At 43.4% G+C, this 144179-nt stretch overlaps 3 protein-coding genes and 1 long non-coding RNA gene across 8 annotated transcripts in view; all 4 read right to left on the bottom strand.

Moving 5' to 3' along the window:
* Window positions 1-30319: 30319 nt before the first annotated feature.
* auh (AU RNA binding protein/enoyl-CoA hydratase) lies at window positions 30320-83949 on the bottom strand. The gene is made up of 10 exons (XM_029710451.1): window positions 83676-83949; window positions 80290-80357; window positions 80123-80210; window positions 79642-79728; window positions 77565-77657; window positions 74986-75042; window positions 38190-38377; window positions 34464-34514; window positions 31599-31646; window positions 30320-31171 (listed from the first exon to the last, which is right to left on the bottom strand). Exons 1-10 carry the CDS (start codon window positions 83896-83898, stop codon window positions 31094-31096), a joined length of 981 nt encoding a protein of 326 aa, XP_029566311.1. The 5' UTR covers window positions 83899-83949; the 3' UTR covers window positions 30320-31093.
* Window positions 42629-44832, bottom strand: LOC115160116 (uncharacterized). 2 transcript variants are annotated; one of them, XR_003869002.1, is made up of 2 exons: window positions 43001-44832; window positions 42629-42836 (listed from the first exon to the last, which is right to left on the bottom strand). It is a non-coding gene; the product is annotated as an uncharacterized LOC115160116 (long non-coding RNA). The 2 variants fall into 2 exon arrangements; XR_003869001.1 differs by having other exon boundaries at window positions 42976-44832.
* A 2656-nt stretch (window positions 83950-86605) lies between the features above and the next one.
* On the bottom strand, window positions 86606-92449 carry nfil3 (nuclear factor, interleukin 3 regulated). Of its 2 annotated transcripts, none has more exons than XM_029710453.1 (2): window positions 92270-92449; window positions 86606-88413 (listed from the first exon to the last, which is right to left on the bottom strand). In XM_029710453.1, the coding sequence occupies exon 2, from the start codon at window positions 88256-88258 to the stop codon at window positions 86873-86875; it is 1386 nt and encodes a 461-aa protein (XP_029566313.1). In that variant the 5' UTR covers window positions 88259-88413; window positions 92270-92449; the 3' UTR covers window positions 86606-86872. The 2 variants fall into 2 exon arrangements, with proteins under 2 accessions (XP_029566313.1, XP_029566314.1); XM_029710454.1 differs by lacking the exon at window positions 92270-92449 and adding an exon at window positions 91822-92239.
* Window positions 92450-102538: 10089 nt separating this feature from the next.
* The window catches only part of ror2 (receptor tyrosine kinase-like orphan receptor 2), a 134338-nt gene continuing 92697 nt past the window's right edge, over window positions 102539-144179 (bottom strand). For 2 of the 3 annotated variants that reach the window (XM_029710456.1, XM_029710455.1), the window contains exons 3-9: window positions 139681-139968; window positions 138077-138107; window positions 119637-119758; window positions 116780-117094; window positions 115936-116193; window positions 114935-115140; window positions 102539-105335 (exon numbers count right to left, since the gene is read on the bottom strand). In XM_029710456.1, the coding sequence (XP_029566316.1) occupies window positions 103866-105335; window positions 114935-115140; window positions 115936-116193; window positions 116780-117094; window positions 119637-119758; window positions 138077-138107; window positions 139681-139968 (2690 nt within the window). In that variant the 3' untranslated portion in view covers window positions 102539-103865. The remainder of the gene's footprint in view (window positions 105336-114934; window positions 115141-115935; window positions 116194-116779; window positions 117095-119636; window positions 119759-138076; window positions 138108-139680; window positions 139969-144179) is intronic. The other variant, XM_029710457.1, reaches the window with a different exon arrangement.

Here is a 144179-nt window from a genome sequence, read left to right on the forward strand (position 1 = left end):
GGAAGGGGGGCAATGCTGGAAGGGGGGCAATGCTGGAAGGGGGGCAATGCTGGAAGGGGGGCAATGCTGGAAGGGGAGCAATGCTGGAAGGGGGGCAATGCTGAAAGGGGGGCAATGCTGGAAGGGGAGCAATGCTGGAAGGGGAGCAATGCTGGAAGGGGGGCATTGCTGGAAGGGGGGCAATGCTGGAAGGGGAGCAATGCTGGAAGGGGAGCAATGCTGGAAGGGGGGCAATGCTGGAAGGGGGGCAATGCTGGAAGGGGAGCAATGCTGGAAGGGGAGCAATGCTGGAAGGGGAGCAATGCTGGAAGGGGGGCAATGTTGGAAGAGGGGCATTGCTGGAAGGGGAGCAATGCTGGAAGGGAAGCAATACTGGAAGGGGGGCAATGCTGGAAGGGGAGCAATGCTGAAAGGGGAGCAATGCTGAAAGGGGGACAATGCTGGAAGGGGGCAATGCTGGAAGGGGGGCAATGCTGGAAGGGGAGCAATGCTGAAAGGGGAGCAATGCTGAAAGGGGGGCAATGCTGAAAGGGGGGCAATGCTGAAAGGGGGGCAATGCTGGAAGGGGGGCAATGCTGGAAGGGGGGCAATGCTGGAAGGGGAGCAATGCTGGAAGGGGGCAATGGTGGAAGGGGGGCAACTCTGGAAGGGGGGCAACTCTGGAAGGGGGGCAACTCTGGAAGGGGGGCAACGCTGGAAGAGGGGCATTGCTGGAAGGGGAGCAATGCTGGAAGGGGAGCAATGCTGGAAGGGGAGCAATGCTGGAAGGGGGGCAATGCTGGAAGAGCGACATTGCTGGAAGGGGAGCAATGTTGGAAGGGGAGCAATGCTGGAAGGGGAGCAATGCTGGAAGGGGGGCAATGCTGGAAGAGCGACATTGCTGGAAGGGGAGCAATGCTGGAAGGGGAGCAATGCTGGAAGGGGAGCAATGCTGGAAGAGCGACATTGCTGGAAGGGGAGCAATGCTGGAAGGGGAGCAATGCTGGAAGGGGAGCAATGCTGGAAGAGCGACATTGCTGGAAGGGGAGCAATGCTGGAAGAGGGGCAATGCTGGAAGAGCGACATTGCTGGAAGGGGAGCAATGCTGGAAGGGGAGCAATGCTGGAAGGGGGGCAATGCTGGAAGAGCGACATTGCTGGAAGGGGAGCAATGCTGGAAGGGGAGCAATGCTGGAAGGGGAGCAATGCTGGAAGGGGAGCAATGCTGGAAGGGGAGCAATGCTGGAAGGGGAGCAATGCTGGAAGAGCGACATTGCTGGAAGGGGAGCAATGCTGGAAGGGGAGCAATGCTGGAAGGGGGGCAATGTTGGAAGGGGGGCAATGCTGGAAGGGGAGCAATGCTGGAAGAGCGACATTGCTGGAAGGGGAGCAATGCTGGAAGGGGAGCAATGTTGGAAGGGGGGCAATGCTGGAAGGGGAGCAATGCTGGAAGGGGAGCAATGCTGGAAGAGCGACATTGCTGGAAGGGGAGCAATGCTGGAAGGGGAGCAATGCTGGAAGGGGGGCAATGCTGGAAGAGCGACATTGCTGGAAGGGGAGCAATGGTGGAAGGGGGCAATGCTGGAAGAGGGGCATTGTTGGAAGGGGAGCAATGTTGGAAGGGGAGCAATGCTGGAAGGGGAGCAATGCTGGAAGGGGGGCAATGCTGGAAGGGGGGCAATGCTGGAAGGGGAGCAATGCTGGAAGGGGGCAATGGTGGAAGGGGGCAATGCTGGAAGAGGGGCATTGCTGGAAGGGGAGCAATGCTGGAAGGGGAGCAATGCTGGAAGGGGGGCAATGTTGGAAGGGGGGCAATGTTGGAAGAGGGGCATTGCTGGAAGGGGAGCAATGCTGGAAGGGGAGTAATGCTGGAAGGGGAGCAATGCTGAAAGGGGAGCAATGCTGGAAGGGGGGCAATGCTGGAAGGGGGGCAATGCTGGAAGGGGGGCAATGCTGGAAGGGGGGCCCCGACTGAAAATGTTTGGGAACCCCTGAATTAGTCGACCAGTTGAATATCATCATCATCGTTCAGCTGCAGAACAGTCGACTAGTCGACAAGTTGAATAGACACTACATAAAACATGAGAAAGGGATGTTAAAAATGGATTTGGAGTACAGTGAGAGCTAGCGTACCAAGTGAGTCACTGAAAACATGCTTAGTCCCTTTATCAACCACTAGAGGGGGCCCGTGCACAGAGGAAGACTGACTGTCTCAGGGCAGTGTCTTACCACCGTCTCAGGGCCGTGTCTTACCACTGTCACAAGCGGTCCCACCCAACAACTGCTTCTCTATTGCATCCTCTACAGCAGGGATCATCAACTATTCAACAGTGGGACGATTCTTTCTTGAGCAGTTGGTCAGGGGTGCGGAATACTTTGGAACAGATTTCCATAATAATAAAAAAAATCACTTGGAGCTGATTTGCTGGTGTTGTTGCAGTCTTTTACGTCCAAAAATAATAAGACTTTTTTAAAACCTGGGGGGTGTTAAAATCACCCGCGGGGTGCCAGTAGGAGAACCCTGCTCTATTCTTTGTACATTGTCATTGGGAGATCCACTGAATAGCTATAACAACCTCTGCATGTTATATCATCATGTACACATGTTTCACACATGTTGTGCCAAAGACCTCATACCTTCATCCACAGGAAGTGGATGTTGACATAGTCCAACCCACGCTGGTGATTCAGGACTATGACATGCAGACGCAATAGGGCTATTCACGGCTTGGCCTGACTTAAGAAAAATATTTGTGGGCTTATGTAAATTTAACTTCCTTTATTGTGACTTAAGAGTGCCTCATTTGGAAGTTAAGGTGTTTGGTACAGGATAAAACTTGAAGTTGATCATATTTGCTCACTGTACCTTGGTGATCAGGTTTGGTGCCTAACCTTAACCTTAACCCGTACCATTAACCATTTTACTTTTCAACTTCAATGGGGTAGGGACGTCACAAGGATCCCGGATAGCAAGGACCTTAAACAAATACAGTGGACTACCTCTTGGCTTCTGTTTCTACTGGCTGGTGGTGACATCAGGTTTTGGTAGAGCCACACCCAGTTGAAAATGCCCCACGGTCAGGCATGCTAGGCATGCAGTTGGGATCCACTGACATAGTGGACAGACTGACTCAATGGAAATAAGTCTCAGTCACAAACTCATGGCGATATACCTTTACCATTTACTCAACTTACGGACATTTGGTAACACTACTTACAGCCAACAGTTATAATGCATTATGATGTGGTTGTAACGCATTGTAACATCAGCATGTATGACCTCCTTATAATGTCTTATATGTTAGTCATTTTAAATCAGTTGAACATTTGCTAGATGGATAGACATAATACATTATAAGCCTTGTAATAAGACATTGTAAATGCTCATACATGTTTCTGACGGGTAAATCATGTGTTACAAGACATTTCGACAGAGGCATCAACTACTTCCTGCTTGAGAGCTAGAAATAACAGCGCTGATGAAGTGTTCAGTCTAGTATGAGATAAAACCAGCATCAAGGTAATTTATCACAGCCTCCTAAGTGAGACCAACTCTATATGTGTAGAGAAGAAACAAGTCTAAACAAATAATCAACAAGGTCTGGAAATCCAAAGAAATGATTGTTTTTGGTCCACATTCACAATCTTGCAAAAGCAGCCTCCCTAATGCTCTACAGCAGCCTCTAAGCAGACTCCCTAGCACTCTACAGTAGAGTACTTCACAGGAAGTAAAGTGCCTGTTTTGCCTGATTTGTATTTGTGCCTGTCTCTCAAACATTCCACAGTAATCAAGGTCCTGTTGCATAATGCCATGAATGGGCATGTTCCCTCTGGGTGCCTTAACCACACCACAAGCAGGTGTAGAGGTGTGTTCATAAGAACTAAACATTGTTATTGTGTTTTTCTTTACAGATCAGTTTTTTTCATGTAGAGTACTTTATCTACAGTAGAGAACTTTATCTGCAGTAGAGTACTTTATCTACAGTAGAGGAATTTATCTACAGGAGAGTACTTTATCTACAGCAGAGAATTATATCTACAGTAGAGTACTTTATCTACAATAGAGTGCTTATATTTACAGTAAAGTATTTTATCTACAGTAGAGTACTTTATCTACAGTAGAGTGCTTTATCTACAGTAAAGGATTTTATCTGCAGTAGAGTACTTTATCTACAGCAGAGAATTTTATCTGCAGTAGAGTACTTTATCTACAGTAGAGTAATTAATCTACAGTAAAGTATTTTATCTACAGTAGAGTACTTTATCTACAGTAGAGCACTTTTATCTACAGTAGGGGGCTTTGATCTACAGTAGAATACTTTATCTACAGTAGGGCCCTTTATCTACAGTAAAGTATTTTACCTACAGGATAGTACTATATCTACAGTAGAGTACTTTATCGACAGAGTGCTTTTATCTACAGTAGAGTGCTTTTATCTACAGTAGAGTACTTTGTCTACAGTAGAGTACTACATGTACAGTAGAGTATTTTATCTACGTTAGAGTACTTTATCTACAGTAGAGTACTTTATCTACAGTATAGTGCTTTTATCTACAATAGTGTTCTTTATCTACAGTAGAGTACTTTATCTACAGTAAAGTATTTTACCTACAGGATAGTACTTTATCTACAGTAGAGTACTTTATCGACAAAGAGTGCTTTTTTTCTACAGTATAGTACTTTATCTACTGTAGAGTGCTTTTTATCTACAGTAGAGTGCTTTTATCTACAGTAGAGTGCTTTATCTACAGTAAAGTATTGTATCTACAGTAGAGTACTTTATTTACAGTAGAGTGCTTTATCTACAGTAAAGTATTGTATCTACAGTAGAGCAATTTATCTACAGTAGAGTGTTTTTATCTACAATGGTGTTCTTTATCTTCAGTATACTACTTTATCTACAGTAGAGTACTTTATTTACAGTATACAGTATAGTATATACAGTATAGTACTTTATCTACTGTAGAGTGCTTTTTATCTACAGTAGAGTGCTTTTATCTACAGTAGAGTGCTTTATCTACAGTAAAGTATTTCATCTACAGTAGAGCACTTCATCTACAGTAGAGTACTTTATGTACAGTAGAGTATTTTATCTACACTAGAGTACTTTATCTACAGTAGAGTATTTTATCTACAGTAGAGTACTTTATCTACAGTAAAGACTTGTATCTACAGTAAAGACTTGTATCTACAGTAGAGTACCTTATCTACAGTAGAGTACTTTATCTACAGTAGAGTATTTCATCTACAGTAGAGTATTTTATCTACGGTAAAGTATTTTATCTACAGAAGAGTGATTTTTAACTACATTAGAGTACCTTTTTTTTTTTTTACAGCAGAGTAATTTATCTACAGTAGATTACAAAACCATCACAGTAACTGTAGATAGAATTTTTCTAGAATTACATCTTCATTTGGGTCATTTCCAGTTGACTGTTATATTTGTCATTATGCAGTGTTTCTATTTACAGTTCTAGCATTGATATACATTTGGTTGAGTTGTCAACTACCGTGAATTCAGTCTGAAATGAACAAAACATTTCACCATGTCATTGGATTTAGGTTAAAATTTGGGTGAAAACAAGCTGAAATTCTCCTTACTTTGATTACTTTCTTCAAATCTAATCAGTTTTCCACATTGATTCAAAGTCATCACATTTCTCTTTTTTGGTTGAAATGATGTGGAAACAATGTTGATTCAACCAGCTTTTGCCCAGTGGGTGGTGCCTTAGTCAAGGCCAAATTTGAACAGTCCAACCATCTATAGAGAGGGTGCTTAGATTTCTAAAGGAGCTGATGGTTACATTTAATATAGCCTATTTCTAGACATTGTAATACAAAACCAACTATTTTCGTCTACATTCAGGATGAAAACAAAGGGATAGGTCCACTCAGTTTGAATAGATGCAGTGGCCTCAGAAAGTATTCACACCACCTGACTTTTTCCCCATTTCGTTGTGTTACAAAGCGGGATTAAAATGGATTTGTCATTTTTTTGTCAGCGATCTACACAAAGCACTTTATAATGTCAAAGTGGAAGAGAAATAAATATGATAACAATAATATTAATGAATTGTACAATATTTGCCCATTATTCTTAAAACAATTCTTCAAGCTCTGTCAAATTGGTTGTTGATCATTGCTAGACAGCCATTTTTAAGTCTTGCCATAGATTTTCAATCTGATTTAAGTCAAAACTGTAACTAGACCACTCAGGAACATTCAATGTCGTCTTGGTAAGTAACTCCAGCGTATATTTGGCCTTGCATTTTAGGTTATTGTACTGCTGAAAGGTAAATTTGTCTGTCGGGAAAGCACACTGGACCAGGTTTTCCTCTAGAACTTTGCCTGTGCTTAGCTCTATTCCTTTTCTTTTTATCCTAAAAAACTCCCCAGTCCTTGCCGATGACAAGCATACCCATAACATGATGCAGCCACCACCATGCTTGAAAATAATGAAGCATGGTACTCAGTTGTGTTGAATTTGCCGGAAAAATAACACTTGTATTTAGGAGAAAAAGTTCATTTCTTTGACACATTTTTTGCAGTATTACTTTAGTGCCTTATTGCAAACAGGATGCATGTTTTGGAACATTTTTATTTTGTACAGGCTTCCGTCTTTTCACTCTGTCATTTAGGTTAGTATTGTAGAGTAACTACAATGTTGTTGATCCATTCTCAGTTTTCTCCTATCACAGCCATTAAACTCTGTAACTGTTTTAAAGTCACCATTGGCCTCATGGTGAAATTCCATTAGCGGTTTCCTTCCTCTCCATCAACTGAGTTAGGAAGGACGCCTGTATCTTTGTAGTGACTAGGTGTATTGATACACCATCCAAAGTGTAATTAATAACTTCACCATGCTCAAAGGGATATTCAATGTCTACTTTTTTACCCATCTACAAATAGGTGCCCTTTGCAAGGCACTGGAAAACCTCCATGGTCTTTGTGGTTGAATCTGTGCTTGAAATTCACTGCTCGGCTGAGGGACATTACAGATAATTGTATGTGTGGGGTACAGAGATGAGGTAGTCATTCAAAAACACTATTATTTAACACAAAGTGAGTCCATGCAACTTATTATCTGACTTTTAAAGTACATTTTTACTCCTGAAGTTATTTAGGCTTTGTCACGTCCTGACCAGTGAAAGAGGTAATTTGCCATAGTAGTATGGTCAGGGCGTGGCAGGGGGGTTTGTTTTGTATGTATTTTGGGTTTTCTGTTTCTATGTGGGTTTGTTCTAGTTGTCTATTTCTATGTGTTGGTATTTCATATTCGGGTATGGTTTCCAATCAGAGGCAAGTGTCTTTCGTTGTCTCTGATTGGAAGCCATACTTAGGCAGCCTGTTTTTCCTTTGGGGTTGTGGGTAGTTGTTTTCCGTTCTAGTCTAAGTGTACCTGACGGGACTGTGTTGGTCGTTTTGTTATTTTGTCTTCATTAAAAGTATTGAAAATGAGCACTATCCACGCTGCGTCTTGGTCTCCATTCCACGACCCCTGCGACAGGCTTGGCATCACAAAGGGGTTGAAAACAATAAAACTTTATTGACTCAAGACATTTCAAGCTGTTCGTGTTTTATTAATTTATAAACATTTTTAAAAACATAATTCCACTTTGACATTATGGGGTATCATGTGTAGATCAGTGGCACAAAATCAAAAACGACAAATCCATTTTAAAATCCCACTTTGTAACGCAACAAAATGTGGAAATAGTCAAGGGGTGTGAATACTTTCTGAAGGCACTGTATATCTGAAACTTTGGTTAGGCCGGTAACCGAAAGGTCACAGGTTCAAATCCCTGAGCCGACTACGTGAACAATATGTCGATGTGCCCTTGAGAAACACTTATCCCCCTCACTAGCTTTAAGCACCAGCTGTCAGAGCAGCTCACAGATCACTGCACCTGTACATAGCCCATCTATAATTTATCCCAAACAACTACCTCTTCCCCTACTGTATTTATTTATTTATTTATTTATTTATTTATTTTGCTCCTTTGCACCCCATTATTTCTACTTTGCACTTTCTTCCACTGCAAATCTACCATTCCAGTGTTTTACTTGCTATATTGTATTTACTTCACCACCATGGCCTTTTTATGCCTTTACCTCCCTTATCTCACCTCATTTGCTCACTTTGTATATAGACTTATTTTTCTACTATATTATTGACTGTATGTTTGTTTTACTCCATGTGTAACTCTGTGTTGTTGTATGTGTCGAACTGCTTTGCTTTATCTTAGCCAGGTCGCAATTGTAAATGAGAACTTGTTCTCAACTAGCCTACCTGGTTAAATAAAGGTGAAATAACAAAAAAATTACAAATAAATAAAGGCACTCAACCCTAACTGCTCTGCATAAGAACGTCTGCTAAACGACTAAAATGTAAAATGGTTAGAATATACAGCACATCTCACCTCTAGCTGAACCAATATACTCAACTGTTTAATAGAGGGGTCACCCCAGCCAGCAGAAAGTATGTACGGCAGTGGGGCTGTTTGCGGGACTACAGACCACGTGAAAAGGCCACTCGTCTTACTTGGTTCTATACTTAATCAAAGCCGCTATTATAGCTACATTCAGCACTATGACATCATCACACTCAAATGGGGTGACTTCCTGCAGCTTGGAAACACACACAACACATAGAAACACACATTCACATAGAAATGCAGACACACACACACACACACACACAAACAGAAACAAACCCCTCCCCCCCACCCTTATTCATAGTACACCACGGCCGAACTTGTTGACCCCCAGGAGGCAAACATGCCTGTCCGACTGGGCCACGTGAGGGGGACGATACACAAGCGCTGGCTAGCTAGCATTTGGCTTCTGGAATGAGTGCAGTGGGCATGGCTCACCGGTCAACATTCCAGCTGCATTCAGCATATTGATCTAGTTAATAATCGTGGACCAACCTTATATCAGAATTGCGGCATACATAGTATAGTCACTGATAAGCAGCTAAAATTGGGTCAGCTGTTGGCCTACAAAAGCAGCTGTGCCGGGGCTAAAACAAACTGGACTTTGGACTTCAAAGCATGTTTGGCTTGTGTCTTCGGTAACTGTGTATTTGTAACTCTCTATTGCAAGCGCAGGCCTATATAGGCCTACTAAATTTAGATACATCTCGTATGCTACACTTAGACCAAGAGACAATACTGTTCAACAGTAGTCTAGAAGAAAGTCAAAAGAGATATAAAATTAAATAGAAATGAACTAAAAGGGATGGGCTCTTCAGCTGTGGCTACAGCAGCTGCTGTAAATCTATATTGTTTGAGGCTGGTTGGTAATGAATCAGAGATAAGGCTGTTTCAGGCCGGTTGGTAATGAAGCAGAGATAAGGCTGTTTCAGGCCGGTTGGTAATGAAGCAGAGATAAGGCTGTTTGAGGCTGGTTGGTAATGAATCAGAGATAAGGTTGTTTCAGGCCGGTTGGTAATGAAGCAGAGATAAGGCTGTTTGAGCCTGGTTGGTAATGAATCAGAGATAAGGTTGTTTGAGGCCGGTTGGTAATGAAGCAGAGATAAGGCTGTTTGAGGCCGGTTGGTAATGAAGCAGAGATAAGGCTGTTTGTGGTCGGTTGGTAATGAAGCAGAGATAAGGTTGTTTGAGGCCGGTTGGTAATGAAGCAGAGATAAGGCTGTTTCAGGCCGGTTGGTAATGAAGCAGAGATAAGGCTGTTTGAGGCCGGTTGGTAATGAAGCAGTAATAAGGTTGTTTGAAGCCGGTTGGTAATGAAGCAGAGATAAGGCTGTTTCAGGCCGGTTGGTAATGAAGCAGAGATAAGGTTGTTTGAGGCCGGTTGGTAATGAAGCAGAGATAAGGCTGTTTCAGGCCGGTTGGTAATGAGTACTAGTGAACTGATTACTTTGTTTATAACTGACATCATTTACTGACAGACGGGACATAACCCTAGACAGAGGGGACATAGCCTTAGGCAGAAATGACATAGCCTTTGGCAGAGGAGACATAGCTCTAGGCAGAGGGGACATAGCTCTTGACAGAGGAGACATAGCACTAGTCAGAGGGGACATAGCCCTAGGCAGAGGGGATATAGCTTTAGGCAGAGGAGACATAGCCTTTGGCAGAGGAGACATAGCTCTAGGCAGAGGGGACATAGCTTTAGGAAGAGGAGACATAGCCCTAGGCAGCGGGGACATAGCCTTAGACAGAAGGGACATAGCCTTAGGCAGAGGGGACATAGCCTTAGACAGACGGGACATAGCCTTAGACAGAGGGGACATAGCTTTAGACAGTAGGGACATAGCCTTAGACAGAAGGGACATAGCCTTAGACAGAGGGGACATAGCTTTAGGCAGAGGGGACATAGCCTTAGACAGAAGGGACATAGCTTTAGACAGAGGGGACATAGCTCTAGGCAGAGGGGGCATAGCTCTATGCAGAGGGGGCATAGCCCTGGGCAGAAGGGACATAGCCTTAGACTGAGGGGACATAGCCTTAGAGAGAAGGGACATAGCTTTAGACAGAAGGGACATAGCCCTAGGCAGAGGGGACATAGCTTTAGGAAGAGGAGACATAGCCTTAGACAGAAGGGACATAGCCTTAGGCAGAGGGGACATAGCCTTAGACACTTGGGACATAGCCTTAGACAGAGGGGACATAGCCTTAGGCAGAAGGGACATAGCTTTAGGCAGCAGGGACATAGCCTTAGACAGAAGGGACATAGCTTTAGACAGAGGGGACATGGCTCTAGGCAGAGGGGGCATAGCCCTAGGCAGAAGGGACATAGCTTTAGACAGAGGGGACATAGCTTTAGACAGAGGGGACATAGCTTTAGACAAAGAGATATTTATTAAAACTATCTGTTGGTATTTTGTCATTAGCCCACTGATGTTTTGCATGTCAGCAGTCAGGTGTTTAAGTTATTGGACTTTCAAGATGCAAAGTGTCACCATGATGATGATGTGGGTCAAATTACACTTTGCTTTTCTGGTCAAAGTAGTGCACCATGTAGGGAGACATACTGTGTTTGTGAGTCCAGACAGTGGTCAGACGGGTTACATAACCTTATGGACGAGAGGCCAGTTGTGTGTCCAATGTGTGTCCAGTGTGGTGTCCAGCGTGGTGTCCAGCATGGTGTCCAATGTGTGTCCAGTGTGGTGTCCAGCGTGGTGTCCAATGTGGTGTCCAGTGTGATGTCCATGTTGGTTTCCAGTGTGGTGTCCAGCGTGGTGTCCAGCATGGTGTCCAATGTGTGTCCAGTGTGGTGTCCAGCATGGTGTCCAATGTGGTGTCCAGTGTGATGTCCATGTTGGTTTCCAGTGTGGTGTCCAATGTATGTCCAGTTTGTGTCCAGTTTGTGTCCAGTGTGGTGTCCAGTTTGTGTCCAGTGTGGTTTCCAGTGTGGTTTCCAGTGTGGTGTCCAGCGTGGTGTCCAGCGTGGTGTCCAATGTATGTCCAGTGTGGTGTCCAGTGTGGTGTCCAGTTTGTGTCCAGTGTGGTGTCCAGTGTGGTGTCCAGTGTGGTGTCCAGTGTGGTGTCCAGTGTGGTGTCCAGTGTGGTGTCCAGTGTGGTGTCCAGTGTGGTGTCCAGTGTGGTGTCCAGTGTGGTGTCCAGGGGGAAACAACAGCTGTGCTTACGCCATGTCACATTCCACACATCCACTTCCACACTGATCCACAATCAGCTGTGGGTGGCAAACAGGAGCTTACTGTAGAGAACGAGGTATGCAATATACACACTCCCTTACAATAGCTTGTCTCATCTGTTGGTTCTATGCCTCCACTTTCCCAGCTTCCTACTCTGAACTCAAGAGGAGAAGTCATATCTTCATTATGACTCTGTATGTCTTCATTATGACTCTTTATGTCATGCATTTAAGGCTTTATAAATGCAACATAATCACCACCGTAAGGTAAATTACCAACAAAACTGAGATCTCATCTTTGCGGATGGAAAGCACTATCTATCTGAATAGAACAAGGAGAAAGGGACTTTGGTGACATTTATTCAGCTGCTGTCTATGTTTCTATTTTCAAATAATAGTCCCCTCTGGGTGGTGAATGGAGTCCCCTCTGGGTGGTGAATGTAGTCCCCTCTGGGTGGAGTGTTACAGGTTGCGTGACAGAAATGTAAAAGTAATTTTACATTTCCCCCCCCCCCCCACACACATTCTGAAATTGCATTTTTGTCCTCCCCAGTTGTATCATTGGAATGTGATACAAAACAAGGCAACTGTGTGCTTTAGGACCACGCGGACGTCTCCGAGAGGTCGGGTAGGCTGTTTGGATTATTATTATTTTTTTCTAATTTATATCCCTCCTACTTCTAAAACCAAAGTTGCGCCCCTGAGTGTGTACATATTTCTGTACAGTAAATTACATTTTTTATAGTGTATCTTTTCATTAAATGGAGGCCGAAGTAAAGTATAGAAAAGTTTTATGTATGACGGATATAGCCAGGATCAAAACAACACCAAAGAAGTCTGATGAGCCATATGACTTAAATTAGTGTTGTGCAATCAATGTTTTTTTTCTAAAAACGGCACGAGCTACGCCACAGCAACAACTTTTCACCGTGGCAACAGGGAAATGTCAGGCTGAATGAATCAGACAAGGCCTAGTCTCTGCACACAGATCACTGTAATTAATTAATGGTTTTCAGCAAGGTGGTAGTTTCCATGGCGACATAAAGACCCACTAGACCCAATCAGAGTCATACCTTCACCGGAGGTATGGCTGTTATTCATATGGAGATATGGCTGTTATTCATATGGAGGTATGGCTGTTATTCATATGGAGATATGGCTGTTATTCATATGGAGGTATGTCTGTTATTCATATGGAGATATGGCTGTTATTCATATGGAGATATGGCTGTTATTCATATGGATATATGGCTGTTATTCATATGGAGATATGGCTGTTATTCATATGGAGGTATGGCTGTTATTCATATGGAGATATGGCTGTTATTCATATGGAGGTATGGCTGTTATTCATATGGAGATATGGCTGTTATTCATATGGAGGTATGGCTGTTATTCATATGGAGGTATGGCTGTTATTCATATGGAGGTATGGCTGTTATTCATATGGAGGTATGGCTGTTATTCATATGGAGGTATGTCTGTTATTCATATGGAGATATGGCTGTTATTCATATGGAGGTATGGCTGTTATTCATATGGAGATATGGCTGTTATTCATATGGAGATATGGCTGTTATTCATATGGAGATATGGCTGTTGTTCATTGGATCTGATGCACTGACAAGCATTTTCAGGGCTAAATGTTAAGAAGATCTAGCTAGACCACTAAAGGAAGACTTTGGGCTCTATTCAATCCGTATCGCGGAAGTTCAGAGCTGAAGCCCCGTTGAAATTTAAAGGCAATGTTACCGCGTTGGCGGAGACCGCATTCACGGTAAACGCTGCATATGTCAGCTCAATCTAAAACGACTTTTACATTTCTGTCACGCAACCTGTAACACTTCAGCGATACAGACTGAATAGAGCCCTTAAAAGATGATGATAAGTGTCGTTTGCGTCATTCACCGTAGTAATTAGGCCTGCCCTGATCTTTTTCTCTTTGCTGGGTTGCCGAGCAACTGGAGTTCATCTCCGATGTTCCAAACACATGAACGTAAGGTAACACACTGAACATAGAGGGGTCTGTGGAAGAAGGGAAAAGGTAAATGTGGAAATCTAGAGCATGGGGAGACAAGGGTGAGACTGACCCCGAATAGAGGGTAGAACATAAGTACATGTGGTAACATAAGTACATGTGCTTTGGTTCAGAGTATGGTTACACAGAACAAACATGCTGGATTAATTCAACAGTTGGATGGCTCAATCTATGAAAATGGTTTCATTTCAAAGGAGGGCATCATAGAGCCTTTGCAAGCCATATGGGAGGTCAGTTACTCAACAGGGGGTGAGAAAGACAGAGGGTGAGAGAGTAAGAGAGAGAGAGAGAGAGAGAGAGAGAGAGAGAGAGAAAGGGAGTGGGAGAGAGAGAGCGAGAGAAAGAGGGAGAGAAAGATATGGAGTGGGAGAGAGCGAGAGAAAGAGAGAGAGGGAGAGAGAGAGATATGGAGTGGGAGAGAGAGTGAGACAGAGAGAGGGTGATAGGGAGTGGGAGAGAGTAAGAGAGAGAGAAAGAAAGGGAGAGAGAGATAGGGAGTGGGAGTGGGAGAGGGAGAAAAAGAAAGAGAGAGAGACGGAGTGGGATAGAGTGAGAGAGAGAGAGAGAGAGAGAGAGAGAGAGAGAGAGAGAGAGAGAGATATGGAGTGGGAGAGAGCGAGAGAGAGAGAGAGAGAGAGAGAGAGAGAGAGAGAGAGATGTGGAGTGGGAGAGAGCGAGAGAGAGAGAGAGATATGGAGTGGGAGAGAGCGAGAGAGAGAGGGATAGGGAGAGGGAGAGAGAGAGATATGGAGTGGGAGAGAGCGAGAGGGAGAGAGAGAGATATGGAGTGGGAGAGAGCGAGAGAGAGAGGGATAGGGAGAGGGAGAGAGAGAGATATGGAGTGGGAGAGAGCGAGAGAGAGAGGGATAGGGAGAGGGAGAGAGAGAGATATGGAGTGGGAGAGAGAGTGAGACAGAGAGAGGGAGGTATGGAGTGGGAGAGAGCGAGAGAGAGAGGGATAGGGAGAGAGAGAGAGATAAGGAGTGGGAGAGAGAGTGAGACAGAGAGAGGGAGGTATGGAGTGGGAGAGAGCGAGAGAGAGAGGGATAGGGAGAGAGAGAGAGATAAGGAGTGGGAGAGAGAGTGAGACAGAGAGAGGGAGGTATGGAGTGGGAGAGAGCGAGAGAGAGAGAGGGAGAGAGAGAGATATGGAGTGGGAGAGAGAGAGAGAGAGAGATATGGAGTGGGAGAGAGAGAGAGAGAGATATGGAGTGGGAGAGAGAGTGAGAGAGAGAGAGGCTAAATATTTGACCATGGTTACTGATCAAAACCTTAGAAAAACCTTGACAAAGTACAGGCTCAGTGAGCACAGCCTTGCCATTGAGAAGGATAGACACAGGAAAACCTGGCTCCCTGTAGAGGAAAGGCTGTGCAACCACTGCACAACAGCAGAACCTGAGACGGAGCTGCATTTCCTGACAAAATGTAAAAAATATAAAACAATTAGAGAGTGTCATTTCCCCAAATTTGAAATCCTTATTCAAGGTTTTAAAGACCTCTCTGATGAGGATAGGCTACCCATCCTGTTGGGGGAGGACGCAGAGAGCTGTGGGTTGGCAGCGCACTACATTGCTGCCTGCCATAAGTTGAGGGACAGTGTCTGACAGACCAATAAACCTGCACATGTCCTCAACTGTATGATTATTGTTATTGTTGAATGTATGGTTATATTGACCGTTGGTTATTGTTGTTACTGTTGTCCCGTTGACAATTTTTGATTCTCATTTTTATTTATTTTTTATATTGTAAATATCCAAAGTAAGCTTTGGCAATATGTACATTGTTACGTCATGCCAATAAAGCGAATTGAATTGAATTGAATTGAATTGAGAGGGAGGTATGGAGTGGGAGAGAGCGAGAGAGAGAGAGAGAGAGAGGGAGAGAGAGATATGGAGTGGGAGAGAGAGAGGGATAGGGAGAGAGAGAGAGAGAGGGAGAGAGAGAGAGGGAGAGAGAGAGAGGGAGAGAGAGAGATATGGAGTGGGAGAGAGCGAGAGAGAGAGGGATAGGGAGAGAGAGAGAGATATGGAGTGGGAGAGAGAGTGAGACAGAGAGAGGGAGGTATGGAGTGGGAGAGAGCGAGAGAGAGAGAGGGAGAGAGAGAGATATGGAGTGGGAGAGAGAGAGAGAGAGAGATATGGAGTGGGGAGAGAGAGAGAGAGAGAGATATGGAGTGGGAGAGAGAGTGAGAGAGAGAGAGGGAGGTAGGGAGTGGGGAGAGAGCGAGAGAGAGAGAGAGAGAGAGGGAGAGAGAGAGATATGGAGTGGGGAGAGAGAGAGGGATAGGGAGAGAGAGAGAGAGAGGGAGAGAGAGAGAGGGAGAGAGAGAGATATGGAGTGGGAGAGAGCGAGAGGGAGAGAGAGATATATGGAGTGGGAGAGAGCGAGAGAGAGAGGGAGAGAGAGAGAGAGAGAGAGAGAGAGAGGGAGAGAGAGAGAGAGAGAGGGAGAGAGAGATATGGAGTGGGAGAGAGCGAGAGAGAGAGGGATAGGGAGAGAGAGAGAGAGAGAGAAATATGGAGTGGGAGAGAGAGTGAGACAGAAGAGAGGAGGTAGGATGGGAGAGAGCGAGAGAGAGAGGGAGAGAGAGAGATATGGAGTGGGAGAGAGAGAGAGAGGAGAGAGCGATAGGAGTGGGAGAGAGCGAGAGAGGAGAGAGAGAGGAGAGAGAGAGAGAGATTGGAGGGGAGAGAGCGAGAGAGAGGGAGAGAGAGAGAGAGATGAGTGGGAAGAGAGCAGAGAGAGAGGTAGAGAGAGAGAGGGAGAGAGAGAGAGAGAGAGGGAGAGAAGAGGTATGGATGGGAGGAGCGAGAGGAGAGAGAGATAGGGAGTGGGAGAGAGCGAGAGAGAGAGAGAGATATGGAGTGGGAGAGAGAGTGAGACAGAGAGAGGGAGGTATGGAGTGGGAGAGAGCGAGAGAGAGAGAGGGAGAGAGAGAGATATGGAGTGGGAGAGAGAGAGAGAGAGCGAGAGGGAGAGAGAGATATGGAGTGGGAGAGAGCGAGAGAGAGAGAGAGAGGGAGAGAGAGAGAGAGAGATATGGAGTGGGAGAGAGCGAGAGAGAGGGAGAGAGAGAGAGAGAGAGAGAGATGGAGTGGGAGAGAGCGAGAGAGAGAGGGAGAGAGAGAGAGAGAGATATGGAGTGGGAGAGAGAGCGAGAGAGAGAGAGGGAGAGAGAGAGAGATATGGAGTGGGAGAGAGCGAGAGAGAGAGGGATAGGGAGAGAGAGAGATATGGAGTGGGAGAGAGAGTGAGACAGAGAGAGGGAGATATGGAGTGGGAGAGAGCGAGAGAGAGAGGGAGAGAGAGAGATATGGAGTGGGAGAGAGAGTGAGACAGAGAGAGGGAGATATGGAGTGGGAGAGAGCGAGAGAGAGAGAGGGAGAGGGATAAACAGTGGGACAGTTGCTGACTCGCAGCACACCAAGCCCTTGGCTTGAAGAGCTGACTGCACTTGTTGGTAAGGGGGCCACAGACTGTGAAACAGAGAGTCTATTTAAAGGTCTTCCCCGGGAATAGCACACATATGAAGAGAGAGAGAGCAGCTGTCCTGGCAGGGAGAGCTGGACTGTAGGAGCCCAGCAGGGCTGCCCCCAAATGGCTCCCTATTCCCTATGTAGTGCACTACATTTGACCAGAGCCCTATACCCTATGTAGTGCACTACATTTGACCAGGGCCCATAGGAAACAAGATGCCATTTGGGACGTAGACAGGAATGTGACAGCAGGAAGGAGGGACATTGATAAAGGGATATGATGTTCTTTGATGGGGGCTTTTCATGATATGGTGTTCTTTGATGGGGGCTTTTCATGATATGGTGTTCTTTGATGGGGGCTTTTCATGATATGGTGTTCTTTAATGGGGGCTTTTCATGATATGGTGTTCTTTGATGGGGGCTTTTCATGATATAGTGTTCTTTGATGGGGGCTTTTCATGATATGGTGTTCTTTGATGGGGGCTTTTCATGATATGGTGTTCTTTGATGGGGGCTTTTCATGATATGGTGTTCTTTGATGGGGGCTTTTCATGGCCTTTCACCACCTAGTCTTAACAGCAGCTAGGGTTTCAAAAACACTGACACCAATGGAGAGGATTATTATTAAACTAGAGCTGACATGGATATACACGCACGCATGAAAACACACACACATACACACACACACGACACATTCAGTACATTCACACACATAAAAGCTACCAAAGACATGTCAAGTGGCTAACGTTACACAAAGAATGTAGTGTTACATTGTGGAAGACGACATCATTGGAGTGAGATTATACTAGGAATATAATCTTTTCCTTACTTGGACTACAATCTATTCCTTACTAGGACTATAATCTATTCCTTACTAGGACTATAATCTATTCCTTACTAGGACTATAATTTATTCCTTACTAGGACTATAATCTATTCCTTACTAGGACTATAATCTATTCCTTACTAGGACTATAATCTTTTCCTTACTAGGACTATAATCTATTCCTTACTAGGACTATAATCTATTCCTTGGGAAAACCAAATCACTTTCCGTCAGATCTAAAATGAGAAAGTGCTCACCATTCTTTGCAGATAAAAGGCACTTTACCACCATAAACAGCTGTTCTCCACAAACATCAAATTACTTAGTTCCAGCACCACCACAAAATCAAATGACTTAGTTCCAGCACCGCCACAACATCAAATGACTTAGTTCCAGCACCACCACAACATCAAACGACTTAGTTCCAGCACCACCACAACATCAAACGACTTAATTCCAGCACCACCCCTATATCCAATGAATGAACTGCAGCACCACCCCTATATCAAATGAATCATATCCAGCACCACCACAACATCAAATGAATCCTATCCAGCACCACCCCTATATCAAATGAATCATCTCCAGCACCACCACAACATCAAATGAATCCTATCCAGCACCACCACAACATCAAATGAATCACCTGCAGCACCACCCCTATATCAAATGAATCACCTGCAGCACAACCCCTATATCAAATGAATCATCTGCAGCACCGCCCCTATATCAAATGAATCAGCTGCAGCACCACCCCTATATCAAATGAATCAACTCCAGCACCACCCCTATATCAAATGAATCATATCCGGCACCACCCCTATATCAAATTAATCATATCCAGCACCACCACAACATTGAATGAATTCTATCCAGCACCACCACAACATCAAATGAGTCAGCTCCAGCACCACCCCTATATCAAATGAATCAGCTCCAGCACCACCTCTATATCAAATGAATCATCTCCAGCACCACCACAACTTCAAATTAATCATATCCAGCACCACCCTATATCAAATAAATCAACTCCAGCACCACCACAACATCAAATGAATCACTTCCAGCACCACCCTATATCAAATGAATCATTTGCAGCACCACCCCTATATCAAACTAATCAGCTCCAGCACCACCACAACATCAAATGAATTAGTTCCAGCACCACCACAACATCAAATGAATTAGTTCCAGCACCACCACAACATCAAACGAATCACCTGCAGCACCACAACATCAAATGAATTAGTTCCAGCACCACCACAACATCAAACGAATCATCTGCAGCACCACCCTATATCAAATGAATCATTTGCAGCACCAACCCTATATCAAATGAATAATCTGCTGCAGCACCACAACATCAAATGACTTAGTTCCAGCACCACCACAAAATCAAATGAATCATCTGCAGCACCACTCTATATCAAATGAATCATTTGCAGCACCACCCCTATATCAAATGAATCACCTGCAGCACCACCACAACATCAAATGACTTAGTTCCAGCACCACCACAACATCAAACAAATTAGATCCAGCACCACCACAACATCAAATGAATTAGCTCCAGCACCCCCACAACATCAAATGAATTAGTTCCAGCACCACCACAACATCAAATGACTTAATTCCAGCACCACCCCTATATCAAATGAATCACTTCCAGCACCACCACAACATCAAACGAATCCTCTGCAGCACCACAACATCAAATGACTTAATTCCAGCACCACCCCTATATCAAATGAATCACTTCCAGCACCACCACAACATCAAACGAATCCTCTGCAGCACCACCACATCAAATGACTTAGGTCCAGCACCACCACAACATCAAACAAATTAGATCCAGCACCACCACAACATCAAATGAATTAGCTCCAGCACCACCACAACATCAAATGACTTAATTCCAGCACCACCCCTATATCAAATGAATCACTTCCAGCACCACCACAACATCAAACGAATCACCTGCAGCACCACCACAACATCAAATGACTTAGTTCCAGCACCACCCTATGTCAAATGAATCATATCCAGCACCACCACAACATCAAATGAATCACCTCTAGCACCACCCCTATATCAAATGAATCACTTCCAGCACCACCACAACATCAAATGAATCACCTGCAGCACCACCCCTATATCAAATTAATCATCTCCAGCACCACCACAACATCAAATGAATCATATCCAGCACCACCCCTATATCAAATGAATCCTATCCAGCACCACCACAACATCAAATGAATCATATCCAGCAGCACCACAACATCAAATGAATAATTTCCAGCATCACCCTATATCAAATGAATAATTTCCAGCACCACCCCTATATCAAATGAATAATTTCCAGCACCACCCCTATATCAAATGAATAATTTCTAGCACCACCCCTATATCAAATGAATAATTTCCAGCACCACCCCTATATCAAATGAATAATTTCTAGCACCACCCCTATATCAAATTAATCATTTCTAGCACCACCCCTATATCAAATGAATCACCTGCAGCACCACCCCTATATCAAATGAATCATCTGCAGCACCGCCCCTATATCAAATGAATCAGCTGCAGCACCACCCCTATATCAAATGAATCAACTCCAGCACCACCCCTATATCAAATGAATCATATCCGGCACCACCCCTATATCAAATTAATCATATCCAGCACCACCACAACATTGAATGAATTCTATCCAGCACCACCACAACATCAAATGAATCAGCTCCAGCACCACCCCTATATCAAATTAATCATATCCAGCACCACAACAACTATGAATGAATTATATCCAGCACCACCACAACATCAAATGAGTCATCTCCAGCACCACCCCTATATCAAATGAATCATATCCAGCACCACCTCTATATCAAATAAATCAACTCCAGCACCACCACAACATCAAATGAATCACTTCCAGCACCACCCTATATCAAATGAATCATTTGCAGCACCACCCCTATATCAAACTAATCAGCTCCAGCACCACCACAACATCAAATGAATTAGTTCCAGCACCACCACAACATCAAACGAATCACCTGCAGCACCACCACAACATCAAATGACTTAGTTCCAGCACCACCCTATGTCAAATGAATCATATCCAGCACCACCACAACATCAAATGAATCACCTCTAGCACCACCCCTATATCAAATGAATCACTTCCAGCACCAACACAACATCAAATGAATCACCTGCAGCACCACCCCTATATCAAATTAATCATCTCCAGCACCACCACAACATCAAATGAATCATTTCCAGCACCACCCCTATATCAAATGAATCCTATCCAGCACCACCACAACATCAAATGAATCACATCCAGCACCACCACAACATCAAATGAATCATATCCAGCAGCACCACAACATCAAATGAATAATTTCCAGCATCACCCTATTTCAAATGAATAATTTCCAGCACCACCCCTATATCAAATGAATCCGCTCCAGCACCATCCCTATATCAAATGAATCCTATCCAGTACCACCCTATGTCAAATGAATCAACTCCAGCACCACCCCTATATCAAATTAATCAAATACAGCACCACCCTATATCAAATGAATCACCTGCAGCACCACCGCAATATCAAATGAATCATATCCGGCACCACCACAACATCAAATGAATCATATCCAGCAGCACCACAACATCAAATGAATAATTTCCAGCATCACCCTATATCAAATGAATAATTTCCAGCACCACCCCTATATCAAATGAATCATTTCTAGCACCACCCCTATATCAAATGAATAATTTCTAGCACCACCCCTATATCAAATGAATCACTTGCAGCACCACCACAACATCAAATGAATCATTTGCAGCACCACCACAACACCTACATTGTATGTAGATTCATGAGTAATTTGTTTAATTTAATCCATTTTAGAATAAGGCTGTAACGTAAAAAAAATTTTGGGGAAAAAGTCAAGGGGTCTGAATACTTTCAGAATGCACTGTATAAAAATGCTGGATAGGCCATTATTTTGGCTAACATGGCTATGTGCCCATTGGATGATAATGCCCTCATCCACAGGGTACGACTAGTCACCCAACTAGCACAGTGGATCTGGGCTGATTCCGGCTGAGAGTCGGGGCACTCGGCTGAGAGTCGGGGCACTCGGCTGAGAGTCGGGGCACTCGGCTGAGAGTCGGGGCACTCGGCTGAGAGTCAGACTCGGCCTACATCATGTGGGCCGAGACTGGGCCGCCTTCGGCAGTATTACTTAAGGCTAGGATGTGGCGATTGAGCGCGGTCCGATTCTGGTGTAAGTTATCTGGCCAAAATGTATTACTTGGGTCTCGGGCTGATTGGGGCTACTCCCTGGCAGATGATTACACAGGCTGCTTTATATAATTAACATTTCATTATTATTTTTTCCATATTTTCTCATTGTTTCTGTGATCAAAAAATACAATTAACATTTAAATTAAATTCTTTAAGAGTCGTGTTTAAGTTGTATTTGAGTATTTTGATACTTTGTGCAAGACAATTGAAAAGCATTAAAAACTTTGTGGATGGAGCCTCCCGAGTGGCGCAGTGGTCTAAGACACTGCATCGCAGTGCAAACTGTGTTGCTACCGATGCTAGTTCGATGCCGGGCCGCGACCGGGAGACCCATGAGGTGACTCACAATTGGCCCAGCATCGTCCAAGTTAGGGGAGGGTTTGGCCAGCCGGGATATCTTTGTCCAATCGCGCTGTAGCAACTCCTGTGGCAGGCCAGGCGCATGCACACGGTCACCAGGTGTTTCCTCCGACATATTTTTTTGGGGGTGGATGGGTATAATTTGTATGCATAAAATGTGTAACAGTAATATTTAAAATTACTAAAATTGGGTAATTTGTATACATTAATTTAAATTTGCATTGGGCCGCTTCTGGGGGGGTTCTAGTAAGATGCCGGCAAAGTCGGCTGAATTCCGGTAGACGGAAACAGCCCGATGTACTTAGGCCGATTCTGGGCAGTCATTCATTTTGATTCCGGGGGGAGTCCGACACCCGATTCCGGCCCGATTCAATCAGTTTCGGCCCCCTGGAAGAGGGCCACTTCTGGGCTGATTCCTCATTGCTAGCTGGGCACTAAATGGTTTGATGAGCATGAAAATTAGGTAAACATGCCATGGCTGTTATTGTCACCAGATCTCAACCCAATTGAAAACTTCTGGGAGATTCTGGAGCTGCACCTGAGGCAGAGTTTTGCACCACCATTAACAAAACACCAAATGATGGAAGAATGGTGTCGCATCCCTGCAATAGAGTTCCAGACACTTGTAGAATCTATGCCAAGGTGACATAAGGTGTTTCCTTTATTTTGGCAGTTACCTGTATATCGCTCTAAAACAAACAAATCCTATTGTAAGGCTTGTAAAATGAAGCCATGCCTGTCAACCCTGTCTCCACTGATTACTATTATGACTGCGTTGCCTTCGACCAGGCAAAGCCCTGCCGGGCTGTGGCAGCCTGCTTCCGTGGCCTCTCTATTCCAGGAAGGAATGCAAGGTATTTCGTCAGCACAGCTGAAGGGGGTGGAGAGACACGTAGGCCTGGACCCCGAGGCCTATAAACACACAGGCTATGAACTGGCAGCTGGGTCTCTTTGTTTGGTGGTAAACTGTGCTTCCTCAGGTTTGTGTGTGTGTGTGTGTGTGTGTGTGTGTGTGTGTGTGTGTGTGTGTGTGTGTGTGTGTGTGTGTGTGTGTGTGTGTGTGTGTGTGTGTGTGTGTGTGTGTCTCGCACTCGATTGTTTAACTTTAGAGAACATATGAGTGTTGTGGGAGCCAGTGCTGTTACACTGACTAAAGGGGACAGTTGGGGGAGCCAGTGCTCTCACTGACTAAGAGGGACAGTTGGGGGAGCCAGTGCTCTCACTGACTAAGAGGGACAGTTGGGGGAGCCAGTGCTATTACACTGACTAAGAGGGACAGTTGTGGGAGCCAATGCTCTCACTGACTAAGAGGGACAGTTGGGGGAGCCAGTGCTGTTACACTGACTAAGAGGGACAGTTGGGGGAGCCAGTGCTGTTACACTGACTAAGAGGGACAGTTGGGGGAGCCAGTGCTGTTACACTGACTAAGAGGGACAGTTGGGGGAGCCAGTGCTCTCACTGACTAAGAGGGACAGTTGGGGGAGCCAGTGCTCTCACTGACTAAGGGGGACAGTTTCAAATCATTGTTTGCCGAGGTCTACCGTGGTGTAATGTCTCTCAAGGTTGGCTGACAACGCCTGGAAAAGGCTCGGGAGAGAATTGTTCTATAAGGGTAGAGGCTCTGTTTGTGATAAGAACAATGCTCTGGGTTTCTGTTCACTGTGACAGGGGGAAATGGGTTACGTTCATGATTTGCTCGTGCAGTCACTGTTTTCCCTGCAGGCTCACTAACCATAATAGAGGCTCTTATCATTTAGAAGAGATTCTAAGAGCTTTCAGACAAAACGGCACGTCATGTGCTGCGATGAAACGGCTTTGAATTGGTTGACCTGATATTTTTTGGTGATTTTTTTTACCCCTTTTCGTGATATCCAATTGGTAGTTACAGTCTTGTCTCATCGCTGCAACTTCTGTACGGACTCGGGAGAGGCGAAGGTCGAGAGCCGTGCATCCTCCGAAACACAACCCCGCCAAGCCGTACTGCTTCTTGACACAATGCTCACTTAACCCGGAAGCCAGCTGCACCAATGTGTTGGAGGAAACACCGTACACCTGGTGACCGTGACAGCGTGCACTGCGCCCGGCCCGCCACAGGAGTCGCTAGAGTGCGATGGGACAAGGACATCCGGGCCGGCCAAACCCTCCCCTAACCCAGACGACGCTGGGCCAATTGTGCATCGCCTCATGGGTTTCCCGGTCGTGGCCGGCCGCGACACAGCCCGGTATCGAACCAGGATCTGTAGTAACGCAGCTAGCACTCCAATGTTGTGCCTTAGACCGCTGCGGCACTCGGTTGGCCCAAACAAAGAAACTTTACTTGATATGAAATTAAACATGCCCTGCATTCTCATGTGTTAGCAGAACGGCAAATAGCCATTTGCCCAGAAACAGTTAAAGGTAGACCAAGTACAATGACAGGTAGTGGCAGGTGGTCTAGTGGTTAGAGCACTAGGCCAATAACCGAAAGATTGCTAGATCGAATCTCTGAGCTGACAAGGTAAAAATCTGTCGTTCTACCCCTGAACAAGGCAGTTAACCTGCTGTTCCTAGGCCGTCATTGTAAATAAGAATTTGCTCTTAACTGACTTGCCTAGTTAAATAAAGGTTAAAAAAAATATATATATATATATATATACGCTTCCTGCTTAAAGACATAAATAACAACAAATCTTCTAAAACGGTCACTATTTGCTCCTCACTGGGATTAACATAGAGGCATGCTCATTTCTGTAAACAGGAAGTCACCCCATTTCAGTGTGCTGAATGTACCTATAATAGTGTTTTGATTAAGTATAGAACCAAGTAAGACGAGTGGCCTTTTCACGTGGTCTGTAGTCCTTCTGAAATCTGTCAGGTTTTAAAAGTACACGCCCCATACGAGAAGATTTGCCCCGAGATATAATGCTTTACCTACATTCAGCCCTCGGATATAATTCTTGATTTACCTACATTCAGCCCCGAGAAATGCTTGTTTATCTACATTCAGCCCAGAGATTTAATACTTGTTTATCTACATTCAGCCCAGAGATATAGTTTTACCGACATTCAGCCCAGAGATATTTGACCCTGATCAGACAGCGTTTAGGAAATGGCAACAGACGCAGAGTAAGCACTTCTCAGGGTCTTTGTGCATTCAGCTAACTGTTATACAGAGTGAAAAAACGGGGCCTGTATTACAATGTACTCTGTAGCCTGACTAGAGGCAGGGATGTTTTTGTGTGAAAGTACTTTAATGTCTTTCTTTCCTGTCGAATGACATGAATCAAGACTCTGTCTCATTCCTTTAAAGCGATAAATGTACCCTTTAGGGACAATCTTACTGTACTTGTAATAAAATAAGGATACGTCAAACACTTGTGAAATGTGTAGCAACATGGTGTTGACTGTTAACACTAAAACATCAGTGAGAATCCAAAAAGGTATGTCGATTAGCGTGGTTGGATAAAAACCATGCTGCAAATAGCTGGTTGAATACATACAGTTGAAGTCAGAAGTTTACATACACCTTAGCCAAATATATTTAAACTCAGTTTTTCTGAATTCCTGACATTTAATCCTAGTAAAAAGTCCCTGTCTTAGGTCAATTAGGATCACCACTTTATTTTAAGAATGTGAAATGTCAGAATAATAGTAGAGGGAATGATTTATTTCAGCTTTTATTTCTTTCATCACATTCCCAGTGGGTCAGAAGTTCACATACACTCAATTAGTATTTGGTAGCATTGCCTTTAAATTGTTTAACTTGAGTCAAACGTTTCGGGTAGCCTTCCACAAGCTTCCCACACACGCTTTTACAGTTCTGCCCACAAATGTTCTATAGGATTGAGGTCAGGGCTTTGTGATGGCCACTCAAAATACCTTGACTTTGTTGTCCTTAAGCCATTTTGCCACAACTTTGGAAGTATGCTTGGGGTCATTGTCCATTTGGAAGACCCATTTGCGACCAAGCTTTAACTTCCTGACTGATGTCTTGAGATGTTGCTTCAATATATCCACATAATTTTCCTGCCTCATGATGCCATCTATTTTGTGAAGTGCACCAGTCCCTCCTGCAGCAAAGCACCCCACAACATGATGCTGCCACCCCCGTGCTTCACGGTTGGGATGGTGTTTTTCGGCTTGCAAGCCCCCCTTTTTTCCTCCAAACATAACTATGGTCATTATGGCCAAACAGTTCTATTTTCGTTTCATAAGACCAGAGGACATTTCTCCAAAAAGTACTATATTTGTCCCCATGTGCAGTTGCAAACCGTAGTCTGGCTTTTTTATGGCGGTTTTGGAGCAGTGGCTTCTTCATTGCTGAGCAGACTTTCATGGTAATGTCGATATAGGACTCGTTTTACTGTGGATATAGATACTTTTGTACCTGTTTCCTCCAGCATCATCACAAGGTCCTTTGCTGCTGTTCTGGGATTGATTTGCACTTTTCGCACCAAAGTATGTTAATCTCTAGGTGACAGAACGCGTCTCCTTCCTGAGCGGTATGACGGCTGCATGGTCCCATGGTGTTTATACTTGCGTACTATTGTTTGTACAGATGAATGTGGTACCTTCAGGCATTTAGAAATTGCTCCCAAGGATGAACCAGACTTGTGGAGGTCTTGGCTGATTTCTTTTGATTTTCCCATGATGTCAAGCAAAGAGGCACTGAGTTTGAAGGTGGGCCTTGAAATACATGCACAGGTACACCTCCAACTGACTCAAATTATGTAAATTAGCCTATCAGAAGCTTCTAAAGCCATGACATCATTTTCTGGAATTTTCCAAGCTGTTTAAAGAAACAGTCAATTTAGTGTATGTAAACTTCTGACCCACTGGAATTGTGATACAGTGAATTATAAGTGAAATAATCTGTCTAAACAATTGTTGGAAAAATTACTTGTGTTATGGAAAGTAGATGTCCTAACCGACTTGCCAAAACTAAAGTTTGTTAACCAGAAATTTGTGGAGTGGTTGAAAAACGAGTTTTAATGACTCCAACCTAAGTGTATGTAAACTTCCGACTTCAACTGTATTATTGTTGCATCATGGTTTCATGAGAAGTTATCAGGCTCCAACCTGTTCAAACACCTACACAGTTCCTACCCTATTGAAGTTTTATTGCTCTTTTGTAAAATAAATATTTAACTAGGCAATCTAGTCAAGAACAAATTCTTATTTACAATGACGGCATAGGAACTGCCTTGTTCTGAGGCAGAACGACAGATTTTTACCTTGTCAGCTCGGGTATTTGATCTAGCAACTTTTCGGTTATTGGCCCAACGCTCCACCAGGCTACCTGCCACCCCGTAATGGGGCATGTTTGCTTAATGTTTCCGCCTAACCCTTCCCATCACTATTTTATAACTTTTTTTATGATTGTTAAGTCAAAGACAAAACTATGTACACAAACTGCTGAAACAAGAGCAAAAAAGTGTAATAAAAAGCCTTTAAACAGATCGTTTACAGATACATCTTGTGTCTGTACAACTTCTGTACTAATTTCCTTGATAAGCGGCTAGTTTTACATGGAAGAAATTGGATTGTGAGGAAAAACAATGCAAATTATTTTCCTGTTCCCTCTGTGTTTCTAAGATAAGCATTACATAATGTTGGCTAATCATTCCCAAAATGCCGCAGTAAAAGGTGAACATCCCCCCATGACCCCTTGGAGCACAGTTCCAGCTCAGTTAATTAACAGTACCTCAAATCAAATTGTATTGGTCACATACACGTGTTTAGCAGATGTTATTGCGGGTGTAGTGAAATGCTTGTGCTTCTAGTTCCAACAGTGCAGCAATATCTAACAAGTCATATCTAACAATTTCACATATACCCAATACACACAAATCAAGTAAAGGAATGGAATTAAGAATATATACATATGGACGAGCCATGTTAGAGAGGCACAGACTAAGATATAGTAGAATTGTATAGAATACAGTATATACATATGAGATGAGTGCAAGATATGTAACAGGAGGAACATTCTTACTGACAGTTGTGGCTGCTTTGTGTGATGTATTGTCTCTACCTTCTTACCCTTTGTGCTGTTTTCTGTGCCCAATAATGTTTATACCCTGTTTTGTGCTACTACCATGTTGTGTTTCTACCATGCTGTGTTGTCATGTGTTGCTTCCGTGCTATGTTGTTGTCTTAGGTCTCTCTTTATGTAGTGTTGTCTCTCTTTTCGTGATGTGTGTTTTGTCCTATATGTTTATTTAATCCTGGCCTTTTGGTAGGCCGTCATTGTAAATAAGAATATGTTCTTAACTGACTTGCCTAGTTAAATAAAGGTTAAATAAAATATAAAAAGAACATTCCTTAGGGAAACTGTGTCCTTAAGCAGACAAAGTGTCTAACACTCCCTAGTCCCTTGCCTATGACAAGCATACCCATAACATGATGCAGCCAACACCATGCTTGAAAATATGAAGTGGTACTCAGTGATGTGTTGTGTTGGATTTGCCCCAAACATAACGCTTTGTATTCAAGACAAAAAGTTAATTTATTTGCAACATTTGTTGTAGTATTGCAAACTTATTGCAAGCAGGATGCATGTTTTGGAATATTTTTTATTCTGTACAGGCTTCCTTCATTTCACTCTGTCATATAGGTTAGTATTGTGGAGTAACAACGTTGCTGATCCATTCTCAATTTTCTCCTATCACAGCCATTAAACTCTGTAACTGGTTTAAAAATCACCATTGGCCTCATGGTGAAATTCCCTTGGCGGTTTACTTCCTCTCCATCTCCTGATTTAGGAAGGACACCTGTATCTTTGTAGTGACTGGGTGTATTGATACACCATCCAAAGTGTAATTAATAACTTCACCATGCTCAAAGGGATATTCAATGTCTGCTGTATTATTTTTTACCCATCTACCAATAGGTGCCCTTCTTTGCAAGGCACTGGAAAACCTCCCTTGTCTTTGTCATTGAATCTGTGCTTGAAATTCACTGCTCAACTGAGGGACCTTTTTAAATCATGTTAAACACCATTATTGCACACAGAGCTAGTCCATGCAACTCATTATATGACGTTTTAAGCATATTTTTACTCCTGAAGTTATTTAGGCTTAACGAAGGGGTTGAATACTAGTAAAAATTTGACATGGGGTATTATGGGTAGATCAGTGACTCAAAATCTCAATTGAATCCATTTTAAATTCAGGCTGTAATAACAAAATGTGGAAAAGGTCAAGGGGTGTGAATACTTTTTGAAGGCACACAATGTGGCTAACCTTCAGCCCAAATGCTAACGTTTTTGCAACTGACTGTTAGAAGTATGAGATTAACCTTCCCACAAGAAAAATAAAATAATCTCAGGAAAGGTCTACTAATGTTTAACCACTTAGCCACTTCCTTTGAAATGCATTCAGAGTGAAATAAATTACCAGTGGGCTTTTGAAGGAGGATGAAACGCCATTCTCCGATAATTTTTCATGGAAAACATTAAAACATGTTCCCTGTAAGGCCTAAAGCATTTAAACAGTACATTTCATAAACTACTGTAAACTGTAAAAACACTAGCTGACTTGTTTTCATGAGAGAGTATCCCTTAGGGTGAAAGGTCATAAACCATCAATACATTGATAATCATTTGTCGTCAAGAAACTGGGCTTAGATACAAGGTTGGCAGAAGGTCTTTTTACACTACAGTATGTCATGTGTAACTAGCTTCAAAACATGAGACGAGAAGCATAGACAGGTGACAGAGTTTGAAACAGAACTTTATTGTGATAGCTCTACAAAGATTTCCTCTGTGATCTAGGAACAGATCCTTTCTCTAACATTCAAACATTAGAAAACACAGTGAACATTGGGAAGTGCATGGCTTTTATCATGTGATTTGCTGTTAGCCTGCCTGATATCATGAAATGTAATTAGTAAATGGATTGGATGCGCTGACGACCACAAGCTCGTCAAATAAATAGGGAATTTCGGGGACGATTCTTTTCTGTGTAATACTAAGGATCTAATCTCATCTCATCATAGTAGCAAATTCTTAATTATTCTGATCTTCTGAATCACTGAGGGAACAAACACTCGATGATGTTAACATACAGCAGACAGACCACATGTTGGACACGACAACAACGAAAGGCAACTCATGACATTAGAAACTGAAAAAAAAAAATAAAGTCATCATGCAGATTAGCGGTTCTGGTTATTAATCAGCTGTAAAGTTGTTCTCTCCCTAACTTCTATCTCTGTCCGGATACAGGACTTTTATGTGACCTCTCACCTCTCGGTTAGGACACCCCACTCCAGTTATAGTGCGGAGGGTACTGCCTATATTGCCGTCTTATGGGAATCTGACAGAAGCAGTGAAAGGAGGAGAACTGAAGGTAGCCATTTGTGATTGCTCTTGATTGGCCCAGGGTGGCGTTTACTCCACCTTGATAGGCCCAGGGTGGCGTTTACTCTCCCTTGATTGGCCCAGGGTGAACGTTTACTCCACCTTGAATGGCCCATGGTGGCGTTTACTCTCCCTTGAAGCGAGGAGGCCTCTTCTCCTTGAACGCAACCAGTCCCTCCAGCCTGTCTTTCGTCGGAATCACCTTGGAAACCACAAAAGATGTGTCAACAAAAGACAACAACGTATCTGTTCTATTTTTAGTGATCCTGTGAGCGCTGGTGGTTGTTGTTTAGAAGTCATACTATGTGAGTTGTTTGATGGACAACTGAAGACTGTTCAAAGTGGCATCCAAAGTGAGCATCGATATGCAGCAGGTGGAAGAGGTACACTATGTCAATAGACACTATCTAACCTTGACAAAATCGTGGCGTCATTGTATGTGAACTGTATATAAAAAGAAGTGTACATTTTAAATAGTTCTAGCAAAAAAATAAGCATCAGAAAACTAGAGCATATGGGCTATTTAACAGAATATGGGCTATTTAACAGAATATGGGCTATTTAACAGAATATGGGCTATTTAACAGAAGGGTTGTGGAATTGAAGTTGTTGTTCATGACTAGACGTACCTGGGCATAGCATGCTTCTTCAATTGCTAATCCCGTATTTAAATCCACCTGAAAAATATCAAGATATTAGAGAAAATAACAAACACATGCAGCAATATAAACCGTATAAAATAGCTATTTTCTACCATCTTTATTCTTGACCAGCTATGTGGTTTCATTGTTTCCTGTCATTCCTACAGGATCGAAACTACAGATGTAGCATCTTAATTTGATCACCCTGTTGCAGAAGAACTTTCCTGCAATGGAAATGTAAAACTTGTAGTGTAGTATTTGAGGTTTAAAAAGGCTTCTCACGTTTGTAATTTCCACTTTGAAATTTCAGACTTGATTTTCCCTCATGAAAAATGTATCAACACCTACAAAAATGTCCATTAATTACACTGAACAAAAATATAAACGCAAACGGTAAAGCCTTGGTCATATGTTTCATGAGCTGAAATAAAAGATCCCTGAAAAAGCTTATTTCTCTCAAATTTGTTTACATCCCTGTTAGTGAGCATTTCCCCTTTGCCAAGATAATCAATCCACCTGACAGGTGTGGCATATCAAGAAGCTGATTAAAAAGCATGATCACTACACAAGTGCACCTTGTGCTGGGGACAATAAAAGACCACTCTAAAATGTGCGGTTTTGTCAAACAACACAATGCCACAGAAGTTGAGGGAGTGTGCAATTGGCATACTGACTGCAGGAATATCCACCAGAGCTGTTGCCAGAGAATTTTATGTTAATTTCTCTACCATAAGACGCCTCCAACGTCGTATTAGATCATTTGGCAGTACGTCCAACCGGTCTCACAAACGCAGACCACGTGTAACCATGCCAGCCTAGGACCTCCACATCCGGCTTCTTCACCTGCGGAATCGTCTCAGACCAGTCACCCGGACAGCTGATGAAACTGTGGGTTTGCACAACCGAATAATTACTGCACAAATTGTCAAGGAAACTCATCTGTGAGCTCGTCGTCATCACCAAATGCTCATCTTTGATGGCCACTGGCACACTGGAGAAGTGTGCTCTACACGGATGAATGGAGGTTTCAATTGTACCGCACAGATGGTAGACCGCGTGTATGGTGTCGTGTGGGCGAGCGGTTTGCTGGTGGGGTTATGGTATGGGCAGGCATAAGCTATGGACAACGAACACAATTGCATTTTATCGCTGGCAATTTGAATGCACAGAGATACCGTGACGAGATCCTGAGGCCCATTGTCATGCCATTCATCCACCGCCATCACCTCATGTTGCAGCATGATAATGCACGGCCCCATGTCGCAAGAATCTGTACACAATTCCTGGAAGCTGAAAATGTACCAGTTCTTCCATGGCCTGCATATTCACCAGACATGTCACCCATTGAGCATGTATGGGATGCTCTGGATCGGCAGCGTGTACCAGTTCCCGGCAATATCCAGTAACTTTGCACAGCCATTGAAAAGGAGTGGGACAACATTCCACAGGCCACAATCAACAGCCTGATCAACTGTATGCAAAGAAGACGTGTCGCGCTGCATTTGCCAAATGGTTGTCACACCAGGTGCTGAATGTTTTTTTGATCCACGCCCCTACTTTTTTTTTTAAGGTATCTGTATACAGATGCATATCTGTATTCTCATTCATGTGAAATCTATAGATTAGGGCCTAATGAATTTATTTAAATTGACTGATTTCCTTCTATGAACTATAACTCAGTGAAATCTTTGAAGTTGTGTTTATATTTTTGTTCAGTGTATAATCCACATAATAATTAACATTTCCTGTTGCTGTAGGATTCTTTTCTAGCTGTAGCAAACTGGATCAAATTACGATCCTATATCTGTATTGAGCATATGTCTGTGCATTGGTAAAATGTTCACCAACTTTAACACACCTACCTAGATCCAAGACCCATTCCAAATTCACACTTTAAAGGTTGAATTATACAGAATTAGGGGGCAGCATTTATTTTCCCTGACAGCACAGAGGGAGGAGAAACCTACTTTCATAGGTTACCTTGGCATTTAACTGAACCAGAAATATATCCTGTGCCATACTCTCCTTTAGAAAATAACCTACATTTAAAGAGATCGTTGTTGAGCAATTTTATAAAAGGAATGTGGAGAACAATTTCTCTCTGTTTAAAAATGTGCATCTTTCAAGTGGGCCAGCTGCTGTTCAAAGTAGGTAGGAACACGTTAAGCTTTAATGACCCGTATTCATATAGCCTGAGAAAACTACATGAAACCAGGCTGGTCTTGCTTGTGATTTGACCATTTGTTAAATTTGGCCCCAATATGGATATTGGCAGTTTGTGTAGCCTATGATACATTAACTTGGTAGAACAGGCTGTCGACAAACGACACAACACCTGTCAGAAAGTGCGGTTTGGAGATATCTTCACTTGATTTGTCAGTTGTGACCGTTGGCCTCTGGGATAACGAAGTCACTCAACAGATTCTCTCAGGTTTCTCTGACGGCCTTCAGATGTGACATGGGTCCCTTTGGCAAGTGAGCTGACTCACTGACTAATCAGATGCTTACTTCAATCCTCCACCATGCTTTGTGGCACCGATTCCAAAATGCAGCAAGACCCAAGAGGCCAAATACTATTACTAGACCTAGGAGATCATTCCCAAATACTATTGCTAGACACAAGAGGTCATCCTTAAAAGGTCATCCCTAAGGGGCCAATCTCAAATATGATTTGAACCCAAGTCTGCTTAGAACATCAAAATGACGTAACCAGTAACCTAACCATTCAATAATAAACATATGACCAGATTTGGTCAAATGATAAAATACTACACTTGAGGCCAGTATGTTGATTGAAAACATCTGATCACTTCTTACAGAGATGGAAAAAGTACCGTTATGTATGAGTCTTACCTCTATGCCCTGGTTGATGGCCAACTTTGCCATCCTAATTGCAATGGGACCCTGAGGATATCAAAGCAAAGAAATAGTTTGTTTAGGGTCAAAAGTACATGTAAATAACAATGGTCTATATTAGAGATGGTTCTCCGGTATAATGTTGCAGGTAACTAGAAATCTAATCCGTACATAAAAGGTACAACATCTGCATTCGCTCAGGTGTTATTTCTAAGAAGTTGATACATCATGACACTCCAAATCATTCAGTGTAGCAGCCTATTCTGAGAATAGGTTTGATTTCAGGGCAACCACAGAGTCAACGGCCATGTCGGAACACCCGTACTTGCGTCTAAAGAGTATGCTGATTGGGTATGCAAAAAAATTCAACGTTTTATATTATGTGAAATTTCCAAAGTAATTTCAGTTTTTCATCTAGTATGAATTCGCACGAATTGAGGAAGAAAATTACGTTTTTAGACCCAACTGATAATCAAGTAAGGGGACATGATTTCGGACACAGCCAATGTGTAATTTCGTCCCTGCTTAAAGGTGGTATTACTATGGTTTTGATACAATGTACAGTGCATTTCGTCAAGTATTCAGACCCCTTGACTTTTCCCATTTTGTTATGTTACAGCCTTATTCTAAAATGGATCAAATACTTTCCCCCTCTCATTAATCTACACACAGTTCCCCATAATGACCAAGTGAAAACAGGTTTACATTTTTTGATGCAAATCTATACAAAATAAAAACTCATACCTTATTTACATAAATATTCAGACCCTTTGCTATGAGACTCAAAATTGAGCTCAGGTGCATCCTGTTTCCATTGATCATCCTTGAGATGTTTCTACAATTTGATTGGAGTCCACCTGTGTAAATTCAAGTGATTGGACATGATTTGGAAAGGGACACACCTGTCTATATAAGGTCCCACAGTTGACAGTGCATGTCAGAGCAATAACCAAGCCATGAGGTTGAAGGAATTGTCCGTAGAGCTCCGAGACAGGATTGTGTCGAGCCACAGATCTAGGGAAGGGTACCAAACATTTCTGCAGCATTGAATGTCCCCAGGAACACAGTTGCCTTCATCATTCTTATTAAATGGAAGAAGTTTGGAACCACCACAACTCTTCCTAGAGCTGGCTGACCGGGGGAGCAATTGGGGGAGAAGAGCCTTGGTAAGCGAGGTGACCAAGAACCCGATGGTCACTCTGACAGAGCTCCAGAGTTCCTCTGTGGAGTTGGGAGAACCTTCCAGAAGGACAACCATCTCTGCAGCAATCCACCAATCAGGCCTTTATGGTAGAGTGGCCAGGCGGAAGCCACTCCTCAGTAAAAGGCATATGACAGCCCGCTTAGAGTTTGCCAAATGGCACCTAAAGACTCTCAGACCATGAGAAACAAGATTCTCTGGTCTGATGAAAGCAAGATTGAACTCCATGGCCTGAATGCCAAGCGCCACATCTGGAGGAAACCCTACAATGAAGCATGTTGGTGGTAGCATCATGCTGTGGGGATGTTTTTCAGCGGTAGGGACTGGGAGACTAGTCAGGATCGAGGGAAAGATGAACAGAGCAAAGTACAGAGAGATCCTTGATGAGCGCTCAGGACCTTAGACTGGTGCGAAGGTTCACCTTCCAACAAGACAACAACCCTAAGTACACAGCCAGGACAACACAGTAGTGGCTTCGGGACAAGTCTCTGAATGTCCTTGAGTGGTCCAGCCAGAGGCTAGACTTGAACCCGATTGAACATCTCTGAGGAGACCTGAAAATAGCTGTGCAGCGACGCTCCCCATTGAACCTGACAGAGCTTGAGAGGATCTGCAGAGAAGAATGGGAGAAACTCCCCAAATACAGGTGTGCCAATTTTGTAGCGTCATACCCAAGAAGCTAAAGGTGCTTCAACAAAGTACTGAGTAAAGGGTCTGAATTCTTATGTAAACGTGATATTTAAATGTAGTATTTTTAATACATTTGCAAACATTTACAAAAGCCTGTTTTTGCATTGTCTTTATGGGGTATTGTGTGTAGATTGATGAGGAAGAAAAAAAAACAATTTAATCAATTTTAGAATAAGGCTGTAAGTTAACAAAATGTGGAAAATGTCAAGGGGTCTGAATAATTTCTGAATGCACTGTATGTACAGTCGTGGCCAAAAGTTTTGAGAATGACACAAATATTAATTTCCACAAAGTTGGCTGCTTTAGTGTCTTTAGATATTTTTGTCAGATGTTACTATGGAATACTGAAGTATAATTACAAGCATGTCATAAGTGTCAAAGGCTTTTATTGACAATTACATGAAGTTGATGCAAAGAGTCAATATTTGCAGTGTTGACCATTCTTTTTCAAGACCTCTGCAATCTGCCCTGGCATGCTGTCAATTAACTTCTGGGCCACATCCTGACTGATGGCAGCCCATTCTTGCATAATCAATGCTTGGAGTTTGTCAGAGTTTGTGGGTTATTGCTTGTCCACCCGCCTCTTGAGGATTGACCACAAGTTCTCAATGGGATTAAGGTCTGGGGAGTTTCCTGGCCATGGACCCAAAATATCGATGTTTTGTTCCCCGAGCCACTTAGTTATCACTTTTGCCTTATGGCAAGGTGCTCCATCATGCTGGAAAAGGCATTGTTCATCACCAAACTGTTCCTGGATGGTTGGGAGAAGTTGCTCTCGGAGGATGTGTTGGTACCATTCTTTATTCATGGCTGTGCTCTTTGGCAAAATTGTGAGTGAGCCCACTCCCTTGGCTGAGAAGCAACCCCACACATGAATGGTCTCAGAATGCTTTACTGTTGGCATGACACAGGACTGATGGTAGCGCTCACCTTGTCTTCTCCGGACAAGCTTTTTTCCGGATGCCCCAAACAATCGGAAAGGGGATTCATCAGAGAAAATGACTTTACCCTAGTCCTCAGCAGTCCAATCCCTGTACCTTTTGCAGAATATCAGTCTGTCCCTGATGTTTTTACTGGAGAAAAGTGGCTTCTTTGCTGCCCTTCTTGACACCAGGCCATCCTCCAAAAGTCTTTGCCTCACTGTGCATGCAGATGCACTCACACCTGCCTGCTGCCATTCCTGAGCAAGCTCTGTACTGGTGGTGCCCCGATCCCGCAGCTGAATCAACTTTAGGAGACGGTCCTGGCGCTTGCTGGACTTTCTTGGGCGCCCTGAAGCCTTCTTCACAACAATTGAACCGCTCTCCTTGAAGTTGTTGATGATCCGATAAATGGTTGATTTAGATGCAATCTTACTGGCAGCAATATCCTTGCCTGTGAAGCCCTTTTTGTGCAAAGCAATGATGACAGCACGTGTTTCCTTGCAGGTAACCATGGTTGACAGAGGAAGAACAATGATTCCATGCACCACCCTCCTTTTGAAGCTTCCAGTCTGTTATTCGAACTCAATCAGCATGACAGAGTGATCTCCAGCCTTGTCCTCGTCAACACTCACACCTGTGTTAATGAGAGAATCACTGACATGATGCAAGCTGGTCCTTTTGTGGCATGGCTGAAATGCAGTGGAAATGCTTTTTTGGAATACAGTTCATTTGCATGGCAAAGATGAACTTTGCAATTAATTGCAATTCATCTGATCCCTCTTCATAACATTCTGGAGTATATGCAAATTGCTATCATACAAACTGAAGCAGCAGACTTTGTGAAAATTAATATTTGTGTCATTCTCAAAACTTTTGGCCACGACTGTACATGCTTTATCATATACTCACATTTGGGTTGAACTCGCGGGCCAGGTCCAGCGCTCTGAGGTAGGCGGCATCTCCGCTCTTGTTCTGCTCCACGGCATGGCTGACCAGGCCCAGTCTCTTCGCCTCTGTTCCGTCAATCGCCCGCGCCGCAAAGATCAGCTCCTTAGCCAGGGCTACCCCGATGGCCCTGGGTAGTCGCTGGGTACCACCTGGATGGAGGAGGAAGAGGAGGAGGTGAAGGAGGTGGTGGAGAAGGAAGAGGAGGTGGTGGAGGAGAAGGAGGTGGAGGAGGAAGAGGGGGAGGAGGAGGAGAAGGAAGAGGAGGTGGTGGAGGAGAAGGAAGTGGAGGAAGAAGAGAGAGTGGAGGAGGAGGAAGTGGAGGTGGTGGAGGAGGAGAAGGAAGTAGAGGTGGTGAAGGAGAAGGAAGAGAAGGTGGTGGTGGAGGAGGTGGAGGAGAAGGAAGAGGAGGTGGAGGAAGAGGAGGTGGAGGAGAAGGAACAGGAGGTGGAGGAGGGGGAGAAGAAAGAGGAGGAGGTGGAGGAGGAGGAGAAGGAAGAGGAGGTGGAGGAGGGGGAGAAGGAAGAGGAGGTGGAGGAGGAGGTGGAGGGGGGGAGAAGGAAGAGGAGGTGGAGGAGGAGGTGGAGGAGAAGGAAGAGGTGGAGGAGGAGGAAGTGGAGGTGGTGGAGGAGAAGGAAGAGAAGGTGGTGAAGGAGAAGGAAGAGAAGGTGGTGGTGGAGGAGAAGGAAGAGGAGGTGGAGGAGGTGGAGGAGAAGGAAGAGGAGGTGGAGGAAGAGGAGGTGGAGGAAGAGGAGGTGGAGGAGGAGGAGAAGGAAGAGGAGGTGGAGGAGGAGGAAGAGGTGGTGGAGGAGGGGGAGAAGGAAGAGGAGGAGGAGGAGAAGGAAGCGGAGGTGGAGGAGAAGGAAGAGGTGGAGGAGGAAGAGGAGGTGGAGGGGGGGGAGAAGGAAGAGGAGGTGGAGTAGGAGGAAGAGGAGGTGGAGGAGAAGGAAGAGGTGGAGGAGGAGAAGGAAGAGGTGGTGGTGGTGGAGAAGGAAGAGGAGGTGGTGGAGGAGAAGGAAGAGGAGGTGGTGGAGGAGAAGGAAGAGGAGGGGGAGAAGAGGAGGTAGAGGAGGAGAAGGAAGAGGAGGTGGTGGAGAAGAGATTGGGTGCTACAGTGAGTAACATTATGTTAATGGATAAATATGGCTAGCCTGCTGAAACAGAACAAAATATGAGCTATAATTCTATTTGTGAGAGCTGCCCATTTTTATTCATACATGTTGGATTATTCATGGTTTATAAGACCCAAAGACAGTCTACAACACTAACACACCTGCTTTAAAACATTAACCAATCATGGAATGAAAGCCTGCACACTCTGTGAAGCTGTCCAGGACCTTTGGAGCTGGAGAGGACACCCCTGGTCTACAATGCATCTTTGTTGAAGTTTTCAGTTGAGTTTATTGTGATGATTTGACATGGAATATTCCCCACAAATGAGATAAGGGTGAAAAGCCATGTTTGAACAATGCTGTGGGTCATAGCACACTGCTCCTGGGCTGTGACCTCCTGGGCTGTGACCTTCTGGGCTGTGACCTCCTGGGCTATGGGTCATAGCACATTCCTCCTGGGCTGTGGGTCATGGCACATTCCTCCTGGGCTGTGACCTCCTGGGCTGTGGGCCATGGCACAATCCTCCTGGGCTGTGACCTCCTGGGCTGTGGGTCATGGCACAATCCTCCTGGGCTGTGACCTCCTGGGCTGTGACCTCCTGGGCTATGGGTCATAGCACATTCCTCCTGGGCTGTGGGTCATGGCACATTCCTCCTGGGCTGTGACCTCCTGGGCTGTGGGTCATGGCACATTCCTCCTGGGCTGTGATCTCCTGGGCTGTGGTCTCCTGGGCTGTGGGTCATGGCACATTCCTCCTGGGCTGTGATCTCCTGGGCTGTGACCTCCTGGGCTGTGGGTCATGGCACATTCCTCCTGGGCTGTGACCTCCTGGGCTGTGGGTCATGGCACATTCCTCCTGGGCTGTGATCTCCTGGGCTGTGGGTCATGGCACATTCCTCCTGGGCTGTGATCTCCTGGGCTGTGGTCTCCTGGGCTGTGATCTCCTGGGCTGTAGACCGTGGTTAAACATTCTATAACACTCCACTTCTCTATATTTTGGGGTGGAAAACATGTACAGCAGTGAATCAATTTCTTCCTTGTTGAAAGGACACTGTAAATCCTGACCTTTCTCATTCAGTGCAAGCAATTGACTCACTCCGTCTGTGGAAGTCACATATCTGGGAGGTGAAATACAAAGACAAAGAAGGCCTTGGCTTCTCACCACCTGAATATACAGTAACCTTATCTTGCAGAAGCTGTGATGCACTTGGCAGCAGTTATGTCAAGACAAGATCAAGATGCATCAAATATCTAGAAGGTGAACACTGAACTAAATGAGGGGTACAAAAAAAGGGAGAAATTTGAGATAAACAGCAATGTGTTTTTAATTGGGCTTCTCTTAAAAATGCTAAAGTAGATAGCTTTCCTGAAACCACAAGGAGAATGCTGAAGTAATTTATTTTATTTGTATTTATTTCACCTTTATTTAACCAGGTAGGCCAGTTGAGAACAAGTTCTCATTTACAACTGCGACTTGGCCAAGATAAAGCAAAGCAGTGCAACAAAAACAACAACACAGAGTTACACATAAACAAACGTACAGTCAATAACACAATAGAAAAAGCTATGAACAGTGTGTGCAAATGTAGAAGAGTAGGGAGGTAAGGCAATAAATAGGCCATAGTGGCGAAATAATTACAATTTAGCAATAACACCGGAGTGATAGGTGTGCAGATGATGACGTGCAAGTAGAGATACTGGGGTGCAGAAGATCAAGAAGATAAATAACAATATGGGGATGAGGTAGTTGGATGGGCTATTTACAGATTGGCTGTGTACAGGTACAGTGATCGGTAAGCTGCTCTGACAGCTGATGCTTAAAGTTAGAGAGGGAGATATAAGACTCCAACTTCAGTGATTTTTGCAATTCGTTCGAGTCATTGGCAGCAGAGAACTAGAAGGAAAGGCGGCCAAAGGAAGTTTTGGCTTTGGGGATGACCAGTGAAATATACCTGCTGGAGCGTGTGCTACAGGTGGGTGTTGCTATGGTGACCAGTGAGCTGAGATAAGGTGGGGCTTTACCTAGCAAAGACTTATAGATGACCTGGAGCCAGTGGGTTTGGCGACAAATATGTAGTGAGGGCCAGCCAACGAGAGCATACAGGTTGCAGTGGTGGGTAGTGTATGGGGTTTTGGTGACAAAACGGATGGCACTGTGATAGACTACATCCAGTTTGCTGAGTAGAGTGTTGGAGGCTATTTTGTAAATGACATCGCCAAAGTCAAGGATTGGTAGGTTAGTCAGTTTTACGAGGGTATGTTTGGCAGCATGAGTGAAGGAGGCTTTGTTGCGAAATAGGAACCCGATTCTAGATTTAATTTTGGATTGGAAATGCTTAATGTGAGTCTGGAAGGAGAGTTTACAGTCTAACCAGACACCAAGGTATTTGTAGTTGTCCACATATTCTAAGTCAGAACCGTCCAGAGTAGTGATGCTGGACGGGCGGGCAGGTGCAGGCAGCGATCGGTTGAAGAGCATGCATTTAGTTTTACTAGCATTTAAAAGCAGTTGGAGGCCACGGAAGGAGTGTTGTATGGCATTGAAGCTCGTTTGAAGGTTTGTTAACACTACTACTATGACTAACTTCCTTATCAGACTAGAATGTCGGTTATATTGCTCATGGCACTGCTCACCAAGGTAATAACCTCAGTCCGGATGCATTTCTACAGCAAATAAAACAATGCAATGCACATAGTCCGGAGGAAAATAAAACAAGACATTTTAAACAAATTCCTTGGTAATAGGGCTTAGAGTGAATATGGGTCAGTCACTTAATTAGCAGCGTGTATTATCAGTATGTTTACAGTGATCACAGACACATTCTCACCTCCCAGACAGGATGTTCACACATATTCAGTCATTCTGAATTGATCAGGTTGAGCAGATAGAACAGGACAGAGGAGTGGTGGTGACGACAGTATTCTCAGTCAGTTGTGTTTTCATTCTGACAGCTGCTACAGCCCATGTTGTGTCGACTAAGACAAAATGATAACACGGAAAAATAAGGGACATCACTAAAAAGTTACATATTATTATTATATATTTGTATGAATTACAGGTAAACTATACACAAGGCAGAATGTGGAATGTCGCTGATCCCGACTTTTGCATATAAATAAATGCCATCTGTTTATGTTGTCATGAAAGTAGTTGGTTTGAAGCGTTTGGTCCTTGTTGCTCAACTCTTACACAAGAAGTTGGATGGGAAAGTGTTTACCCTGGAGGAGCCTGCATGAGTTATCACAGAACCCTGATGGCGCAATGACAAACACTCATTTGTTGCCAATTGCTGTTTTCACTGTGTCTCTGTCTACCTCCCTTTGCTTTGGACTGTTTTCACTGTCTCTGTCTACCTCCCTTTGCTTTGGACTGTTTTCACTGTGTCTCTGTCTACCTCCCTTTGCTTTGGACTGTTTTCACTGTCTCTGTCTACCTCCCTTTGCTTTGGACTGTTTTCACTGTCTCTGTCTACCTCCCTTTGCTGTGTCTCTGTCTACCTCCCTTTGCTTTGGACTGTTTTCACTGTCTCTGTCTACCTCCCTTTACCGTGTCTCTGTCTACCTCCCTTTGCTGTGTCTCTGTCTACCTCCCTTTGCTGTGTCTCTGTCTACCTCCCTTTGCTGTGTCTCTGTCTACCTCCCTTTGCTGTGTCTCTGTCTACCTCCCTTTGCTGTGTCTCTGTCTACCTCCCTTTGCTTTGGACTGTTTTCACTGTCTCTGTCTACCCCCCTTTGCTGTCTCTCTGTCTACCTCCCTTTGCTTTGGACTGTTTTCACTGTCTCTGTCTACCCCCCTTTGCTGTCTCTCTGTCTACCTCCCTTTGCTTTGGACTGTTTTCACTGTCTCTATCTCTTTGCTTTGGATTGCCTCTTTTCTTACTTGCTTCATCAACTTATAACAGTTAGCTTAAAATAACGCAACATAACATAATGACAGAACTTTGAAGGCTAAAAACTTTAGATTAGCCAAAAAATGTGTCTATTGTTTACCCATTCTGCAGAGCGCAAGATAGTGCACTGCAAATTCTCAGACAATATATTCAAGACTTCATTGACAAACACATAAGTGAAGAAAAAGGCAGATGAGAGATAAGATGTTACATGGAATCGTTGTGTCACCCGTCACTTACATTATTAACCACACAATTCTGGTAACTTCTGTGGCTCGACCTCATAGCCTTGCATAACATTGTGTAACTAAGTTTTAATACACCAGAAAAAAAAATGGTGCAACGACTTCTGAGAAATCGTTGTCACAATGCCCTTTTCCTCATGGCGGTTGGTCAATTTTCTCATTGCTTAACCATTGCCTGAACCGTAAACATTGCATTGCACAATGGGGAAAAGCTACAGTTAGTGTCTTGACATGCCTTGAGAAAGTATGATGTAGTGCAAATAGTGTTGCACAGCGCTATCCTGTCAAGGACCTGCCTTTGTGGGCGTGTGTTTGAAATCAGTGAGCCGGACAGCAAATGAAGTGAAGTGAAAATGCATTTTGGCTTCAAAGAAAAGTTCAAGGTCGGTGCTGAAGACGACTCGTGACACGTGGCAGCTTTGTGAGGAGACACTTTCTGCAGAAATGAGGCTCCTAGAATCGCAACATTAACCCTTCCCAATAGCCAGCAGTATAGACTTATGTCTAGTACAATGTTGCTGTTTACCGCAGACGGTTGGGGTCAATTCAGGATTGAAATGACCAGACAATTCGTCAAGTGTAACATGGTGAAATACCTGAATAACTGAAATATTGCTGGAACGGACCTCGGCTCTGCTGAGTACCGAATGACAAAAAGTTTGTTGAATACCCAACGTGTTATCACTATGCTTTCAACCATCTAAAAGCACAACCAAATTCCAATGGAAAAAACAATGTCTGACTTTTGGTTTAGTTGTCATCTTAATGCGTTATCACTGCACTTTCAGCCATTTAAAAGCACAACAAAGATAAAATGGGAAACACAATGTCTGCCATTTTGTTTTTAAAATAAAACAATGTGTTGGCACTGTGCTTCATCTAACAGCAGAACCAAATGACGTGGATAATAGTTCAGAGTACTTTAAATGTACATTGTGCAAGTGAAATTCTACACAGATTATCAACATTGTGAAGACTTTGTATGATTACATAATAAAACACTTGTTGTTACAGTAACCTCCAAATGTGGCCATGGATGAGTTACACACTTTGAGGTTGAATAAAAAAAAGTGCTTGGATAGTTTCATCAGAGCTACTGGTTTAATCCTATTCCTTAACTAGTTTGTGCCCAGTGGGCATGATCTGATTTATCACATACTATTTCAACAGAAGACATTTTTCAATATCTATATCAAAAGTACTTTTTTTTAAATGAAGATGATAAAAAACAATCTCAACAAATGGCTGCTTAATCTTGATAGGACAGACCTGATTTTGTCAAATGCAAAATTAAATTGAGATTTATTATGTGTTTTTATTTATTTAACCTTTATTTAACTAGGCAAGTCAGTTAAGAACAAAATCTTATATACAAAGACGGCCTACCCCGGCCAAACCCAGACCAATTGTGCGCCGCCCTATGGGACTCCCAATCAAGACCGGTTGTGATAAACTAGGGTCTGTAGTAACGCCTAGGGTCTGTAGTAACGCCTCTAGCACTGAGATGCAGTGGCTTAGACCACCGTGCCACTCGAGAGTCTTATCTAAAAATGAATCCGAATCAAAATGTTGTATCTTATGGAAACAGACATGCCCAGCCTACCAAATAAGGCCAGCCTTAGACAGAAACTAGGCTATTAGGTATTCTAGAGCTTTTAAGGAGACGGTTTGGTGGAGCTGGCAGAAGTGATGTTGGCTGGCTGACACACTGAGAAACAACACGTAATATATATAAACTCAGCAAAAAAAAAAAAAAAGTCCTCTCACTGTCAACTGCGTTTATTTTCAGCAAACTTAACATGTGTAAATATTTGTATAAACATAACAAGATTCAACAATTGAGACATAAACTGAACAAGTTCCACAGACATGTGACTAACAGAAATGGAATAATGTGTCCCTGAACAAAGGAGGGGTCAAAATCAAAAGTAACAGTCAGTATCTGGTGTGACCACCAGTTGCATTTAGTACTGCAGTGCATCTCCTCCTCATGGACTGCACCAGATTTGCCCGTTCTTGCTGTGAGATGTTACCCCACTCTTCCACCAAGGCACCTGCAAGTTCCCGGACATTTCCGGGGGGAATGGCCCTAGCCCTCACCCTCCGATCCAACAGGTCCCAGACGTGCTCAATGGGATTGAGATCTGGGCTCTTCAGGCCTACAAGCCTTACAAAAGGCCTACAAGCCCTCAGTCCAGCCTCTCTCAGTCTATTGCGGACAGTCTGAGCACTGATGGAGGGATTGTGCGTTCCTGGTGTAACTCGGGCAGTTGTTGTTGCCATCCTGTACCTGTCCCGCAGGTGTGATGTTCAGATGTACCGATCCTGTGCAGGTGTTGTTACACGTGGCCTGTCACTGCGAGGACGATCAGCTGTCCGTCCTGTCTCCCTGTAGCGCTGTCTTAGGCATCTCACAGTACGGACAATGCAATTTATTGCCCTGGCCCCATCTGCAGTCCTCATGCCTCCTTGCAGCATGCCTAAGGCACGTTCACGCAGATGAGCAGGGACCCTGGGCATCTTTCTTTTGGTGTTTTTCAGAGTCAGTAGAAAGACCTCTTTAATGTACTAAGTTTTCATAACTGTGACGTTAACTGCCTACCGTCTGTAAGCTGTTAGTGTCTTAACGACCGTTCCACAGGTGCATGTTCATTAATTGTTTATGGTTCATTGAACAAGCATGGGAACAGTGTTTAAACCCTTTACACTGAAGATCTGTGAAGTTTTTTGCTGAGTTATACACACACACACACACACACACACACACACACACAGCACAGCACAGCACAGCACAGCACAGCACAGCACAGCACAGCACAGTAACGACCTGGGCGAGGTGTACTAGTGATGTCACTACAGGATGCTCTGCTGTCACTCACGTGGAACCCACAGGCAAGGTGTGGGACATTATCAACTTTCAAGTGCAGTGTGTGTATGTGTAACAAGACTACAAAAGGTACATAAAATTGTCAGAGACTCCAGTCACCCAAGTTATAGACTGTTCTCTCTACTACCGCATGGCAAGCGGTACCGGAGCGCCAAGTCTAGGACCAAAAGGCTCCTGAACAGCTTCTACCCCAAAGCCATAAGACTGCTGAACAATTCATAAAATCGCCACCGGACAATATACATTGACCCCCCCTTTTGTACACTGCTGCTACTCGCTGTTTGTTTGTTTGTTATCTATGCATAGTCACTTCGCCCCCACCTACATGTACAGATTACCTCAACTAGCCTGTACCACCGGTGCCCCCTATATACAGCCTTGTTATTGTTATTCTTATTGTGTTACTTTTTATTTTAGTCTACTTGGTAAATATTTTTCTTCTAGAACTGCACTGTTGGTTAAGGGCTTGTAAGTAAGCATTTCACGGTAAAGTCTACACTTGTATTCGGCGCATGTGACGAAGTTTGATTTGATTTGAATACATTCAGGATACCAGTATGTGGTATAGAAGGCTATTACAATACAGCTGGGTTACGATAGATGTCCCTGCGGTACAAAAGGTACCACAATTAGGTTAATACAGTGTTTTACTTCATTTTATTTTATTCATTTATCCAAATGCGATGGGAATATTGTTGTTTTCAGCCTTTTCCAGAAATGAGAATTAGACCAAAAATTAAAGCAAATTATCTGAGAATGGTGCTGGACGGTTTGATGCTGGGAAATGTTGCTGGAGGTGGTGCTGGACCATCTACCATAAAAATAAAAAGGGGACAGTTTGATGAAAAAACTTTAAATAAAATGTGAAAATCCAGTTCATGTGACAGGATTGACAAAAGAAAAGTGGTTAAGGAACTAATAAAAACATTCATATTTTGCATTAAGATAACCTTTAAGGGGGTTGTAAAGGGTTTATAAGTCGTTTATTTTGCAAGCACCAAAAATCATACAGTTTGAACCAAATACTTAAATCGTAAATGTTTGTTCATGATTTATATACTAGCCTATACTATTAACTAAAATATAACTGTCTTATAAATGACTTTGCCTTGACAAATGACAATGCCTTTACAACCCTCATTAAAGGTGACCTTAATGTAAATAGTTACCTAAAAAAAGCACAGAAATGTAAAGTAGATATCTAGGTTAATCCATCAATCAGGAGTGGTAGTTACAGTAGCAGATGGTGTAGTAGTCTCAAATATCATAGGTTTAGCCGGGGTAGGCCGTCATTGTAAATAAGAAATTGTTCTTAACTGACTTGCCTGGTTAAATAAAAAGATGGGCCTCTCCAAATTACAAAGCCATATTTCACATGACATGGATAAATGTCAACCGCTTGTACACAGACTCCAAAGGGGAGTGGGTTTTCTGCATAGAAAAGTGTGTTTTTCAGCTGCCTACGTCCAAACGGTAAAAAAAGAAAACATTGAAAATAATTTGGGATGGGGAGCGTCGTTGCACATCTATTTTCAGATCTCTCCAGAGATGTTCGATCGGGTTCAAGTCCGGGCTCTGGCTGGGCCACTCAAGGACATTGTCCCGAAGCCACTCCTGCCTTGGCTGTGTGCTGAGGGTCGTTGTCCTGTTGGAAGGTGAACCTTCGCCACAGTCTGAGGTCTTCAGTGGTCTGGAGCAGGTTTTCATCTCTGTATGTTGCTCCGTTCAACCCGATCGAACATCTCTGGAGACCTGAAAATAGCTGTGCAGTGATGCTTCCCATCCAACCTGACAGAGCTTGAGAGGATCTACAGAGAAGTATAGGTGTGCCAAGCTTGTAGCGTCATACCCAAGACGACTCAAGGCTGTAATCGCTGCCAAAGGTGCTTCAACAAAGTACTGAGTAAATGATCTGAATACTTATGTAAATGTGATTTCAGTGATTTCAATACATTCACACACAAAAAAATGTAAACCTGTTGTGTTTACTTTGTCATTATGGTGTATTGTGTGTAGATTGATGAGGGAAAAAACTATTTAATCCATTTTAGAATAAGGCTGTAACGTAACAGAATGTGGAAAAAGTCAAGGGGTCTGAATACTTTCCGAATGCACTGTATGTGTGCCATTCAGAGGGTGAATGGGCAAGATTAAATATTTAAGTGGCTTTGAACGGGGTATGGTAGTAGGTGCCAGGCGCTCCAGTTTGAGTGTGTCAAGAACTGCAACGCTGCTGGGTTTTTCCACGCTTAACAGTTTCCCGTGTGTATCAACAATGGTCCACCACCCAAAGGACATCCAGCCAACTTGTGGGAAGCATTGGAGTCAACATGGGCCAGCATCCCTGTGGAAAGCTTGACACCTTGTAGAGTCCATGCCACAGCGAATTGAGGTTGTTCTGAGGGCAAAAGGGGGTGCAACTCAATATTAGGAAGTGTTCCTAATGTTTTGTCCACTCAGTGCATTTTTAAATAAAATCTTTGAAAACTAACAATAAGTATTTTTGACATGGCATGGGGCCCCCAGAGATTTTGTTAGAACGTTTCAGTCACTCAGATAGCACAAGCCATGGCAAAATGTGTAGAATGTTTTCAATTGTAGCTTTAAAACTTCAAAATGTTCTCTCCACCACTTTTTCACTGCGGCCAAAAGGAGGGCCTCTAAAATGTTTGGGTCCCCCCTACGCCCACCACCCAAGCCCCACTTTGACCCCCCAAAAAACCCTTGAGTGAAACATCGCTGTATTGCAATCTTGAAAAGTAAATAGAATGCAATCTCTATTTAATTAGACACAAAACAAAAACCGCATGGCTTTGGAAAGCAAACCATTCTAAATAAACTACAAAATACACTCCAAATTGTACAGAACATGGTACAACACATGGTAACTTGCGGTAACTCTTTTGATTAATGCTTTGATCTGTTTCAATAACCCATCACTTTCATGAGCTTAATCTGTAAAAAAATAAAAATAATAATATCATAGTGAGCAATACAAACTTACATATCTAGGCTACATTTCACCTCTGAATTCCTCCTTTGTGGCCTACATAAAGTGTTGCCTACATGGAGCCATGTTTCTGTTGACAGCAACTGTGGAACTAAAACAAAACTTTACTGTAGCAGGACGCTTTGCGAGAGACTTGGCAGTGATGTAACGAACATGTACCTTGGTGCATGTTTGGAACTTTGTTCAGGGAAAAATAGGGATATAAATATACAGTTACAGGCAGGGATCTACTTCTTGTGTTACCGTTGCTCATCACTAGGCAACAGGGCTCTGCTGTGCTAGCCTATTTCAAGGCCCTCCATTCAACCTGGGTTTGTTAACATTTCTGCTCACACTGTTGTTGACAACATTTGCCATTATCTAATTTATCAATTGAGTTCTACCTCAGTTGGCCCAGTTTTGAACTCTGACCGTGGCAAATGCGTAACTATGGTTCCGAAGGGAGCTCACAACCAAGAGAAACATAAAAAATAAAAAAATGTATTACCTGCACCAAACAAATACTTATATTCCTACACTGTCTCTCTGTTTACCGTAGGTCAAAATGGGGAAAAAGCAAACCCCATGCCACTATGCTACTGAGTTACCTGATACAGTGCTTTTAGATATGCTTATATAATGTCCTGTCTGTTATCCCCATGGGGTTTCTGGACATTAATAATGGGCCTGTGATATTAAAAACGCCTACTTCTGAGACAAAGAGGCTCTTTTAAAAGGATCTGGGCCAAGCACTGACTGTTATGAGGAGACTTGGAACTGGGTCAGTGGAGTCATGCAGATAGAGTATGTACTACTTCACAGATACACTATGTACTACTTCACAGATACAGTATGTTGTACTTCACAGATACACTATGTACTACTTCACAGATACACTATGTACTACTTCATAGATACAGTATGTTGTACTTCACACATACAGTATGTTGTACTTCACAGATACAGTATGTTGTACTTCACAGATACAGTATGTTGTATTTCACACATACTGTATGTTGTACTTCACAGATACAGTATGTTGTATTTCACACATACAGTATGTTGTACTTCACAGATACAGTATGTTGTACTTCACAGATACAGTATGTTGTACTTCACAGATACAGTATGTTGTACTTCACAGATACAGTATGTTGCACTTCACAGATACAGTATGTTGCACTTCACAGCATGTGGTACCTGTTGGCACACTTTATGATGGGGAGCATAACATGTCATAACACCATGTTCTCAGTATTGGTGTCTGGTACTTATATATTAAATACGAGTCCCAAATGGCACTCTATTCCCAGGTCAAAAGCAGTGCACTATATAGGGACCCATTTGGGATTCAGCCACAGTCTTCATAGAGGTACGAGATGACAAGGAACGAAAAAGGGAAGAAGTATTCTCAGGTTTGAACAATACTTCCAAGTGCACTTTTTTAAAATCTCTACAGAAAATCTTGAACCAGATTACTAAGTATGCTTTCAAAAAGCGAAATTGGAACTGTGGGAAAGGCACATTGAATAGACAACCCTTTGAACAACTAGCTGTATTAAAATATTTCACTGCAGCAATCCTTCGCTGCTCGCTCTAACCTTTTGGTCACCCTTACTAAAATAAACTAAATGGGGATGAGGTTGTCATTAGATCAGAGGAAATTCAGATTTCTCAGAAATGGTGAATGGCTTTTTTTTTTTAAGGAAAATAAAAGCTTCTTTGGCAATGTCAAGAAATGAAGGTAGAATGTTTTCTGTCCAATTTGCATCATGGCAACCACTACATCCTGAGAGGAGTAAAGACAGCCTGAGTTCTTAGAATCAGAGCTGATGCAAAAACCATCATCACAGGAAATCACTGTTGATATAAAATGAAGAGTGTAACATTCACAGTTGGGTAATCCTTCAAAATAAACATAAGGACTACGTAAGATTCGTTTCACCTTCATAACGCATCAAAGTCTTTCAGAATTAGGCCTAATTCTTGTATGACACAACATACTTACCAAACAATAAGAATGCATTAATACTTTCTATTATTATTTGTTATTAGATTTGTCAGGATCCCCATTAGCCGACGCCAATGGCGACAGGTAGTCTTACAGGGGTCCGGCACATGACGAAAATGTCAATTAGTTTACTATGCAGTAAACTAATTGAAATCATAAAACGATGGCATTGCAGTACAGACTTTAGTCAAAGCACGGTATGCATTGATCCAAGTAGAGCTCACTTGGAAACCAGCAGACTATGAGGCAAACAAATGTGGAAAATCCCTAGTCATGGCCATGCCAAACAAATGAGCTTTCATTTCTTTTCCCGTAAATCCTAACTGCTTTTCTCATTAAAGAACATGCCAAGATTCTGTTTAAGGATACTGTATTCTTCGAATTTAGGTGTGTCATAGTTTGTAAAAGTTTGCCTGGAACTACGGCTGCATCCCAAAAGGCACCATATTTCCAACATAATGCACTACTGTTGACCAGGGCTTTTACTCTACTAGGGCTCTGGTCAAAGGTAGTGCACTATATAGGGAAAAGGGTGCCAAATAGGGCACAGACTACATCTAGGAACCCCACTTCCCTAAGTGTTTCGGAAATCCCCTCAGATGACAAGGGCACTTATTATCTTAATATCAATATCTGTATTATCTCATCATCAATATCTGTATTATCTCATCATCAATATCTGTATTATCTCATCATCAATATCTGTATTATCTCATTATCAATGTCTTTATTAACAACGTCTTATTATCCATGTCTATATTAACAACGTCTATATTAACATCGTCTATATTAACAACGTCTATATTAACATCGTCTATATTAACAACGTCTATATTAACAACGTCTTATTAACAACGTCTATATTAACATCGTCTATATTAACGTCTATATTAACATCGTCTTTATTAACGTCTATATTAACAACGTCTATATTAACAACGTCTATATTAACAACGTCTATATTAACAACGTCTATATTAACATCGTCTTATTAACATCGTCTATATTAACAACGTCTATATTAACATCGTCTATATTAACATCATCTATATTAACATCGTCTATATTAACATCGTCTATATTAACATCGTCTATATTAACATCGTCTTTATTAACAACGTCTATATTAACAACGTCTATATTAACAACGTCTATATTAACAACGTCTATATTAACATCGTCTATATTAACATCGTCTATATTAACAACGTCTATATTAACATCGTCTATATTAACAACGTCTATATTAACAACGTCTATATTAACAACGTCTATATTAACAACGTCTATATTAACAACGTCTATATTAACATCGTCTTATTAACAACGTCTATACTAACAACGTCTATATTAACAACGTCTATATTAACATCGTCTTATTAACAACGTCTATATTAACATCGTCTATATTAACATCGTCTATATTCACAACGTCTATATTATCAACGTCTTATTAACATCGTCTTAGTAACAACGTCTTATTAATATCGTCTTATTAACATGGTCTATATTAACATGGTCTATATTAACATGGTCTATATTAACATCGTCTTATTAACAACGTCTTATTAACAACGTCTATATTAACATCGTCTTATTAACAACGTCTTATTAACAACGTCTATATTAACATTGTCTTATTAACAACGTCTTATTAACAACGTCTTATTAACAACGTCTATATTAACATCGTCTTATTAATAACATCGTCTTACTAACGTCTATATTAACGTCTATATTAACATCGTCTATATTAACATCGTCTTACTAACGTCTATATTAACGTCTATATTAACATCGTCTATATTAACATCGTCTTACTAACGTCTATATTAACAACGTCTATATTAACATCGTCTATATTAACATCGTCTTATTCTCAAAGTGTTTATTATCTCATTATCAACGTCTATATTATCAACGTCTTATTATCAATGTCTTATTAACAACGTCTTATTAACAACGTCTATATTAACATCGTCTTATTAATAACATCGTCTTACTAACGTCTATATTAACGTCTATATTAACATCGTCTATATTAACATCGTCTTATTCTCAAAGTGTTTATTATCTCATTATCATCGTCTATATTATCAACGTCTTATTATCAATGTCTTTATTATCAACGTCGGCAGGTGGCCAACTGGTTAGGGCGTTGGGCCAATAACCGAAAGGTTGCCCATTTGAATCCTCAACCTAACAAGGTGAAAAATCGGTCGTTCTGCCCTTGAGCAAGGCAGTTAACCCCCCACAATAACAGCTCTCAGTCTGGTAGCAAGGCAGTTAACCCCCCACAACAACAGCTCCCAGTGTGGTAGCAAGGCAGTTAACCCCCCACAACAACAGCTCCCAGTGTGTTAGCAAGGTAGTTAACCCCCCACAACAACAGCTCCCAGTCTGGTAGCAAGGCAGTTAACCCCCCACAACAACAGCTCCCAGTCTGGTAGCAAGGCAGTTAACCCCCCACAACAACACCTCCCAGTCTGGTAGCAAGGCAGTTAACCCCCCATAACAACAGCTCCCAGTGCGGTAGCAAGGCAGTTAACCCCCCATAACAACAGCTCCCAGTGTGGTAGCAAGGCAGTTAACCCCCATAACAACAGCTCCCAGTGTGGTAGCAAGGCAGTTAACCCCCCATAACAACATCTCCCAGTGCGGTAGCAAGGCAGTTAACCCCCATAACAACAGCTCCCAGTGCGGTAGCAAGGCAGTTAACCCCCATAACAACAGCTCCCAGTGCGGTAGCAAGGCAGTTAACCCCCATAACAACAGCTCCCAGTGGGGTAGCAAGGCAGTTAACCCCCATAACAACAGCTCCCAGTGCGGTAGCAAGGCAGTTAACCCCCATAACAACAGCTCCCAGTGCGGTAGCAAGGCAGTTAACCCCCATAACAACAGCTCCCAGTGCGGTAGCAAGGCAGTTAACCCCCCATAACAACAGCTCCCAGTGCGGTAGCAAGGCAGTTAACCCCCCATAACAACAGCTCCCAGTGTGGTAGCAAGGCAGTTAACCCCCATAACAACAGCTCCCAGTGTGGTAGCAAGGCAGTTAACCCCCCACAACAACAGCTCCCAGTGTGGTAGCAAGGCAGTTAACCCCCATAACAACAGCTCCCAGTGCGGTAGCAAGGCAGTTAACCCCCCACAACAACAGCTCCCAGTGTGGTAGCAAGGCAGTTAACCCCCCACAACAACAGCTCCCAGTGTGGTAGCAAGGCAGTTAACCCCCATAACAACAGCTCCCAGTGTGGTAGCAAGGCAGTTAACCCCCACAACAACAGCTCCCAGTGTGGTAGCAAGGCAGTTAACCCCCCATAACAACAGCTCCCAGTGCGGTAGCAAGGCAGTTAACCCCCCATAACAACAGCTCCCAGTGTGGTAGCAAGGCAGTTAACCCCCCACAACAACAGCTCCCAGTGTGGTAGCAAGGCAGTTAACCCCCCATAACAACAGCTCCCAGTGTGGTAGCAAGGCAGTTAACCCCCCATAACAACAGCTCCCAGTGCGGTAGCAAGGCAGTTAACCCCCCATAACAACAGCTCCCAGTGTGGTAGCAAGGCAGTTAACCCCCCATAACAACAGCTCCCAGTGCGGTAGCAAGGCAGTTAACCCCCCACAACAACAGCTCCCAGTGCGGTAGCAAGGCAGTTAACCCCCCATAACAACAGCTCCCAGTGCGGTAGCAAGGCAGTTAACCCCCCATAACAACAGCTCCCAGTGCGGTAGCAAGGCAGTTAACCCCCCATAACAACAGCTCCCAGTGCGGTAGCAAGGCAGTTAACCCCCCACAACAACAGCTCCCAGTGCGGTAGCAAGGCAGTTAACCCCCCATAACAACAGCTCCCAGTGCGGTAGCAAGGCAGTTAACCCCCATAACAACAGCTCCCAGTGCGGTAGCAAGGCAGTTAACCCCCCATAACAACAGCTCCCAGTGCGGCAGCAAGGCAGTTAACCCCCCATAACAACAGCTCCCAGTGCGGTAGCAAGGCAGTTAACCCCCATAACAACAGCTCCCAGTGCGGTAGCAAGGCAGTTAACCCCCCATAACAACAGCTCCCAGTGTGGTAGCAAGGCAGTTAACCCCCCATAACAACAGCTCCCAGTCTGGTAGCAAGGCAGTTAACCCCCACAACAACAGCTCCCAGTGTGGTAGCAAGGCAGTTAACCCCCCATAACAACAGCTCCCAGTGCGGTAGCAAGGCAGTTAACCCCCACAACAACAGCTCCCAGTGCGGTAGCAAGGCAGTTAACCCCCATAACAACAGCTCCCAGTGCGGTAGCAAGGCAGTTAACCCCCATAACAACAGCTCCCAGTGCGGTAGCAAGGCAGTTAACCCCCCATAACAACAGCTCCCAGTGCGGTAGCAAGGCAGTTAACCCCCATAACAACAGCTCCCAGTGCGGTAGCAAGGCAGTTAACCCCCATAACAACAGCTCCCAGTGCGGTAGCAAGGCAGTTAACCCCCCATAACAACAGCTCCCAGTGCGGTAGCCTTTACTCCTTTATTATCTTATCTATATTATCGACGTCGTTAAAAATAAAGTAAAGTATAAACCATTTCCAACAAAGAAAACAAGCAATATGTGAAATTCTTTCAATATACAGACAGACCCATGGAGTGCTCAGTTGCGCTTAATGTGTTAAAACCCCTTTCTTCCTTATAAATTCCCTCAAATACAAAAAAATACATGGGGAATATACTTTAAATGGGGGCATTATGAACTACAACAATACAAATTTCCAATACAACAATGTGGAAAGAATACAGCTTCTATATTGTTCCCGGAGCGTTATTCAATCAAAACAGCTTGGAAAGCCCTCGACTTTTAACCCCAGCGTAATCCACATGAGCTTGGATAACACATCACCTTTAAGATCCCCCTGGGATGTCTGGAGCTCCCTGACCCCTTCCTGCCTGCACCTCATATGTCAAGGCATTCGTCAATCATCAACCTCTAAGCCACGCTGTCACCTGATAGGTCAGGTCTGGTTGTGAAAACACTGTCTCTGAACAGACCCCTCTCTGGCCTTGGTGTTGAATGCTGAATCACTGAAAATGCCTCAGTCGGCTGCCAAAGGGTTTGCCAGGGAGCTAAGAGTTTCAACGTAGGGAACTTTGGACGGGCAAAGGGAGAATGGCATGCACATGACCTTTTAAGGTTTTGTTTCGTGTTTATAGTTGGAGAGAAACATTATTTTGATTATATCCCATTCATAACAACTGAGCGGATTAGCAAATGACTGAAAGTGAAGTGCATTAACGGCTTGGAATACTCTCTACACTAGCAATGGCCTACATAGCGAGGTTTGACATTCTAGCTGTTATTTCATTGTATACAACAGTAATTCAGTTCACGGGTTAACCACTTACTTTCCAAATACCAAACATCACAGGTTAGCGTGTGAAACAACCACTCTTTGTTCTATGTTCTGGCAATACAGGTGTTAGAACGCTTCTATACAGGTACTGCCAAGATAAAGGAAACACTTGAGTAAATGCAGGATACAAAGTATGTTGAAAGCAGGTGCTTCTACACAGGTGTTGTTCCTGATTTATTTAAGCAATTAACATCCCATCATGCTTAGGGTTGTGTATAAAAAACGCCCACTTGCCTATTATTTTGGCTACCACGGCTAGAAGAGATCTGAGACTTTGAAAGAGGGGTCTCCAAGGACCATAGGGGGTTTAAAGGGTGTGTGTGTGTGTGTGTGGACGTATGTCTCAGACACCAGATCTCAACCCATTTGAACACTTATGTCAGATTCTGGAGCGGCGCCTGAGACAGTTGTCCACCACCATCACCAAAACACCAAATGATGGAATTTCTCGTGGAAGAATGATGTCACATCCCTCCCATAGAGTTCCAGACACTTGTAGAATCTATGTAAAGACACATAGAAACAGTTCTGGCTCATGGTGGCCTAACACCCTATTTAGACGCTTTATGTTGGTAGTTACCGGTAACTGTTAATAGTAAAATATCACATTTGATATACTACAATGGGTGTCTCCTCACATAGGGAACCACAGTCAGCCACTAAGTGAAACACTATTCCCATTAGGATTGCATAGAGAGATAATGACAAGCCTTGGTTACTGTAAACAACAACAGTTCAGAGGACTGGGGTATATTCAATAGGAACTAAATGGAAGCCAACAGCCCAAAACGTGGAGGGACCAGTGGTGTAGTGCCATTTCTTCAGGTGCCAAACGATAAATTAAAAAAAATAAAATACATCATCATTTCTCAATCAAAGTTACAATGAAATGTCTGCCTATACATACACATATTGGCTCACAGAATTGTTTCTCTTTTTAATACCCTTTCAATTAGATCTCATTTCAAAATAGTCCATCATCACTGTCAATCTTTGAATTATATTTCTTCACGTTTTACCGTCTGATCACAATTCGTTTTGTGGGGATATGTAGATCTATTGATGTGTAGCTATTGTTCGTGAGCACATTTTTAGAGAAGATGAGGTTATAGCCTACCTGTATTTTCTTTCAATAGAAGCACATAGCCCAGTGGTCACCAACCAATCGATCGCGATCAAACATTTCAGTAGAAAAGCCAACGATAAAGGTTTGCACTGCTTTTCTTGTGTTCATGTTGGCGGTAGGTGCACTTGATTCAGACATACTCCGCCTAACGGGTGGACCGGGAGATCTGTGGTACTGCTCTGGCCAATCAGATAGCTCAAATCACTGTGCATACAGTTTCCACGGCCACAGCAAAGTTTGATACTAGGCTACGTGGGCGGCAGGTAGCCTAATGGTTAGAGCGTTGGACTAGTAACTGAAAAGTTGCAAGATCGAATCCCTGAGCTGACAAGGTAAAAATCTGTCGTTCTGCCCCTGAACAAGGCAGTTAAAACCTCTCTGGCGCAGGTGGGACGAATTCGTCCCACCTACGTAACAGCCACCTGAATCCAGTGGCGCGATTTTTGAATCGTTTGAAATACTATTACTTCAATTTCTCAAACATATGACTATTTTACAGCTATTTAAAGACAAGACTCTCGTTAATCTAACCACACTGTCCGATTTCAAAAAGGCTTTACAACGAAAGCAAAACATTATGTCAGGAGAGTGCCCAGCCAGAAATAATCAGACACCCATTTTTCAAGCTAGCATATAATGTCACAAAAACCCAAACCACAGCTAAATGCAGCACTAACCTTTTATGATCTTCATCAGATGACACACCTAGGACATTATGTTATACAATACATGCATGTCTGTTCAATCAAGTTCATATTTATATCAAAAAACAGCTTTTTACATTAGCATGTGACGTTCAGAAAAAGCATACCCCCCGCAAACTTCCGGGGAATTTACTAACAGTTTGCTAAATTACTCACGATAAACATTCACAAAAAGCATAACAATTATTTTAAGAATTATAGATACATTACTCCTCTATGCACTCGATATGTCCGATTTTAAAATAGCTTTTCGGATGAAGCACATTTTGCAATATTCTAAGTACATAGCCCAGCCATCACGGGCTAACTATTTAGACACCCGGCAAGATTAGCCTTCACCAAAATTATATTTCCTATAAGAAAAATGGTCTTACCTTTCCTGTTCTTCGTCAGAATGCACTCCCAGGACTTCTACTTCAATAACAAATGTAGGTTTGGTCCCAAATAATCCATCGTTATGTTCCATCAGCGACGTTTTGTTCTTGCATTCTAGACACTATCCCAATGGTAAATCACGGTCACGAACATGGCGCAGAACGTGACAAAAAAATTCTAAATATTCCATTACCGTACTTCGAAGCATGTCAACCGCTGTTTAAAATCAATTTTTATGCCATTTATCTGGTAGAAAAGCGATAATATTCCGACCGGGAATCTGCAATAAGCTAAACAGCCGAATTAAAATACTCCACGGGGTCGAATCGCGCACGCGCCTCATTCCATTGTCACCTAATGGGACACTTGGAAAAGGCGATAATCTGTTTCAGCCTGAGGCTGCCTCGTCATCGTTCAGGTTTTTCCCGGGTTCTGAGAGCCTATTGGAGCCCTAGGAATTGTCACGTTACAGCTAAGATCCTTACTCTTCAATAAACAGAGGCAAGAAGAACGACTCCTTGTCAGACAGGCCACTTCCTGCATGAAACCTTCTCAGATTTTTGCCTGCCATAGGAGTTCTGTTATACTCACAGACACCATTCAAACAGTTTTAGAAACTTTAGGGTGTTTTCTATCCAAACCTGAACAATAATATGCATATTCTAGCTTCTGAGTTGGTGTAGGAGGCAGTTAAAAATGGGCACATATTTTTTCCAAAATTCTCAATACTGCCCCCTATCCCCAACAGGTTTTTACCCACTGTTCCTAGGCCATCATTGAAAATAACAATTTGTTCTTAACTGACTTACCTAGTTAAATAAATGTAAAATAAAATTTTAAAACGTGAGATTCATAACTTAAAACCTTGACCAGAGAGAGAGACTGTCAAAGAACACAGCAAAGAGCTGCTGTTTTTACAAGTGAATTAATGTCTAAGTTTGTATTCAGCACTGTTTTATTTCAACACTATTACAAAACTTCTCCGTAACAAATGAGTAGCCAAGTGTATCGATAGCCCTGCTTTTTATTATTATTAGCAGCTCATCGTGTCTATTTTAATAATGAGGAATATTTCACTTTCTCTGGTCATAGGAACAACATGAATTTGTGCATGAGGCAGATGCGGTGTGAGTTTCGCCATCACGTGGAAGACCGTGTCCCCTCTCTCTGGTCAGTCTCACCGGAGGAAAGGAAGGAGAGAGCAGGGACCGTGCGATGCAGACCCTCTGCTGCTCGCTTCCTCCCTCCGCTGAGACGAATGCCGTGTTCAAAACAACGGGGAACTCGGAAATCTCTGACTTCCGACTTCAGTGCATTCAAGACCACTTGGAACTCTGGAAGAAAAGAAAAAAAGAGATCTGACTGGGAAAAATAGTTTTGAACGGTCATCCAACTCGGAATTCCAAGTCGGAAACTTGGGTATCTTTCTAGAGCTCTGACTTTCTGACCAGAAGATCACTGACTGTAACGCCCTGGCCATAGAGAGGGGTTTTTTGTTCTTTATTTTGGTTAGGCCAGGGTGTTACATTGGGTGGGCGTTCTATGTTCTGTTTCTATGTGTTTGTATTTCTTTGTTTTGGGCCGTGTGTGGCTCCCAAATCAGGCACAGCTGAAGTTCGTTGCTGTTGATTGGGAGTCACACATAAGTGCATGTTTTTCCGTTGGGGTTTTGTGGGTAATTATTTCTGTTTCTGTTACTGTGTTTAACGTGACAAGACTGTTTTGGTTGTCTGTTTATTGTTTTGTATTGTATAGTGTCCGTTTTCTCAATTAAATATGACGAACACTAACTCCGCTGCGTTTTGGTCCACTCTCTCTAAAGGCAACCGTTACACTGACGTCATGATTTGACCTTGTTTTGTCCGAATTCCCAGTTGTCTTGAAAGCACCATGACGATCAGATGCAGGTATCATCAGTCCAGTAAAATAGAAAAGCTAATTATTTGCAAATTATTTCAATTTATGCTCAGCTGTACCTCACAAGTGCTACACCAACTGATGTATTTTGTTATCAAAGCTAGCGTTGTAAAATATAATATCGCCTGAGAAGAAAAATATTGGCAGGCCAGGCATGTAGCCAATATGCTGTGATAATGTACTAGGCCCACTGCATAAACATAATTTTTATTAGGTTAATGTTACATGTTTAAAAAAAAAATCTGAGCTGCAGATCTCAGCTTGCTTTTTCACTGAGAAAGTGATCTTGACTCAGAAAAGGTTGGTGACCACTGGCCTAGCCTGTTGATTTTTGGCTTCCGTCATTCGCTGAGGAAAGAGAGAGCTGCATCAGTCAAAGGTCCCTTTGTTTTTAAGACATACAAAGCCCTCAGAAGATGGCAGGGAATGTGCTTGCTGGGTGCCAACGGAGTCAAAAGTCTAATGGATTCAAAAGTTAGCTATCTAATTGGTGGTTCTAACTGGTGGTTCTAACTGGTGGTTCTAACAGGTGGTTCTAACAGGTGGTTCTAACTGGTGGTTCTAATAGGTGGTTCTAACTGGTGGTTCTAACAGGTGGTTCTAACTGGTGGTTCTAACTGGTGGTTCTAACTGGTGGTTCTAACTGGTGGTTCTAACTGGTGGTGGCCTCTGGGCCGGTGTTTTCTCATTTCCTAAATCTAGATCTGTGTGTCAGTGTATATCTTCTTCTGGAATTAAGCTTCACAGTCCGCTTGACTTGAGATCCATCAGCTGATTATAAATAGAGACTACAACACATTATTTTTATAATAAAACACACAAAACTGACAGAGCAATGAAAATAGCTCTAACTCATCTCGCATTCAAGTGTGCTCCATTTCCTTAGTGAGGAAGTGACTGGGCTACACTCGGACTGGAGCTACACTCGGACTGGAGCTACACTCGGACTGGAGCTACACTCGGACTGGAGCTACACTCGGACTGGGCTACACTCGGACTGGAGCTACACTCGGACTGGAGCTACACTCGGACTGGAGCTACACTCGGACTGGGCTACACTCGGACTGGGCTACACTCTAACTGGGATAAAAATGAAATCACAAAATATGGTTACATCCTTAATGACTATTTACAGACAGTGCACACCCACACCAGGGTTTCCGTTAGCCGGTAATCGCCGGCTTTTGTCAACAACAAAAAATCTGAAAAACTGATAAATAAAAAATTGTTGCAGGCCAAATTGACTGGGAGATAAAACAAAGGTAGGCAGGCTATCAGCACGTCACCCACCACTTTACAATGTGAGCTGGAGGCAGTATGCATTTTGAAAACATACTTACTTGTTTGAAACCTGAATGTTTTACTTCAGGTCTTACCTTGTTTGAAAATCCAACCGTAGAAACACGGAGGCAATTCTTTTATAAAAAACTTCCTTCATAGGAGGCGCGAGAATTTGAAGTTTGGAGAAGCATATAATGTATTTTAGCTACCATTTCTAGCAATTTGCGTGCCAGTTATGATTTTCATATGCACACGTGGAACAGTGTCATTTCAATAATAATGTTTTTGTTTCTCAAAATCACGTGGTTAATCCTACTGTACAAATCTTAATGAAAACGATACAAATATAAAAGTAAAAACTCAACTAATTCGAGAGCACCAGCATATGGACACAGCGATACACCGTCATCATTGGCCTCTGCCATATGGACACAGTGATACACCGTCATCATTGGCCTCTGCCATATGGACACAGTGATACACCGTCATCATTGGCCTCTGCCATATGGACACAGTGATACACCGTCATCATTGGCCTCTGCCATATGGACACAGTGATACACCGTCATCATTGGCCTCTGCCATATGGACACAGTGATACACCGTCATCATTGGCCTCTGCCATATGGACACAGTGATACACCGTCATCATTGGCCTCTGCCATATGGACACAGTGATACGCCGTGATCATTGGCCTCTGCCATATGGACACAGTGATACACCATGATCATTGGCCTCTGCCATATGGACACAGTGATACGCCGTGATCATTGGCCTCTGCCATATGGACACAGTGATACACCGTCATCATTGGCCTCTGCCATATGGACACAGTGATACACCGTCATCATTGGCCTCTGCCATATGGACACAGTGATACGCCGTGATCATTGGCCTCTGCCATATGGACACAGTGATACACCATGATCATTGGCCTCTGCCATATGGACACAGTGATACACCGTCATCATTGGCCTCTGCCATATGGACACAGTGATACACCGTCATCATTGGCCTCTGCCATATGGACACAGTGATACGCCGTGATCATTGGCCTCTGCCATATGGACACAGTGATACACCGTGATCATTGGCCTCTGCCATATGGACACAGTGATACGCCGTGATCATTGGCCTCTGCCATATGGACACAGTGATACACCGTCATCATTGGCCTCTGCCATATGGACACAGTGATACACCGTCATCATTGGCCTCTGCCATATGGACACAGTGATACACCGTCATCATTGGCCTCTGCCATATGGACACAGTGATACACCGTCATCATTGGCCTCTGCCATATGGACACAGTGATACACCGTCATCATTGGCCTCTGCCATATGGACACAGTGATACGCCGTGATCATTGGCCTCTGCCATATGGACACAGTGATACACCGTCATCATTGGCGGCTAAATAGCCTAAATGAGCACACGGACCTCAGAGATGGCCAATGCAGCCGTTGACCTATAACTTCCATTGTCAACCAAGTAAAAATACATAAAGCCGACAAATAATAACAGTAGAAAATATACTGATTAAAATTCAGGTTCATTCAATCACATGAATCTCTCTACAGCCTGTCTGTCTGCCCTTCTATCTGTCTTGACTTGAGCTACTGAAGCACAACCTTGTATCAAATCAATCAACTGGATCCAGATCAAAAGCTGTCTCTCGCGAACTTGCAATATTGTATAAACTAGTCTATTCCAGAGTTATCCTTGCCAGTGAGCTTGGGGCAGACAGCTATTTTTGCGCAAGGGAAAAGGTATTTTAAGATGTTTCTACTAGATATATGGAATCATCAGATGATCATATTTTGCTCTTTCACATGAGGCTTGGTGATAATCGAGGGGGAGATTGTTGAAAAGATTTTTCAAATAGGACTATTGTGAGGAACTCGCAACAGATGTAAAAAAAATATATATATACTTTGTTGACTTACTGTGTGAGGTGAAGATATAAAATGACTGAGAAGCACAGCTTATTAGTGGTGGACGAGGTGAGTTAAGACAATCAGAAATCAGACATCCCCCAATGGACACTTCCTTACATTTATGAGCAGCAGGTCATGTAGGCTATTTCTATACATGCACGCACCCTCAACTTTAACAGAGAAACCAGAACCATGATCATTGCACACAAGCCATAAGACACCTGAACATCTAGTCAAATGGCTACCCAGACTATTTGCATACACACAAACTATTTGCATACCCAGACTATTTACATACACACAAACTATCTAGGTCAAATAGGGGAGAGGCGATGTGTCGTGAGGTGTTGCTTTATCTGTTTTTTTAAACCAGGTTTGTGTTCATTGAGCAATATTAAATGGAAGGGCGTTCCATGAAATAATGACTCTACGTACTGTAACACTCAAATCCAATCAAATGTTATGTCAGATGCACCGAATAGAACAGGTGTAGTAGACCTTACAGTGAAATGCTTACTTACGCGCCCCTAACCAACAATGCAGTTTAAAAAATATGGATAAGAATAAGAAATAAAAGTAACAAGTAATTAAGAGCAGCATTAAAATAACAATAGCGAGACTATATACCAAGGGGGTACCAGTAGAGTCAATGTGCGGGGGCACCGGTTAGTTGAGGTAATATGTACATGTAGGTAGAGTTATTAAAGTGACTATGCATAGATGATAACAACAGAGAGTAGCAGCGGGGAAAAAGGGGGGGGGGGCAATGCAAATAGTCTGGGTTGCCATTAGATGTTCAGGAGTCTTATGGCATGGGGATAAAAGCTGTTTAGAAGACTCTTGGACCTAGACTTGGCGGTCCGGTACCGCTTGCCGTGCGGTAGCAGGGAGAACAGTCTATGACTAGAGTGGCTGGAATCTGATTTTTTTGGGGGGCCTTCCTCTGACACCACCTGGTATAGAGGTCCTAGATGGCAGGAAGCTTGGCCCCAGTGATGTACTGGGACGCTCGCACTACCCTCTGTAGCGCCTTGCGGTCGGAGGCCAAGCAGTTGCCATTACCAGGCAGTGATGCAACCAGTCAAGATGCTCTCAATGGTGCAGCTGTAGAACCTTTTGAGGATCTGAGGACCCATGCCAAATCTTTTCAGTCTCCTGAAGGGAAATAGGTTTTGTCGTGCCATCTTCACGACTGCCTTGGTGTGCTTGGACCATGCTAGTTTGTTGGTGATGTGGACACCAATGAACTTGAAGCTCTCAACCTGCTCCACTGCAGCCCCATCAATGAGAATGGGGTTGTGCTTGGTCCTCTTTTTCCTGTGGTCCACAATCATCTCCTTTGACTTGATCACGTTGAGGGAGAGGTTGTTGTCCTGGCACCACATGGCCAGGTCTCTGACCTCCTCCCTATAGGCTGTCTCGTCGTTGTCGGTGATCAGGCTTGTGTTGTGTCATTGGCAAATTTAATGATGGTGTTGGAGTCGTGCCTGGCCGTGTAGTAATGAGTGAACAGGGAGTACATGAGGGGACTGAGCACGCACCCCTGAGGGGCCCCCGTGTTGAGGATCAGTGTGGCAGATGTGTTGTTACCTACCCTTACCACCTGGGGGCGGCCCGTCAGGAATTCCAGGATCCAGTTGCAGAGGGAGGTGTTTAGTCCCAGGGTCCTTAGCTTATTGACGAGTTTTGAGGGCACTATGGTGTTGAACGCTGAGCTGTAGTTAATGAATAGCATTCTCACATAGGTGTTCCTTTTGTCCAGGTGGGAAGGGGCAGTGTGGAGTGCAATAGAGATTGCATCATCTGTGGACCTGTTGGGGCGGTAAGCAAATTGGAGTAGGTCTAGGGTTTCTGGGATAATGGTGTTGATGTGAGCCACGACCAGCCTTTCAAAGCACTTCATGGCTACAGACGTGAGTGCTACGGGGCGGTAGTCATTTATGTAGGATACCTTAGTGTTCTTGGGCACAGACACTATGGTGGTCTGCTTAAAATATGTTGTTATTACAGACTCGGACAGGGAGAAGTTGAAAATGTCATGAAGACACTTGCCAGTTGGCCAGTTGGTTATGTTGGAGTCATTAAAACTCGTTTTTCAACCACTCCTCAAATTTCTTGTTAACAAACTATAGTTTTGGCAAGTCTACTTTGTGCATGACACAAGTCATTTTTACAACAATTGTTTACAGACAGATTATTTCACTAATAATTCACTGTATCACAATTCCAGTGGGTCAGAAGTTTACATACACTAAGTTGACTGTGCCTTTAAAGAGCTTGGAAAATTCAATAAAATGATGTCATGGCTTTAGAAGCTGCTGATAGGCTAATTGACATCATTTGAGTCAATTAGAGGTGTACCTGTGGATGAATTTAAAGGCCTACCTTCAAACTTAGTGCCTCTTTGCTTGACATCATGGGAAAATCAAAAGAAATCAGTCAAGACCTCCGAAAATTAATTGTAGACCTCCACATTTATGGTTCATCCTTGGGAGCAATTTCCAAACGCCTGAAGATACCACGTTCATCTGTACAAACAATAGTACGCAAGTATAAACACTGTGGGACCACACAGCCGTCATACCGCTCAGGAAGGAGACGCGTTCTGTCTCCTAGAGATGAACGTACTTTGGTGCGAAAAGTGCAAATCAATCCCAGAACAGCAGCAAAGGACCTTGTGAAGATGTTGGAGGAAACAGATACAAAAGTATCTATATCCATAGTAAAACGAGTCCTATATTGACATAACCTGAAAGGCCGCTCAGCAAAGAAGAAGCCACTGCTCCAAAACCGCCATAAAAAAGCCAGACTACGGTTTGCAACTGCACATGGAGACAAAGATCATACTTTTTGGAGAAATGCCCTTTGGTCTGACGAAACAAAAATAGAACTGTTTGGCCATAATGAACTGTTTGGCCATTGTTATGTTTGGATGAAAAAGTGGGAGACTTGCAAGCCGAAGAACACCATCCCAACCGTGAAGCACGGGGGTGGCAGCATCATATTGTGGGGGTGCTTTGCTGCAGGAGGGACTGGTGCACTTCACAAAATAGATGAACGTCATGAGGAAGGAAAATTATGTGGATATATTGAAGCAACATCTCAAGACATCAGTCAGGAAGTTAAAGCTTGGTCGCAAATGGGTCTTCCAAATGGACAATGACCCCAAGCATACTTCCAAAGTTGTGGCAAAATGGCTTAAGGACAACAAAATCAAGGTATTGGTGTGGCCATCACAAGGCCCTGACCTCAATCCTATAGAAAATATGTGGGCAGAACTGAAAAAGCGTGTGCGAGCAAGGAGGCCTACAAACCTGACTCAGTTACACCAGCTCTGTCAGGAGGAACGGGCCAAAATTCCCCCAACTTATTGTGGGAAGCTTGTGGAAGGCTACCCAAAACGTTTGACCCAAGATAAACAATTTAAAGGCAATGCTACCAAATACTAATTGAGTGTATGTAAACTTTTGACACACTGGGAAAATTATGAAAGAAATAAAAGCTAAAATAAATCATTCTCTCTACTATTATTCTGACATTTCACATTCTTAAAATAAAGTGGTGATCCTAACTGACCAAAGACAGGGAATTTTTACTAGGATTAAATGTCAGGAATTGTGAAAAACTGAGTTTAAATGTATTTGGCTAAGGTGTATGTAAACTCATTGATGAAGCCAATGACTTACTCCTCAATTCCATCGGAGGAATCCCAGGAACATATTCCAGTCTGTGTTGGCTAAACAGTTTTGTAGTTTTGCATCTGCTTCATCTGACCACTTTTTATTGATCTAGTCACTGGTGCTTCCTGCTTTCATTTTTGCTTGTAAGCAGGAATCAGGAGGATAGAATTATGGCAAGATTTGCCAAATGGAGGGCGAGGGAGAGCTTTGTATGCTTCACTATGTGTGGAGTAGAGTTTTTTTCCCTCTGGATGCACATTTAACATGCTGATAGAAATTTGGTAAAACGGATTTAAGTTTCCCTGCATTAAAGTCCCCGGCTACTAGGAGCGACGCCTCTGGGTGAGCGTTTTCTTGTTTGCTTATGGCGGAATACAGCTCATTCAATGCTGTCATAGTGCCAGCCTCTGACTGTGGTGGTATGTAAACAGCTATGAAAAATACAGATGAAAACTCTCTAGGTAGATAGTGTGGTCTATAGCTTATCATGAGATACTCTACCTCAGGCAAGCAATAGCTCGAGACTTCCTTAGATATCGTGCACCAGATGTTATTTACAAAAATACATAGTCCGCCGCCCCTTGTCTTACCAGACGCCGCTGTTCTATCCTGCCGTACAGTGTATAACCAGCCAGCTGTATGTTGATAGTGTCGTCGTTCAGCCACGACTCCGTGAAGCATAAGATATTACAGTTTTGAATGTCCCGTTGGTAGTTTAATCTTCCGCGTAGGTCAGCGATTTTATTCTCCAAAGATTGCACGTTTGCTAGCAGAATGGAAGGAAGTAAGTGGGGACATGCCGCTCTGTTCAGGGCCCGCTGCAGCTTAACTAGTTATTTCCTTGCAGCACTCGACCACACGACTGGAAAATAATCAAGATAACGCAAACCTGGAGCCTGCAGAACTTGCTTTTAATGTGGTGTCAAAAAAGCAGAGTATCTCTTTATTATGGACAGACCTCTCCACATCTTAAATCTATATGTTTAAAAATATATATTTGATAGTTTATTATTAATTTTACCTTATTTTTCTCCCCAATTTCGTGATATACAATTGCAATCCAATAACAATCTCGTCTCATCACTGTAACTCCCCAACTGGCTCGAGAGGCGAAGGTCGAGTCATGCATCATCCGAAACATGACCCGCCAAACCGCGTTTCTTAACACCTGCACGCTTAACCTAGAAGCCAGCCGCACCAATGTGTCGGAGGAAACACGGTTCAACTGAAGACCCAAGTCAGCCTGCAGGCGCCCGGCCCACCACAAGGAGTCGCTAGAGCGTGATGAGCCAAGTAAAGCCCCCCCCGCCAAACACTCCCCTAACCAATCCTAGTCATTTTAGCAACCCGTCCTAGTTGTTACATCTTTAGATTCACCCTCTTCCTACGTTTCTGAGGGTGATGTTCATCTCTGTTACATACCGTTCACATCAGGTGCAGTGTTTTCTCGCAAAACTGCATTTTGGCAAACATTTGAAAATGACGTTTTATTGGATGTTTCATTACAGGAGTTGCATGGTATGTTAAGATGAATGCTAATGGGTTACGCACCGGTACATTTCTCAAACGGACAGTAAATTAAAATCTTCCCCTACATTTTCCTCATGGAAACCCTCACACAGACAGAAAGATGGACGGACAGCTCACACACAAAGAGAGAGACAGAAAGACAGACAGCGCACACACAGACGGACAGGTTGGAGGGCGAGTGGTCAGACATAGTGGGCCAGACATTTCCGTGGGTAACTGCAACAGCCCTTCAGATAGATGCCGCTTAATAACAGGTCAGAGAGTAAATGTGTTCCAGGGTACAGGATGGCACGCCAGCCAGACAAAAAATGTATCCTGCTGATCTCTCCCCACCCCCACATTTCCAGGGAGTGTGGCGGCAGCGGTGAATAAATCTCCAAAGACTTGGACGGGTGCCAAGGATCTGGTGACCTATTTTCAACCAGGTGGAGAGCAATAGGCAGAGGAAAGAAAGTCTCTCTCTCTCCAAATTATAGAGGCCTAGATAAGAATGCTTTATCTCGCTCTCAAATTTCAATAGAGATTTTAAAAAAGGCATTTGGGTGCATTAGTGAGACCTCATTAGAAGACAGGCAGTCTTCTCTGATCCGCTGCTTGGCCACAGGTTTATTCAGCTGTTGTAGTGAAGCTTTGGGCCTGTATAAAATCTATGTTGTGGAAAACGCAGACAGAATCACAGAATCCAGACATTAAAATGGAATTCAACAATTTTCAAAAAAAGTGTTGAACTTAGTATGATATCAACTAAATGTATTGAACTTAGTAGGAACTCAACTAATGTATTGAACTTAGTAGGAACTCAACTAAATGTATTGAACTTAGTAGGAACTCAACTAAATGTATTGAACTTAGTAGGAACTCAACTAAATGTATTGAACTTAGTAGGAACTCAACTAATGTATTGAACTTCTTAGACAATTATTTAATTGTCCAAGTTAATCATAAAACATTAACAAAATTGCATCGGTGATTTGTATTTTCCTGTAACTTTCTTAAAGGGCACAGGAATTCCCGTCTGTGTGTGTTGTGTGGCGCAGGTATGTCTAGTGTACACTTTGTGTAGCCATTAGCAATAATGATAACGATAACTGTCTGCTGGTAGATGGAAAGGCTTTCCCAAAAACCTTTTCAATTAAATGTTAACTACAAAGTAGCCTATGCCTTACCTGGCAGAATTAAATTATGATTATTGGCATCATTCCAGTGGCCATTTGTTTTGCAAACTCTGCAATCCCATGAGCACTAAAGAAACACCGCCAAAGCAATGCTCTCTGCATGCACTTGCATTAAAAAGGGAACTACACCCAAAATTCAGAGAAAATGTACTTGATACGATTGTGATGTGTTGTTGTCTCACCTAGAAATCTTAAAATGAATGCACTAATCGTAAATCACTCTGGATGTATGCATAAGAGCGTCTGCTAAATGACTAAAATGTTTAAAAAAAATATCAACATTTCTTAGATTTTTCCCAGAGCTAAAAAGTGGTCTACTGATGTGGGTTAATCAATGTTGTGGACTTAAAACATACATTTTTGTTGTTCTTCTATTTCAAAAAAGTGTGATTTTGAATGCAAAAACCTGAAACCTTTGAAAACTGAAACCTGGAAAAACAACATGGAAAAAACTACATTTGTGAGAATGTTTGGGGTGAATAATAAAATGACTGCTTTTACAGGGCTCTAGAAGCTCCTTCAGCCTGATGGAGTGGGAGGGGAGGATAGCGTTGAATAATGACCCAATTATCTCCCCTTCCTCCATAAGTGTGCACTTGTTCCGTTCCCTTTGCTGAATTGAAAGGAAATGACAGGTGTATGAAATATGGTGGAAACTCCCACTAGCCTATGGCTACACCAATCCAATGCAAGTGCACACTTCAGGAGAAAGGAGATATTATTGGAACACACGCTTGGACTGAATTCCTTTCAGTTTCTCAGCTGTGGTGGTCAGGGATCTGTGGATACTGGAGAACCTCAAGAGCTCTTTGTTGCTCTTAATTTAGAGGACATTTTATACCCCCCCCAACAACAACAAAAAATCCCCCCAAAAACCTTAGAACATTATTTTAAAGGGGAAGTGATATGTAAAGTTTTAAACGATGCCCAGCGAGAAGGCAGAGATTATTTATACGAGATGTAAGTAAATAGTGAAACAATGAGTTGCATGTGATGCAATCACCAGCTGTCGTCCTAAAGTTCATTTGGGTTTGAATCCATCTACATCAAATCTGATATTTTGGGAAACTTTTGGTGCTGCAAGAGCTTTTCCGTGGACACGATTGATACTGTTATGAACACAAATCACTACTAAAACTTCAATGATACATTTTAGGCCATTGCCAGATCATTAGGTCAATCCTCAATAGTCAAATTTGACTTAAAAAAATGATGAAACGTGTGACAATTGTGGCTGTCAAATATCCTACAAAAATAAAGTGTGAGGAGAGATCAGCAGAGAGAGAAATTGATTTCAGAGAGGCAGCCAGCGAAATGTCAAGAGCTAAATCCCTTAGGCCTTGCGAGAGACGAAGACAAAAGGCACCTGAATCCCTGGATGAGACTGAACAGAGACAGACAAAGCTCTGACATCACCCCTGATGAATCGTACAGCAATGGGCTGGTGGTGCCTCAGAAATGACTGACATGCTCTATGTAATGTAGAAAACAGGTCAGATCCAAACAGACAGCAGACAGACATATGTACATCTCTGTGACAGATAGGCCCAACATAATGCTCCATACATTTGAGTGAGAGAAATGTCATTGGTGGTACATTGGTGGGGGTATCTGGAGACAACAAGTTGCCTTTTTAAAAAACACATTGATGAGTTAAGTATTAATCTGAAAATAAAAAGGGACTTCTATAGAAACAAGAAAGATAGAAACAGGTCAAGCCTCTCGCTTAATAGTAGAATGCGGATCATTCAGTCGACTTTCCTACTGGTCCTAGACTATGGCGACATCATCTATATGAACGCAGCTGTCACTTCCTTAAAGCCGTTAGATGCAGTCTACCATAGTGAACTAAGTTTCATTATGGTCGACAGGTTTAGCAGTCTACACATCTTCAAAATTCTCTCCATTCCCCTTTGGGTGGCTGTGCAGCTAATAGCTATAAACAGACGCAAGACCTATGTTGATGCTTCTCTACTCTTAGACTGGGGAGATGTAAGCTGGTTTTATTAAACAATCCTTGGAGGGGGTTCAACACCAGCGTAGCTCAATCAGACATGGATTGACCTAGTTCCCTACTGTGACCTCCCTTAGAACTACTCATCAATTCATGTTGCAAACATACCACAATTATATTGGTTAAGTGATGTCCAAAGAGTCTAGGTAGCATACTGTATGTGCAATAAAAACTGTTGAGGAATATGCGCTAGAATGAGTCAGTGTAAGCTACTCCTAATAAAAGGCTGACCCAGAGCAGTTCAGGGTTGTGTACATTTGTAGGCGAACAAATGCAAAGTGTGTTCCTTCCTTGTTACAATTGATGATAAAAGACAGGAAACAAACAGGCATTTACCACATACATTTCTAGGACACAAATCTCTCTCCCTTGCTTACATATCGGAGCAGCTTTTCTTTTAGGTTAGACAGAGACACAGACACTGTCATAAACTCTGTTTTTCATGCCACATTAAACAATTCCGCAACCAAAATATACAGCGAGGGGAAAAAAGTATTTGATCCCCTGCTGATTTTGTACGTTTGCCCACTGACAAAGAAATGATCAGTCTCTCATTTTAATGGTAGGTTTATTTGAACAGTGAGATACAGAATAACAACAAAAAAATCCAGAAAAACGCATGTCAAAAATGTTATAAATTAGTTTGCATTTTAATGAGGGAAATAAGTATCTGACCCCCTCTCAATCAGAAAGATTTCTGGCTCCCAGGTGTCTTTTATACAGGTAACGAGCTGAGATTAGGAGCACACTCTGAAAGGGAGTGCTCCTAATCTCAGTTTGTTACCTGTATAAAAGACACCTGTCCACAGAAGCAATCAATCAGATTCCAAACTCTCCACCATGGCCAAGACCAAAGAGCTCTCCAAGGATGTCAGGGACAAGATTGTAGACCTACACAAGGCTGGAATGGGCTACAAGACCATCGCCAAGCAGCTTGGTGAGGTGACAACAGTCGGTGCAATTATTCGCAAATGGAAGAAACACAAAAGAACTGTCAATCTCCCTCGGCCTGGGGCTCCATGCAAGATCTCACCTCGTGGAGTTGCAATGATCATGAGAACGGTGAGGAATCAGCCCAGAAGTACACGGGAGGATCTTGTCAATGATCTCAAGGCAGCTGGGACCATAGTCACCAAGAAAACAATTGGTAACACACTACGCCGTGAAGGACTGAAATCCTGCAGCGCCCGCAAGGTCCCACTGCTCAAGAAAGCACATATACATGCCCGTCTGAAGTTTGCCAATGAACATCTGAATGATTCAGAGGACAACTGGGTGAAAGTGTTGTGGTCAGATGAGACCAAAATGGAGCTCTTTGGCATCAACTCAACTCACCGTGTTTGGAGGAGGAGGAATGCTGCCTATGACCCCAAGAACACCATCCCCACCGTCAAACATGGAGGTGGAAACATTATGCTTTGGGGGTGTTTTTCTGCTAAGGGGACAGGACAACTTCACTGCATCAAAGGGACGATGGACGGGGCCATGTACCATCAAATCTTGGGTGAGAACCTCCTTCCCCAGCCAGGGCATTGCAAATGGGTCGTGGATGGGCATTCCAGCATGACAATGACCCAAAACACAAGGCCAAGGCAACAAAGGAGTGGCTCAAGAAGAAGCACATTAAGGTCCTGGAGTGGCCTAGCCAGTCTCCAGACCTTAATCCCATAGAAAATCTGTGGAGGGAGCTGAAGGTTCGAGTTGCCAAACGTCAGCCTTGAAACCTTAATGACTTGGAGAAGATCTGCAAAGAGGAGTGGGACAAAATCCCCCCTGAGATGTGTGCAAACCTGGTGGCCAACTACAAGAAACGTCTGACCTCTGTGATTGCCAACAAGGGTTTTGCCACCAAGTAATAAGTCATGTTTTGCAGAGGGGTCAAATACTTATTTCCCTCATTAAAATGCAAAACATTTTATAACATTTTTGACATGTGTTTTTCTGGATTTTTTTGTTGTTATTCTGTCTCTCACTGTTCAAATAAACCTACCATTAAAATTATAGACTGATCATTTCTTTGTCAGTGGGCAAACATACAAAATCAGCAGGGGATCAAATACTTTTTCCCCCTCACTTTATCTTTGTGTACATTTTCATGCGGTGCACCATTTTATCCAAATTGACCCAGTCAACAGTGATATCTGTCCAACATTTGAGAGTTGGTACACCAGGGATACTAAATAAAGAACTCTCAGGGATTCTGGGAAAGAAAAAGCCATGTGGCCCATCGACATAGGACGTGTTAACAGCCAAGAGAGAGAATGTCGCCACACGTCACACCTGGACAAATGCCGCAATTTATTTCAAACAACAACATGCACTTGAGATTGACATTTCTTAGGAATACAAAACAGTGTAATTTAGAAAGAGGTTGTATATTCACCATATCGCTTGTGGTCAAATTTGAAAGGTAAGCATTTTTGGTTTGATTGTCAATTTCACGAATTGTAGTCTTAGCACACAAAGGCACAACAGCACTCTAGGAAATGAAACCTTACCTGCTCCTGGAATGATAGCGAGTTTGGTTTCAGTCAGGCCGAGCTTTGCATTGTTAGCTACAAAAAAAGGGAAATGTGACAGAGTTAGAATATTTGGAATGAATCAGTTCTAGACAAACATCTTTGATCTATTTGCTTACAATAGAAAGGGAATTCCGGCATCGGCTCAGGGCAAACTAACAAATCACACATGCCTTGGCTTGAATATGTATATTTAGAGTGACTTATACTTAAGCAATAAGGCCTGAGGGAGTGTGGTATATGGCCAATATACCACGGCTAAGAGCTGTTCTTCGGCGCTACGCAACTCGTGGTATATTGGACATATATCACAAACCCCCGAGGTGCCTTATTGCTATTATAAACTCGTTACCAACATAATTAGAGCAGTAAAAATAAATGTTTTGTCATACCCATGGTATATGGTCTGATACACCATGGCTGTCTGCCAATCAGCATTCAGGGCTCGAACCACCCAGTTTAGGAAAGTCAGTAACTATACTGTCACGCCCTGACCAGGTGAACTCTGCTATTTTGGTCAGGGTGTGGCATTTCTATGCTTTAATTTCTATGTTTTGGTTATAGCCTTTCTTTGTGTTTTATTTCTATGTTGGGCTCGGGGGTGATTTCCCAATCAGACAGCTGTCGCTTGTGAAGTCTGATTGGGAATCACATTTAAGTTCCTTTTCCCCCACGATGTTTGTGGGATGTTGTCTCGTTATTTGAGCACGTAACGTATTGGCAGTTTTTCCTTGATTTTGTGTACATGTTTAATTCTAGTGTGTTAAATAAACATGTATTCGCTCCCAGCTGCGTTTTGGTCCGCTTCCTCGTCTCCCGACGACAAACGTTACATATACAGTGAATCCATTGCAGGAAGGTAAGCCTGTTCATGTCCTGACAATAAATATTGGATGAATAATGCAGAAACAAAGTGCTCTTTTTTCTTTATTTCACCAGTTGAAGTGTCCTGGGGTAAAGAATATTTTGGGTAGTCCCTGAGTCGCGCACCTGATTCCCCTTTTTGTTTCAAGCTGGGCTGAAGTGTGTTTGGGTATGCTTTCTTACCATTGCAGGTGTCGTTTAAAAACAAGGGAAATATGGAAGACTGTAAGTCTAGTTGTTTGTTGCGAAAACAAGGGAAACAAGAGAGACTGTGTAAGTTGCTCTCCATCCCTACATAGGGTGTAATATGTGGCATGAGTGACTTTTTTGTAGGGATGCACAATATATTGATATCGGTAACAGACGGCAATGTCTAAAAACATATCTGCCATACCGTTGTTACACCCTTATTTTTGTGTTTACCTTTTGGCTTACAGGCCACAGAACTGCTGCAGGTATCTTTAATGTAAATAAAGGAGGGACTTATACATTCTAGGTTGTAAATGTTTTCTGCACCCACCCAGGCACCAAGAACCACACAGCTACTGAGTAAGCCCTCACAAAATACTTTAGTTTCATCCCTCACTAAAAACAATGACAACCTCTAACGCTGTCGACAGTTGATTCATTCAGAGGACTCTTCAGTCACTCAAGTCTGGCATGCATGATCACATCCATCTGTGGTGCTATGATGCCATGAAACTTTAAAGCCACTTTCATTTGTGAACACCCCCCCCATCCAATCTGATGCTTAAAATAGATGCTAATAAACTCATCAGAGAACATGTGTGAAAGCATACGGAATATCGCAGCTCTCTCGTACGGGGAAGGGGAGTGACATGCTAGAAACGAGGAACAGATTTAATTCTGAGGCTGAGGAAAAACATTGCACAAACTGACATCTGTTCCTTGGTAATTTTAAAGATGGAGTGTTGATTCGCTCCAGCAAATGGAAGCCGTGTGCATCTCAATAGAAGGGACTTGTCATGCTTGACGAGGACAACAACATGTACATTCAACAACAATTTGATCAAATACAGGGATGTTTTTAGATTGGCATTCATCTTACAAATATCACAACGCTAAATCAAATTATACTAATTTCATCAGTGAATGAATCAACCAACTGCCATAGTCTAATCTCTCAATGTGGGGAAACTAAATATAGGTCAGGTAAATTCTACTAAATCTGTTCTGTACAGTCTATTCATTCATCCATCAGGGCATGTGGGGGCATGTACACTCGCTTATATTTGCTCGTGATCATTTGTCAACTAGAGAAGTACAGTATTTGAAAACAACATGTACATTAACTCTGTTGAACAGGAATGTTATCATGTCTCATAATCGACCCAGCACAAAGACACTGTGTCAACACTTTGTTTTACTAGTATGAATCTTTGGAGGCTCTAGAGAAATTCTAGCTGTGTGTACTGTAATGTCTATGCTACACCGCTATATATTAGTCATTTAGCAGACTCTTATCCAGAGCGACTTGCAGGAACAATTAGGGTTTAAGTGCCTTGCTCAAGGGCACATTGACAGATTTTTCACCTAGTCTGCTCTGGGATTTGAACTAGTGACCTTTCGGTTACTGGCCCAAAACTCTTAACCGCTAGGCTACCTGCTACCTATATGTACCTGTTTTACATACAAGCACCGGCACACCCATTTTAGAACAATGGGTTACTTACAGGCAATTCTGATGTCACAGGACAGAGCCATCTCCAGACCACCACCAAGGGCGGCTCCATCGATAGCTGCGATCGTTGGCATGGGCAGATTACCTACACAGGAACGCGGGATACTTGTCAAAATGGAGTATGATGAAAAACATTTTTTTCCTTCCAGTAGACACAAAGAAGATAAGAAGACATGTCATCGATCATGTCTCTGAAGACAGTCATGTCTCACACACATCCACAACATAAAACAATAACAAAATGAAATATGTATAAACCACTTTACGAATTAGCAATGAGTCCTTAGCCCTCAATCACAACAGTGTAAAATGTGTACAGGCAATATGAACACATCTCCCTGAAGCACTGAACCTTGTGTAAACCAATGTGTAAATACATACAGCGCATTCGGGAAAGTATTCAGACCCTTTAACTTTTTCCACATATTGTTACGTTACAGCCTTATTCTAAAATGTATTTAAATAGTTTTTTTCCCCTCATCAAATCTACACACAATACCCCATAATGACAAAGAAAAACAGGTATAAGAAATAAAAAACAGAAATACCTTATTTGCATAAGTATTCAGACCCTTTGCTATGAGACTCAAAATTGAGCTCAGGTGCATCCTGTTTCCATTGATCATCCTTGAGATGTTTCTACAACTTGGAGTTCACCTGTGGTAAATTCAATTGATTGGACATGATTTGGAAAGGCACATACCAGTCTATATAAGGTCCCAAAGTTGACAGTGCATGTCAGAGTAAAAACCAAGCCATGAGGTCGAAGGAATTGTCTGTAGAGCTCTGAGACAGGATTCTGTCACAACAAATTTCTGCACAATTGAAGGTCCCCAAGAACAGTGTCCTCCATCATTCTTCAATGGAAGAAGTTTGGAAGCACCAAGACTCCTCCTAGAGCTGGCTGATTGGCCAAACTGAGCAATTGGGGAAGGGCCTTGGTCAGGGAGGTGACCATCGGGTTCTGCAGAGAAGAATGGGAGAATCTCCTCAAATACAGGTGTGCCAAGCTTGTAGCGTCATACCCAAGAAGACTCGAGGCTATAATTTCTGCCAAAGATACTTCAACAAAGTACTGAGTAAAGAATACTTACGTCTGAATACTTATGTAAATGTAATATTTCCATTTTGTTATTTAAAAGCCTGTTTCTGCTTTGTCATTAAAGGGTATAGTGTGTAGGTTGATGAGGGGAAAAAAACGATTTAATCAATTTTAAAAGGGAAAATGTGGGAAAAGTCAAGGGGTCTGAGTACTTTCCGAATGCACTGTAGGTGCAGTGTGACAGCTCAGTGTTTATCCCTTATAGCCTAGCTGCCCTCAAACTAAACTCTGGACCTCCAAGCCAGTTCCACAGTTTTTGTTTTCATTCTTCCCCTCTAATCAGGGACTGATTTAGACCTGGGACACCAGGTGGGTGCAATTAATTATCAGGTAGAGGAGAAAGCCAGCAGGCTCCGGACCTCATGGGGTAAGAGTTGAACACCCCTAGCCTAGTGAATAACAAGACTCTAAAAATGGAATGGAATGAGTCATCTCATTCCAGTCCACCTGGCATGAATTTATAACCACAGGAAATGAGCAAGAAAAAATGATCATCAATGACTCGAAAGGATTTGAGGATGATGAAATGGGTGACAATGGGGTGAACATGAAACAATTTTGGGACATAATGTCCAGACTAATTTGTGTGAAATACTAGGGCCGTCACAATACTAGTTAGTATCGTGGAAAGGAAACAAAACACAAAGAGGATTTAACTTCTTTAGGAAAACGTCCCTTATGTTGCAAGAAAAAAAACATCATTATGTTGTCATCCAGAGTCACATTTACTGATTTTCCAAGCTATAGCACACAATATTTTACATACAGCAGGTTTTTAACCCCTTAGAGTCGATGTCCACGCCCCTGTGGAAATCTAATTTCTATAATACAAAAAATATGTCTGTTTAATAAAGTAGCAAAGAGTTTGGTCTGCTTCGTGCTTTCATTTCTTTTGTATTGGGAAACAAATATTGCGATACTGGTACCGTCCCGGCCCTATTAAATAAGTCGTCAACAATTCCCTCACCAAGTTCTGAGATTAGTGCCCTTGCCTTGGACACAAAGGGTCCAACTTCACTTTGGTGCATTTTGGCCCTCTCTTTAAGGTCCGCACCTGTACAGAGAAAACAACATGTCAATGTCATCCAATAAATCTTGTAATAGAATGAAAATGTGCTCTCCCCCCCCCCCCCCCACAGCTTTTCCCGCCAGCATCTACGCTACAACATCGGTTACATAAATTGGTGAGGAGTTACAGACAGCATAAAAGCAACAAAAATGTATACAGATTATGGCTAGAGGTAACTGATTCCACACCCCCGCGAGTTATAAAAATACATGCAGGAAATATTCAAATGTACACTAATAAATGTCAGCCTTTAAATGAACGACATACCCATAGATTATTTTTTATTTTTTTAGACTATCACTTACACAGTAAATGCATCATGGGTATAGTTCAAACTGTCCGACCCCATTGTCACCCAAAATATAAAGTTGTTGTGTACCTGCACAGAATATCCCAGGCACCATGCTACAAATGATGACAGTCCGCACTTTGCTGTTCTTTTTTACACTCTCCACAGCCTCAGTCATCTAACAGAGAACATAATCAAAATGGGTGGTAATAACAGCCATTCTTAATGTAGGATACCTCACGGATGTCCATACATACCTGAATGACAAGGTTTTTGCTGATGGCATTTTTTTGCTTTGGTCGATTGATCCCAAAGACGACAATCCCTAAAAGACATATAACATGTTACAACTATGGAGTGGGGACCATGAATAGCAGACAGAGTGGGGACCATGAATAGCAGACAGAGTGGGGACCATGAATAGCAGACAGAGTGGGGACCATGAATAGGAGACAGAGTGGGGGCCATGAATAGCAGACAGAGTGGGGACCATGAATAGGAGACAGAGAGGGGACCATGAATAGCAGACAGAGTGGGGACCATGAATAGCAGACAGAGAGGGGACCATGAATAGCAGACGGAATGGGGACCATGAATAGCAGACAGAGAGGGGACCATGAATAGCAGACGGAATGGGGACCATGAATAGCAGACGGAGTGGGGACCATGAATAGCAGACGGAATGGGGACCATGAATAGCAGACAGAGTGGGGACCATGAATAGCAGACGGACTGGGGACCATGAATAGCAGACGGAGAGGGGACCATGAATAGCAGACAGAGTGGGGACCATGAATAGCAGACGGAGTGGGGGCCATGAATAGCAGACAGAGTGGGGGCCATGAATAGCAGACAGAGAGGGGACCATGAATAGCAGACGGACTGGGGACCATGAATAGCAGACAGAGTGGGGGCCATGAATAGCAGACAGAGGGGGGACCATGAATAGCAGAGGGAGAGGGGACCATGAATAGCAGATACTATGGTATCTGATAATATGGTACTGTACTATAATATAGTACAGTACCATATTACTACGATATAATATAGTACACCCACAGTACTATGATATAATATAGTACAGTAACATAGTACTATGATATAATATAGTACAGTAACATAGTACGATGATAAAATATAGTACAGTACCATAGTACTATAATATAGTACAGTACCATAATACTATAATTGTACAGTACTATACTATAGTACAGTACCATAGTACTACGATATAATATAGTACTATATAATATAGTACAGTACCATAGTACTATGATATAGTATAGTAGCATGATATAGTATAGTACCATAGCACTATGATATAATATAGTACAGTACCATAGCACTATGATTGAATATAGTACAGTACCATTGCACTGTGATTGAATATAGTACAGTATCATATTACTGATATAATATAGTACAGTACCATAGCACTATGATTTAATATAGTACAGTACCATATTACTGATATAATATAGTACAGTACCATAGCACTATGATTTAATATAGTACACCCATAGTACTATGATATAACATGGAAATGATATAATCTGGTGCGCCGTAAATCAATATGATCCCTTATTGTGTAAATGTTTCCTATGGAATAATGAGACATCACCATTACTTACTACGTCTGTGATCATACTGAATACTATCAATAACACTATGGCACTGTGCCCACAGAGGCTCGTGGGAATGTATTCTTGGTTCCATGTCTCTAGACAGAGGCCAATGGCCATGGGTGAATTTCAAAAGTGTTTTTCTAGATTCCTCCAGGATTTTCCTTGCCTCTTCAATCAAAACAAATCAAATGTTATGTCACATGCGCCAAATACAACAGGTGTAGGTAGACCTTACAGTGAAATGTGTACTTACAAGCCCTTAACAAACAATGTAGTTTTAAGAAAAACAAACTAAGGAACACAAAATAACAATTACGAGGCTATAGTCTAGTGGTTAGAGCGTTGGGCCAGTAACCAAAAGGTTGCTGGATTGAATCATCCCCGAGCTGACAAGGTAAAAATCTGTCGTTCTGCCCCTGAACAAGGCAGTTAATCCACTGTTCCCGGTAGGTCGTCAATGTAGATAAGAATTTGTTCTTAACAGACTTGCCTAGCTAAAGGTTAAATAAATAATACAAATATATATATATATATATATACACCGGTACCGAGTCAATGTGCAGGGTACAGAATAGTTTAAGTAATTGAGGTAATATTTACATGTAGGTAGGGGGTAAAGTGACTATGCATAGATAATAAACAGCGAGTAGCAGCAGCGGGAAAAAGGCGAAGGGGGTTCATGGAAAACGTCAGAGGGAAGCAGTACTCTCTGACATTTTGAGAAGCAGGCGAGGAATTGAGCAAAATACTTTTGACATTAACTGGGAAGTCCTGGACTGGGGATTGAAGGGATAATAGCAAACTCATCATCATTTATATTGATATGGGACACCCTTAGGACAAGATCACAAGGTTGGGAAGTGGTGAGATTTTGCAAAGAGTCAAGTAATTGACACTGACAAACACCTTGCAGTCAGTTTGAACATGGATGTTGTGCGCAGTTTCCATTGAAAAAGTTAAATATTTTTCTACTCACTTGACTTCTGGATAGTTATCTCTGACATAGCTAGAGAAAATGTGACAAATATTTTTGGAGATGATTTATCTAGTTTTACAATTGGATCAGTTGGGGATCGTTTAACCAAAGTAGTCCCCCCCAAAAATACTAAAATAACAAAATATTGGCAATTTAAGCTTTCTTTTGTGTTATGTGTCAGTCATTCAAATCCACTATGTAGGCAATAGGTCATGTACAACAGGTGTAGACCTTACCGTGAAATGCTTACTTACAAGCCCTTAAGCAACAATGCAGTTCAAGAAAAAAACTAACGTAAAATAATTAAATTAAATGAAAAAGTAACAAGAAAATGACATAACAATAACGAGGCTATATACAGGGTGTACCGGTACCGAGTCAATGAACGGGGTACAAGTTAGTCGAGGTCATTTGTAAAGTGACTTTGCAGAGATAACAAACAGCTTGTAACAGCAGTGTAAAAACAAAGGCGGGGGGCCATTTGATTATTTGTTCAGCAGTCTTATGGCTTGGGGGTAGAAGCTGTTATTAAGGAGCCTTTCGGTCCTAGACTTGGCGCTCCGGTAGCAGAGAGAACAGTCTAGGACTTGGGGTAACTGGAGTCTTTGACCATTTTTTGGGGCCTTCCTCTGACACCGCCTGGTATATAGATCCTAGATGTCAGGAAGCTTGGTCCCAGAGATGTGATTAGTGGTTTCACCAAACCATTCATTTTGCAGTCTACACTAGTGAAATAGGATTCGTTCTAGAAGTTTTCTTTCAACGTTTGGTAATTAGCATAGGACATTGTAACATATATATATTTTTAGAAACAATGTTTCTCTTTCAAGGATTAGTCACTATTGTTTTTGACAAAGTTATGACGTTGAGAGACAGATAGCCGCTACGCTAACAGAGCAGCTTTTATCTGCAGGCAACTCAAGTGTGTCGCGTCGAGTTGTTATAGCGTTTTGATTTGGCAAACACTTCCTGAAACAAAGTCGTCTTACACCAACAACACGATTTGGGATTGTTTTATACACTAATGGCAATGGCTAGCTACCTGAATCTTCTCCGTCCAGATATCTAATGCTCAAGTCATCCTTAATATCGGAGCTGTAATGACGGGTCGCTCCATTGCTTGTCGGACGAATGTACTGTAGTTTGTTGTTGAGGACATTGTGCAAAGACTTCGTATGCTCCTGCAATCTGCGCACTCCCTCGATGGTACCCGTTTGGGGTCGAATAGCTTGCAGAAGGACTCGGCAACCCACAAGAACCGCCATACTGTAGTGCTGCAGTGTTGTTTTGACTTTCAACTTTGAACCGAGCGTGACGTGGGGGTTGACCACGTGACAAGCCGCAGAATAGGATTCCCTCTGCTCGCTACAGCCATGCGGTAATGCTCTCTCCAGAATTGTTTAAACAAACAAACGAAAAAAACTCTCCATCGAAATCCATCACTTTGACCTGTGTATCTTCTTCGAGGCCGTAATAACACTACAGTGAAATTCTGAGCTATGGCACGAATGCATTTTTGCCCAAACATGCATTAGATGGAACAAAACAAAGCAACTTGAATTGTTACCTGCACTCAAGATGCATTGGTCTCAGGTTGTCCATCAAAGAGTGAAACCACCAACAAAATGTAAACACTGCAGTGTGCTGTATCTCTTTACATGGTAATCACTAGCGGTTCTGGGGATGGGCCAGGGGGGGCCAGTGCCCCTGTGACAACAATTTTGGACCCCCTTGTGGCCCCCCTAAATATGGACTATGAAATCATTGAAAATCAACTAATTTTTGCTATCTTTCTTTTTTACATCCGTTATTAGACAGAAAATGCAAATAAATTGTTGAATGATTATGAACATGGTCTTTTACCTGCTAATACCTGCAACGCAGTGAAGAAAAACGATATGACAACAATAACGTCTAATGTAACTGGCCCCTCTAACAGTACAACTGGCCCCAGCTTGCCCCCCCCCCCCCCCCCAGTTGAAATGGTCTAGAACCGCCACTCATGATAACTGCCCTTGATCCTGTATGCAGTGCTCAAGGAATGACATTCCATGAAATTAAGCAGTTTGGCTATTAGAAAACATGACTGTGCATGACACCATTGTTCTCCTATGGATTAGTTTTATATTTATAATGGATTAAGAAAGACAGTTGTATTAATCTCATTAAGGTAGGCTATTCATGAAAATTATGTGGTATTTCAATAATTGAAATGACTGAGACTGGAGTCTTTAAACAAGTATTTCAGTAGTACCCCAATCAGCCAGTGAAGGAATGTAGACATGCCAACTGTATAGTAGTTTTTGTTGTGATGAGGTTGGATTACTTTCCCAGATTTAATGAGATAGTAATATTGTTATTATTAGGTGTCTGTAGACTTGCATCCCAGGCATTATCTTATAATTGGTAATTGAGGAGACTGAAAGGATTTGGCATGAGTCCTCAGATCCTCAAAAGGTTCTACAGCTGCACCATCGAGAGCATCCTGACTGGTTGCATCACTGCTTGGTATGGCAACTGCTCGGCCTCCGACCATAAGGCACTACAGAGAGTAGTGCGTACGGCCCAGTACATCACTGGGCAAAGCTTCCTGCCATCCAGGACCTCTACACCAGGCGGTGTCAGTGGAAGGCCCAAAACATTTTCAAAGACTCCAGCCACCCTAGTCATAGACTGTTTTCTCTGCTACCGCACGGCAAGCAGTACCGGAGCGCCAAGTCTAGGTCCAAGAGGCTTCTAAGCAGCTTCTCCCATCAAGCCATAAGACTCCTGAACATCTAGTCAAATGGCTACCCGGACTATTTGCATTGCCCCCCCCCCCCCCACCTCTTTTACGCCGCTGCTACTCTCTGTTGTTATCATCTATGCATAGTCACTTTAATAACTCTACCTACATGTACATATTACCTAAATTACCTTGACTAACCGGTGCCCCCGCACATTGACTCTGTACCGGTTCCCCCTGTAAATAGTCTCACTATTGTTATTTTACTGCTGCTCTTTAATTACTTGTTACTTTTATTTCTTATTCATATTTGTACTGCGTTGTTGGTTAGGGGATCTTAAGTAAACATTTCACTGTAAGGTCTACACCTGGTGTATTCAGCGCATGTGACTAATATAATGTGATTTGAATATTTGATTTGACCAAGATACTGGGGACAGAGCCAACATGGTCTTCAATGCTTTACTTTGTTATAGTTGTGGCCATATGACCGAAATCAATAAACTCTTTCTGACAAAATGCAAGTTAGGCTGGTTGCTGTGAGAAAACAAGTTCTCAACGGGATATATTTGTTGGCTTCAAATAGCAATAATTTATTCATAATTATTCATTTACTGTATATGTAAATGGCATGTTCTAATTTCAAGGTAAGGTTGTATAGTTAGTTGTATGTTAGTCAGCTGATTTCCAGGGTTAAAAAGAGTATTGTTTTGCTTAGGGGTGCTCTTGTGCCAAAAGGGGTCCCCTTAAATGGACAGAAATATTGTCCAGAAATGACCTCATTAGACAGAAAGGGGCACACCTCCCCACACTTATGAGCAAAAAGCATATAGGCTATTGTTGGCCTAATACTTTGTGTGGTTTCATGATATACTGTAAGAAATTGGTAATTATCATAAATGTATATGACTTGAACCATTCAGCAAAGATTCTGTCCAAAATTGTATGTAAACAATTAGCAATTTAACACACATAGTGTTTCTTTAACTTGCCTGGGTAGGGGCGGGAACACAAAAGAGGGCATCTGCAGAGCTCCCTTCATGTAAATGCCTCACCTGTAGTTTTTTTCCCCTGCTAAACTCTTCAGAGATTGTAATGGACATGAACAGTTTCTGATGAGTGTATTGCATTAATCCTACCAGTGTCAAGAGACAATGATTTATTTGCATCCTTGTCGTGAACTCTTTGTTGAAATACTCAACAGATCAACTGAAAATAATACTGCTAAAAGACACACACGAACAAGATTCAGTGCTTACACATATTTATTGTCAACAAAAAAGTCACCATTTACAACAAATTTTCAAAAGTTGACATGAAATGTGCATGTACAGTAGCCTCAGCCTGACATTTGGCTTTGGGTTACAGGTGGAGTTATGAAGAAGATACGCCGAACTACAACAGCAAAGTGCACAACACACCATTCATTTTAAATGTACTGCATTTATACACCATATCAACCACACAGTGCACTAGTAAATACAGTGGAAAACAAGGCATTGTGCAAACAGAACTCATTTTGAGTAACATCCTTTCGATAATGACTCGTGATCAGTAGTGCTTTTGGTTGACTCTATCACGGACCCTTGCCTCGATGTTATCAGTCTTTTCAGAGACAAAACTTCTGCAGACAGGTCAGCTATGCCTCGTTTTAAGTACAAGTTCTCAGAGTCTGAGTGGGCGTAGGAGCCATCTTCAAGGTCCAGAGTGAGTTTTTTGGAGACAGGGACCGGGGAGAGCCTGTTCTGGTAGCCATTTTGTGGCTTCTCTGAGCTGTCTTTGTGCCAGTGCTCTGGCCGGTGGGTCCAATCCCGGATGTTGGTCACTTGGAGTGACAAGGGGCTGAGGGACGACTGCATGTAGTCTGCCACGGCACTCTGGCCCCTCTGGTAGCCTTCTCTGGCCGATATGTCGATGGGAGAGGAGGACTTTCCAGAAGAGTCGTAGTCAGGGTCGATGGCCTCCACTTTGATTGGAATGGCCCTGTTCTTGAGCCGCAGTTTGTGGGGCAGAGCCGACGAACAAGCATCTGGCACTTTGAGGCGGGATACGATGACGCTCTTCGGGTCGGCGGCATGTGGCATGGGGCCTTTGGGGACCTGCTGCTCATCCTCACCGTCCGAGGACTTACTCACGGCCCCGTCGTCCGAGGTCCTCGGGGAGTTGCTGATCGACCTGGTGAGCGGCAGGAACGGGGAGGGTTGGGAGTAAACCCCAGGGAAAGGGCTGGCAATGTAGTTCCTGTACAGTTCGTATGGACTGCTCCTCTCACGCACAAAGCTTCCGTGCTCGGCTGGCTCTTGCTTGATGATCTCAGGGGTCCTGCACATGCTACCCTTGGTCGCTGCAGAGATTTCGGCTATGTCAGACAGCGTGCTGTGAGGGGAGTGCTTGATGACCGATATGCAGCTGCTGCCCAGGTGAGGGGACTCTAGGTCCCTGATGCAAGAGCCTCGGGCTTCGCCCGGCGAGACAAAGTCGTGGTAGAGGGCGGCCGTTGACACAGAGATCTTCTGCACTTCCTGCGTGTAGGCCGCAGAGCTGACCAGGCCGAATTTGAGTTTCAGGGCCAGCAGCTCTCCTTTGAGGGAAGCGTTCTCCTCGCCCAGGGCCAGCAGCTTGTTCTCCAGCACCATGTCGTTGAGGCGGCGCTTCTCCCGCGAACGCTTGGCCGCCTCGTTGTTCTTGCGCCGCCTCTCCCAGTAGAGATTGTCTTTCTTCTCGTCCGGGATGAACTCCCGTTTCCTGCGGCAGGAGGTGCCTTTGGCCTTGAAGGGCATGGCGGAGAGCTTGTGGTCCATCAGATCCCTGTCGGCCCCTTGAAGGGCCACAGCCAGAACCAGGGCGTCCTCTCCGCTGTAGGAGCCATTTGACAGTGGCTCACTCTTGATGGTCTGCATATTTCAACGATTGGGATATTTGTGTTCAAGAAACTCATAGGTCCTTAGTCCTTTTGACTGGACATCGCGTTATCTTAAACCAAAAGGTACCAATGACATGTGTGTCCAACAATGGTAATTCCAACACGGGAATGGTCCTTTAGAATTCACCAAAGCTGTTGAGAAAAGAAAAAGGGAAGTTTTAGATATCAAAGTTTAAGATCAGACGGCTTTTCACATTTGTCTTTGGCTTCCACTTCATGTGCCATCAAAGTTTAAGATCAAACAGCTTTTCAAATTTGTCTTTGGCTTCCATTTCATGTGCTTAGTCACAGTGTACATCACTATCACATGAATCTTTCGGCTGAGTAAACAGATGTTGCTCAGTACTCATAGAGTACATTAAGAAACAAATTCTTGAAGATTATGATCACGCTCACCTTTTTTTCATACTGCTTAATAAAGGGCAAGTTTTGTGTTTGAAGTTTTTGATGGGGATTTTTTTGTGCAGAACATACCATATATACCCGAAAAGGAGTAGCCAGGCTAGTTAAGCAAGCCAGGCAACATAAAATGGTTTTGTCTTCAAATGTATAGCTATCAGTGGATGAACTTGAAAAACGGGATCTGGAGTTAGTTATGCCATAATAATCTCAGAACGTTTAGTATAACTGACTCTTAAAGTAGCTGAAATCCTCAGCGGCTTTGAGACGTGAATTATCCTCCACACCATTATTAAAACCCATTTTTGTAATCTAGACTTTGGACATCTTGTATTATTACACTGTAATGTAAAGCGACTTTTACAGCAGAGGAAAATGAATGTCTTGAGCTCACTTGAGTTTCGTAACAAATGACGGAATGTCTGCATAGCAAGCTTATGTAATGGCTTTAACATTCACCTCCTGCTTTACAGTAGATTTACACCAGTCCATGTCCAATTAAATACACTGTTTAGGTATAGGTATGTATTATTCTTTATTATAAACTGGGTGGTTCGAACCCTGAATGCTGATTGGCTGACAACTGTGGTATATCAGATACCGTATACCATGGGTATGACAAAAACATTTATTTTTACTGCTCTAATTATGTTGGCAACCAGTTTATAATAGCAATAAGGCACCTCAGGGGCTTGTGGTATATGGCCAATATTGCTGTATCCAGGCACATGCGTAAGAAAAGCTTTTAGCTGTGATATATTGGCCACACACCACACCCCCTCAGGCCTAATTGCTTCTGTATTGTTTACTGACAGGGTGCCTGTGAGCAGGTTACACCACTGAGGGTGGCCCTTGGCCACACATCTTACAACTCTGAGCCTGCTGGTCATCTATGAACGTTTGAACATCTTGAAGAACAATCTTGCCTTCATGGCCATCTACTCTTATAATCTCCACCTGGCACAGCCAGAAGAAGACTGGGCCATCCCTCAGAGCCTGGTTCCTCTCTAGGTTTCTAATCTCCACCTGGCACAGCCAGAAGAGGACTGGGCCATCCCTCAGAGCCTGGTTCCTCTCTAGGTTTCTAATCTCCACCTGGCACAGCCAGAAGAAGACTGGGCCATCCCTCAGAGCCTGGTTCCTCTCTAGGTTTCTTCCTAGGTTCCTTCCTTTCTAGGGAGTTTTTCTTTAGCCACTGTGCTTCTACATCTGCATTTCTTGGTGTTTGGGGTTTTAGGCTGGGTTTCTGTATAGCTCTTTGTGACATCTGCTGATGTAAAAAGGGCTTTATAAATACATTTGATTGATTGATGTTACTCATCCTGTGAGGGGACATAAACTGTTAAACTTTGCAAACTCTTCAGATCACAATATCAAGAGGGAGATGCTTGCTGAACCAGGTCCCCATTTCCCTATTATAACAGACCAATCAGATGCCCTATCTTCATTCTACAATAGAGAAAACGTATTACAGTGGATTCAAGGTTTTATTAACTATTACCATTAGTTTGGTCCCATTCTCTCTCTCCCTCTCAAATTCTAATTCAAATTGGCATGGGAAACATGTTTACATTGCCAAAGCAAGTATTTATTGATCTCTTTCTCTCCCTCTCTCTTTCTCCCTCTAAAAGTACAGTGTAGGAATTAGGTAAAAACATTATCATAAATACATTAGACTGTCCATCTGTATCTACAGACAAAGTAGATGCTTGTAACAAGTACAACCTTTCCAGGACGAATGGAGGACTAGACTACTCTGACATTTTAGGGTGACACAACTGCGAAATCCATTGGTCGGAGAGTGGCGAAAATTATGCGATTTTTGAGCGCGCACGACCCCATTCAGGCTCTACAAATGATGTCATCGCCAGAGGTCTTTAAGCATTAAGTCATGCACACTGAAACAATGCCCGTTTCAAAACAGTCTAGGAGGAAAAGCTATTTGCTATTTTCTTGCGGCAAGTCAGTTGAACAGCAAGATCTATTAGTGCCGTAAACCCACGACCCTAAACATAGATGTTTAGCTCCAGTCGTAAAAGAGCTGAGAGACTGCCTGACAATGACCTTCAATGGTCAAGCTCGGTGGTGCGTTCAAATCGAATGAGATAAACAGCTCGGAGCCAAATGCGTGGGGCTTTACAAAAGGCGTGGTCCTTTAGTAACCACAGCCTAGGTTTATAGTCAGATTAAGCAGCAATGGAAGAAGAAGAAGAAAAACAACGCAGCTATACTGTAGTTACATTGTGTTCCTATATTGGAGCCTACACCGTGTTCCCATAACTCCCCAAAACATGGAACAAAGGAATGCGGCCAGTCATAATCATCACACGTGGTCGGACAGAAACAACAAAATAAAAACAAAATCAGGGAACAATGACGTCAGACTCACACACTTGACATTATGCTAACTAAAGGCCCGAAACACGTGCGAATGAGTCTGCGATGTTTTTCTACACATTTATAATGGAGTTATTTTTTTGGAATGAACTTGAGTCAATATCGCGGCAATAATGTAGGCAACAAGGGTATAATAACGTTTTATACTACGGTAGCATACAATGTCGCCAAACGCGCACCAAATGGAACAATATACTCTGCAAATATTGATTCCCCGCTCTTTTTTTGATACCATGCTCGGATTTGTGAGTCATTTTAGCCTATGGGCAACAACTCCAGACTGTCTATAAGTGTAGCGTGCAAAGTTCCTCAATCGTTAAACAGCGACGGAATGTTCTGATTGTCAGTTGAACGGACCCGAAAGAATGAGGTGCTCGTTCACCGTCATGTCCCATTGCCCCCGATTACTTCATTGTGTCAGGATTATAAAATAAACGCGATCAACTCCATCCCTCCCCAGCAAATTCTGTGGCTGAGGAGGTTATGCAATGTTAGCCTATACAGGACTGCTAATTGGTTTAAAGAAAAATGATCTGACACTAAGAACATATACATGTCTACTTGAAATACATGATCCAAGCCTATTTCCTCAATGGAAAGCGTCAAACATAGGTAGTCCCGTGCATGTTTTGCTTGCTGTATTGGTATGTAGGCTAATGCCCATTTTAAACTGCAACGGTGTGATGTAAAGCAGTGCTTGGATAAGCCACCAACACAGGCATATTAGGCTATTATATATATTACTTATTTCAATCCGCAGAGAGACAGCAGCAAATCCACCCACATCGAATTCCAGGTCACTGTGCCATGTTCCGTCTGCTCGTGATGTTATCAAGCCTATAACGCTACTAAATATCAAACTAACCCGCACGCTCGCTACTGTAGCAACATGTGAAGGGTCCAGCCGTTACAGCTAACAAAGCAGGCGATCCTCACACGTAACATCATACGTGATACCACCGCTATCCAACTAGCTAATTACACAGTAATACACTTGTTATGAGTTCATGTAATACGTTTTTTTTGTTGTTAAATAACAGGTAAACTTTTTAAATTAATGAATATGGTGCAATACAATAGCTAGAGATTTTGTCTATAGAGACAAAATAGTTAGGGCGGCCAACTAGACTGCGTAAACATAATTTCTACCAGTATGGCTGGCTTTCCAACGTTTAACTAAAATAAAAATTACCTTGTCAAGCATCAGGTTGATTAAAAAAAAAGTATTGTTTTCCGATGTATACCGTGTAAAAGAGTAGAGACTGAGTTTCTGATTTACAAAAACAAATAGTTTTTGCCGGAGGTAAAATCCAGTGAATTTGGAGTAACGTTCCTTGCTTCGCTTTTCCTTTCCGAGTGACACTAGTATTCTGCCAGCAGCACAAACGGTGACGTATGCTAATAAAGAATTCTTCAAAATAAAAGCCCGCATTTCAAAACATTGCAATGTGGGTAACTAATTCATTCAAGATATTAGATTTTAATCAATGTCCATTTTTTTATTGTGATTATAAGCGAATGAAATAAGGACTTTTATGGAAACAATTACACATATGCTTATAATTATTTATTTATTTGACAACTATTGAAAAAATACAATGTTCAGATATGTTCACAATATTGGACTTTCCACTCCACCCATTCCATTGGTCCCAATGCAATACACGATTCTATGTGCCTTTAGTTAAAGTGTGGTTGGGTATACTCAATAGGCTCTGTAGAATCTATAGATGGTGTTTTGGGGGTACTTAGGTCTATATACCCAGCAGCAGTTTATCCTCTAACCATTCCATTCACTGTAATGCCTATAAATGACATATTGGCTTATAAAGAAAAAAATAAGGTAATACAAAAAAATATATATAACACTTTAGCCAAAGGCACATACTATTTTATTTTTCTATAAGCCAATATGTAATTTATTGGCCCTACAGTGTATTGCATTGGGACCAATGGAATGGGTGGAGTAGAAAGTGATGCTGGGTGTTAAGACCACAGTCCCCTAAGAAACAAAACCTATATATAGATTCTACAGACCCTACTGAGTATTCACAACGCTACTTAGAAATACAAAAAAAAAATCTGCAATCGTGCTTCCAGCATAATATCCTGTTGCCAGGAGAACAGTAATCGAAGTGACCGCTGCTTCATGAATTTGTGTTAGTAGGTCAGTGGAGAAGTGTATTGGCAGCGTGCAGTGAGTGAAAGCCCCCGCAGCCAATTGAAACCCAGCATTTTCTGTTTTGAGCCAATGATTCTTTATTCAAGTCTGATGCTCGTGAAGTCGCAAATCTTTTTCGGGGAACACAGTAACAAGAGATATTCATATCAATGGAAGAATTTAAAACATTGTGAATTTTGATTGTTGCCAATTTTTTATATTTTAATTAGATGGAAACATTTCAAGTACAAATATGATTCTAGAAAAAAAGATTAATTAGAAAGATTTTTGCATTAAAGTAACCAAAGTCAGCTCTTTAGTGAGCTAACATACACCACCACATATAGTACATTTATAACAATGAAGTGACCCTGCAAAACAAGAGTGTCCTCTATTGACTAAAATAGATAAAAACTAGATATGATGCCATATTTAGAGTCCAATAATTTTGGTTTTAATATATATATATATATATATATATATATATATATATATTAAAATGACCATAACTTGGGCCAAGTTAATATGAATCGAATTGTGTAGTTTAGTTTCTAAGCTACTCAAGCGAAATGACTTGGAGTAATGGAACACGAGCATATAACCGTGCCTATTTATTATACACCTGCCCTCAACAATGACGAGACTAACTGATTGACACAAGTAAAATAATTTATCCAAATTGCTAAATTATGGGATGAAGTATGAAAAACGAATTAGTATGAGCAGTACTAACGTGTAGGTAGGGCTTACAGACTCATGCTCTTTATAAAGAAAGTGCGACATCACCTGGCTGTAAAGTCCATATTCATGATTTTGCAACCTTATTAACAATTTTGTTACTGTAATTTACTGTTCAACGTCTGTTTGAATAATAAACGAACTAGGCATACAATAGGACCATTGTCGTTTAGGGGATTTTAATCATAACATACCGTTAATTTTTATAATAGGCTTCAATAGTTTTAAGCCAAAACAGATTTTGGAAGGGCAACACAGCAGCATAATATCAACATCATCATCAACAACAACAACAACAAAAGGTTAGAACAGTCAATGGGGATTCAATCCAAAAATCTGTGTGATTTTGACAAAATGATTTGCTTTAGGTTTTTCACCTCGGCACATAGCGACGCCAACTGGTGCTTTAAATGTCCATTCTCAATCATTTCACCTGAGACGATTGTGGCAGGTGAACTTGTCATTATTTCTGGCGTCGTTGCTTCTTTTGACACTAACAGTTTTCTGCAAGAGCTGGCAAAATATTGCGGCAACTTGTCTTTGTCAGGTTGAACGTTAGACCTACTTGAATTAGGTTTACTTTCTTTTGCGCAATCCCAGTGTATCAATTCTTGCTCATCCATATGGCGCATAGGCCTACTCCCATTGTAGATGCACAGTTGACCACTGTTCTTCATTTCATTGTCGTTATCTGTAGAATCTCTGTTCAACAAATTCGTTTGTTCCTTTAGAGGTTTGTTAGCTTTGAACCTTAATTTGTGAGGTAAAAGGTACATTGTCCCACCGTCAGATGTTTCGGTGGTTGTTCTGTCTTGTGCGCCCCTATCATTTCTTCCCGAAGAGCGCGGTTCTATACGGTGACTCTGACCGTCAGTTGAGATTCCTTTCTTTGCGCGGTCGAAATCCACAGGTGTGTTTCCATTTGCAAAATCTTCAGTGTTGGCATCTTGCGCATGGTGCGCACGTGCATTGGAGTATTGAGCGCTCGTCCGAATCACTGAGTATGATATGCCGACATTTGGAGAGGTGCTGCTATATCTGGATGGTGATTCAAATATACGAGAAGGATAATGTTCAACATTGCATGCAATACCAACATTTCTGTAGCATTGATAGTCATTCAAAATTGGCACAGGTGGATAAGAATCGGGTACTCCAGCCCCGGAGAAGCATTCCTGGTCCGGAGAATGGAATTGGTGAGAAACATCTGAACAGTTAAGATGGGTTCTTCGACAGGTGCCAACATTGGGGAAATCTGGGTTATGGATGAATCCAGGTATATCAGTAAATGTATTGTCCGACACATCTTTTGAAACGTTAAACGTTGTGCCAAATGACACATCAGGTGGCAGCATCCAAGGAGCCGCACGAGGGACACTAGTTGAGGACGGATGAAAACAATGTGTTGAGAAGTGTTGTTCATCAACGAGTTTATCACGACCACCGTCCACTCCAATGGCGCGATATTGAACGGCTGAAAGGGTCGCTCTTAGTTTTTCGTTCTCTCTGAGAAGTTCATTTGCTCGCCCCTCTAACAGAATCCCTTCCATTCTCCGACGCTGCCTTGACATTTTCGCTGCCTCGTTGTTTCTTTTCCTTTTGAACCAATAATTGCCATCTTTTTGCTCCTCAGGTATGAACTCTCTCTTTCTACGCACTCGTAGTCTCCCTTTAGGACTAAAGGTCGAATTTAATCCCAAAACGGAGTTTGCGTAAAGACGCACAGGGCTGCTGGTGTCACCAGACTCCTGAGAAGGAGAAGACAACATGGTGGTCACTTTTGGATAAAGCGATGTCTCTTGGCTAGTCTGCATCCCACCTACACTTATCCATTGTTTTGCCATAAATGATGTGCGTAAATCCAATCTTTTTTCTGTGCACGGGCAACGTCCATTCTGTAGGCCACAACTTCGAGGTCCATCTATGTGCACGCCTTTTAAGTGAATTCAGAGGGACATTCGAGGATGCTGTCATTGTCAGTTGGATCAGTGAGGCACGCCTACACTTTGCAAAACCACAAGGATAAATCGAGTGAAGCTGTGTCTGTTATGTTTTTACAGCTCGTGCACTTTTGTTAATCACAACACAGCATTTTACAGCGCTTTACGTTTTGATCTGAACCAAGGCTATAATTGGTTCACACAAACGAGCTAGGAAAATGCTTAGTATAGTCAAATCGAACAATATACCTCACAAAGGTACAAACACAATGAACTTAACTAAATAAGGAGCTGATGAGACCAGGTGAGTAACTAACACAGTTGAAATCAATGAACAAAAATGAAAGACAGGGCTACGTTCCAGAACACAAAGAAACAGAACACAACGTTGACTAAGTATATAAATACAGAACCTTACAGATATGGATGAAAATACCCTCAAATTAAAGCTGACAGTCTGCAATTTAACCTCGTATTCATTGTTTGGTTTCAAACACTGTTGTTTGGTTACTTCACTGTTGAAGTATAAAGCCAATGGAAGAAACAATGCTTCTCTGTCCCAATAATTATGGAGTGGACTGTATAGATTGAATTATACATCTTTAGTTACACTCACTTGGAATGATGAAAAATAAGAAATAGTTTTGTTTGACTTTTATTTTCAGGTTTACTCTGATCAGTTGAAACTGAAAGTGATCATATACAGTGCATTTAGGAACGTATTCAGACCTCTTTTACTTTTCCCATTTTGTTACATTACAGCATTATTCTAAAATTGATTCAATTGTTTTTTCCCCCTTGTCTACAAACAATACCCCATAATGACAAAGCAAAAACAGTTTTTTATACAGTATCGGTCAAAAGTTTGGACACACCTACTCATTCGAGGGTTTTTCTTTATTTTTAATATTTTCTACATTGTAGAATAATAGTGAAGACGTCAAAACTATGAAATAACACCAAAAAAGTGTTAAACAAAAATATTCCTCAAAGTAGCCACCCTTTGCCTTGATGACAGCTTTGCACACTTTTGGCATTCTCTCAACCAGCTTCATGAGGTAGTCACCTGGAATGCATTTCAATTAACAGGTGTGCCTTGTTAAAAGTTCATTTGTGGAATTTCTTTCCTTCTTAATGCATTTGAGCCAATAAGTTGTGTTGTGACAAGGTAGGGTTGGCTATACAGAAGATAGCCCTATTTGGTAAAAGACCAAGTCCATATTATGGCAAGAACTGTGACGTGATGAGGTTGCACCCAGGAGCAGAGAAGAGACCAGAGGAGGAATCAGTGGTTTAGGATAAACGTAAATACTTTACTGAGAAATGGTAACAGGGGGATCATAGTAACACTGGGAAAACAACAAACACTAGGTCTCAAACTCACTCAGGAGACAAACACACACAGCAAACTAATCAAGCTTCTGCAAAAGGAAACAGAAAACACACCTCTCTTAACAGAGAAATCATAATGAGTTATAGAACACACCTGAGTGTCATTAACGTCTCTAGGACGGTCTCTGCCGCCTTCTGGTGACAGGTGGAACCATGACAAGAACAGCTAAAATAAGGATAGAGAAACAACAGTCCATCATTACTTTAAGACATGAAGGTCAGTCATTCCGGAAAATTTCAAGAACCATCAAGCGCTATGAAGAAACTGCCTCTCATGAGGACGCCACAGGAAAGGAAGACCCAGAGTTACGCTATGCGCTTCAGCACTTCACGGCCCCGTTCTGTGAGCTTGTGTGGCCTACCACTTAGCGGCTGAGCCGCTGTTGCTCCTAGATGTTGCCACTTCAAAATAACAGCACTTACATTTGACCGGGTCAGCTCTAGCAGGGCAGAAATTTAACAACTGACTTGTTGGAAAGGTGGCATCCTATGACGGTGCCACGTTGACACTCACTGAGGTCTTCAGTAAGGCCATTATACTGCCAATGTTTCTCTATGGAGATTGCATGGCTGTGTGCTCGATTTTATACACCTGTCAGCAATGGGTGTGGCTGAACTGGGCGAATCCACTAATTTGAAGGGGTGTCCACATACTTTTGTATATATAGTGTACCGGCCTCCATGGTTATAATGCCATTTGTGCAAAGATTGCAATGTATGCCACTGGTTTTCAGGACTCCAAAAAACATGATTCTGAAGTAGTATAACCCCCTCACTGGTGCTGTGAAGAAACATTGAAAACTTTGAAAAGACAGAACACATATGAGTTCCCCCCCCCCCTCAAAATATTAAACTGCAGTGAAGGATACATTACAATTCACCATTTGTTGGGTTGTAGTGCTTGCCGATGATAGTGAGGATGTTTTTGTAGACCAGGGTATTATATTTGTTGAAGGGTCCATAGTAACCACTAGTCCCCGAAGTAATCCATTGTAACCACTAGTCCTCGAAGTAATCCATAGTAACCACTAGTCCCCGAAGTAATCCATTGTAACCACTAGTCCCCAAAGTAATCCATAGTAACCACTAGTCCCCGAAGTAATCCATGGTAACCACGAGTCCTCGAAGTAATCCATGGTAACCACTAGTCCCCGAAGTAATCCATGGTAACCACTAGTCCCCTAAGTAATCCATAGTAACCACTAGTCCCCAAAGTAATCCATGGTAACCACTAGTCCCCAAAGTAATCCATGGTAACCACTAGTCCCCTAAGTAATCCATAGTAACCACTAGTCCCCAAAGTAATCCATGGTAACCACTAGTCCCTGAAGTAATCCATGGTAACCACTAGTCCCCAAAGTAATCCATAGTAACCACTAGTCCCCGAAGTAATCCATGGTAACCACTAGTCCCCGAAATAATCCATGGTAACCACTAGTCCCCGAAGTAATCCATGGTAACCACTAGTCCCCGAAGTAATCAATGGTAACCACTAGTCCCCGAAGTAATCCATGGTAACCACTAGTCCCCGAAGTAATCCATGGTAACCACTAGTCCCCACAGTAACAGAGAATGCCATCTTCCATTCTGTAAGAGGAAACACACACACACACACACACAGACACACACAAACAAAATCAGACTCGAAATCAAACGATACCTACCAGAGGCCTGATCCACCCAAAAACGTGATCTCATTGTTGATTAATGTGTCAGTTCCAGTTATGTGCGTGTATCTCAAGACAGTATTGTAAACTAAGACCAGTTTTCCTGTGTCTCACCTGTGTTCTCTATTTTCAGCTCCTCCACCTCAGTCTCCTGTAGTCCTAACTGGTTCTCAGTGTGGTTGGAGCAGACATCAAGAGTCCTCAGTGTGGTTGGGGCAGACATCAAGAGTCCTCAGTGTGGTTGGAGCAGACATCAAGAGGTTCTCAGTGTGGTTGGAGCAGACATCAAGACTCCTTAGTGTGGTTGGGGCAGACATCAAGAGGTTCTCAGTGTGGTTGGAGCAGACATCAAGACTCCTCAGTGTGGTTGGAGCAGGCATCAAGAGTCCTCGGTGTGGTTGGGGCAGACATCAAGAGGTTCTCAGTGTGGTTGGAGCAGAGATCAAGAGTCCTGAGTGTGGTTGGAGCAGACATCAAGAGTCCTCAGTGTGGTTGGAGCAGGCATCAAGAGTCCTCAGTGTGGTTGGAGCAGACATCAAGACTCCTTAGTGTGGTTGGGGCAGACATCAAGAGGTTCTCAGTGTGGTTGGAGCAGAAATCAAGAGTCCTCAGTGTGGTTGGAGCAGACATCAAGACTCCTTAGTGTGGTTGGGGCAGACATCAAGAGTCCTTAGTGTGGTTGGGGCAGACATCAAGAGGTTCTCAGTGTGGTTGGAGCAGAAATCAAGAGTCCTCAGTGTGGTTGGAGCAGAAATCAAGAGTCCTCAGTGTGGTTGCATTCCCTTCAGCACTTCCACCTGCATTCCCTTCAGCACTTCCACCTGCATTCCCTTCAGCACTTCCACCTGCATTCCATTCAGCACTTCCACCTGCAGTCCATTCAGCACTTCCACCTGGCTCTCACTGGCTGTAAGTCTGGCCTGTGTTTCTGAAATGTAATGACAGTAAGGGCTCTATTCAATCTGCACCCTTTCAGCGTAACAGATTGCCAGATATAAATGTAAAAATTATTTCAGATTGCGACAACATTTGCAGCATTTACCGTGATTGCAGTCTATGCTAAGGCGGGAACATTGCCTTTAAATTTCAATATGCTGTAACGCTGAACTTTATTGATACAGACTGAGTAGAGCACTAAAACATGAGATAATGGTTTGTGTGTGTGTTTGTGTGTGTGTATGTGTGTGTGTGTGTGTTTACCTTCATTCTCAGCCTTCAGTAGCTCCACCGGGTTTCTCTGCAGTTCTCAGCCTGAACTCCTGAACAATCACAATGAGGGGTCTGCTGTTGGACTCTTATCTGTACCTTTGCAGATATATATCATAGACAGTAATGGTTTTAGAACATTCCATGATCTAAAAGACACATACAGATTACCAGGAAGGTGGGCGGGTAGATAGAGATATGGAGGTTAGGGACCGACAACCAACCTCTGTTGCTAGACAAGGTGGAAAACATGGATTTCAGATGGGGGGGGGGGGGAGGGGGGGTTGGATGGATGGACACATTGGGATGGGGGGAGTGGAATGGGGAGTTGTGGAGTTGGTTGGTGATGTTGGGCTGGGGTGAACGGGACGGGGTGTTGGGGGTGATATTGGGCAAGTTGATGATGGGATGGGGAATTGGGAGTGTTGTTGGGCTGGGGGGAATGGGATGGGGAGTTGGGGGTGATGTTTGGCTGGGGGGAATGGGAGGGGAGTTGGGGGTGATGGGATGGGGAGCTGGGGGGAATGGGATGGGGAGTTGGGGGTGATGGGATGGGGAGCTGGGGGGAATGGGATGGGGAGTTGGGGGTGATGGGATGGGGAGCTGGGGGGAATGGGATGGGGAGTTGGGGGTGATGTTGGGCTGGGGGGAATGGTATGGGGAGTTGGGGGTGATGGGATGGGGAGCTGGGGAGAATGGGATGGGGAGTTGGGGGTGATGGGATGGGGAGTTGGGAGTGTTAGGCTGGGGGGAATGGGATGTGGAGTTGGTGGTGATGTTCGTCTGGGGGGAATGGGATGGGGAGTTGGGGGTGATGTTGGGCTGGGGGGAATGGGATGGGGAGTTGGGGGTGATGGGATGGGGAGCTGGGCGGAATGGGATGGGGAGTTGGAGTAATGGGATGGGGAGTTGGGGTAATGGGATGGGGGCCTGGGATTAATGGGATGGGGGCCTGGGGGTAATGGGATGGGGAGCTGGGGGGAATGGGATAGGGAGCTGGGTGGAATGGGATGGGGAGCTGGGGTAATGGGATGGGGTGCTGGGGAGGGAATGGGATGGGGGGAATGGGATGGAGAGCTGGCGGTACCATGTCCCCAGCTCCACTTTCTGCTCCACCACCATGGTCCCCAGATCCACAACCATGTTTCTCAGTGCTCTCAGCCCAGATGTTCGGCGGATGTCTGTCTGTTGACCTTTTGACCTCATTTCCTGTCTCAAACTCTATACCTTTACCTTTAGTGAACTGTACACTTTGACCTCTCGTGACCTCAGTAGCAGACCTCAGCAGTAGCAGAGGAACAACAAAGACTCGCATCTTCGTATCACAAACACACCTTTCTAATGGAAGAGGAGGTAGTCTCTATCTCACCCTTATATGCACACATACATATTCAGGCGCAAGTAACCCACACACACACCTAGCCTGTGCAGGTGTGTGATAGTCAATCATTACCCATGTTTGTCAACAGCTCTGCAGTGTTACAGCTAGTTTGGTCTGTTAACAGTGTCCTCAACTGCCCTGGGACCAGTTTAAAGGGCTCTTGTCCAAAGACGTGCACTATATATGGAATAGGGTACCATCTTGGATGCATCCTAGGAGTTTGGAGGATCAACTGTACATCTATATTGTAATACCACAAACTTGCTCCTAGTTTTATACAGATTTTCTTAATTTTAGGCTCAAAAGTAGATGTCACATGCCGCTCAGTGTTTGATATGTGTTTGTTCAGGTTTTTGTGTTTTTGGCATGTCTGTAACCCTAATGTCACAATGCATACTACCTAATTAGGCCAATTAGGAAATGTAAGAATGACTACATTACCCATAATGCTCTGTATATCGGCTTCCATAGAACTATGTGACATCATGAAAATCCATCATAAGTCTTTTGGTACAAACCTCACAATGACCAAGGGAACTATGGCTTTGCAAAACAGGTGTTGGAGGTAATGACCAAGGAAGGTAACTATAATGAATCAAATAAGCACTAGGCCTAAAACTTAGGCAACAAACATGAGCGGGTAGGTTTGTCAGCCTACACTGGGCAAATAACCTGTATCATCACTCTGTGTGAATTCTGTCTCTCTTTATTTCTGTGTCTGCGTTTCTCTGAGCGCGTCTCTCACTCTCTTTCTTAGATGTACCTGTCTACAGAGCAGGAGAAGCCCATATGTAACAATGTTTACCTAATTCACTTTACCTACCTATGTAACTAATCATTCTCTGGGTGGACAGCATCTGACCAAATTACACAACATTTTAGTTCTGGGTTATTAACCAAGATTACTATGTAACTAAACATGTATTGGGTAATTATTGTAAAGTGTGGGTTTTAATAAAGTGAGGAACAAGGTTAATGTCTTTATAATGTATCACTTTATTGGATACTCCATGTGGCTGGATGTATACAATATATGGTTAACATTTGTTATTACACCTTTTCAGAAAACAAAAAGCAAATATCTGGTTGCAATGACATTTAAGTATTAACCTCAAGACTAAACACTTTTTGCCAACAACGCATGATAAAACAAAAATTGTGTTTTAAAAAATAATAATTACATAAATTACAAATCTGTAAAACAGGGTATCAAAGTTGAAGTTGAGTAACGTGTAACATACAAGCCCATACGAAGGAGAATATGAGCATAAGGCTCGTACGGAATAAGGCTAAACATCAACAATTCCCACGCTAATATACTTATCATGTACAGTTCTTTCTTGTCTTATCACATGAAGATATATGTTGAGTAGTGACACATCCATGTTCAGTGACAGTGAGCAATATCAATCTACTGAGTATAACAAGGAAGGTTTAATAAGGCAATTCCGCCACTTTTCAACCTCATATTCATTATATCCAGCACCATACCAGTATCTACATACTGTATGCATTTCTATGATCTGTGGACCTAACAAATGCTTCTCTGTGACATCACATGGATTAAAAGTACGATTTTTTGATAAAAAGTAAGACGGCGATTTTTAAAATCGGCAACGAGTTTCTATAAATCACTTTTTTAAACATTTGAACTTTTGATGATGTCGTGTGCCATTTTCACATATATAGACATATGAAGACAATGAAAATGGAGGTTGAAAAGTGGTGGAATTGCCCTGTCAACTCCCAATACATTTTTCCGTCCATTCATCATACATTCTGCCAAATTGACACACTCCTATCTCACGTAAAACCACAGTAAAATCGTCTCTGGAGTAGGCCTACTACTATACAATTGAACATTTTGAAAACATTAACACAAGGCAACTTCAGGAATCGTTTGTCGAAAAGAAAATACTTCATGTTGCACAGAAACAGTAAGAACCTTAAGTTCTTCTGAATGGCTTTGCAACAAAGTGAGAACACTGTCCATGCCGGTCGCACCCGCAGCCCAAATGGTGAAAATGGTTCTCTTCATTGACGTTTTCTGTCGAGCGGCATTCAGGGTTCAGGGTTCGTTTTATGACACTTCGCTAAAGGGGTCCTGCAGGGAAGAACCTGAGACACTGATATCATTCGGATGCACCAGTGACAACTAAACAACCCATAAATAACATTCAGTCACTGTTTTTCCAATGCGTTCCCTTCACTTATTCATGGCGCTCAATTGAACTCAAACAAACTAAGTTCACAGAGCGTTTCAGCTCTAGTTTGTTCCCCAGTCCTCCAGACTTTCGGTCCCCCTATGCCTCAGAGTGCATCTCCATGTCGTCAGTCTGTGGCAGGTCATTATCACCCAGTAATTCAGTTTCGGGGACTGTTGTGTCCTCCCCATGCCCCAGCCCATTCTGGGACGCCCCGTCCGCCATGTCCTCCATGTTTGCCTTGGGGCTATCGCTGAGCAAGGCCGCCCGCTCTGTACCTGAGGCGTTGGAGGGCGCCGTGGTGACGTAACCCGTGGAGGTGGAGCCGCTGCCGCTGTGGTGCGATCCTGCCTTGGCCACCATCTGCGGCGGGTGGTGCGCCATCTGCTGGTGCGCCATTTGGTGCATGGACATCTGCATGGGGTAGAAGTTCTGTAGGTATGGGTACGCCGGCATGGGCTGGTAGCCGTTGACCGGGATGTAGAGCTGCTGCGGGTGCTGCTGCAGCATGGGCCGGTGCATCTGGCCCTTCATGGGCATGAACTGGGGCTGCGGGAAGGGCGAGTTCTTCTTGGGGTTGGCGTAGCGCGCAGCGTTGGTTGCACTCATGCTGATGTTACTGATGGGGCTGGTGCTCAGGGAGCTGGTCTGGGTGGTGTTGCTGGTGCCCGAGGTCTGAGCCGAGCTGTTGTAGTTGGACAGGCTCTCCCAGGTGCGCAGGCGCGTGTGGATGTCCTTAAAGCGTGGGCGGCGTGCCGGGAACTCGCTCCAGCACTCTAGCATGAGTGTGTAGATCCAGGCGGGGCAGTCGTCGGGACAGGCCAGCACCTGACGGTTGCGCACCATCTCGATGACGTCCTGGTTGGAGTAGCCGCAGTAGGGCTGCAGGCCGTAGCTGAAGATCTCCCACAGCACCACACCGTAGGACCAGATGTCCGAGTCGGTAGAAAACTTGCCGTACATGATTGCCTCCGGGGACATCCAGCGGATAGGGAAGGGGCTGGTGCCCATCAGCTTGTAGTAGTCGGCTGAGTAGACCTCCCGGAAGAGGCCCAGGTCCAGGATCTTGACGTTGAGCTTGTCGCAGACCAAGATGTTGCGGGCAGCCAGATCCTTGTGTACCACGTGGTGGCTGGATAGATACTCCATGCCGGCGGCCACCTGTGTCACCACGTGCAGGAAGTCGGCCTGCTCCAGTGTGGACTTCACCGTCTTGTCGTCGTCCGAGCTGCCCACATCTGAGTGTGGCGAGCGCATGACCAGAAACTCGTGTAGATCGCCCAGGCCCGAGTAGCTGAAGATCATGCTGATGGGTTGCTCTTTGGTCACCACGCCCAGCAGGCACACGATGTTGGGGTGCTGGAGGCGCGAGCGCAACATGGCCTCGTGGCGGAACTCCTCGCGGAGGGTGCCCTCGTCTTTGTCCTTGACCGTCTTGATGGCCACCACCTGGGTCTGCTCGCCGGGCGCCGTGCCATATAGGTGGCCCTTGTAGACCTTGCCGAAGCGGTCCTCGCCCAGCTCCTCCATGAAGCGCACCGCTGAGAGGTTGATCTCCCGCAGCTTCGCCTGGGTCACAAGGGGAAAACAGAGAGAGAATCAGAGTTTAAAAAACACTGTTGAGATTTCTAGCTCACTCAGGAAAAGAAAAAAAAAAATATATATAAATAGATAAAAGAGAAGCAAATGGGTCTGATGTGTTCAATTAAATGGGGAACGAGTGATTTCTTTAAGTTTCTTAGATGCTCAGATATGTTACGTTATGTGCGCATGCGCAGCTTCACAAGAGACTTAAATTACAGCACCTGGTAATCACTTCACCGTAGACAATCATCAGGAGCACACAGCCCGTTGGTATGTAACTGCGAACTACTCAGTCTAGCATTGATGTTTAAGTCACTTATATGTTTGTGCACTGAACGTTTACCTCACTGTGTCGGTGTTAGTTGGCCGGGAGTAACTTGTAGCTCGCTGGGTGCGGTAGCTCAGCGAACCAGATGCTATATAGCATTAGGCTATTATTATCAGCCATTTGCATTGTGCTGATTTGTTCGGAGCACTCTGCTGGTTTCTGGTGGCGGTGGTGATAGCGGTGGTTTGGTTCGGTGATCCATGGTGGAGTGCCGCATTATGTTGAGTTTGTGTATAAATCCTTTGGACGAGGCATGTGGTGGCAAGGGTTCTGTGTCCTGTGACAGCGTCCATAGCAACCTGTGACGGCAGAGTCACTGTGCGCATGCTCCTCTGGCGCTGGGCATTCTGGGTGATGTAGTCGGTGCTGTTTTAAGCCAGATTCGCCACATCTTTGATGGTGTTGCAGGCTTATTTGATTTATTATTTACATTATTATTATTATTATTATTATATTACTTGAATAATATACTAAATAATATCTGAATAATATATTGTCATTACTTGTTTGTTGTATTTCAGGTTTATGACCTGTGGTCATTTGATTTAAAATAAAATTAAGGACAAAACACGAGTCAAAGCTGTCTGCTCATCTGTTGACTTACTAGGCAAATCATTACTGAGTGAAAGCCAAGAAGAGGATAGAGTCTACAATTAAAGGACTACTTAAAACCCAGTTGGCAGAAAACACTTGAGCTTGAGTTAAACGCTAGAAAAGTTGGCAAGATGGTAGCATCAGAGGAGGAGCTGGAGAGGCTAAAACAGAAGTGGTCAGCAGCCCAGACTGCATTCACTAGAAGAGCTAATTACCTCACCTCCAGAGCTAGTGCACTGGGGGAAAGTGAAATGAGAAGTGAGTGGAGGAACTTTAAAGTGGATCACTCCAGAGTCAGAGATGCAGGGTTTGAGTATGCCACGGCCCTGAGAGAAGTGGATGATGATGAAGCCAAAAAGAAGGCGGAAAACATTGATGGAAAAACAGCAGAATGTGACTGTAAGTTAGATGAAACTGAACAAGTCATCCTGATCAGCTCCTGGACAAGGTTCGCTGAGGCGGAAATTACCACCCTCACTGAAGAGGCTGGATCAGCCATGGACCAGGCCGAGGACACCGATCACCACCATATGACCAGGAGGGAATGTGAATTGATTCATAGGAACCTGGAACGGGAGGTCAACAACTTCGAACGAGGATTGGATGAGTGGAAAGATTTGATCCCTCGGTCCAAGGCAACAGAGTCAAAGGACCAGATCCGGAAGTTGAAGAAAAGGCGTGAAAAACTGTGGGATGAGTGGGCATGGAAAGGCGGTTCTCAATCCGACAACGAAGGGAAACTGGGAAAAGTGAAATTTGTGGAGCAGGAGGAGCCAGTTGGGACTTACAACTACAGGCCCCAGATCAGCCTAGAACGTGCACGCTTGCCCATGTCTGCTGGTAATATGAGGGATTACTACCGCTGGAAAGCTGAATGGGAAGACTTGCAACGTCTGGGAAACCCTCATGGATTGGAAAATGTGAGAAAATTCCATCTCTTGGGAAGCCTAGATGAAAAAGTCAAGAGGGACCTCGTATTGTCCAGCTGTGGATCCGCCAACGACGTGTTCAGGCTCCTGGACAACAAGTACGGAAATAAGCCAAAAATAGTGCTGCTGATTGCACAAGAAGTGCAAGGACTTTGCCCCATCCGAGGAAGACAATCGAACTGATTCAAGCCGTGGAGAGAGCTCTTCGTGACCTACAAGTCTTAGGGGAGGAAGATGCTGTAAAGAACCGAGTGGTTGTGCAGTCGATTGAAAGTAAGCTTCCTGACTCCCTGAAAGAAAAGTGGATAACACACAAAAATGACCCTGGAAGCGGGTTTTCACCACGCAACCACTTTGACTGTCTACTGCAATACTTGAAGAAGCAGGAGGACATTCTCGAGGAGCTAGACCAGCTACAGCCTAGCCCGGCAGACAAGACTGAGAGGTCGAGCGAAGAGAAAAAAGAAAGGAGGGCATTCACCAGAGCCACATCAGGAAACACTCTAAAGGGCGCTCAACCAAGCTCATGCATCACATGTGGAGACACCGAGCACGGAGGTAGGCTGTTCACCTGCAAGGTCTTCAAGAAGCTCAATCTGACAGGCAAGAAGGCTCAGCTTAGGAGAGCAGGAGCATGCTTTAAGTGCTTGCGCCTTCATGGTGACGATGGCGGCTGCACACAAAAGTAGCTATGCTCAAAGGATGACTGTCAGACAGAGGGCTCTTCAGACCACAATTACTTGCTCTGTCCAAAGTCACAGATCAAGAAGAAAGAGGAAAAGAGCGGAGAGCAGAGCGATGCAAAATTGGGAAAACGGGGGCTTGGACTAACCAACGAACAGGAGGAGCTCCTTGCCAAACTTTCTCCAGAGGTGCAAGCAGAGTTCAAAGAAGCCTTTTCAAATAAGATCACAACAAAAGTGTGTGCTAGCATTGGTTGTGAGCCAAAAGAGTGCCCTGTCATAATGATGCTACTGGATGTGACGACAAACTCTGGCCAGCTAGTCGGTACGTTGATTGATCTCGCTTCAGATACTAATTATATCTCTAATAAAGCAGCAGTCTCAAGCTAAATGGTGAGAACATTAAGTTGATTGTCCAAGGTGTTGGAGGGATGGAGAAAACCATTACTACCATGAAGTATACCCTGAGGCTGAGAGTAAAAACTCCCAGCGGTACAATAGCAGAGCACAAACTCCTCTGTTACGGCTTGGAAGATGTTGCGAAGGTGAACCAAGCTGTCACGCCACAGCAACTGCAGAAGTTATTTCCAAATGTTCAACTCAAGGACTTGGTCCATCCCGAAAAGATCGACCTGTTGATTAGCCACAGAGAGGGTCGCCTGGTCCCACAGCCAGTCAGAGTAGTTGGAGACCTCGTCCTCTGGGATGGTCCCCTTGGGAAGGCTGTTGGTGGAACGCATCCTGACCTCTTTGAAGTGATAGACCTGGCAGTGCACAGGTCTGAAACACATTTCGCTAGGTCAATGAGAACAGCTTCAAGGGCATACAAAGAGATTCTCGTGAAGACGGGAGGACCCAATGGAGTTTCGGTGGAAGAAGATGACGCAATCCTCCGAAACACTGCAACTACCAACAAAGAAGTCTTTGATTGATTCAAGTGGGACAGTATTGGCGCCGCCTGTGATCCTCAGTGTGGTGGCTGCAGATGCGGTAGGTGCCCCCCTGGAGGCAAGGAAATTACCCTAGGAGAGGAAAGAGACTTGGAGAAAATAAAGGAATGTCTCACCTACGTGCAAGCTGACAAGCACAGCGAATCCCCTCACTGGGATGCAGCTTACCCATGGAAAGGAGACCCCACAACGCTGCCTGACAATCGACGTGCAGTGGAAGCGACCTTTTTAAACACTGAGAAACGACTGGAGAGGGAGCCGGAATGGAAGGCTGCGTACAGAGAGCAAATCCACGATATGGTCTCAAGAGGGGCTGCCGTTAAAGTCACCCAGGAGGAAATCGATAGCTGGAAGGGACCTAAGTGGTATATCAGTCATTTAGTTGCTCCTAATCCTCACTCAACCACTACCCCTGTAAGAATTGTCTGGAACAGTAGCCAAGAATCCATGGGAATAAGTTTAAATGACCTACTGTACAAGGGTCCTGATGTCCTAAATCAGATAAGGGGCGTGCTTCTGAGATTCAGGACTGGGTTGTACGCGCACTGGGTGATGTGAAAAAAATGTACAACTCTGTCTGGCTAGAAGACAAAGAAGTACACCTCCATCGATTCCTCTGGAGAGACAATCCTGAGGAGGTGATCGAAGTCTTTGCTGTCGTCAGGGTCAACATTGGCGATAAACCTGCTGGTTGTATCGCCCAGGTGGCAATGAGAGAAACAGCCAACCTGCCCCAGTTTGCAGCCATGGTTGAGGAGCGCCGAGTTGTGGTAGAAGATAGTTATGTGGATGACATCTTGACGTCCCACAATGACTTGCAGATACTGGAGAAAATCACCAAAGGAGTGGAAAAGATCTTAAAGGCTGGAGGCTTCTCCCTTATGCCATGGGTCTTATCAGGCCAAAGTGGGAGGTCAGCAACCACAACTGATGTCAGTATCAGTAAGACAACTGTGAGTGTGCCCAAAACGCTGGTGTTACCCAACCAGATGCGGGACGAAGAGAGCAAAGCACTTGGAGTCGGCTATGAACCAGAGACCGACAAACTTCGTGTGATGACCTCTGTAAATTTCTCAAAGAAGAGAGGAAAGATGAGAACAGGAGTCGATTTGCGCGAAGAGGAAGTCAGAGGTAAAACGCCAAACCCATTGACCCGTCGGATGCTGCTAAGCCAGATCGCTGGATTCTACGACCCCATTGGTCTTGCCACACCCGCAAAGCAGAAAGGGGTTATGCTTGTGAGAGAAGCTTACCAAGAAGCGAGTATAAGCAGTCCAGTTAAGGACACTTGGGATGACCCACTCTCACCAAAACTTCGAGAGGCTTCCATAAGACTCCTCGAAGAATATGTGAGACTTGCCCAGATCAGGTTCGAAAGAAGCCTCACACCAACTGGAGCCATAGGCCATCCAATGGGAGTCACGTTTTCAGATGGGAGTGAGGCTTCCTACGGCGTGGTGCTCTATCTCCGTTGGGAGACGCAGAATGGGGTCGTAGTGAGGCTGGTTGAGTCAAAAGCAAAGCTTACCCCTCTCAACCAGAAAGGAGACGTGATTAAGGCAGAGGTATGTGGTGCTGTCTTTTCGATCCGCCTGAAAAAATACCTTGTAAAGCACTGCCGCATCAAGGTCGCACGCTGGGTCCACTTCGTGGATAGCCAAACAATCCTGGGAGCAATTCACAAGGATAGCTATGGCTACCAAACTTTCTTCGCTAACCGCATCGGAGAGATCCAGAAGGCTGGACCAGTGGAAGACTGGAGGTGGATTGAGGGCAACCTGAACATAGCAGACATCATCACAAGGGGAGCAACTCCTGAGGAACTCGATGAAGGGTCAGAGTGGCAGCAAGGCCCAGAGTTCCTGAGTTGGCCTGAGGCTGAGTGGCCTGTGAAGACGGCCAGTGAGATAGTGACCAGCGTGGCTGATGACGTTAAAAGGTTGCAGAGAAGCGCGTTCTCAGCTGTAGTCACCAGGTCTCGGGCAGAAAAGTTCTCAGACCCCAGCAATACTGATGTTGAGGCAGACTTGCAAGACTCCGCACAGCGACCGCAGATGAAAGACCAAGGTCCAACTCCAGCAGTAGAAAGGCCAAAGAGGAAGCCCTGGGGTGTTGCTCTAGTGCGCCTTGTCGGGCCCGAACGATTCAGTAGCTTGTCTAAATTGTGTGGAACAATCGCCTGGGTTCGAAGAGCGGCAGAATCCTGGCTGAGGACAAGCTACCAAGCCTCGAGCTCAGCAAACTGGGAGGTGAGGGGGCCCAGGCTGTCTGTGGGAGAGAGAACAGCGGCTTTCCAGGACCTAGCCCTTGCAGCCCAAGACGGCGTGAACTTTCAGGATACGACCTTAAACCGCCTTGTTGTGATGAAAGATGACAACAATGGACTCTTACTTTGTGGTGGAAGAGTCCAGTCTTGGAATGAAGACGGAACCGCTGTACCTTTAATCCCGTTCCGGTCGTGGCTGGGGGCCTTGCTTGCGAGGGAAGCTCACGAAGCGAATCATGAAGGGGTGGCTGCCACACTGCTGCACACTAAAAGAAAGGCCTGGGTTGTGCAAGGTCGGAGGACAGTGAAGAAGGTGGTCAACAGGTGCATCACTTGCAAGAAGCAAAGAGCCCGGCTGTGCCAGCAAGTGATGAGCGCTCTTCCTCAGGAACGTACCAGTAGAGCGAACCCATTCGAGTATACTACACTAGACCTCTTTGGACCCTTTGAAGTGAGGGACGCTGTTAAGAAAAGAACCAAGAAAAAGGTCTGGGGAGTCGTGTATTGCTGCATGACTTCCAGAGCCGTCCATGCTGATCTCATCGACGACCAGTCTTCTGAGAGCTTTCTTCAGGCCTACTCCCGGTTCACTGCTCTGAGGGGGCATCCCAAAAAGCTATGGTCAGACAGAGGCACAAACTTCTTGGGAGCCAGGCCTGCTCTGAGAGAGCTACACAAGCACCTGGCCTGTTTGCAGAATGCATCCGTTGAAGACAAGGCTGCCAGAAATAGCACAGAGTGGCAATGGGACTTTCATCCTGCAGACTCGCCTCACAGGAATGGAGCAGCAGAGGCAGCTGTCAAGCTCCTTAAAAGAGCTCTTAACAGTCTTGGCGGAACAACTGGCTGCTACACCTGGGGGGAGTTCCAGACCCTTCTCTACTCTGCAGCCAACTTGACTAATGAGCGACCCATCGACGCCAGGGCACAGGAACAAGAGGACTCAGTGGAGTACTTGACGCCCAACTCCCTTATCCTGGGGCGCACCGGACAGGGCAGGTGACATACACGGAATTGACATGGAAACCCGCTCTTGGCGCAGGCTGAGGGCTGTTCAGGCTGGAGTCGTCAGGTTCTGGAAGAAATGGAGCGAACTGGCAGGACCAAACTTGTTCATAAGACACAAGTGGCACCGAGCAGAGAGAAGTATCAAGGTTGGAGACGTAGTCTGGATTGCGGACCAGAACGCTCTGAGGGGGCAGTTCCGGCTCGGCCGGGTTGCTACAACATATCCAGACGAGAAGGGGGTTGTCCGGGATGCGGACATAACAACCTGCATGGGTCTTCCTGCTCCCATGGTTCCCAGGGCCCGGAGAAAGGACTCTACCATGCACACAAAAATCGTCATTCGCAGGGATGTGAGGAGGTTGGTGATCTTGATTCCTGCTGAAGACCAAGAGGAGGTAAGATAAGTCCTCGCCATGGGTACCCAAAGACTGTGACTCTGTGTTCTTTGCTTAGCTAGCGGGTAACCCTGGGAGGCAACTGAGTGCTTCGAGGGCAAACCTACACTCAGTAGGAGGAAAGGTGGTGGAGCCTACCTCCTTAGTTAATACATGTTTGTAAATGCCTACAAAGACTGGACTTTAGTTTGAAATTCTCACTGAGAGACTCAAGAGACTGTGCCCTCCTTGGATCTTCGATCAGTCGGCCAAGTGGGAGGTGTTGAGATTTCTAGCTCACTCAGGAAAAAAAAAAATAGATATATAAATAGATAAAAGAGAAGCAAATGAGTCTGATGTGTTCAATTAAATGGGGAACGAGTGATTTCTTTAAGTTTCTTAGATGCTCAGATATGTTACGTTATGTGCGCATGCGCAGCTTCACTAGAGACTTAAATTACAGCACCTGGTAATCACTTCACCGTAGACAATCATCAGGAGCACACAGCCCGTTGGTATGTAACTGCGAACTACTCAGTCTAGCATTGATGTTTAAGTCACTTATATGTTTGTGCACTGAACGTTTACCTCACTGTCGGTGTTAGTTGGCCGGGAGTAACTTGTAGCTCGCTGGGTGCGGTAGCTCAGCGAACCAGATGCTATATAGCATTAGGCTATTATTATCAGCCATTTGCATTGTGCTGATTTGTTCGGAGCACTCTGCTGGTTTCTGGTGGCGGTGGTGATAGCGGTGGTTTGGTTCGGTGATCCATGGTGGAGTGCCGCATTATGTTGAGTTTGTGTGTAAATCCTTTGGACGAGGCATGTGGTGGCAAGGGTTCTGTGTCCTGTGACAGCGTCCATAGCAACCTGTGACAGCAGAGTCACTGTGCGCATGCTCCTCTGGCGCTGGGCATTCTGGGTGATGTAGTCGGTGCTGTTTTAAGCCAGATTCGCCACATCTTTGATGGTGTTGCAGGCTTATTTGATTTATTATTTATATTATTATTATTATTATTATAATAATATTACTTGAATAATATACTAAATAATATCTGAATAATATATTGTCATTACTTGTTTGTTGTATTTCAGGTTTATGACCTGTGGTCATTTGATTTAAAATAAAATTAAGGACAAAACACGAGTCATGACATTGTGTGCTTCCTGGTGAGCCTTTTCGGAGGGCTAAATAACGAAAATCCGAACAAACACTGACACTGATTCATACTGATGTTAAAATAACACATACAATACCAGTCAAAAGTGTGGACACCTACTCATTCAAGGGTTTTTCTTTGTTTTTACTATTTTCTACATTGTAGAATAATAGTGAAGACATCAAAACTATGAAAAAAGACATATGGAATCATTTAGTAACCAAAAAAGTGTTAAACAAATCAAAATATATTTAACATTTCTGATTCTTCAAAGTAACAACCACCAAGTAACCGCCTTGATGACAGCTTTTCACACTCTTGGCATTCTCTCAACCAGCTTCATGAGGTAGTCACCTGGAATGAATTTCAATTAACAGGTGTGACTTGTTAAAAGTTAATTTGTGGAATATCTTTCCTTCTTAATGCGTTTGAGCCAATCAGTTGTGTTGTTACAAGGAAGGGGTGGTATACAGAAGATAGCCCTATTTGGTAAAAGACCAAGTCCATATTATGGCAAGAACAGCTCAAATAAGCAAAGAGAAATGACAATCCATCACTACTTTAAGACATGACAGTCAGTCATTCCATAACAAGTGCAGTTGCAAAAACCGATATGATGATGTGAGGACCGCCACAGGAAAGGAAGACCCAGAGTTAACTCTGCTACAGAGGATAAGGTCATTAGAGTTCATTAGCTAACCCATATGACAGTAGCTAGCCAATATGACAATAGTTACCCCATATGACGGTAGCTAGCCCATATGACGGCAGCTAGCCCATATGACACTACTTACCCCCATATGACTGTAGTTACCCCCATGTGACTGTAGTTAACCCCCATGTGACTGTAGTTAACCCCCATGTGACTGTAGTTAACCCCCATGTGACTGTAGTTAACCCCCATGTGACTGTAGTTAACCCCATGTGACTGTAGTTAACCCCATGTGACTGTAGTTAACACCATGTGACTGTAGTTAACCCCATGTGACTGTAGTTAACCCCATGTGACTGTAGTTAACCCCATGTGACTATAGTTAACCCCATGTGACTATAGTTAACCCCATGTGACATTAGCTAGCCCATATGACATTAGCTTGCCCATATGACAGTAGCTAGCCCATATGACAGTAGCTAGCCCATATGACAGTAGCTAGCCCATATGACAGTAGCTAGCCCATATGACAGTAGCTAGCCCATATGACAGTAGCTAGCCCATATGACAGTAGCTAGCCCATATGACAGTAGCTAGAATACATTACAGTATTTAGCCCATATGACTGTAGCTTGCCCACCTGGTGCTTGTGCTGGTTGAGCAGCGGCAGCTCCATGTCCTGGCTGGGCGAGGCAGTCAGCTGACGGCGAGGGGGCGTGTCAGTGGGCTCCTTCTGCTTGTTGCGGCACATGCAGACCAGGAAGAAAAGGCAGGCGATGACCAGTGGGATGGCGATGCTGGGGATCAAGATGTACAGGATCTCCTTCTTCAGGTTCTCTGGCGGTGCTGGAGGTCAAAGGTCAAACAGGGTACGTCGTTAGTCAGCCTTAAACTGACACTCAGCTGTATACTGTCTCCGCGAGCAGCACCACACACATTTAGGTGGTGAAAACGTTGAAAGACTTTGCTCTCACACAGTCAGTCACACAGTGCATCTTCACATGTACACAGGCACACTTCACGCTGCAATGTGGTAGCTACGGGACCAAAACAGAGGAGTTTAGTTGTTCGGAAATTGACCCGATATTGCGGTTTACTTTGTGTATCGCTGACTCTACCTTGAACTGGGCCTTGCTGAGTTAACTACTTTAGTGTTTTTATTGATTAAATGTAGATTTTCCAGATTCAGATTATTGGACTGAAAAGCACTTTCAATGGAGATTCTTCACTGAGCCTACATTTTAGTCCATTTAAAGGTTTTATCTGGGTCCGGAAAAAACGGCCTATTATGTGTGCACATATAATGCAATGTAGAAAAGTCCAAGTGTACTCGTGTAAGACGAATGGAATGGCATGTAGTAAAAGTAACACTATCATTATGTACATACGGTACCACTGCCATCACAAACAAACACATTACTTTTTTACTACTCATTCTAACATTTTCCACCAGACTTGGACTCTGAGATCTCACACCTTTTATGTGAAATGGGGGGGGGGGGGGGTGTGCCAAATCGGTGACAAAATGCTAAAAAGACATGCTCAGCTCTTACTAAGTTTAGTAAATAAATATTTGGGTGCTGTAGGCCAGGAGTATTTTCCATGGAAATCCCAAAAATAACTCTGGGGTTCGGTACTCACTGCAGGGGCTGACGTCGCACAGGTCCACTCTGACCTGCTGGTCAAGGGTGAAGCACCAGGGACCCTCCATCTGGCCCCCGGGGTTACGGCAGAAGTTGTGGCCCCCTCGCAGCTCAGGATACTCCACGGGGGACAGGTGGTGGCTGTGGGGGTACTGGGCACTCCACGGCTGGCAGGGGTAGCCCGACTTGGAGACGCTCACCGTGCCCTTATAGTTGGCTCCGCTGCCATTGTAGCAGCTGTGATCTGTTGGCGAATCTTTCACGAAGATTAAAAGTTAGTTTTGGATGACTTCATCTATGTTTTTACAATGTTTGAATTATAACTGCCAGGAAATCAAATAAGGAAGAAGAAGAAGCAAGTTTGAAGTTGTGTTAAGTTTCTTCAAATGTACATCCCCCCCTACCTAAATGTACCAAAGTAACAATTTCCAGAAATGCCACAAGAGGGCCCCCTAGATACACAATACAAACAACCATAGTTCCTTGACCTGATGATGTAATGAAATGTCATCCAAAAATGTGCATATTACAAAATATAGGCGACAGCCTGTGTCTGTCTATCTGTCTGTCTGTCCACCTCTGCCTGCATGTTTGTGTTCAGGTGTCCACCTACATGTCCCTGTCTTGTGTGTTACATTTACATTTTAGTCATTTAGCAGACGCTCTTATCCAGAGCGACTTACAGTAGTGAATGCATACATTTCATACATTTTTTTTTCTGTACTGGTCCCCCGTGGGAATCGAACCCACAACCCTGGCGTTGCAAACACCATGCTCTAGCAACTGAGCCACACAGGACCACCGTGTTCATGTCTGTGTGTCTATGTCCATTGTCCACTTACATGTGCCCAGCTTGTCCAGGGGCACCCCGATCCTCATGCAGTTGGCAGCGTCGGGCGAGCCCGGGTGGGGCAGCAGGTGGCAGCTGGGCAGCTCCAGCTGCATAAGGATGAGAGGGTTGGAGCGGGCGATGGTGTACTCGGTGTGGCACAACTCGTTCTCTAGTGCCTCGCACTCGTCACGGCACAGCTGGCGGCGCCGCGGGCCCCGAGCCCCCTCGTCGCACAGCGGGAACACGTAGTGGCAGAAGGAGGGGATGGCGAACTTGGAGCACTGGTCCGAGAGCTGTGTGGACGTGCCGATCATGGTGAACGCGGCTGTGGGGGGGAAGAGTAGGAGTAGTTATATTATAGAGACTTGAGTTCAACACCTAGTGACCTCATCAAGAGGTTCAGACCTCTAGATGAACCCTGAGTGTTCTGGGCTCCTATCCATTAAGTGTCTCAGAGTAAGAGTGCTGATTCAGGATCAGATGCCCACTGTCCATGTAAATCTTATTCATTATGACCTAAAAAGGCAGAATTGACTAGATCTGCACTGCTACTCTGAGATATTTGAATGAATATGGGCCCTGGTCAAACAACCCCTTGAATTCACAAGAATATATGATGAGTTTGGCCAAATTTAGAGATGCCATTCTAAGAGTATATTCTGATTATCGTATTTAGCCTTTCATTAGGATCTCCACTACTCTTCCTGGGGTCCATTCTGAAGCACTACTGTCTTTATATCAACTTTTGTATGCCATCAATACAAAGTAAGCAAAGTGAACGGGAAACTCTTCCCATAAGCCTTTTCTGTTTTTGGGGGTTAGTCTTCTACTTGAGGTAGGGACACTATGTCCTCACTATAAGATATTATTACATAGAGGAGTGAAAGTAATGAAAGAAAATACCCTCATTTCCTGAGAGAACCCATGCCAAACAGAACAGGGTTACGTCCCAAAACGGTAACCCCTATTCCTCATGTAGTGCACTACCTTTGACCAGAGCCCTATGGTCAAAAGTTGTGCACTATATAGGGAATAGGGTGCCATTTGTGATGCAATCCGAGTTTGGGACAGAGGAATCATGGGGCAATATCTTCTCTGACAGAGTTATTGCTTCAAATGTATTTCATTTGAGGGGCTTAACGATAAGATTATACTTCTTAGTCATATTTTCTATGTCCTTATGGTATCTTAAACTCGAGTTAGGTAACTGTACTTGGCATCTGTTTTGTGTAAAGACCCATGCATTCCGAAGGTTTAAATCCCCCCCCAGAACCCCCAATTTTACAGATCTGATATGTACCACGATCTGCCAGGGCAATTTTCACCAGTCAGATTTGGTTGCCATACATACTTTAATAGCCTCCAGATCTATACACTACTCAAGTAAAAACAATCCTTTCCTTATGCATCCTACAAAACGACCCTTCATCTACACCACTTGGAAAACATGGAAACGTTCAAAACACACATCATGCCTGTGCGAAGGTGATTATGTGCGTGCATTTCTGTGTGCGGGTGTGAATAAGCAAGAGAACGAGAGAAACAAACAGTGTTTTACTCCAGCATAACTCTCCACAGGCAGCACCGGGAACCCCGGGATGTGCCTCCCACGGGCAGCCCCAGGATGTGCTTCCCCACGGGCAGCCCCGGGGCCCCCGGGATGTGCCTCCCACGGGCAGCCCCAGGATGTGCCTCCCCACGGGCAGCTCCGGGACGTGCATCCCCACGGGCAGCCCCGGGACGTGCCTCCCCACGGGCAGCCCCAGGATGTGCCTCCCCACGGGCAGCCCCGGGGCCCCCGGGATGTGCCTCCCCACGGGCAGCTCCGGGACGTGCATCCCCACGGGCAGCTCTGGGACGTGCCTCCCCACGGGCAGCTCCGGGATGTGCCTCCCCACGGGCAGCCCCAGGATGTGCCTCCCCACGGGCAGCCCCGGGACCCCCGGGATGTGCCTCCCCACGGGCAGCTCCGGGACGTGCATCCCCACGGGCAGCTCCGGGACGTGCCTCCCCACGGGCAGCTCCGAGATGTGCCTCCCCACGGGCAGCCCCAGGATGTGCCTCCCCACGGGCAGCCCCAGGATGTGCCTTCCCACGGGCAGCCCCGGGACCCCCGGGATGTGCCTCCCCACGGGCAGCTCCGGGACGTGCATCCCCACGGGCAGCCCCAGGTCTAGGGTTGCAAAATTCCAGGAACTTTCAACAAATTCCCTGGTTTAAACCGAAATCTTGGTTGGAGGAATCCGGATTTCCTTCTTATTCCCTCCTGATTCCGGGAATCCTCCAACCGGAATTTAGGAAAAAACAGGGAATTTATTGAAAGTTCCTGGAATTTTTCAACCATACCCAGGACATATGACTCACAGTGAAAATAAAGAAGCGCTGTACGGTGGGTCAGAACAATATAATATAAGTGGGCAGCAATTTGGCGAACAATAAATTATTGAAAGATAAATCCAAGGCACATTACTACTAAACCGACCAAGCAGACAAAACAAATTCTTAATAAGTTGGGATCATTTTTATTCCAGTGTTCAGTTTTCCAGTTCTAGGTGTTGAACTGATTATGGAACATTTACATTATGGCTAATAAATGGAACTGAGCCACATTATGGATGTTGTCAGGGTATTCTTGATCAATGCACTATGCTATAAATCAAAATAAGATAACACAACATTGTATATTTCTGGTAGTAATGGAGACAAAATACAGTGTACTGAATTTGCCCCTAGATGGCTCTGATCTTGGTTCAGTTTTGAAGTTTCCCCCGCCAATAGTGAAGGTTAGCATTTGGGGAGGGGAAGCTGATCCTAGATCTGTACCCCCCCCCCAGAGCATAAGGGTGGTCGAGGGGGTGTGGTCTCACCTGTGATGCGGTTCTCGCTCTCTCCCTGCATCTGAAAAGATTCCACGTAGATGCTGCGGTTACCGATGAAGCGGGCACAAGCGATGCCCCGGTAGGGCTGGCAGAAGCCCTTCTCATGCGTCCTGTAGGAACACAGACAGACAATGAGCCACAGGTTCACTCAATGTTTCCCCTACCGTTGTATAGGCGGGGCGGAGCGAGAGACACACACACACACACACACACACACACACACACACACACACACACACACACACACACACACACAGAGCCTGTTCAGCCAGATATCTCGGCTAGGCTACATGCTAACACTAACATGTATTACATTACAGCCTCTTCTGTGTACGCTGATGTACAGGTAGCCTGTGAACTAAAATAACAACCTCTCCTGTGTACGCTGATGTACAGGTAGCCTGTGAGCTAACATTACATCCTCTCCTGTGTACGCTGATGTACAGGTAGCCTGTGAGCTAACATTACATCCTCTCCTGTGTACGCTGATGTACAGGTAGCCTGTGAGCTAACATAACAGCCTCTCCTGTGTACGCTGATGTACAGGTAGCCTGTGAGCTAACATTACAGCCTCTCCTGTGTACGCTGATGTACAGGTAGCCTGTGAACTAAAATAACAACCTCTCCTGTGTACGCTGATGTACAGGTAGCCTGTGAGCTAAAATAACAACCTCTCCTGTGTACGCTGATGTACAGGTAGCCTGTGAGCTAACATAACAACCTCTCCTGTGTACGCTGATGTACAGGTAGCTTGTGACCTAACATTACAGCCTCTCCTCCCAGCTAGCACAGTTGATCTGGAGCGATTCCGGCTGAGAGTCGGGGCAGTATTACTTAAGGCTAGGATGTGGCGATTGAGCTCGGGCCAATTCCGGTGTGAGTTATCTGGCCAAAATGTATTACTTGGGTCTCGGGCTGATTGGGGCTACTCCCTGGCAGATGATTACACAGGCTGCTTTATATAATTAACATTTCATTATTATTTTTTCCATATTTTCTCATTGTTTCTGTGATCAAAAAATACAATTAACATTTAAATGAAATTCTTTAAGAGTCCTGTTTAAGTTGTATTTTAGTATTTTGATACTTTGTGCAAGACAATTGATAAGCATTAAAAACTTTGTGGATGGAGCCTCCCGAGTGGCGCAGTGGTCTAAGACACTGCATCGCAGCGCAAACTGTGTTGCTACAGATGCTGGTTCAAGACCCGTGCCGGCCGCGACCGGGAGACCCATGAGGCGACACACAATTGGCCCAGCATCGTTAGGGGAGGGTTTAGCTGGCCGGGATGTCCTTGTCCCATCGCGCTGTGGCTGGTCAGGCGCATGCACGCTGACACGGTCAGCAGGTGTATGGTGTTTCCTCCGACGCAAAATTATTTTTTGTGGATGGGTATAATTTGAATGTATAAAATGTATAATAGTAATATTTAAAATTACTAAAATTGGGTAATTTGAATACATTAATTTAAATGTGCATTGGGCCGCTTCTGGGGGGTTCTAGTAAGATGCAGGCAAAGTCGGCTGAATTCCGGTAGACGAAAATGGCCCGATGTACTTAGGCCGATGTACTTAGGTCATTCATTTTGATTGCGGGGGAGTCCGACACCCGATTCCGGCCCAATTCAATCAGTCCGGGGACCACTTCTGAGCCGATTCCTCATGGCTGTGTACGCTGATGTGCAGGTAGCCTGTGAGCTAAACCAAAGGGGAAATGTCTAATGTAATATTGCCTTGTTTTGAAACCTTTCTCTGAGAACATTAGCATTTTGTGTTTGCACTGGGCTTAAATCTGGTTCCAGATCAGTTAGGTAGCTGCCAGGGCCGACTACAGACTTTAATCCCCAACACAAACAAGCAGTGGGTTCAGTGACAAAACCTGTATGTTACTGAAATGTGAGACTTACCTTAGGTTAGCACATGATCTAGAATGGGTAGGAAGGGTTGCATCATTTTTCTGTATCCCTGAGAAGATGTGTGTGTCTTTCTGTGCAAATGTCTCTTTTCAGTAACCGGTATATGAAAACACATTGAACTGAGCGTGTAAACTCATTATACAGACTGAAGGTAGGCATATGAGCACTTTGTATAATCTGGTAGGCTGTTTGATTCAGTATCCTCTGTCTCTGTAAACCCTGTGTGGAGGAGCCAGTGAGAGCTGGTCAAACGTTTAGCTTTTTGCCATTCTCAGTGCAGGAGGTACATAAAGCCCTGAAATCCTTAGATCAGAGAAAGCCTGCAGGTCCTAATCTTTTGGATCCCTGCTTTTTAAAACTGGCAGCTGATTTCATAGCTGAACCACTTACACATCTGTTCAATCTAACCCTGGAATGTAATGAAATTCCAAGGATCTAGAAATCAGCATTTGTCCAACCACTTTTAAAAGAGGGAGATTCAACTTTTAAAATAAATTACAGGTCAATCTCAAAGCTGTCACCCTTGGCAAAAATACTTGAAACCCTTGTTAGTGAACAGCGAAAATAGTTTTTATATACCAACTCTATTTTATCAATGTACCAATCAGGCTTCAGGAAGAAGCATAGCACAATTACAGTAGCCATGATATCACTGAAGGCTTGACAAAAAACAGCACTGTGCCTCACTTTTTATTGATCTCTGTAAGGCTTTTGATACAGTTGATCATGTTATACTGAGGCAGAGATTGTCGAGCGTAGATCGCATACAGTTACATGGTTTGCTAACTATCTGTCTGATAGAACTCAGTGCACTCAATTTGATGGGCTCATGTCTGTTAAATTGTCTGTCTGTAATGGTGTGCCCCAGGGCTCTGTACTTGGTCCCCTCTTACTCACTATTTACATAAATAATTTAGACAAAAATTTGCAAAATGCGGAACTTCACTTTTATGCTGATGATACTGTTATTTATTGTTGTGCCTCATCTCTCACAAAAGCTTTCCAGAACTTGCAAAGTGCTTTTTATACTGTTCAACATACCTTGTGTAAATTGAAGCTTATCCTCAATGCTGACAAAACTGTGTGTTTTCTAAAGCAAGAAATAGACCTCTGAACCTTTCACCTATTACGACCTGTCAGGGCAATGATATTGATGCTGTAACCTCATATAGACATCTTGGAATTTTAATTGATGAAGGCCTCTCTTTTAAATTAAAATGTAAACTGAAGTTGGGATTTTATTTTAGGAATAAGGCCTGTTTTTCTTTTGAAGCCAGAAGGAGGCTAGTATCAGCTACATTTATGCCTTTACTAGACTATGGTGATATTTTATCTATGAATGCTTCCGCTCTGTTTTTGAGATTAATTGACACCCTTTACCATGGAGCATTGAGATTTATTTTAAAACTGCAAAACCCTTACGTACCACTGTACTTTATATACCAGGGTTGGCTGGCCTTCTCTAGTCATGCGTAGGCTCAGTCACTGGTATACTTTTATTTATAAAACCATTTTGGGTTTACTACCATTTTTTGAGGCATTTTTATTCTTCAGAAATGTGGTGGGTACTCTCTTCGTTCACAGGATTTTATCCTGCAATCTGTTCCAAATGTCCGAACGGAATTTGGTAAAAGGGCTTTTATGGACTCTGCGCCATCGACTTGGAATGCCTTAAAAAAATAGTTTTAAAATGGAATAACTTGTCCCAATTGGTGTTTTTAAATCATTGATGAAGGATTTTGAGGCTGATCCCTTGACCTGTCAATGTTTTTAATTTGCTGTTTTATGATTTCGTTATACTCCTGTGATTTCTATGTTTTTTTACTAGATTACTTGTCGTTTTTTCATGTTGTCTGTATATAATTGCGTAATCTTGGCCAGGATAGGCATCAGAGATTCGTAATTTCCTGGAACTTTCTGAAGAGGGAAGGAGAATGCCGCTGTCTGTGTGTGGTGCGCGCGTCTACCTCTTTGTGTAGCAGTTAGCGATAATGCTAACGATTACAGTCTTCTGGTAGATGGAAAGGCTTTCCCAAAAAAAACTTCTCTATTAAATATTAACTACAAAGTAGCCTATTCTTACAGAATGATATCATGATTATTTTCATCAATCCAGTGGGTATTTGTTTTGTAAACTGTACCATCACGTGCTCAAAAAAACAAACAGCACTAAACAACAGCTTCTTGCTAGGTGCACACGGGAATTACAGAGTAACTACACCCAAAAATCTACATTTCTCAAACTTTTCCCAGACCTCAAAAGTGGTCTCCTGATGTTGTTTAAGCGTAGTTGTGGACTTACATCCAATTATGTTTTTTTTTTAAAGATGTGATTTTGAGATCAAAAACCTGAATGAAAATAAATAAGTGAAAATAAATGTATTTTTCCAGATAATGTGGGCTATTTACTTCATCTTTCTGTTTTAATCAAATACATAATTTGAAGAACTAACATCAATGTTAAACTGTAAATAAGACTTTAATCAAGAGAATACAGGTTAAATGTAAAAAATAAAAATAAAGTTTAATGTTATCTTACTTTGAAAATAGTCCTGATCATATAGGCCTAGACCTAGATAATTTCCAAAACAACTAACACACTGAACTCATACATTTTCAGTCATTTAAATTGTAAAGTCATGCCTTTCTACACAATATCACACAAAAAAAATCTAATCCGGGAGGTAAACACGATTAAGTATTCAATAACACTGTTTTGGATGTGCTTGAAACATACTTCCTCACAACAGAGAGTGGGAGAGAGACGGGAAGAACATCGAATATCGCAAAGCTCCCAATCCTAAAACTTGGCTGCCGCTCACAGACCCCTCAGCTGACAGGCAGCCCCATATGTATAGGGCGACGTTGCCCTTAGACACTGATCTTGGGTCAGCTTTGCATCTTTTCCACTAATGGTTAAGGTTAGGATTGGGGGAGGGGAAACTGATCCTAGATCTGTACCAGGGAAAACATCACCCAGAGCCAGCCCATATGGAAGCAGCAGGAGGAGGGAAGGGAAAAAGAAAGCCGCAGCACTGGGAAGCAAAGCCACAATGACGTACGTCGACTCGCCAAGGGAGACTTCAGCATTCTAGAGTGTCCCGTGATCTGCCCTTTTCCCAGATTAAAGAAAAGTGGGATCCAAGCAAAGGAAAAGACGTGGGCCAGTGAGGAGGTTTAAGGATTTCAACAACAGTACTGTGGGTTGGGAATCTTCGGATAAAATTCCCCTTATGTAAGACTCTTGTAGGTTACACAGTATGCCTACCTTCCTTTAGTAAGAGTATTGTTGATACACAGTATGCCTACCTTCCTTTAGTAAGAGTATTGTTGATACACAGTAGGCTTACCTTCCTTTAGTAAGAGTATTGTTGATACACAGTATGCCTACCTTCCTTTAGTAAGAGTATTGTTGATACACAGTATGCCTACCTTCCTTTAGTAAGAGTATTGTTGATACGCAGTAGGCTTACCTTCCCTTTGAGTGCAATGCGTTTGCTTTCCCTAAAGGATCTTGGTGCACTAGTCAAATAAGAAGTGAGGACATCCTCTTTTCCAAACCCAAGCAAGCAATGCAGAGAACCTGATACTGATCTCTTAACCCGTACCAACACAAAATGTCTGGAGAGCTAGCTCAAGGCTGCGGTTACTGCTCGCTGCCCTTAACAACTGAATTCGGATCAGTTCTCTCTAACCCCAGTCGTCTAGATTAACTAGAACAACACTGGTCCAAAGCCAGTTGTTAAAAATGTACAATAATCACACACTGCTCTTGAATACCAGATTCATATTAGGGGAACATGCACACTTTCCAGCTAAGAGGCACATCTTTCCCTAGGCACAGATCTAGGGCCAGTTTAATCCTAAAGATGAATCATAACCACAATCCATACAGGACATAAACTGATCTCAGATCAGTGTTAAGGGGGCAACTTCATCCAACTCCGATTTAAAGGGATATATTAAAGGCACATAAACCCTTCTTTTACTCACCCAGTCAGATGTCTCTGCGTGCAGTTTGAATGAAGTTGAAGCTTCTGGAGCAATTGCTAACTAGCATTAGCGCAATGACTGGAAGTCTACAGGAACAGCTAGCATGACACCTAGATATAGATTAGAGAGACTGGTGAGATCTATTCTAAGGAGATCTGGGGTCTAAGGCTGTGTTTGGGCTTGCCCTGTAATCAGTAGCAGACGACCTGCCATCGTAAATCAATCTAGGTTATCTCAGGGAACACAAATCAGAGAGTGCTCATGCTTTGTGTGCATCGTGTACCTCAGTGTGTTTAGTCTTCCTCAGATTATCTATAATCCTCTTCACGACGGTTATCGTTGACACCTCTGACTGAATCCTTTACCCTATGACCAATAATATTGTAGTGTCGTCATCCGTGGTTGGCTTCAATTGCTCAGAAAAAAAGCATCGGATACACGTGAAGTTGTCGTTGATTTGAGAGGTTGAGAGCCAGATTTCAAAATGTCAAAAAACATAGAGCAAAAAGCAGTCAACTGCCGTTACGCCTCAGAGAAAGGAAAGTTGCTTGATTCATAAAAAAAAGGAGAACCTTTGTAGTTGTCCCTCAACGGAAGAGGGGAAATGCAGGAGTAGATGTGGCAGGTAAACTGGGGACATAATTGCATGTGGCGGGCCAACAAAGGCTACTTTGAAAACAGCCATGCCCCTGGGGACTTCGTCCAGACTTTGTTCAGCCGTATTGTAAATAAAAAAAGGAGTTACTAGAACCAGACTGCTTGAGAGCACAATGCTGCTGTAAAAGTTTAAAGGTCAGGAGCAACAGTGTTATGACATATTTTCTCCAATTCATGAGTTAAGTTTACAACAGCTTAGATAAATGGATCCTATTTTTCAGGGCGTTTGTGCGATTTGTGCTTTCTCTCTATTCAAACAAATGGGATGTGTGAATGGATATGGTGCAGAGGGTGGCACCTCTAGAAAAGGAATGTCTGCACCGTTCACTTCTCGTTTGCTTCAACGTCCTGCAGAGAGGCCCGTTGCCAGGAGAGCTGTCAATGCTTTAAGCCCCGCAGTCCTTCCAGCTTCAATATCCCATATGGTTACAATTTAACTCCAGTTTGGATCAACTGCGGGGGATTTTTTGCCCAAAACGCACGTTTGAAGACTGAAGTTTAACAAGAATTACTGTAGGTTCCACTTCCTACTTTCTTACTTCCTTTTGGCCGACGAATGCGTGGTGAAGGTGAAAAATAAATACCTGCGTGAATAAAAGGACGGAAAACGTTTCCAACTGGACACAGTCGAAACACAGCTACGGGAGCTGGAGTGGGTTAAAAGGCTTGTGGGCACTGAGGGTCAGATGAGTTTCAGAACGAGAGAGAGGTCACTATAGTTTATAGCTACAGACTCATAGACAAAGGCGTCAAAACCGACAGAAAGAACTCCCTAAGGCTACTCTGGCAGTGACATTGTTTATAGACTTATGGCATTGATTTACCTCAATGTTTTTACAAATGCAGCTCAAGCATTATTAGCACACATTCCACAAAAAAACTATTTAAAACTACATGCGTGTAGTGTACAATTGTGTGGTGTGTAAAAACTGAATTGGATATTTATGCACAAAAAAAAAAAAGACAAAAATCATTAACTTCACTTAGCCCTCATTCACATCAGCTGGACTGAAAAAAAACAGGAATTGTATTTATAGAGAGAAAAACGCCTTCATGTGGTGCGAGCAATTTCCAACAGCTTTTGATCTCTGAGAGCATCTACTTCTGTAAAGCTGTGCCTTCCTTCTCGGCATCAACCACCTATTATCCTTGTGGCTGCACAAAATATATAGAGAGTCTGGAACCTTCCCTATATTTATTCAAGAAGATTGTGGACAGTAAAAGAACTCCATAGCAGCGAAGACGAGTTGCCGGATGGTTTTCGATGTGATTTCACAAAAGGGGGAGAGACTCAAGAAACTAATTTTAAAAAATCGGCACGATCCGTTGGGCTGTTTTGCTACGAAGGGAAACTTTTGCAACCCCCCCCCCCCCAAAAAGAACAATGTTGATTATCTGCAAAGACTGGCTTGATTACTTGGCTTTGTAGTTTGTCCTGCAAAGAAAAACGAGACAATACCAAAAGCTGTATCCTCTTTTCTCCAACCGTGTAGAACTCTCCAAACACACAGAGAAAGAGTGAGAGAGGGGTATTGGTATCATAACATTCAAGCTCCAAATAAACTCTTTGGATCATCTCCGCACCACAAAACACCATTCCAAACCTGCTCCGCTCCACACTGAGAGAAGTGGGTAACATAACAAGCACATAACATGCAAGCTCCAAATATGAAATTCCCTTTGCTGAAACTCAACGTTCAGAAATGCCGTTTGTTTGGGCATTTCACAGGGGGGAGCCAGCCTGAAGGTGTGTGGACAGGGGCGAAGGGGCGAGAGAGAGACAGAGGAGGGTTTGTGTGAGTCCAAGAGAGTGGAGAGAGGGGAAAGCAACCAGGTCAGGCCAGAGGGCAACAGAACACAGAGAACCTGTATAAGGGAAACATTCTACCTGATCAGCATTAAGCTCTGTACACACACACACACACACACACACACGTGTAGAAACAAACTGCACACACACACACACACACACACACACACACACACACACACACACACACACACACACACACACACACACACACACACACACACACACGTGTAGAAACACAAACTGCACACACACACACAAACTGCACGCACACACACACACACACACACACACACACACACACCCATTTTGCAAATTGCAACCTAACTAACACAAACCAGACCCCTTCACCAGAAATCGCAAACCTGGCTAAGAACATTTTCAGAAACAGACAAGTTCTTTAGAAAGTACTTTTGGCTAGGTGAGACATTTGGTTTCTGTTTCAAGGTAAAAAAAAAAACATATTTTCCACTGTAAGTGAACAATTAATTTATACATCCTATTCTAATTCACATCTATTGTAATAATCGACTCAATTCTATATCACTAGGTTAAAGGTTACGTTTTACGTTGGCAGCCAGATATTCTAAAAGAATCAGTAGTAATTGTCAATCTGTGAATTGGATCAGAGACAGACTCCTATTGGCCAGGATGTCCAGCTCTGTAGCCAAATTAGTCTGACACTCTTCAGATGGCTCAACAACAATGCAGTTAGTTGTGAACACAACGAATGAGGGGGAGAAAAGCTTCCAGAGTTCCATTCACTCTATAGGTTTTTAGAAAGGGTGAGATTCTCTGAGTCAAACAACCTGTCAACATAGCTAGTATGTATGTGGAGTTGGACTGGGAGTAACAATAACTAAACATAATATGAAGCACATGGTTGCTGCTAAAAAAATAATTGTAGGTTTATTGTCTGTCTTTTGAGAGTGCCCCATACACCGTTCGACTCTATGTCATAAAGAGCAAAGACTTAGCTATAGCTTAACTTATCTTAATTTTACTTAAAAACAACACACCTGACAAACAATAGCCCTATATCTCCACACGAAGCCCGCTGAGCCAAGTAAGACAAGCCACACATGAATTACACTCACAGAGGGAGGCTGGCACCTCTTTTGAAGCCTGATGAGATGTTTCCTCAGTTCCTCACAACTCCCGGGTTCTCAGCATTGATTGGGCGATGCCAAGTAGCAAGTGACCTATTACAACTCTCCACAAACAAGCATGCTAATTGCTAGGAAGCTTTATAAAGATCTGAGGTCCTCAGCAAGGTAGAGCTCCATTGCGTCCTTGCAGGCTACGAAGAGAAAACTTCGCCTTTGGTGGCAGAGAAACATCATATTTACCTCAGCGGATAGGTGATTATTACCTTCTGAGGTAATATGTGATAGTTTATGACCGTTTCATTTACTTTGGCTGGATTCACCAAGCCATGTAAATGAGTTTTGTAAGCAGATTTCCTCCAGGGAGAAAATTGTGTTTAATGGCGTTAGAGGCAATTAGGGATTTACGCACAGGCAGTGTGGTTTGTTTTTCTAATAGAGGGGAAAGCTACAGAAATGTCACTTGTTTGGCCTCTGGATTAAATTAAAAATGGTTCATGCAGTGGCCTTTGTGTCAGTAAAGGACAGTGCAGGTAATAAATCAACTTTACCACAAGGTGGCGATAATGAATTAAATAATGGGAGAGATTGGTTTACATAGAAGCCCGGACAGGCCGTTAAGAACTGCTGTTCACCAAGTTGGAAAAACAAAATCTCACCAGTGACAAAACAGACAGGACCATCTTCAGTGCCACATGTGAGACTCGGTCTTGGTAATTACATATAAAACTATGAGTGGAAAACCCTGGGTCTTCTTCACTGCTCCACTTCGGTTTATTTTAACCCACACAAAACTTTTTTATTTATTTCACCTTTATTTAACCAGGTAGGCTAGTTGAGAACAAGTTCTCATTTACAACTACGACCTGGCCAAGATAAAGCATAGCAATTCGACACATACAACAACACAGAGTTACAAATGGAATAAACAAAACATACAGTCAATAATACAGTAGAACAAAAGAAAACAAAAAGTCTATATACAGTGAGTGCAAATGAGGTAAGTTAAGGCAATAAATAGGCCATGGTGGCGATGTAATTAAAATATAGCAATTAAACACTGGAATGGTACATGTGCAGAAGATGAATGTGCAAGTTGAGATACTGGGGTGCAAAGGAGCAAGATAAATAAATAAATACAGTATGGGGATGAGGTAGATAGATGGGCTGTTTACAGATGGGCTATGTACAGGTGCAGTGATCTGTGAGCTGCTCTGACAGCTGGTGCTTAAAGCTAGTGAGGGAGATATGAGTCTCCAGCCTCAGAGATTTTTGCAGTTCGTTCCAGTCATTGGCAGCAGAGAACTGGAAGGAAAGACGACCAAAGGAGGAATTGGCTTTGGGGGTGACCAGTGAGATATACCTGCTGGAGCGCGTGCTACGAGTGGGTGCTGCTATGGTGACCAGTGAGCTGAGATAAGGCGGGGCTTTACCTAGCAGAGACTTGTAGATAACCTGTTGCCAGTGGGTTTGGCGACGAGTATGAAGCGAGGGCCAACCAATGAGAGCATACAGGTCGCAATGGTGGGTAGTGTATGGGGCTTTGGTGACAAAACGAATGGCAATGTGATAGACTGCATCCAGTTTGTTGTGTAGAGTGTTGGAGGCTATTTTATAGATGACATCACCGAAGTCGAGGATCAGTAGGATGGTCAGTTTTACGAAGGTATGTTTGACATCATGAGTGAAGGATGCTTTGTTGCGATATAGGAAGCCGATTCTAGATTTCATTTTGGATTGGAGATGCTTAATGTGAGTCTGGAAGGAGAGTTTACAGTCTAACCAGACACCCAGGTATTTGTAGTTGTCCACGTAAGTCAGAGCCGTCCAGAGTAGTGATGCTGGACAGGCGAGCAGGTGCGGGCAGTGATCGATTGAATAGCATGCATTTAGTTTTACTTGCGTTTAACCTCTCTGGGACATGTGGGACGCTAGCGGTACACACTATTCAACAGCCAGTGAAATAGCAGGGCGGCAAATTCAAAACAACAATAATCTCATAATTCATATTTCTCAAACATTCAACTATTATATCCCATTTTAAAGATACACTTCTCATTAATCCAACCACATTATCCGATTTCAAGCATAACATTAGATTATGTTAGGACAGTGCCTAAACAAGAAAAACCACACAGCCATTTTCCAAGCAAGGAGAGGCGTCACAAAAAACAGAAATACAGCTAAAATTAATCACTAACCTTTGATGATCTTCATCAGATGACACTCCCAGGACTCAATGTTACACAATACATGTATATTTTGTTCGATAAAGTTATTATTTATATCCATAAACCCCATTTTACATTGGCGCGTGATGTTCAGAAAATGTATATGCCTCCAAAACTTGCAGTGAATGAGCACATCAATTTACAAAAATACTCATCATAAATGTTGATAAAATGTACAACAGTTATTGAAAGAATTATAGATACACTTCTCCTTAATGCAACCGCTGTCAGACCACTTCCTGGTTGGATTTTTTCTCAGGTTAGAAAGGGCCTCCCACTCCTCTTTCTATTCTGGTTAGCGCCAGTTTGCTCTGTTCTGTGAAGGGAGTAGTACACAGCGTTGTACAAGACCTTCGGTTTCTTGGCAATTTCTCGCATAGAATAGCCTTCATTTCTCAGAACAAGAATAGACTGACAAGTTTCAGAAGAAAGTTATTTGTTTCTGGCCATTTTGAGCATGTAATCGAACCCACAAATGCTGATGCTCCAGATACTCAACCAGTCTAAAGAAGGACAGTTTTATTGCTTCTTTAAACAGAACAACAGTTTTCAGCTGTGCTAACATAATTGCAAAAGGGTTTTCTAATGATCAATTAGCCTTTTAAAATGATAAAACTTGGATTAGCTAACACAACGTGCCATTGGAACACAGGAGTGATGGTTGCTGATAATGGGCCTCTGTACGCCTATGTAGATATTCCATTAAAAATCTATCATTTCCAGCTACAATAGTCATTTACAACATTAACAATGTCTACACTGTATTTCTGATCAATTTGATGTTATTTTAATGGACCAAAAATTTGCTTTTCTTTCAAAAACAAGGACATTTCTAAGTGACCCCAAACTTTTGAACGGTAGTGTATGTTCCCCATGCCAATAAAGCCCTTTAAATTGAATTGAAATTGAGAGGAGAGTGAGAAGAAAGGGGTACTCAGAGATACAAAAGCATTGCTCCAGTCTGGTATTTATGACAGAGCACTAATCTACCACCAGTTCTCTGTTTGATTGGGCTAGGGAACCATCGTCACGGAAACAGCCCCCACTATCAGTACTAGCCCGAGAGCCTCTTCTTCTCCCATGAGCCTCCAGAAAGGGACAATGCTCTGGGGGGGTGGGGGGGGGGGGGGGGGGAAGAGTTTCTCCTAGGTACAGATCTAGGGTATGCTTCCCCTCCCCCAATCTTAACCATTAGTGGGGAAAATACAAAACTCACCCAAGATCAGCATCTAGGTGCAACTTCAAACATATTCCTTTTATTGTGTGACCCCTTTGTGATAATAATGACTGTCTGAATTTGCAGTTGATCAAAACATTCTTAGCACGTAGCTTATTGTCTGCATCCCAAATGTCATCCTAATTCCCTATATATAGTGCACTACTTTTGACCAGTATAGGCTCTGGTCAAAAGTAGTGCACTAGGATATAGGGTGCCACATTTGGGATGCAGACAAGACCACAGAAGAATGATTCACTACTCGTGCCTCTTCCTCCACGTTGTACATCAAAGGGAATTGTCTTGGTTGGTTATTGCTAAGGTGTTGTTAAAAAGGTCTCTGAATCATTGCTTAGTCAGAATTCAAGTTTAGGTGAGGAGGGTTACAGTTGGAAGTCCTATTAAGGTAACCACACACTGAATGGAAGGGTGGTAGCTCACTTGGGGGTACATTAGAGGTGGGTGTGTGTGTGTGTGTGTGTATATATATACATATATATATATATATAAATAAAATGGACCACATCCCATCAACAGCTCGTACTTCTGAAACAACCAATCCACAACAAGTCACTACCTAGCCTTGTATCATATTCTTTTGAGTGTACCCTCAACCCCCCTACCCCCATCTCAATCCATCCTGTTCTCTTCAGTAGCCTACTTTGGTTAACATGCTCCATTCAGTGTGAGTGGCTTTCAGAATGGCCCCTCAGACTTAGCGCTATTTATTTGACCTTGGCTAGGAACAATTACGACCCCAAACCGAGGGTGACTGCCAGCTTTCTTAGGGCTCCCTGGGACATTAAACAGGGCCTGTCCGACATTAGAATGAGTCTTTTGTTTCCCAGCTTATGTAAAGGAGTCCCAAAGCAGGGGTCCCACACTGTTGCACCTACGGAGGTCCACCACTCCTTTCAGACACCCCTCCCCCCTTGCTTATCGGCTTCAACTTCCAATCATCACCCGCTTTGTTAGGCTTTATTAGGACGCCACAGCAGCCAAAAGCAACAAGTGCTTTTTTTTGTGTAACTGGGTGTGTTGGTGTGTGTTTTGGGGGGCAACTAGAAGTCATTTTGGGGTGGTGGGGGGGGGGGCACACACTGCCATGGTCATTGAGCTGGTCTGGTTTTGAGGAAACAGAGTGAGGGGGAGTGTGATTTATATTGGCCAAGCGCTCTGTTGAGTTAGACACGGTCTACGTAGAGAGTGTGTGTCTGAGTGGATAGCGGTGGGCGGTGTGAACAGAGCAGAATATAGAGCGCTATACCAAGTCTGACACATTGGTCCAGTGCTATGCTACGCTAACGCTAACGGCTAGCACGTGTCCAAAAAACACTGACTGGATTCTAGAACAAGTCTGCCCTTTATAATAGCAATAATAACACATGGGTTTTATATACAGTTGAAGTCGGAAGTTTACATTCACCTTAGCCAAATACATTTAAACTCTGTTTTTCACAATTCCTGACATTTAATCCTAGTAAAATTGCTCTGTCTTAGCTCAGTTAGGATCACCACTTTATTTTAAGAATGTGAAATGTCAGAATAATAGTAGAGAGAATTATTTCTTTCTTTCATCACATTCCCAGTGGGTCAGAAGTTTACATACACTAAATTAGTATTTGGTAGCATTGCCTTTAATGTTTAACTTGGGTCAAACATTTTGGGTAGCCTTCCACAAGCTTCCCACTATAAGTTGGGTGAATTTTGGCCCGTTCCTCCTGACAGAGCTGGTGTAGCAGTCAGGTTTGTAGGCCTCCTTGCTCGCACACACTTTTTCAGTTCTGCCCACATATTTTCTGTGGAATTGAGGTCATGGCTTTGTGATGGCCACTCCAATACCTTGACTTTGTTGTCCTTAAGCCATTTTGCCACAACTTTGGAAGTATGCTTGAGGTCAATGTCCATTTGGAAGACCTATTTGCGACCAAGCTTTAACTTCCTGACTGATGTCTTGAGATGTTGCTTCAATATATCCACATAATTTTCCTACTTCATGATGCCATCTATTTTGTTAAGTCCACTAGTCCCTCCTGCAGCAAAGCACCCCTACAACATGATGCTTCCACCCCTGTGCTTCATGGCTGGGATGGTGTTCTTTGGCTTGCAAGTCTCCCCCTTTTTCTCCAAACATAACGATGGTCATTATTGCCAAACAGTTTTATTTTTGTTTCATCAAACCAGAGGACATTTCTCCAAAAAGTACGATTTGTCCCCATGTGCAGTTGCAAACCGTAGTCTGGCTTTTTTATGGCGGTTTTGGAGCAGTGGTTTCTTCCTTGCTGAGCGGACTTTCAAGTTATGTTGATATAGGACTCGTTTTACTGTGGATATAGATACTTTTGTACCTATTTCCTCCAGCATCTTCACAAGGTCCTTTGTTGTTGTTCTGGGATTGATTTGCACTTTTTGCACCAAAGTACGTTCATCTCTAGGAGACAGAATGCATCTCCTTCCTGAGCGGTATGACGGCTGCGTGGTCCCATGGTGTTTATACTTGCGTACTATTGTTTGTACAGATGAACGTGGTACCTTCAGGCGTTTGGAAATTGCTCCCAAGGATGAACCAGACTTGTGGAGGTCTACAATTCTTTTTCGGAGGTCTTGGCTGATTTCTTTCGATTGTCCCATGATGTCAAGTGTAACAGTATAGCTTCCATCCCTCTCCTCGCCCCAACCTGGGCTTGAACCAGGGACCCTCTGCACACATCAACAACTGACACCCACCGCGCCACAAAAGCCGCAGCCCTTGCAGAGCAAGGGGAACAACTACTTCAGGTCTCAGAGCGAGTGACGTCACCCAATTGAAACGCTATTAGTGCGCACCACCGCTAACTAACTAGCCATTTCACATCGGTTACACAAGCAAAGAGGCACTGAGTTTGAAAGTAGGCCTTGAAATACATCCACAGGTACACCTCCAATTGACTCAAATTATTTCCAACAATTGTTTACTGACAGAAGAAGCTTCTAAAGCCATGACATAATTTTCTGGAATTTTCCAAGCTGTTTAAAAAGGCACAGTCAACTTAGTGTATGTAAACTTCTGACACACTGGAATTGTGATACAGTGAATTATAAGTGAAATAATCTGTCTGTAAACAATTGTTGGAAAAATTACTTGTGTCATGCACAAAGTAGATGTCGTAACTGACTTGCCAAAACTATAGTTTGTTAACAAGAAATTTGTGGAGTGGTTGAAAAATTAGTTTTAATGACTCCAACCTAAGTGCATGTAAACTTCCGACTTCAACTGTAAGCCTAGTGCTTTTAAATGACCCAAAGTCACTTAAAGCCAGGCTAGCAAAGAAGCTAGGTTAGCAATAGACATGACGACTGGTTAGCATCCTGCATTTGACAAAACTGCTAATTACATTATTAACCTACTGATGATATAAGCAATTTTTTCTGAGTGAGATTCCAAAAACAACTGGTCACAATATAGAGACCATGAATCAGCCAGTGTTGTTTTCGAGACCACCTAAAACAAGACCGATTCATCACTGAGACCGGAGCTAATCAAGTCAGAGTCAAGAATATGGAGACTATGAATCAGCATTCTTTCCAGTTCGATGAAAACCGCTAGTGTCTGACTCAGTGAAGGAATCTATTCCCTGCTCTGTCTTTAACTCATTCACGTCAGGAGAGCTTCAAAGGAAAGGAGAAGAGAAGCTGCAGGAGCCTCTGTTCTCAAATGAGTTAATAATCTGCTTCAATGCATCTTCTGTTCGATGACATGCTGTTAGACTATGTATTGATAATTGCGTAAACCCACACTGATGTGAAAATCATGAGATAGTGAACATGTGCATGCCTGCATTTGAGTGTGTTTTTGGGTGCAAGTGAGGTCACATGTACTCATATATATACACAGCGCCAGTCAAACGTTTGGGCACGCCTCCTCATTCAAGGGTTTTACTTTATTTTTTACTAATTTCTACATTGTAGAATAATAGTGAAGACATCAAAACTATGAAATAACACATATGGAATCATGTAGTAACAATAAAAGTCTTAAACAACCCCAAAAATATGTTATATTTGAGATTCTTCAAAATAGCCACCGTTTGCCTCGATGACAGCTTTGCACTCTTGGGTTAGGGTTACCTGGAATGCATTTCAATGAACAGGTGTGCCAGCTTTGCACACTCTTGGCATTCTCTCAACCAGCTTCATGAGGTAGTCACCTGGAATTCATTTCAATTAACAGGTGTGCCTTGTTAAAAGTACATTTGTGACATTTCTTTCCTTCTTAATGCGTTCGAGCCAATCAGTTGTGTTGTGACACGGTAGGGGTGGGTATACAGAAGATAGCCCTATTTGGTAAATGACCAAGTCCATATTATGGCAAGAACAGCTCAAATAAGCAAAGAGAATTGACAGTCCATCATTACTTTAAGACATGAAGGTCAGTCAATATGGAACATTTCAAGAACTTTTAAAGCTTCTTCAAGTGCAGTCGCAAAAACCATCAAGCGCTATGATGAAACTGGCTCTCATGAGAACCGCCATATGAAAGGAAGACCCAGAGTTACCTCTACTGCAGAGGATAAGTTCATTCAATTTAACTGCACCTCAGAAATTGCAGCCCAAATAAATGTTTCACAGAGTTCAAGTAACAAACACATCTCAACATCAACTGTTCAGAGGAGACTGCGTGAATCAGGCCTTCATGGTCAAATTGCTGCAAAGAAACCACTACTAAAGGACACCAATAAGAAGTAGAGACTTGCTTGGGCCAAGAAACACAAGCAATGGACATTAGACCGGTGGGAATCTGTCTTTTGATCTGATGAGTCCAAATTTGAGATTTTTGGTTACAACCGCTGCGTCTTTGTGAGACGCAGAGTATGTGAACGGATGATCTCCGCATGTGTGGTTCCTACCGTGAAGCATGGAGGTGGTGGTGTGATGCTTTGCTTGTGACACTGTCTGTGATTTATTATTAATTCAATGCACACTTAACCAGCATGGCTACCACAGCATTCTGCAGTGATACGCCATCCCATCTGGTTTGCACTTAGTGGGACTATCATTTGTTTTTCACGGAGTGCTGCCTCAGATGACCCGGCCTCCACAATCTCCCAACCTCAACCCAATTGAGATGATTTGGGATGAGTTGAACAGCAGAGTGAAGGGAAAGCAGCCAACAAGTGCTCAGCATATGTGGGAACTCCTTCAAGACTATTGGAAAAACATTCCAGGTGAAGCTGGTTGAGAGAATGCCAAGATTGTGCAACGCTGTCATCAAGGCAAAGGGTGGCTACTTTGAAGAATCTAAAATATATATATTGATTTGTTTAGCACTTTTTTGGTTACTACATGATTCCATGTGTTATTTCATAGTTTTAATGTCTTCACTAATGTTCTACAATGTAGAAAATAGTACAAATTAAGAAAAACCCTTGACTGAGTAGGTGTCCAAACTTTTGACTGGTAGTGTATACACACACACACACACACACACACACACACACACACACGTAGTAGAATTACTTACGCTTCATTGGGCTCGTGTGTTGGTGACTGCCCTGTAGAGAACAAGAAAACAGGAGAGTGTGAAAATGGAGCAATATGCGATTGCCTTTTATCAAGCCACCATGGGGTATTTATCAAGCCACATCAGACGCTATCCCATTTCACTTTTGGTATTACAATCATAGGTCAAGGCCAAAGGCTGAGGATTCAGAAAGGGCTTTAGTAAACACAAACCCAAATCATCAGTATGCGTTTCTGGTCTTGGTTTACCTCCATACATCATCAGTTTGTGTTTTTGGCCTTGGTTAACCTCCATAAATCATCAGTTTGTGTTTTTGGCCTTGGTTTACCTCCATAAATCATCAGTTTGTGTTTTTGGCCTTGGTTTACCTCCATAAATCATCAGTTTGTGTTTTTGGTCTTGGTTTACCTCCATAAATCATCAGTTTGTGTTTTTGGCCTTGGTTAACCTCCATAAATCACCAGTTTGTGTTTTTGGCCTTGGTTTACCTCCATAAATCACCAGTTTGTGTTTTTGGCCTTGGTTTACCTCCATAAATCACCAGTTTGTGTTTTTGGCCTTGGTTTACCTCCATAAATCACCAGTTTGTGTTTTTGGCCTTGGTTTACCTCCATAAATCACCAGTTTGTGTTTTTGGCCTTGGTTTACCTCCATAAATCACCAGTTTGTGACAGGGGAGTGTAGCTAGTAGTTGATGCATCTAAAAATCGGTGATTTCAATTATGACTCTTGTAATTACAAGTCTACAACATGACCCAAAGCATCATGATATAGCATAATACACCACTATATGTCCTGGGAGAAAGGTGAATGATAAATTGCTAGTGGCATGAGTTTAGAAATAAAAATCCCACTGGTGACATAACAGACCTTCTCCCTCTGAAGAAATACCTACTTCTGTTTTCAATAGCAGCCTTGGTAAAACGTTCACTTACTAAAAGCACTAACATTATTGTACTGAGATGACTATGCGTGGGGGAAGCTAGCGCTACAGCTTTAGCCGGCTATTGCACTAAAACTGTCAGCGGCGTGGGTCTTTAAAAATGAGTTTATCTAGAATCACATAAAAGCAGTTGAAAACATTTGGAGAGCAAAAACACTGGGGAAACTGTTTCTGTGCTCGGCTAGATTTAGGAATGGTCGTTTTTACGTTAGGGAGGTGGGAGAGTTATACTAGTGCTCTTCAATAAATCTTAGCACAGTGTCAGGAGTACGAGGTTGTACATATGGCCCCTTTGACTAGTGTCGCTCCAGTTCATTTAGATCAATGGCATTGCCACATAATAATCCTCCAAAATAGCTGGCCAGAAGAGGAATAAGGCTATAATCGCTACTTGGGTGAATTAATGGATTGTGACTTATGAGTAGTGAACAGAAAGTCCAATTACCAAAAATGTGCAGTTTACCTTGTCCAGGAGTAGCTATGAATGCTGGGTTTATTTATTGAGTAAGTGAGTGGTTTCTGAAACCATGTATCCCACGGTAGGTTTAACAACCATCTCTGTATCGCTCTCCTTTTTCGCCAAGCTCTTTCTGTTAAAGTGTGAGAGGGAAAGAAAGACAGACACAAAGCCCACAAGCCCAACCACTCAACCTCTCCTTACCCAGTTTCACGTAGAGCACGCCGGTGCCAGAGATCACCTTGACCGGGTTGGAAGCCACGCACTGGTAGTAGCCTGTGTCCGTGGTGTCCAGGTCCGTGATGCGCAGCTTGGAGCCCGCATCGGTTTTGCGGATGGAGATGCGCCCTTGCTCCTGGACCACGGGAGCGTCGTTCTTCAGCCAGCGGATGGTGGGCCGTGGATTTCCCGTCACCTTGCAGTGCAGCGTGGCCGCCTGGCCCTGCACGATGGTGATGTTGTTCACCGGCTCCTGGAACTCTAGGAAGTAACCTAGGAGAGAGGTCACTGGTTAGGTTGAAGGTTAGGGGTTAGAGGGCTAGGATAAATATCAATGAGGGATGGAATGTTGGGGTGAAGACCTCTACGTTCTCTTGTCCTGGTTGGTCTTTGGCCAAAGTTTTTATGCACTTCTCACACTGTTGTGCTGACTCGAACCGTACTCTGCTGGCTTGGATGTTTTGTATTCACTTTACCGTTTCTAATATAGTTCCAGTAACTATGGTGGATGTGTAAGTAACCAGGCCAGTGCAGTACAGCTCGGCATGGCTCGGCTCACTATTGTGAAAAGGGTACAGAGGCCTATTATAGAAATGAGGCAACATACAGAACTATGTTGAATCAAAGGGAAAGAATTCCAACATAATATTCTGAAGCTCCAAGGCCTGTCCTGTTCTTTATTGCAGTGTTGCAGAGAAAAACACCCATTCCCCTCTACTGATATCACTTATTAGGTGGACACATGATCTCAACGGCTACAATAAGGAACACGCTAGTGGAAGGCTTAATGAGTGAGGGGCTGATCCTTTTCTTTTCATCCAAGTTTGTGTCCCAAATGGCAAACTATTTCCCTACATAGTGCACTACTTTTGATCAGAGATCTATGGGCCCGGGTCAAAAGTAGGCCCGGGTCAAAAGTAGTGCACTATTTAGGGAATAGGGTGCCATTTGGGACACAACGGCAGTTTCCTGTCTGGAAGAGAGGAGAGTTAGAACCAAACAATCGTGCTCCCCCACCTCCTCCCACTTCCTGTTCAATGGAGGTTGAGTACTTCCTGCATCCCTCTTTCTCTCTCATTCTCTCTTCATCCCTCCTTCCCCCCAGATGCCTATTTTTAGAACACAAGGCCCGCACTGAGAGAAATATATCTATATGCCAACAGTGCCTAATTTATCATAACCATTACAGATAACAAATCCTAATTGCTAAATTGCCGCATATATATACAGTCAATAAAAAAGCAAGCGTCATCTAAGATTGATTTATTGAAACCATAATATGAACTGGTTATATCTTGGAACACAATCTTCAAAAAGGTAGTAACCTCAACAGTAACCTCAGCAGTGGCGGCTTGTAGAAGCCTATGGCTGTGCAATGGCATAGCCTTGTTTTGTTCATTTAGCAGACAAGACGCTCCTATTTCCCGAGCTCTTATCACAGTCAAGACACATATATTTTATAGTAAATAGTTGTTTTTTTTAAATCATGAGGTAATATAACAGAATAAAATACAACAGAATATTTTTCCAAATGATAAAAAAAATTATGCGCATCTCATTCCTAGAACAGTTATTCTCAAAGAGAGATCATTTGAAAAATAAATCTGGGTTTACAAACCAAAATCAGTCTTCTTTTCAATATACAGATGTTCGATTGAGTTCATTCTGCCTGTTCTTTCGGATTTTCAAAATGGATGAACAATTCCACACTGAGCATTGCATGGTGATGAATTACAGCCAAAACATCTATTTGGTGAGTAGGCATATGCTTAATAATTCTGATGAAAATACGCTCTGTCTTTATCAAATTCATGTTTTTGCATATTTTCAGTGTGGAACATGTCTAGGTTTAGGGGAGTTATAGTCTAACCAATTCTAAATGGCACTAGGAGTTCGCAAAGTAGTTTAAGCGGAAAATAGACCGGATACAATTATTGGAAAACTGCAGCTCGTTGTTGGAAAACATATTTTCCTACTTCAATCAACCAGTCCATTTTGAATTTGTGATAAAACAGTCATCATTTGACAAGGAACCTAGCTTGTGTATCTCATGAGCTAGATACGTTTTTAAAAGGTGTTTATCTCTGTAGGCCTAACGGGAGCATCCAGTCTGCACGTGTTGTGTGCCCTACAAACACAGATGTACAACTGGAACGCTAGAGTCAAAGTAAACGAACGTGGTCTTCAAGACAACATTTCACTTGCCCGTTCGGGCAGTCACAAAGCCTATTCTACCGCCGCCCTATGGGACTCCCAATCACAGCCGGATGTGACTCAACCTGGATTCGAACCAGGGACGGTAGTGACGCCTCTTGCACTGAGATGCAGTGCCTTAGACCGCTACGCCAGTCAGGAGTTGACGTCCATTAGAGTACTCCATTACTTATGCCCATCCCTACGCGCAACCTTGTAGCGGTCGCCACATCTGGTTTACGTAACACTTCAACAAAACAAACATGTCACTTCCTCGCGACAGAGATTGAAGGAGTAGGGTGGGAGAGGGAAGGAGGGAGGGAGACCTCTTCTCCCCTCTGCTGCTCACAAGGAGGTGAGAGGAGATGAGGTGAGGAATACCGCAGGCAATGAACTCTCTCTTGAAATAGAGGGCCCGGGAGGAAGGCATGGACAGAGTGAGCATGAGAGAAAGCAGGAGAAAGAGTGAGAGAAAGAGGGAGAAAGAGAGAAAGAGGGAGAATGAGAGAGAATAAAGAGAAGGAGAGAATAAAGAGAAAGGGAGGACAGAAGAGAGAATAAAGAGAGAGAATAAAGAGAGAGAATAAAGAGAAAGGGAGGACAGAAGAGAGAATAAAGAGAGAGAATAAAGAGAGAGAATAAAGAGAAAGGGAGGACAGAAGAGAGAATAAAGAGAAGGAGAGAATAAAGAGAAAGGGAGGACAGAAGAGAGAATAAAGAGAGAGAATAAAGAGAAAGGGAGGACAGAAGAGAGAATAAAGAGAAGGAGAGAATAAAGAGAAAGGGAGGACAGAAGAGAGAATAAAGAGAGAGAATAAAGAGAGAGAATAAAGAGAAAGGGAGGACAGAAGAGAGAATAAAGAGAGAGAATAAAGAGAGAGAATAAAGAGAGAGAATAAAGAGAGAGAATAAAGAGAGAGAATAAAGAGAAAGGGAGGACAGAAGAGAGAATAAAGAGAGAGAATAAAGAGAGAGAATAAAGAGAGAGAATAAAAGAGAGAGAATAAAGAGAAAGGGAGAGAGAGAAAGAGAATAGAGAAAGACCCTTCAGTTTCTCTGCATTCCGATCGGCGCGACTCACTACAAATAACCGATGCCATTGGATAAGAGACCCAGACCGAGCCCACACTGCACAGTCATGTGATCCTGCCCTGTCGCCAGGTAACCAATGTTAACAAACATTGTCCAGGGTCAACACTCTGGTCAAGACCGGTAGACCACTGAACCATAGAAATAGCCAATAGAATATCTAAGTACTGAACTCTGTGTACCAAGGTTACAGATGCCTAGCCCCAGACCTGCATGTGATTTAGCCAACTGCTTTCGCAGATTTGGGGTCTATTCCATTTCAACTCTGCAAGGGATATAACATCAATCATCACATTGGACATTTGAGTCAAAACCATTTCTGTTCACATACTGTATCCTATTCCCTATATAATTTATTCCTTGCCCATAGGCTTCTGGTCAAAGGCAATGCATTATGTAGGGCAGTGTTCCCCAACTCCAGTCCTCCAGTAACCCCTACAGTACACATTATGTAGGGCAGTGTTTCCCAACTCCAGTCCTCCAGTAACCCCTACAGTACACATTATGTAGGGCAGTGTTTCCCAACTCCAGTCCTCCAGTAACCCCTACAGTACACATTATGTAGGGCAGTGTTTCCCAACTCCAGTCCTCCAGTAACCCCTACAGTACACATTATGTAGGGCAGTGTTTCCCAACTCCAGTCCTCCAGTAACCCCTACAGTACACATTATGTAGGGCAGTGTTTCCCAACTCCAGTCCTCCAGTAACCCCAACAGTACACATTATGTAGGGCAGTGTTTCCCAACTCCAGTCCTCCAGTAACCCCAACAGTACACATTATGTAGGGCAGTGTTTCCCAACTCCAGTCCTCCAGTAACCCCAACAGTACACATTATGTAGGGCAGTGTTTCCCAACTCCAGTCCTCCAGTAACCCCTACAGTACACATTATGTAGGTCAGTGTTTCCCAACTCCAGTCCTCCAGTAACCCCTACAGTACACATTATGTAGGGCAGTGTTTCCCAACTCCAGTCCTCCAGTAACCCCTACAGTACACATTATGTAGGGCAGTGTTTCCCAACTCCAGTCCTCCAGTAACCCCAACAGTACACATTATGTAGGGCAGTGTTTCCCAACTCCAGTCCTCCAGTAACCCCTACAGTACACATTATGTAGGGCAGTGTTTCCCAACTCCAGTCCTCCAGTAACCCCAACAGTACACATTATGTAGGGATGGAGATGGAGAAAGGGGGGATTGGAGGG

This window comes from Salmo trutta, chromosome 23 (assembly GCF_901001165.1).
Source record: "Salmo trutta chromosome 23, fSalTru1.1, whole genome shotgun sequence".
Classification (NCBI taxonomy): Eukaryota; Metazoa; Chordata; class Actinopteri; order Salmoniformes; family Salmonidae; genus Salmo; species Salmo trutta.

Bases quoted from the DNA above. Each gene is read 5' to 3' on its own strand.
- auh (XM_029710451.1), bottom strand. From the start codon at position 83,898: ATGGCGGTTCTTGTGGGTTGCCGAGTCCTTCTGCAAGCTATTCGACCC. The intron at 75,043-77,564 runs GTAAGTAACCCA...CTTTTTTTGTAG, and splicing joins CTGTGACATCAGAATTGCCT to CTAACAATGCAAAGCTCGGC. The intron at 31,647-34,463 runs GTAAGACTCATA...GATATTTTTCAG, and splicing joins CCATCAACCAGGGCATAGAG to GTGGATTTAAATACGGGATT.
- nfil3 (XM_029710453.1), bottom strand. From the start codon at position 88,258: ATGCAGACCATCAAGAGTGAGCCACTGTCAAATGGCTCCTACAGCGGA.